We start from the raw sequence: 144179 nt of genomic DNA, 5'->3' as shown, positions 1-144179 counted from the left end.
AAGCTATTTAGGGACAACATAACCCTGGTGCAGATGATTTAAATGTAGAATTCCTAAAGTGTCTTCTCGGCTGTCACTCACCGAGAGAGAGTGAGAGAGTCACAGAGAGAGAGAGAGAGAGAGAGAGAGAGAGAGAGAGAGAGAGAGAGAGAGGCGCAAACAGTCAGTGTCGTAAGTCAACAGGCTATATTTAGCATTTAATATTTAACTCAGTGCCACTGTTGTCGTGATATGAAAACAAAGTGGCATTATAATTGCAAATTTCTGAATGGAAGAACATTTCTGTTATTTAGAAAACAAATCGATGGAGAGAGGGTCTTTATTTTACAACCGTTTGGATTCTATGGAACCGCTGATGGACGCAAATGGAGAATTGAGTCATTTTAAGTGCATTACTAGCCAGCTCTAAATTGAATGTATTTGCCTAATCAGCTGCCAATTACTGCAGTTCCCTTGCAATAGGCAGCCTAACTTTCCTGGATATTAGTATGAAAAAGCATGAACATCTTCATAACTCCTTCACGTGTTTAACTCTTCAGATATCAACATGCATTTTGCCTTTTATTGTGGTTAAGTTCCCTTACACTTTATAAAACCCTCGACAGCCAATGAAACAAAGAGAGCCACATCAGCAGAGCCCTGGAATTGAATTCAATGAAATTCCTCTGCTAATTCTAATTCAACCAACACGTCTGAGCAGCATCGCAAGTCAGTTTCTGTTATTCCCTGTCTTGTTCCATGAATTATGGGGGATATAGAACATATGACAAAGATTCGACGTCTTCATCAGAGCCCTGGAATTGAATTCAATGAAATTGCTCTGCTAATTCTAATTCAACCAACACGTCTGAGCAGCATCGCAAGTCAGTTTCTGTTATTCCCTGTCTTGTTCCATGAATTATGGGGGATATAGAACATATGACAAAGATTCGACGTCTTCAAAGTTCACATAAGTCCATGAATGCAGTGTGGGTGCAGTTTTTCTGTGGGGTTGCAGTTATGAAACCTTTAATGGATAGAGATCTCAGCGACACCGCCGTTCTCTGGGCAGATGATAAAGGCAAATGGCACCGGATGCAAAGATCTCCTTGGTGATAAAGTGAAATTGGCTCAGTAACGGTAAGTGCTGATTTAAGGTGCATAATGAGGATTTAGACTCTACTCCAGAACCACTGAGGATAATGGCATCAGGAGCTCTCATATTCATATCTATCTCATATATTATAAATAGCTTATTAAGATTCTGAACAAAGGCTTATCTCTGGATAGAGGAGAATAGACTTAACTAACAGTAAGCTTGATATGATACTGCATTGAAACTATTTTAGGTAACTCTATAAAGCCCAATCATACTTATTCATATAGTACATTCAATACATATTGTACCATATTATGTAATATCCATAACAACTAGGCCTTTTTATTTATTTGACAGTGTCTGCAAAAAGCAAGCTACCCGTGTCCCATTAAATCAACATGTCAAGAATTGCCTCTTAGATCTTTATTCCTGAAGAGTTTGAGTATCATACAATGTCATTGATGGTTTTAGTAGGACCAGGTTCCATGGCATTGATTCAGTAAATATACTGGTAATGGGGCTGCTGCAGACCCTGTGGGTATATAAAGATTATAGTCATTAATAATAACATTATTGCTTTAGTTAAAGAGGGAGCATAATAGACTCTTAAGACAAAGGTGGTTACTTTTTCCTAAATATAGGTCCACCTCTAAATCTATATCTATGCGGTGACAGTTAACTCGAAATTTTGGTGCACATGTTTTAAATGAAATGTCGAATAAATAATAATTTGAACTTCAAAACGACTGTTTGAGAAGGCATACATGACCATGTGTTCAGTTGTTTTACTTCCATGTAAAAGAGGCATTGTACAGTACTGCTCAGGACATTTGTCGAAATGCCATAAATGCTTACTGCCATGAATAGTGCCCTAAATAGTGTACTGTGTGTTGTGTAATGGTTATGTTGTGCTTATAAAGCGGTAGTATTGGCCCTTTCAATGTAAGTGTTACCTTGAAAAGTAAGTTCACGTTGCTTAATAAGATTGTGCCCACACATGATGTCGACCATGCATTTGCAAATATAGATTGCATCGTCCAGCAACATACAGTACGCTTGCTGAACTAAGAAAATGTGTAAAATCTCACATGGTAAGATATCCTCCTATACATGAAATACCAAGAATACCGCAGTGAACAAACGTGGAAATGGAAACAAGGTCATATAGTAAAGGCTAAACATCTGAGTCTATTACCTTTGTCTAGCGAAGACAATAATAGTAGCATGCATTTAACAGAACGTTGCCACACAATTGTACATTAAACAACAAAAGCAGCCAACTCAAATCAAATGTATCTAGCCTTCTCCACCGTAAATTAGACCAATGTAATGTAGGTTTTCCCATTTTGTAAACCGTATGGCTTTGTGCAAATGTTCGGACCCATTGTAAGTAATGTCACTGTTCAAATCATCTCTGTAAAATAATACAGCAATAAATGTCATGCCAGAAATGAGAGCGAATCTGTTTTGCATGCGGTTAGTGTGTTGTACATGCCAGATTGTGCTAATCATACATTGTCCTGAAAAAAATCAGAGGTCTTTCATCATAGCACGTATGCTTCCATCCAGGAACAAATGTTCTGTATTCCGTCACCCCCCTTTATATAAGGTATATCTGTACGAATGTATATACTACATTTTCTTGAGTATAAGAATCATGTCTTTTAATACATTTGAAATAATACAAGGGTTGGAATAAGGGTAGGGGTGTAATAAGTTAAAACGGGTTGCCCATTCTACGTGAAGCGGTCGGAATTCATCTTTCTGAGTTTCGGGGGCAGGTGTCCGTCCATTCGGCCCCCTACCCCCCCTCCCCCCTGCATCCTTAGCAGCTTGGGGGGCAAGTCTGCCACGGATTGGCTGATGGGATCGGAGCTGATCTTGGAGACCATCTTGTTCATCTGTTTCTCATCGGAGACGCCGGGGACGGAGCTGATGCGCTGCAGCTTCATGGGCAGCTCCCCCATGCTCCCGGGGTAGATCATCTCCGAAGTGGTGGAGCTCATCCTCAGCAGCTTCCTAGGCATGGGCAGCCCGTCCCGGCCGCAGCCGCCCCCTTGCATCTTCTGCAGCTTGGATGGCAGCTTGTTGGTGGTGCTCTCCTTGTCCTCCAGGTTCTCCAGGCAGTCCATGGAGCTGTTCTTCCCTCCCTCGCCGCTGTTGCACAGGGACGGGGCCATGAGTGGAGAGGACATGAGCAGGTTTTCCTCCTGCTCCTTCACGCTGTACGGGGGAGTGTTGACCTCAAACGTGGCGTGGAACTGGGAGTAGTCCACCTTGAAGAACCCCTCCTCTAGGGAGATGACTGGGAAGAAACGATGTCCCCATAGAACCTCGTCCTCAGTGTAAGAGGTCCTCGCTTGGCAAGTCATCCCTGTCAAACACAGACAAAACAGAGAAACAAGAAGATCATGGTTGATTAGATTGATTATCATTATTGCAGGAAATGAACTTGATGACTTCGACTCCATGCAGAGAATTATGTTCAGATTGTCTGTGCACAAGGCACACAAGGCTAATGCTGTGGAGATGAAATATTTGACTAGCACAGCGTTAAACAGACGCTTCAGAATCAAAGAGCAACCCTTACTCAATTACATGCCTGGCGCAGTGCCAATTAAGTGTTCATAAATGATTGTTTTCATTCATCAAACAATATCACTCACAAAATGTACTTGATTAATTAGTACATATAACAGAGGAATTTGCCTACAAAAAAATTATCATTTGATGCTCAGGTTCCATACAACACTAATTCCTCAGTAATTTGAGAAAGAAGCAGAGAATAGCTGAGTCAGTACTGGCCTAGAGGCCATACAGTAATGACTTATTAGATGAAAAGCACTACCATATAAACAATGTTTGCTTTCAGATATTTTATCCTGTCTGACAAGAAAATAACTAAACCATTCCTTCTCCCCAATAACTCTTAACGTAATTAAAAAGCACACAACCAATTTCTTAATTGGTCATCATCTGTTATTGGTCATTCACTATATCAGTGCTAAAATTATGCACTACTAAAGGTGCCACTTTTATGCACATTTGTAACGCGTATCTTCTTGTTTTCATTAATGTTTGAGCAGCAATACCGGGAGCCTGAAAATAAGCAACTACAAGCATTCATCTAATACATAATGCATACAGTACAGTGCACCCAAGCGGGATTCATTGTCTTTGGCGGAGTACAACATTAAAATGAGTCTACATCTTTATTCCTAAAACACTGTTTTCATTTTGCCTTTCATTGATAGGGAAACAATTGTACAACATTAAAATGACTCTACATCTTTCTTCCTAAAAGACTGTTTTCAGTTTGCCTTTCATTGATAGGGAAACAATTGCTATTTCAGAGGCAGTGAATCGTGTTGACACTTTAAAAAAGTTTCCCGAAATGAGTAGATGTCTTCTATCTAAGTCACCCTGGAGTCTTTTGTTACTCATCAATTCAGTTCATACAGTGACCTTGGTTAGGACCTAGAAGAGAGCATATCAAGATAATCAAATGACTTAAGTGCTGGACCACAGGAAGCTTAGCAAAGACAAGGGTGCAATGGGTCCAATGGACTTTCCTGACAACTCTCTTTGGGAAGTTAAAAGATGTGATACCATTCATGGGACTTCAAATTCAAAATTCAACTATGTGGACACCCCTTCAAATGTGTGGATTCGGCTATTTCAGCCAATTTCTACCCTGCTAGAGCTGCCCAGGTCAACTGTAAGTGCTGTTATTGTGAAGTGGAAACATCTAGGAGCAACAACGGCTCACCCGCGAAGTGGTAGGCTACACAAGCTCACAAAACGGGACCGCGAGTGCTGAAGCGCGTAAAAATCGTCAGTCCTCGGTTGCAACACTCAGTACCGAGTTCCAATCTGCCTCTGGAAGCAACGTCAGCACAATAACTGTTCATCGGGAGCTTCATGAAATGGATTTCCATGGCTGAGCAGCCGCACACAGCCACCATTGTGGTGTAAAGCTTGCGTGGTGTAAAGCTCACATGGTGTAAAGCTTGCCTTCATTGCACTCTTGAAAAATGGAGTGTTGAATCACGCATTACCATCTGGCAGTCTGACAGACGAATCTGGGTTTGGCAGATGCCAGGAGAATGCTACCTGCCCGAATGCATGGTGCCAACTGTAAACTTTGGTGGAGGAGGTATAATGGTTTGGGGCTGTTTTTCATGGTTCGGGCTAGGCCCCTTAGTTACAGTGAAGGGAAATCTTAATGCTACTGCATACAATGACATTCTAGACGGTTCTGTGCTTCCATCTTTGTGGCAACGCTTTGGGGAAGGCCCTTTCTTGCTGCAGCATGACAATGCCCTCGTGCACAAAGTGAGGTCCATACAGAAATGGTTTGTCAAGATCGGTGTGGAAGAACTTGACTGGCCTGCACAGAGGTCTGACCTCAACCCCACCGAACACCCTTGGGATGAATTGGAAAGCCGACTGCGAGCCAGGCCTAATCGCCCTACATCAGTGGCCGACCTCACTAATGCTCGTGGCTGAATGGAAGCAAGTCCCCGCAGCAATGTTCCAACATCTAGTGGAAAGCCTTCCCAGAAGAGTGGAGGCTGTTATAGCAGCAAAGGGAGGACCAACTCCATATTAATGCCCATGATTTTGGAATTAGATGTTTGACGAACAGGTGTCCACATACTTTTGGCCATGTGGTGTAGATAAGATAGGTCATATGAGACAGGTTTCTGCTATACTCTTTTAGCAAGCTCAGTGTGGTCAACCATGCTGCCATCAAGGCTCAGTGAAGGAAAGTTTAAAGTTTACAAGGTTCAGTTCCATAGATTTAAGATATACTCGATCATGAGCAACAGGCATCGTGAATGCTTAATAAACACTCCACTCATATCCCCGTAAACAAATTAATATAATGAGAGTTGAATGACAAGGTTTGAATTAATGAGCCGCAACATGAATTTGTTTTACATAAAGCTACGGGTTCATCTTCAGGATAACCCTCCCGTCCCTGTTATTCGGCAGATGCTATCGTAATTACTGTTACATGATCTGATTACTTGCATTGTATCAATTCACCCTGAGCAGAGCTCCATGCAACAACCTTTTGTACATTTGAATGTCTAGGAAAACATGGCTACGGAAGGCGGTATTTTACACAGCCGCCCCATAATTAATTTCATGAATTCATTAACCAAAACGAATTATAACAGAGATGAGATCAACATCTTAACATTTGTCAGTCCAGAACATTGAACTGAGCCACTTCTTACATTTCCTTTTAACTAAGCATGCAAGCTATAAAAACGCTGGAAGCACTTGTGTTCTTGGAGCCTTGTTCAAGTCCATTAGAAGCTGAGTGGCTGCCCTGGTATAAATATCACGCATTGTATACTAACTACTAGCCTACTAGTTTAAAAATGTTAATGCAGCAATAAATGAATCAGAACTCTTAAGGAATTAATTAATGAGCGTTCAAAGAAACTAAAGATCATGTTACAGTAGGTATTGTTTATCCTTAATTGAAGCTATGATCATCTGTGTTTCTGCCACTGTTTCCACGGTCCATGCAATAATCCACTGATAACAGCTTTTAATAGTCACAGTCAAGTCACAGATGTGCCCAAGGGAACATTGAGTACGGTCAGAGTATTCTGAGTATTATTTCTGCCCTATCGCTCTGCAGTTCTGAGTGCTTTCGTGTCGAGTGCTCTATTGTCCCTTTAACCACTCTGACATCGATGCAAATGGGATCGAAAATCAAATCAAACACTTATCATTAAAATAGTATCTTCCTTTTAAAACTCACCTGACTGTGATTGATCAATTTGAAGTAAGAAGTTCAACAGCAGGTTGAAACTGAGTGGAAAACATGATCCTAGTGGATGTTGTTTCAAAGCCTAAAACAACGAAATGGACAGTGCTTTCTAAGGTGATGATTAATTCAAAACACCCATATGCATGTTAGAGCTTATGCATACCCATAGGCCTACAGTTGAAGTTGGAAGTTTACATACACTTAGGTTGGAGTCATTAAAACTCGTTTTTCAACTACTCCACAAATTTCTTGTTAACAAACTATAGTTTTTTGGGGAGGACATCTACTTTGTGCATGACACAAATGTTTTTTCCAACAATTATTTACAGACAGATTATTTCACTTATAATTCACTGTATCACAATTCCAGTGGGTCAGAAGTTTACATACACTAAGTTGACCTTTAAACAGCTTGGAAAATTCCAGAAAATTATGTCATGGCTTTAGAAGCTTCTGATAGGCTAATTGACATAATTTGAGTCAATTGGAATGGTGCCTGTGGATGTATTTCAAGGCCTACCTTCAAACTCAGTGCCTTTTTGCTTGACATCATGGGAAAATCAAAATATATCAGAAAATAAATTGTAGACCTCCACAAGTCTGGTTCATCCTTGGGTGCAATTTACAAATACCTGAAGTTACCACGTTCATCTGTACAAACAATAGTATGTAACTATAAACACCATGGGACCACGCAGCCGTCATACCGCTCAGGAAGGAGGCGCGCTCTGTCTCCTAGAGATGAACGTACTTTGGTGTGAAAAGTGCAAATCAATCCCAGAACAACAGCAAAGGACCTTGTGAAGATGCTGGAGGAAACAGGTACAAAAGTATTTATATCCACAATAAAACGAGTCCTATATCGACATAACCTGAAAGGCCGCTCAGCAAGGAAGAAGCCACTGCTCCAAAACCGCCATAAAAAAGCTAGACTACAGTTTGCAACTGCACATGGGAACAAAGATTGTACTTTTTGGAGAAATGTCCTCTGGTCTGATGAAACAAAAATAGAACTGTTTGGCCATAATGACCATCATTATGTTTGGAGAAAAAAGGGGGAGGCTTGCAAGCCGAAGAACCCCATCCTAACCGTGAAGCATGGGGGTGGCAGCATCATGTTGTGGGGGTGCTTTGCTGCAGGAGGGACTGGTGCACTTCACAAAATAGATGGCATCATGAGGCAGGAAAATGATGTGGATATATTGAAGCAACATCTTAAGACCTCAGTCAGGAAGTTAAAGCTTGGTCGCAAATGGGTCTTCCAAATGGACAATGACCTCAAGCATACTTCCAAAGTTGTGGCAAAATGGCTTAAGGACAACAAAGTCAAGGTATTGGAGTGGCCATCACAAAGCCCTGACCTCAAATCCCATAGAAAATATGTGGGCAGAACTGATAAAGCGTGTGTGTGCAAGGAGGCCTACAAACGTGACTCAGTTACACCAGCTCTGTCACGAGGAATGGGCCAAAATTCACCCAACTTATTGTGGGAAGCTTGTGGAAGGCTTCCCGAAACGTTTGACCCAAGTTAAACAATTTAAAGGCAATGCTACCAAATACTAATTGAGTGTATGTAAACTTCTGACCCACTGGGAATGTGATGAAAGAAAGAAAAGCTGAAATAAATCATTCTCTCTACTATTATTCTGACATTTCACATTCTTAAAATAAAGTGGTGATCCTAACTGACCTAAGACAGGGAATTTTTACTAGGATTAAATGTCAGGAATTTAGTTTAAATGTATTTGGCTAAGGTGTATGTAAACTTCCGACTTCAACTGTATGAGCACAAGCCCCCAAAAATCTGAATTAAACTGTTTTTGGTACTACATAATTGGTCTAGCCTATACTCCAAAATTAACCTCCTTTGGGTGTAGACTGTATTTTTATGCATACTGGATGGACTGGTTACCTTATACTGCGCTCTAAACTTTCTATCCATTCGTCTGGGAGAGAACATATAGGCCTAGGCGATGCTGTTTCATTGATTGTGCAGGGCGGCTTACAGAGTTTAGCCTACAATTTTAGTGAATTTGTATTTGATTTTGAATAGTAGGGCATTTTTTAAATATTTTCATAATTAATAGGCTGACACTTGACCTTTTAGCTACATAATATCTCACCACCATGCGTTTCCATCTCCTCCTCTCTCTCCTTCATTCCTTCTCGAGCGCACAGAGATACGGGCTGTCAACAGTTGAATAAAATATGTTGAGTTGTGAAAACATGTTACTATAGATATATATACCCGAATAGATTTCACTTGGTTTCCCAAATGAAGCACTGGGTAGCTGGTTGGAGAGCCCATGGTGTACAGAGTTTAGGAGGAATATCACCTTTCGCATGTTCCTCAAACAATGGTTGATGCATGGAGTGAAATAACCGGAGTAGCCTACTGGCGGGAAAGCGGCCTCCATTCGCTTTTTGAGTTATAAGGATGTCTTTTTTCCCCTGCCCTTGTTCTTGCCCATTTGATAATGGGTCATTCTAAATCTAAACTGATTTGACATATTTGTAAAGATTAAAAGATGATCAGAACAGTGTTTGCAGCCTGAGGCAAGGAAGAGAGCGCAAGCTTTTTTTAACTTTCTCAAATCATCAATAGGCTATAGTCGCATCACGCAGACCATATATGTTTTGATTTCTAAGACATTCTAAGGTTTGCATCAGTAACTAAAGTTGCCAAATAACTCTAAATCTAGCATATTAGATCTGTTTCAAATGATCACTTTTACGCTCAACATAGCCACTTCACTTGCTCCGTAATGAGAAACATATCCTTTCTATTTTATTCAGCTAAGTTCAACTATATTCTACTTACTATGAAATCATATAATATAAAATTATGGCCCAGGATTTATAAACATATCTTGTCAGCTAATTGAACAAGCCTACAGCCTATGGCATGATACAATGCCAGATAGCATACAGTAGGCCAACTCATATTCAGTTTTTTTTTAAATACATTTTCTTCATATCATAATGTTTAAATAATTGATTTATTGTGATGGTGTATATTACATAGATTTATTAGACTTTTTAAAATGTAGATAATCCAAAGGCGAGCATAAGCGGCTTGTATGCGTGGAGGGCTGGAGATGCTAAACGTGTTTATGTTAATTAACGGCCAATTACTGTGAGACCGGCAGCCTTTTGCATGACAATAACCTCTGACAAAATTTCATGACTGCCACAGCCCTAGTCATAACACATGTTTATCCACAGGCATATGTGACTCATTTCAGGAAACTACTTCACAGGAGAGCCATTTGAACGTAAACTTTCTTTTTTTTAATCAAAATGCGTTTTTTGGCAGAAGTACTTTCTGGAACATGTGAACTTTCATGCGCCTTAATAACAAACTTGTATGCATCTGTAAATATGACTAAAATTTTTTAATTAAAAGCCTAGCTGGTTTAGCCACAGAAAAAGTCAGCAACCTTCCCGCTAGCCATGATTGGCTGAGATAATGTAGCACGCTTCTGTCTATAATATGAGCTGGTCAGTATGTGTAGGTAATCCTTTCGAACGCGGCTTTTTTTAAAAATATATCACGTAGTAGAACTGCATGAGAGTTGTGCTCCACTTTCTGGAGGACCGAGTTTTGAAATCAGTGGAATTACATTATGATAGCTAAGGAGATGGAGAAAATGCTGGCGTTTGATTACAAATATCCATATGGAGTCGAAAAGAGAACACACAGAAGGCTGTTGTAAAACACCTGTCTCTGGATTACATCTTCACATTAAGGGCAACCATGGCATCCGTGACAGAGAGAGAGAAGTGTACATCCATGTATACATGTAAGAGAGTCTAGCTTGCTACATTTTTTGTCAGAAAGTCGTTTTCATTTCAAGTTAAAGTGTACTGTTAGCTAGCTAGCTAATGTTAGCTGGCTGGCTAGCTAGCTAAGGTTACGTGTATGATCTGTGTAATAATATTATTTGTATCTCAGAGCCATTTGCATTGCTAGTTATAGCCTAATCTTAGCTAGCTAACATTGAACCTGGTTGGTTAGCTACCTGCAGATTCATGCAGGGTAGTAACATTATGAGTTAGGATTGTAATTAATTGTTTAGCTAGCTAGTTATGTCTAAACAAAAGACTCCGCTATGCAAGTAACTATTTCAATAGAATGTTTATAATGTCACTGCGACAACTGTCGATAGACGTAGCTGGTAAATTCGCTCTGGCTTTCTAGTCCGATTTAAAAGCACTCTCGTCTGAGTGTGCCAGAGCACAGAATAACTGACGAATTCACGAACACTCAACACCCGTTGAATAGTGCCAGTGTCAGTAAACGTTGCAAAAAAACATAATTAAATTGTTGCAAGCAGCACAGTTGCAGTCACCAATGCTCTGGACAACATAAAAACAGCCTAACCAGCTCTGCTAGGGTGAGTAAAATGGTCAGAGTGAGCTGTTCTCTCATTTGTGTCTGGAAGTTGTTAGCAAGCTAGCCAATGTTAGCCAGTTAGTTTGGGTGCTTGACTGCTGTTGTTAGGTCAGAACGCTTGAATCAACCCTACTTTTCGGCCAGAGCGTCCAGTGTGCGTTCTGGACACTCCGAGACCGAAACGCTCTGAATTTACGAACGGCCAATCTGACAACGCTCTGAATTTACGAACACCCAGAGCACACTCTGGCACTCCAGATTAAATTTACAAACACACCCAGCCTTTAGTCTTGAAATCTTTGGGTGTTTAGTACATAGCCTCACGTGAATCCTTAAAGAGATGGGTGGGGCTAACGCTTAAAAGGGTGTGAACAATGCTGAATGGGTGTAGACAAAGGACTGCTCTCCAGTAGTAGTACCAAATTATTCAAAGGCCATTTTCTCAAAAGTGAGATTACAAGTTGATCAATTTTCAAAGCAGAATTACTTTCCCATTGCTCCTCAACTGTGGTGTATGATATATCATTTTCTAGCTCCGAGTCTCTACTTTTATCCAAAGTAAAACACATAATTTCAAATTTTGCTACACAAGACCGAATCGAGCCGGTCAGTCACAGAGAAGCTCAACCCTCTAGCATTTGTGTAGACATGCCAAAGCACACTTCTTCAACACCGGTATTTTGCTTGAACCCTCAGTTATTCCTGCATAATTTTACCACCAATAACAGCTTGCCTATATTATCCAGATATGAAACTTTTCTTCTAATATAATAATATATGCCATTTAGCAGACATTTTTTGTCAAGGCGACTGACATCAATGAGTGCATACATTTACGTATGTGTGGTCCCAGCGGGAATTGAACCCACAACCCTGGCATAGGAAGCACCATGCTCCACCAACTGAGCCTCTCTGCTATATTAGTCAACAACACTGTAAGCTAAAAGTCACATCCCAAAGACTGCCAGAGATGCAGAACATATTAAAAATCAATATAACACACCACTTAATGGAACATAATCAGTAGAGGATATTAAAATATTGTGATAAAGTTCAACGGAACTGGCCCGGAGGGTGTGACAGGAGTTATTGAAGCCACAAATAAATAATTATGTTTCCTCCATTTATTCTGTAACATAATAATACTCAGTAATCTATAGTGATTGGCACACAATAAGGATAATCACACTGCTTATCTGAGATCAGATAATCAAACTTGTGATGATTCACTGTTGGGTAACTCTCTGTTTTCCGACCTGCATCCTATTGAGTGGCTTCATATTGGAGGAGAGCCCAGCTATTTTGTAAAAGCACCATCGACAGTATTGCAAGAAGGTAATTTGGTGTTGTGTGAGTAGGTACCTTCCCTGCATCCATATACTAAAAGCCATCAACAATCTCAGTGAAGAGGCTGCTCTGTGATTTCCCTTCCGTTGGGAAAAAGAAACAATTACAGACAAATTGCTATCATAACCATTTGGAAACATGGAGGTGATATGAGTACAATTAAACACTGCAAAATATTTTTATTGTGAGCTTTAGAAGAGCAGAGAAAGCAATTGTAACAATGACAAGAAAAACATCAGAAATTGTGCTACAGCTGTATAGAAAAAACAAGTGTGGTTGTTTTTGTTTTAATAAAACCTTACGTAATCGTCATACCTACCTGGAACTGTGTGTTTCTATGGAAACCAAATCGACCAACGATACGTGAGCATATACACACCATATAAAGGCTATTTGGATCGTCACCTTTGAGTGCAACTCGAGGCAAATGTGGCGTACATACAATATCCAACACAAAAGTATATTTATTGTCTTTGACCATCCCAAGCGAAACAACCATCCTTAAAACCACTGGTTATATCACTCAACACTGGATGATGCATCATGTCCCTAGTTCCTGACCACGGTGACCTGGTTTGATTGCCTGTATGCCCCTGATCTGTTCCAGCACATCACTTCACCTCAAAGTGTGTTTGTTTTGGTCAAATCGTATATTGACTTATCAGTGATGGGATCTCATGTTACAAATAGCATCTTTAATAAACACATTGAAAGGTTATTTTATTCTCATACATCTCTATTACCATCTGTCTTGCTCTTTCATCCTCACGGACACAGACTGTGCTCTGTGTACAAACCTCTCTTTGATTTCCCAATTTATACCCTCTACTGTGCACTGCTGGATAGACCGTCTGTCCCAAGTCCAAACATGTCTTCAAAGTCCCGAAGAAAGATAGCAATGGTAGGGTCAGCTTGTTTTAGAGCCATCTCAGCATATTGGGTAATATCACTTTACACCTACCCTAGCCAAGTTTTTCTCAACTCCACAATGTACATCACATCAATGGAGTTGAGAGCGGACGACTTTGGGCGGACTGAACCTCCTACTACGTCGAGTCGCTGTCAGTCAATACTTGTAAAGAAGTACATTCTTAAACACGTGCCGTGTAGCTATGTTTGTCATCCGTAGCTGCGTGCCTTCCTTTGTTTGCTGAAATCCACACTTTTTAATAAAACATTTGTCAAATACATTTACTGACTGTTTCCTTGTTTGGACTGGCAGCGACTCGATGTATTCGGAGGTACACTCCGCCCCCAGTCGTCTCAACCCAACTCCACCAAGATGTACTGTACATAGCGTGGAGTTGAGAAACCCAGCTACACCTACCCCAGCCTTCTCTGTATAAATTGGATATGGCCCCATCAATATTACTGCAAGATGATTAATTAATGTAAAGAATATTGACCTTTAATTAGATGGTGAAATTAGAGGGCGATAATTCCAGGGACTGTTTTAATTCTAGACAGGATTTGAAACGCGATAAGTCCTGCAAAACACAGTACTGTTTTCATATCTAAGATTATTAGGCCAGAAAACTGAGCTGTGAAAAAAACACTAAAACTCCCTTCTTTTTCCAATTTGTGAATCTACAAGAAGCCATGGGGAATGTTGTTCTTCAAATTGAATATACCGTATCTTTCTGATGCAATAATGTGTTGCTATTGAGAGAGTATTAAGGGCAGAGGATGTTGATCTCTCTGAGGTTGTGTGTTTGGGAGTCTATCAAAGTGTCAGAGGAATAGATGCAGTCCTGCTGGATAATACTGAGTTAGCTTTTGTCATATAACAAAGTTGAACAGCAGCCAAGTAGCTAAAGTGACAGGGAGATAAAACGGATTCTTTGGGTGCCGAGAATGGAAAGTGGACTAGCAGAAAGCTTGCCAGTAGTTTCTGCTTGATGGTGGCTCACTAAGCTTACTGGCATTCATGGAGCAGAGTCTCTAACATAAGCTTATCCAGAATATGGAAGCCACAGGAGCTGTTTTCTGTTTGCTGCATGGCTCAGTCATATGCTGGATATCAGGGGTGCACAACTCCATTGTCCCCAGACCTCGAGGACCAGAGTCCTGCATCCTGGCTGTCGATAGATACCTGTTTCATTCTACCCAGTTCTTACTTATCAAAAAATCCATACACATAATTTGACTTCAGAAACACAAAAAGTGCTTTTCTGAGCTTGTTTTACAAAACACCCACAACAACCTGCATTTTTGGGGGAAACGATGAAATGCAAATGATGCTAAGAATTGACATATTTATGCAAATAGAGGATTGTTTGTTATTCAGATTAGCATGTTTCTGCACTTCGACACCCACAGGCCAAGTCACTGAGAGAAAGGTGGGCGAAAGGAGTCCTCCCCGACCTCTAAATTATATCACAGACAAGGATCTGCAGATGTAAGACAGCCTCTCACAAACACACACACACGCATGCACACAGCCACACACACACACACGCACAGACACGCACTCATCCACCCACCCTCACTCGCCAGTATATGGCTGTCAGCACAGTCCCCTGACATAGTATCAGGGCTTTAGAGGCAACTGAAGTGTTATGTATGAGAAAAAACGCTAGCAGAAGCAAGAATGGGAATCTGGACCGTGAATAGAGAATCACGACTCAACCCTCTTGTCCTTGCATCGGAGCACTGTTCAGATCATTTTGGAAATAAATGACATTAACATACGAATGCTTTAATAATTTACAAAATGGTGAGCAGCAACAATTAAATACCAATTCATCATGTTGAAGGTTGTTGCTGAAAAGCAGAAGAATACGTCCCTGCTTGACTACTTTTTTTATTAAAGAGATGCACTAAGCTAGAGCAGCATGGAGAAGCAAACTGACAGAGGGAATAAGCATCCAATAGATGCCCGCTTTAAAAAGAGTGTAGCACCTATTTCTCAATGTCAAAAACACATATAACAGTTACTTAGTTCACCCCAATAAAACATTCCCAAATGTTAACAAACTCTTAAATCAACGTTTATAATATTGTAACGTGGTTCTTAAAGTTGGGTTTGAGGTTTTCTCCAAATCAGCTCTTAGCTTTGGAAACAAACCCATAACGCCCTACGGTCTGTGTCACACACTTGGGAAATGCAAGTCCATGCTCACCCTTAGCTACACTTAGAAATGGTGGTGATATGTGAACGCTTCCATACAGCCGTTACACAGTAGGTAGTTTAAAGCATAGGACAGAGAATTTTAGACCGAGCTTTACTTGGCGATACTTATTCAATTCCCCCACTTGGAAGACAACAGGCCATCTAAACTTCCATGTCTAGTTACAGGCGGTTCGTTTGAATTTATAAATTGTCTTGCAAGTCAGGAATTGAGGAAGTATCAATTTCCGATGGTTTCTGAACACTATAATTTGTTTACAAGCATGATAGCTGTACTTTTAGTTTGTGGTTTACGCAGCTTGTTGGCCATTAGCCAATCAGCGTTTCTCAACTAGTTCAAAGCACAAACGCATCCAACTGGTATTTACGACATCACAACTGCTAAATTCCCACCTTCCACTTGGTTTCGAACGCATAATTAGTTTGAATACGTGTGGGTTTCTCCGTAAGCGTAAAGACAGTAACAGTTGCATTTTTATCCATCACCTTTTTTTTGTTCAAAGTTTTAGACTATGCAATTGAAAACTTTTTATGAAGTGGGATACATTTGTGAGAATGAGGCGGACAAATCAGTCTGCGGGCACATTTAATCCCTGAGAATGTCTACTGCTATCAACAATGGAAGGAGGGCTTCAGCAAGAAGTTGCTTCGGTGGATGCTGTCCCTACCACCAACGTGACTTCTAAAGCATCTCAATCAGCAGCACTGAGCATTATCATGGGCTCGTGTGAGCATGGAAGTGAACCGGGTAAGTGAAAGAGCTAGCTTGCTACCTCTATGCTAACGTTATAACTGGCGCATTAAGTTAACATCTTCTTTTTAAATAACACCGATGAAACTAAAGAAATGCAAACATGTCTGCCAGTTGTTGTTAGCTAAATGCTGGTCATATTATAGCTTGATGTCCACAATGTGGGTCATATAGCCTATACTGATAGTAATATACAAGCCTATGAGCACCGTCTTAACGAGCCCAATAATGGACTAAAGGAACCTAACGTTACTCCTTATAGTCCAAGGAGCTTACATGTTCTGTTTAGAGGCGAATTGGCTCTGGCAGCCAAAACAGCCAAGTACTCCATCTAAACGTGAATCCATTCTCAATTGCGGTACAGTTTAAGAAGGAAAAAGCCCTCTACTTTCATATCACATATACACTAACTGTACACTGTTTTAACACAGTTTGCAGCCGACAGTATTTTTCAGTGACAACACGTTCGTGGCATCCATCTTCCGTTTACACACAGGTGTTCGGAGACGCAGATGGAGGCGTACCTGCGCTATTTAGTTATCTTCCGTTTTTTTTCTCTCCCGTAAACAAGCACTGTAACATGGAAATAGGGCCTTGTGGGAACCCTAACACTATACATACATATGATAAGAAAGATACATTCCTTATGTTTCCAAAACCGATTTCTTTTGATGAATCACTGCTATTTTTGACACATATTATACTAAACAAAAATATATACGCAACAATTTCAAAGATTTTACTGAGTTAGTTCAAATAAGGACATCAGTCAATTGAAATGTATTAATTAGGCCCCAATCTATGGATTTCACATGACTGGGCAGGGGTGCAGCCATGGGTGGGCCTTGAAGGGCATAGTCCCACCCACTTGGGTGCCAGGCCTAGCCAATCAGAATTAGTTTTTCCCCATAAAAGGCTTTATTACAGACAGAAATACTCCTCAGCACCCCTCTGACAACAGCTGAGGACATTCCTGCAGTCAGCATGCCTATTGAACGCTCCCTAAAAACTTGAGACATCTGTGGCATTGTGTTGTGTGACAAAACTGCACATTTAAAGTGGCCTTTTATTGTCCCCAGAACAAGATGCACCTGTGTAATGATCATGCTGTTTAATCAGCTTCTTGATATGCCACATCTGTCAGGTGGAGGAATTATCTTGGCAAAGGATAAATGCTCATTAACAGGGAAGTAAACAATTTTGTGCCCAATATTTGAGAGGAACAAGCTTTTTGTGCATATGGATCATTTCTGGGATTTTTTCTTTCAGCTCATGAAACAAACACTTTACATGATGCGTTTATATTATTGTTCAGTGTACTTTAGCTATAATTGTCTGTTTCTATTTCGTTTGCCAGCAATCACGATAGATAAAAACTAGCTTATGTTAGCTGTACCATTGAAGGTTAGCTATATTTAATGCACAATCACAATAGTTTTAGCAAATTGCAGTTTATTTTATATTTCACAAGTCATTGTCATTACACAAATAACATTTAGAATCAATATTGTCAGTGTTAGTCATTTTCGTTAGGCACCAGCTTACCATGTACAGTAGGCTACAGAAATTTCAATCTTGTGTTTGGGCCTTTCCATCAGTCTTTGTGGTTTTTATTTGTGGGGAGCATAAACTGTATACTTGTATACTAACAAATAATTAGAACCCATGTATTTTCAATAATATACAGCACCAACTACATACATATCTGATAGGGTCCATTATCTGCTACCTGGCTTTTAATGGAGAAGGAACAGTTGAATTCACAGGACATACAGTAACAATACTCTGCTGAGTACAGTACTTTGGGTTCCTAACAACTGAATGGTCACCTTTTTTCAACAAAACGCCTGAAAGGACACAACACATTGTGACTATTAGAGGATGAAAAAAATAAATCAAATTATGAAACGGATACATCTATTATGGGAACAATTCCGATCTCTTAGACAAATCTGTTTCTATGGTGACCACCATCAAAATATACTGTATGCTGAGAAGAAAAAAAATGTAGCTTTTAGGGACGTGCTTTTTCCTTTCATTCGTCGTAGATGAATCTAAATCTGTTGTAATACTGTTTTAGTATTTAATCAATGAATTAAGTTGCATCTCGAGCATTCAGCTTTCAACATGCGGCAGGCAAAATGTGTGCAAGAAAAACACAGAGAAGGAAATTCACTGGCTGAGACTAAAATGGTGTTGAAATGTACTGCTATGGGGGATGGGTGTTGAGGGAGGCAAAATGCTCAGGCAATAACATCAGTGTGGAGGTAAACAGCAGAGCAGAGCGGAGCAGAGCAGGGGCTGTGTGTGTGAGAGAGAGAGGAGATTGCCATTGCCTGCCAAGCCTCTACACAGGGTGAGGTGACAGACCGGGCGCAGGAACATAAGGCTGTACACAACAGCAAGACCACTAACAAGCAGGGGGAAAAACTGACATTATCAAGGAGAAAAGTGTGTTGGTGGTGGGTGAGGAATAGGAGATGGGGAGGATGGGCAAAAAGCTGCTATAAAGAGAAGCAGAATAACACAATGGACAAGGGAGTGGGTTTGGGCGGTAAATCTCAGTAACCCACTTCCCTCTATTTAACCCTAGCCGGGAGCCGTTCAAAAAGGGATATTGCATATTCTGTTATGCTTGTGTATTCTTACTATGGGTTGAGTGAGATCCAGTACCCCACAGCATGTCAATAAGACAGAAATAGAAAGCAGACATCCCCCCCCAAAGATTGTCTCGCTAGAAGCGCCTCCAAACTCCAAAGAACAAAATGTAAATGTGGCTGTGTGTGTTCAGACCGAGATCGATTAACGTGGTCTTCAGGGACACTCAGACGCTAGCGATCAATACTGCACAGTGACCAAAAAAATATAAGCAGAGCACAACCTTTATTACTTTGCGATAACAGACAGTTAATGAGGAGCCACAATCTTCAGTCAGTTTTGACCAAGCTCTAGGCTACCCATCCTTCCTTAGTGAATATTTAATATAACCAAGATCCTTGTCTGGCTCCATTTAGTTCTGGATGGCGAAAGGGGCAACATGATACCCATATCAACAATCTAAGTGACACTTAATATAGGCACTATATCCAGTAACATTTGCAATACTACTATACACAATACATTCGTTTTAGACTTGCATATTAAGTCCAAAACACATGCAAGTGCTTGGAGACAAAGATACAATTATTTCCAACTCTAAGTAGCGTGATGACGACTCTGTTCTACACATCATGGCCTGACCATTACCCGTTACTTTGGATGTAGTGGCATCACCAAATGAGTTCAGCCCAGGTCTGCCACCGCCACACCCCTTCCTCCATCCCATGATTTATTACAGTTCATCTGAGACCTGACAAATCCCCAAAGACACAATTACCTTGTTTTCCCTTGGGAAGCAAACACAGTTCATCTGAAGGGGATAATGAATACTCCATGTCATAGCTTGTTCAACAAAATGTCCATTATGTGGAGTTCATCCCTGGTGAAATTACTATATAGTCAGGAAATGTAAAGCTCTCTAGTGTGTTGTCTCCAGTGCTTCAGTGCTAGCCTCTCTACTCTGGCTTCCTGTAAAGGCTAGGGCTGATTTCAAGGTTTTACTGCTAACCTACAAAGCATTACATGGGCTTGCTCCTACCTATCTCTCCGATTTGGTCCTGCCGTACATACCTACACGTACGCTACGATTACAAGACGCAGGCCTCCTTATTGTCCCTAGAATTTCTAAGCAAACAGCTGGAGGCAGGGTTTTCTTCTATAGAGCTAATTTTATTGCAATGGTCTTCCTATCCATGTGAGAGACGCAGACTCGGTCTCAACCTTTAATTATTTTTTTAAAATATTTATTTTACCCCCTTTTTCGTGGCATCCAATTGTTAGTAGTTACTGTCTTGTCCCATCGCTACAACTCCCGTACGAGCTCGGGAGAGACGAAGGTAAAAGAGCCATGCGTCCTCCGAAACACAACCCAACCAAGCCGCACTGCTTCTTAACACAGCATGCATCCAACCCGGAACCCAGCCGCATCAATGTGTCAGAGGAAACACCGTACGCCTAGCGACCTGGTCAGCATGCACTGCGCCCGGCCCACCACAGGAGTCGCTAGTGCGCGATGAGACAAGGATATCCCTGCCGGCCAAACCCTCCCTAACCCGGACGACGCTAGGCCAATTGTGCGTCGCCCCATGGACCTCCCGGTCGCGGCCGGCTTCCCCTCTCGCCACTGGGATTCTCTGCCTCTAACCCTATTACGGGGGCTGAGTCACTGGCTTACTGGTGCTCTTCCATCCCATCCCTAGGAGAGGTGCGTCACTTGAGTGGGTTGAGTCACTGACGTGATCTTCCTGTCCGGGTTTGGCGCCACTCTCGGGTTCGTGCCGTGGGGGAGATCTTCATGGGCTATACTCAGCCTTGTCTCAGGGTAGTAAGTTGGTGGTTTGAAGATATCCCTCTAGTGGTGAGGGGGCTGTGCTTTGGCAAAGTGGGTGGGGTTATATCCTGCCTGGATGGCCCTGTTCGGGGGCCACAGTGTCACCCGAACCCTCCTGTCTCAGCCTCCAGTATTTATGCTGCAATAGTTTGTGTTGGGGGGGCTATTGTAAGTCTTATGTCTGTAGTATTTCTCCTGTCTTATCCGGTGTCCTGTGTGAATTTAAGTATGCTCCCTCTAATTCTCCCTCCCCTCCCGGAGGACCTGAGCCCTGGGACCATGCCTCAGGACTACCTGGCCTGATGACTCCTTGCTGTCCCAGTCCAGCTGGTCGTGCTGCTGCTGCAGTTAACTGTTCTGCCTGCGGTTATGGAACCCTGACCTGTTCACCGGACGTGCTACCTTGGTCCGGACCTGGTGTGTGTGTGTGTGTGTGTGTGTGTGTGTGTGTGTGTGTGTGTGTGTGTGTGTGTGTGTGTGTGTGTGTGTGTGTGTGTGTGTGTGTGTGTGTGTGTGTGTCTCTCTCTAACTCTCTAACTCCGAATGCTCGGCTATGAAGTCAACTGACATTTATTCCTGAAGTACTGACCTCTACAACCACTGATTACAACCTGCTGGTCCTCTATGAACGTTTGAACATCTTGGCTATGTACTGTTATAATCTCAACCCGGCACAGCCAGAAGAGGACTGACCACCCCTCAGAGCCTTTTTCCTCTCTAGGTTTCTTCCTAGGTTCCTGTCTTTCTAGGGAGTTTTTCCTAGCCACCGTGCTTCTACATCTGCATTGCTTGCAGTTTGAGATTTTAGGCTGGGTTTCTGTATAGCACTTTGTGACATCGGCTGATGTAAAAAGAGCTTTATAAATAAACTTGATTGATTGTCTGAATCAACACTTTCTATCACAGTGGGACTTTAGACAAAGCAAGCTGTCACCCGGTGGGAGTCTCTTAATGCAAACTGGTCATATGCATGAGGAATTTAACACGATCTAGATTTAGTCTATTACAGTAAGTATCTGACTGAGCTGAACAAAAGAAATCCAACATGAGACATGTACACTACAGAGTGCATGTGCTACACTACACACTAACAAAAAAGGGTTCCTCAATGGTTGTTTGGGAAGGGTGATGGTTCTATGTGAAACCATACTGACCCAAAGAACCCTTTGAGCCCTTCAATGGTTCTTTGCAGTTCCCGAAAACTCTTAAGTGATAATTAAAATCTAGGGGTGGTGGGCCATTATAATATTTTGGGGTGTGGTTTGCTCACAGCTCTTTTGTGCAACCCTGAGTGAGAGTTTCATTCCAGTTTATCTAATCTGTTGTGTCAGGCTATTACATTGTATATATGATTATGGCCAGTGACCGTGTCTTGTGAAAGACTCACACATGGCCTTGTGTCAATTGAGAATGGTTGACTAATTCAGTACTTCTCAATTCTCTCCTCAGGGACCCCCAGCTGTTCCAGAGCTAGCACACCTGATTCAACTTGTTAATAATTAATAAACAAAATAATAAAACTGATGGAATTTTCCCAATATAATATGGCTATTAAACGAGAATATATATAAAACTGTGTGGTTTTGAGATTAAGGTTCTGTAAAGAACCCTAAAAAAGGGTTCCAAATAGCCCCCAAAAGGGTTGGACCAGAGTGGAACTGTTTTTTGGTACTATAAGACGCAGTATTAGATAAAACATCGCGACCCTGCCCACCTGTGGGGAAAACAACCTGTGGTTACCTAGATTACCTCATTGGCTCACAGAAAAATGTAACCTTTTTCGAACGCAATTTTCTTGTCTGCTTGTTTTAGTCAATTACAAAACTACATTTAAGAAAAGTAAAACATGTCTAAAGATGACTTTTCAACATTGCCCTACTCCCTAGCATTCTCACTACTTATATAACGTATATAACGTTATATTACGTATAACGTAATATTGTAGGGCTTCCCTCATGCCCCTTTTCATGAGGATGCTAGCAGCCACGTGAGTGAGTGCTAGCTAGCTACCGACCAGAACATTAAGCTAGCCAAGACCAACAACACAAACAAATGGACTATACAGCTACAAGTAGCGAGTGAAGTTACAAACGGCCTGTACTAAACAAGTGAAATGTATTACCTGTGATTAAATGTTTTCCACACACAGCTACGTGTAGTCTACTTGGACAATGCATCCCCACATTTCCCACTCTCCCACAGGGAATAGCCTGGAGCCACAGGGCTCTTCTCGCAGGCTCTATTCCCCTACATGGAAGCATTGCGAACCGTAGGTTGGGATTTTTGATCTGGCTACATGTACATTTAACAACACAGCAGCTTTTCGGCATGTTTTGTCATTTCTGTATAACAAAAAATCTACAATGAACTTTACTTTACAATGGGGCTCAATAGGAAAGAATGTTGGTTTTCCCCCAATTTGTGGATGTGGTCGAGGGGAATTGATTATTATGTGAATACCGACTGGGACTATATACAGTAGAACCTTTTAATGGTTCTTCATGGAACCTTAGGAAAGGATTCTTTATAGCACAATACAGGTTCTAATAACCTTATGAGCATAGTTCTTTATTGAACCTTCACAAAAAGGTCCCATATAGCACCAAAAAAGGTTCCACTATCGTTACAAGCCAAAGAACCCTTGTTTGGCACTAAACCATTTGTTTGTGGTGTGTTTAAACTGAGAAAAAACTATTCTAGCACTGCATTTGGTGACTAAATCACAATTAACATGTAATTAAAAACACAAAGGTGCAACGCGGTTTCTAAATGCAATGAAATGCGTGAGGCATATAGTGAAAGAGCCACCGTTAATGAAGTTAAATGAAACAAATGAATGAAAAACACTAACTCACCGGAGAACAGGAAGCTATTAAAGATGTCTTATCAGAGCGCCCTGGCGACACAGGTTCCTCTCCATGGGGAGGGCCGTGACTCTTCCGTGCTCTGATCCTGGGCACATTAGATTTAATTGGAGACTCCTGCTCTCACTTGCTCAGACGGCTGACTTTCTCGGCTGAACCCACATTAACCCTTTGAAACTGCAGAGTGCCTGAGTGCGGGCTGAATGGAGAGCGGGGAACAGCACGGGACACGCTCTGAGTGTAATTATTCAGAATGAATTATGGTCACTTTCTCCAGGGGCCTGTCTATCCTTTCACAGCTGTGTGCCTTATCGCAAGCTCCATTCTGCCAATGTTTACCTATGCTACGCCACCCCTGACACCACACACAAGCTGTAGTCCCTAGGCTGGAGTGACTAATTTATCTTATACTGTTATACCTGTTTAAGCAGAGAGTTGTGTGTTTCCTTTTTTTATTTCTGCAGTGAATGATAAAAAACAGACCGATGCATACTCCCAACTACTTGGCTAATCTGCTACATGATTTATATCAATTCCTCTGAATTTAGTATGCTGCTGCTATTCTTTGTGTAAGATAAAGTCCTCTTTGCTTATTTTAGTTTCAATATTCAAATGGGCATTCTATTCATAATACAGTATGTGAAGGTAGTTATAAATATTATACACAAATTACAACAATTAAAATAGATGTCACGTTCCTGACCGGTTTTCTGTTATTTTGTATGTGTTTGACGGTCAGGGCGTGAGTTTGGGTGGGTAGTCTATGTTGTGTGTTTCTATGTTTGTTAAGGGTGACCTGATATGGCTCTCAATTAGAGGCAGGTGGTTTTCATTTCCTCTGATTGAGAGCCATATTAAGGTAGGTGTTTTCACACTGTTTGTTGGTGGGTGGTTGTCTCCTGTGTCAGTGTCTGTATGTTACGCCACACGGGACTGTTTTCGGTTTTGTTTGTTCGTTCGTTTTATGTAGTCAGTTTTCCTGTTATTGCGTTCTTCGTGTTTCATGTAAGTTCGTCGTCCAGGTCTGTCTACATCGTTTATTTGTTTTGTTAATTATTCAAGTGTAGTTCGTTTTTTCGTCTTGTTTAAATAAATCATGTCATCACACAACGCTGCATTTTGGTTCAATCCCTGCTCCTCCTCTTCGGATGAAGCCCAAAAATTTCTTGGGGGGGGGGCTAAGAGGTAGTGGGTCTAGGGCAGGTAGGAGACCTGCGCCCACTTCCCAGGCTAACCGTGGAGAGCGGGAGTACGGGCAGACACCGTGTTACGCAGTAGAGCGCACGGTGTCTCCTGTACGTGTGCATAGCCTGGTGCGGGTTATTCCACCTCCTCGCACTGGTAGGGCTAGATTGAGCATTGAGCCAAGTGCCATGAAGCCGGCTCTACATATCTGGCCACCAGTACGTCTCCTCGGGCCGGTTTACATGGCACCAGCCTTACGCATGGTGTCCCCGGTTCGCCTACATAGCCCGGTGCGGGTTATTCCACCTCCCCGCACTGGTCAGGCGACTGGGAGCATACAACCAGGTAAGGTTGGGCAGGCTCAGTGCTCAAGGGAGCCAGTACGCCTGCACGGTCCGGTATTTCCGGTGCCACCTCCCCGCCCCAGCCCAGTACCACCAGTGCCTACTCCACGCACCAGGCTTCCAGTGCGTTTCCAGAGCCCTGTTCCTCCTCCACGCACTCTCCCTATGGTGCGTGTCTCCAGCCCAGTGCCTCCAGTTCCGGCACCACGCACTAAGCCACCTGTGCGTCTCCAGAGCCCTGTACGCACTGTTCCTTCTCCCCGCACTCGCCCTGAGGTGCGTGCCCTTAGCCCGGTACCACCAGTGCCGGTACCACGCACCAGGCCTATAGTGCGCTTCGAGAGGTCAGTGTGCCCTGTCCCTGCTCCCCGCACTAGCCTGAAGGTGCGTGTCCTTAGCCCGGTGCCTCCAGTTCCGGCACCACGCACCAGGCCTACAGTGCGCCTCATCCGGCCAGAGCCATCCGTCTCCCCAGCGCCATCTGAGCCATCCGTCTCCCCAGCGCCATCTGAGCCATCCGTCTCCCCAGCGCCATCTGAGCCATCCGTCTGCCCAGTGCCGTCTGAGCCATCCGTCTGTCCCGAGCCATTAGAGCCGCCCGTCTGTCCCGAGCCGTCAGAGCCGTTAGTCAGTCAGGAGCCGCTAGAGCCATTTGTCAGTCAGGATCTGCCAGAGCCGCCAACCAGACAGGATCTGCCAGAGCCGCCAACCAGACAGGATCTGCCAGAGCCGCCAACCAGACAGGATCTGCCAGAGCCGCCAACCAAACAGGATCTGCCAGAGCCGCCAACCAGACAGGATCTGCCAGAGCCGCCAGCGAGCCATGAGCGTCCAGAGCCGTCAGCCAGCCATGAGCGTCCAGAGCCGTCAGCCTGCCATGAGCGTCCAGAGCCGTCAGCCAGCCATGAGCGTCCAGAGCCGTCAGCCAGCCATGAGCGTCCAGAGCCGTCAGCCAGCCATGAGCGTCCAGAGTCGTCGGTCAGCCATGAGCAGCTCCTCAGGCCGGAGCTGTTATTTATCCAGAACTGCCCCTCAGTCCAGAGCTGTCTCTCTGTCCGGAGCTGCCCTTCAGTCCGGAGTTGCCCCTCTATCCTGAGCTACCTCTCTATCCTGAGCTACCTCTCTATCCTGAGCTATCCCTCTGTCCTGAGCTACCTCTCTGTCCTGAGCTACCTTGTCCCGGAGCTGTCCTTTATCTTGGTGTTGCCCCTTAAATTAGGTGGGTGGAGTAAGAGGGTGGTCATTCTGAGGGGGAGACGTAAGCTGGGATTGACTATGGTGGGGTGGGGACCTCGCCCTGAGCCTGAGCCACCACCGTGGTCAGACGCCCACCCAGACCCTCCCCTAGACTTTTGGTGGTGCGTTCGGAGTACGCACCTTGAGGGGGGGGTTATGTCACGTTCCTGACCGGTTTTCTGTTATTTTGTATGTGTTTGACGGTCAGGGCGTGAGTTTGGGTGGGTAGTCTATGTTGTGTGTTTCTATGTTTGTTAAGGGTGACCTGATATGGCTCTCAATTAGAGGCAGGTGGTTTTCATTTCCTCTGATTGAGAGCCATATTAAGGTAGGTGTTTTCACACTGTTTGTTGGTGGGTGGTTGTCTCCTGTGTCAGTGTCTGTATGTTACGCCACACGGGACTGTTTTCGGTTTTGTTTGTTCGTTCGTTTTATGTAGTCAGTTTTCCTGTTATTGCGTTCTTCGTGTTTCATGTAAGTTCGTCGTCCAGGTCTGTCTACATCGTTTATTTGTTTTGTTAATTATTCAAGTGTAGTTCGTTTTTTCGTCTTGTTTAAATAAATCATGTCATCACACAACGCTGCATGAAGAGGAGGAGGAAAGCCGTTACAGAACCACCCACCACACCAGAACCAAGCGGCGTGAATTCGAGCAGTGGCCTGCTACACAGGAATCCTGGACATGGGATGAAATATTGGAGGGAAAAGGACACTGGGCTCATATTGGGGAATATCGCCGCGCTCGTGAGGAGATGGAAGCAGCGAGAGCCCAGGAGCGGTGGTATGAGGAGGCAGCAAAGAGACGTGGCTGGAAAGGAAAGGAAAGCCGTTACAATAGAATTGAAAAGAGACACACAATGACTCAAAATTGTTTGCTTTTAGGCCAAAAAAGTAATTTCTCCTCTTGTTAATAAAATGTTAATTATTCTCCCCTAAAGCTCATCTATCTGTAAACTGCTGCACCTACCTCAAATCCCTTCCTCTAATCCCAAATCTGAGATGAGAAAGCTATATTTATACACGCTTGGTCTTGGTTATGCATTAGAAGTTTACATTTTTCATACTTCTTGTCCAATATGCAGGATTTCTGTTCAATATTCAACAAACACTAAGCCAACGATGGGAGAATCCATTGAAAGTACAGCAATAGAATTCAAGAAGCTCATAAATAATGATTTACATTGAAACATGGTAAACACACAGTTCCTGAGGTTTCCATATCAAATGCATTATAATATATAAGAGGAGTGAATCAATGGGCAAATTATTTGGGAAAGGATAAGCCAAACTGTGATACAACGTGTCTTGCTGCTTTTTGTTCTATGTTGCTCTGTCTGTATGCTACGTCTTGCTTGTCCTATGTTGCTCTGTCTGTATGCTATGTCTTGCTTGTCCTATGTTGCTCTGTGTGTGCTCACTGCTCAATGATTGTCTATATTGTAATTGTTTTAAATAACCTGCCCAGGGACTGCGGTTGAAAATTAGCCAGCTGGCTAAAACCGGCACTTTTACTGAAACGTTGATTAATGTGCACTGTCCCTGTAAAAATAAAATCAACTTAACTCAACGTATAACTCTGAAACACTTTCTTTATCCAATGCTAGAATGTCCACAAGACAGAAAAACTGTATTTATATGCTCACAGATACATATGAATAAACATCAAGTGCACTTTAAATAAATTCATAACAGTCTCATGCCACCCACACACGTCTTAGCATGAACACATAGCAGAAACACAATAACAAGGAAGATGATATTTGTTCTCCAATACCAGTGAATCGTAAAAAAAGGCTTGGGGTTGCCATGGAGGGGGCAGAGAGGAAGCCAAGAAAACTAGCCACGTCAATGCACAACTAACTAGTTATGGCCCGTGTCTGTCCCAAATGGCACCCTATTCCCTATGTAGTGCATGACTTTTGACCAGGGCAATGTGGGCCCTGCATAGGGAATAGGGTGCCATTTAGGAGGCATTAATCTCACCTCCAGAGGCACTACTGCTGTACAACTCAAAAGCTTCACTTGCCACAGCAAAACTTTCTCTTTTTCAGTGATTTTCCATCATTGTGGAGTACCCTACAATCAGCTGTACCAGAAATGACTCTATTTTTATAACAAAATCAAGAGTGATGGTTTTTGTTGGTAAATGCTGGACAGGCCAAGACATCACAAAATGTTGTATTAAAATATTCAAAACCGGAATAATCTTTTCCAAAGCGGGGATAGTGCAAAGTCAGCTTGCCATGCAACAACCCGCGGAATTGCTCATTTAAAATAGTCTAACAAAATGTTCCACTGCAGCTTTCGGCTGAACTTGTTCAGAAAATATTAGTAAATGCCTCTTCAGCATCATGTAAATGAATGCCACAGCATGTTCCCAATAGTCCATCAATCATTAGCATGTACAGTTGAAGTCGGAAGTTTACATACACCTTAGACAAATACATTTAAACTCAGTTTTTCACAATTCCTGACATTTAATCCTAGTAAAAATTCCCTGTCTTAGGTCAGTTAGGATCACCACTTTATTTTAAGAATGTGAAATGTCAGAATAATAGTAGAGATAATTATTTCTTCCGGCTTTTATTTCTTTCATCACATTCCCAGTGGGTTAGAAGTTTACATACACTCAATTAGTATTTGGTAGCATTGCCTTTAAATTGTTTAACTTGGGTCAAACGTTTCGGGTAGCCTTCCACAAGCTTCCCACAATAAGTTGGGGGAATTTTGGCCCATTCCTCCTGACAGAGCTGGTGTAACTGAGTCAGGTTTGTAGGCCTCCTTGCTCACACACGCTTTTTCAGTTCTACCCACTAATTTTCTATGGGATTGAGGTCAGGGCTTTGTGATGGCCACTCCAATATATTGACTTTGTTGTTCTTGGTGTCATTGTCCATTTGGAAGACCCATTTACGACCAAGCTTTAACTTCCTGACTGATGTCTTGAGATGTTGCTTCAAAATATCCACATAATTTTCCTGGCTCATGATGCCACCTATTTTGTGAAGTGCACCAGTCCCTTTTACAGCAAAGCACCCCCACAACATGATGATGCCACCCCCGTGCTTCACGGTTTGGATGGTGTTCTTCGGCTTGCAAGCCTCCCCCTTTTTCCTCCAAACATAACCATGGTCATTATGGCCAAACAGTTCTATTTTTGTTTCATCAGACCAGAGGACATTTCTCCAAAAAGTACGATCTTTGTCCCCATGTGCAGTTGCAAACCGTAGTCTGGCTTTTATATGGCGGTTTTGGAGCAGTGGCTTCTTCCTTGCTGAGCGGCCATTCAGGTTATGTCGATATAGCACTCGTTTTACTGTGGATATAAATACTTTTGTACCTGTTTCCTCCAACATCTTCACAAGGTCCTTTGCTGTTGTTCTGGGATTGATTTGCACTTTTCGCACCAAAGTATGTTCATCTCTAGGAGACAGAACGCGTCTCCTTCCTGATCGGTATGACGGCTGTGTGGTCCCATGGTGTTTATACTTGCGTACTATTGTTTGTACAGATGAACGTGGTACCTTCAGGCATTTGGATATTGCTCCCAAGGATGAACCAGACTAGTGGAAGTCTACCATTTTTTTCTGAGATCTTTGCTGATTTCTTTTGATTTTCCAATGATGTCAAGCAAAGAGGCACTGAGTTTGAAGGTAGGCCTTGAAATACATCCACAGGTACACCTCCAATTGACTCAAATTATGTCAATTAGCCTATCAGAAGCATCTAAAGCCATGACATCATTTTCTGAAATGTTCCAAGCTGTTTAAAGGCACAGTCAACTTAGTGTATGTAAACTTCTGACCCACTGGAATTGTGATACAGTGAATTATCAGTGAAATAATCTGTTGGAAAAAATGACTTGTGTCATGCACAAAGTAGATGTCCTAACCGACTTGCCAAAATTATAGTTTGTTAACAAGAAATTTGTGGAGTGGTTGAAAAACAAGTTTTAATGACTCCATCCTAAGTGTATGTAAACTTCCGACTTCAACTGTACATGATAGTCACATAGCAGTCCTTTCATAAAGCTCATTTCCTGCTGATCTGCCAATGTTTTTCTAAACATAATTGATGAGTGAACACAAAACTCAAATGAAGTGCTTCACATATTTTTTTAAATGCAGAACTGCAAAGTGTTGTGGTAATCAAGTGCCATACAACTTCTCAGGGAGAAACTGTTGCTGACAGAATTCTTCCTCTAGTCTATCACACATTCAAAGCCAGCTTGCCATGAAATTAACATCACAGCCTGTTTATCATTTAACTGAGCTGATCAAAGAAGTATGGCATTGTTTCTGATCTCAAATTAAGACAGAGAATTGGCCTAAAGTACAAAATTGCATGTTAGATTTACAATGTATAATTCATGTACCATTTCGAAACAGAAAAGTGGTGAAGCAATTGCAGTCTGAGCAATTTCACTTCTGCACATACAGTGAAGTGAATTTGATTGCACCTCAGTGATTCAGTATAGTGTTCCCTGGCATGACGTTGATGATGATGATGATGATGACTCTCAATAGCTGTGTATAGACTAGAGTTGCAAAATTCTGGTAACTTTCCTAAAATTCCCTGATTCTCCAGAAATCCTGTTTGGAAGATTTCTGGTATTATGATGGAATAAGCAGGAAATCCGGGAACCCTCCAACAAGGATCTCTGGTATTATGATGGAATAAGCAGGAAATCTGGGAACCCTCCAACCAGGATCTCTGGTATTATGATGGAATAAGCAGGAAATCTGGGAACCCTCCAACCAGGATCTCTGGAAAAAGTAACAGGACTTTTGCAACCCAAGTACAGACTGTTTCTCAGTCCTTTCAAGTCTACTTTTCTTGACATGCATAGAACGAACAGTTAACCGAACAGTTAACTAAACCTAAACCATTTGGAGTCAACAATTGTATCTGTTATATTAATTTCAAATATTTACACAATCATTTTAAAATTCTTGTATCATTCTACTCATCGTCACGGAGGATATGCCGAAAAGTGTCTTGAGTTTGAATTTTGTTCTATTTAACAGGCCATTCTAATAAATGTATTTTAATTCAGTTAAAAGTGCCTTGCTCGTTGTTGTTTTTGTTGTTATAATACTCTCATACAGTGGATTTGGAAAGTATTCAGACCCCTTTACTTTTTCCACATTTTGTTAAGTTATAGCCTTATTCTAAAATTAATTAAAGTATTTTTTTCCTCATCAATCTACATACAATATCACATAATGACAAAGTGAAAACAGTTGTTTTTTTCAAATGTATAAACATTTAAGTATTCAGACCCTTTGCTATGAGACTCGAAATTTAGCTCAGCAGCATCCTGTTTCTATTCATCATTCTTGACATGTTTCTACAACTTGATTAGAGTCCACCTGTGGTAAATTCAATTGATTAGACATGATTTGGAAAGCCACAGACCTGTCTATATAAGGTCCCACAGTTCACAGTGCATGTCAGAGCAAAAACCAAGCCATGAGGTCGAAAGAATTGTCCATAGAGCGCAGAGATAGGATTGTGTGGAGGCACAGATCTGATGAAGAGTACCAAAAAATGTCTGCAGCATTGAAGGTCCCCAAGAACACAGGGGCCTCCATCATTCTTAAATGGAAGAAGTTTGGAACCAACAAGACTCTTCCTAGAGCTGTGCTGTGACAAGGTAGGGGTGGGATACAGAAGATAGCCCTATTTTGTAAAATATCAAGTCCATATTATGGCAAGAACAGCTCAAATAAGCAAAGAGAAATGACAGTCCATCATTACTTTGAGACATGAAGGTCAGTCAATGTGGAAAATTTCAAGAACTTTGATCGTGAATTTATATATCAAAAACCACCTAGCGCTATTATGAAACTGGCTCTCATGAGGACCACCACATGAAAGGACCCAGAGTTACCTCTGCTGCAGAGGATAAGTTCATTTGAGTTACCAGCCTCAGAAATTGCAGCCCAAATAAATTATTCACAGAGTTCCAATAACAGACACATCTCAACATCAACTGTTCAGAGATGACTGCGTTAATCAGGCCTTCATGCTTGAATTGCTGCAAAGAAACCACTACTAAAGGACACCAATAAGAAGAAGATACTTTCTTGGGCCAAGAAACACAAGCAATGGACATTAGACCGGTGGGAATCTGTCCTTTCGTCTGATGAGTCCAAATTTGAGATTTTTGGTTCCAACCTCTGTGCCTTTGTGAGACGCAGTGTAGGTGAACGGATGATCTCCGCATGTGTGGTTACCACCGTGAAGCATGGAGGAGATGGTGTGGCGGTGCTTTGCTGGTGACACTGTCAGTGATTTATTTTGACTTGAAGGCACACTTAACCAGCATGGCTACCACAGCATTCTCCCGCAATACACTGGTCCCCATCTGGTCCCCAATCCCCATCTGGTTAGCACTTAGTGGGACTATCATTTGTTTTTCAACACGACAATGACCCAAAACACACCTCCAGTCTGTGTAAGAGCTATTTGACCAAGAAGGAGAGTGATGGAGTGCTGCGTCAGATGACCTGGCCTCCACAATCACCCGACTTCAACCCAATTGAGATGGTTTGGGATGAGTTGGACCGCAGAGTGAAGGAAAAGCAGCCAACAAGTGCTCAGCATATGTGGGAACTCCTTCAAGACTGTTGGAAATGCATTCCAGGTGTTTACCTCATGAAGCTGGTTGAGAGAATGCCAAGAGTGTGCAAAGCTGTCATCAAGGCAAAGGGTGGCTACTTTGAAGAATCTAAAATATATTTTGATTTGTTTAACACTTTTATGGTTACTACATGATTCCATATGTGTTATTCATCATTTTGATGACTTCACTAATATTCTACAATGTAGAAAATAGTAAAAAATAAATAAAAACCCTTGAATGAGTAGGTGTGTCCAAACTTTTGACTGGTACTGTATGTAAATGTAATCTCAGTTTTTATTTGTAAAAAAATTGCTAACATTTCTAAAAACCTGTTTTTGCTTTGTCATTATGGTGTATTGTGTGAAGATTGATGAGGGGGAAAAACGATTTAATCAATTTTATTATAAGGCTGTAACGTAACAAAATGTGGAAAAAGTGAAGGGGTCTGAATACTTTCCGAATGCACTGTATAATAGTCTCATGCACGCAGTGATTATGTTCAAAACTCTGATAATCTAACAGATGGGAAGTCATGTGCTGCTGACTTTGAGTTGATGGTATCATGAACGGGTGGGACGACGATTTGAGAAGCTCATTGTGTGAATATGAGCTTAGTGATGAAGAAATACTCCGGGGTGAGAGCTGATTTGTCTGAACGCGATAGAAAACCGTTTCCCCCATACCATAGGAATAAAATCTAAGTTTAGGTGCAATGCTGCAATCCGGAATGCTCAAGGAGAGGTTGCCATGGAAACAGAGTTACATTGGACCAAAATGAAAGCGTCTGAGGCTTAGACTTTCACTGTACATACATTTTTAACCACACATTGTTTTCACATCGTCATCTCTTTCTCTTTCTTGTTCTTTAACCTTATACCACACATACAGTACGTTCGTATTGACCCAGTCAAGATTACAGTGCTAGCTAGATTTAACATTGACATTGAGAAAATATAAAAAATATGTTCAAATCCAATTATAGTAAAACGTGCTGTCGATTTTTGCTGTTGTACCCAGTTGCATATGATGCATGTGGACCTTTACCTAATAAGTGAAAGTTTTAGAAATCTTATCTGCATTCTAGAATCTTCTGTAATAATGACTGACCGAGGAATCCAAACATTTTGGGAGAAGATGTAGACATGTCTAATTCTTAGGATGAATCTTAAAAGGCAGCTCCCGTAGGTTAGACTTATCATACAGTCATTTATCTGCATCTTTTTTTTCTATATAACATCCCTATGTAAGCCCTCATAAATAAAATAGCCCCATGAAATGTTCATATACTATACGAGTTCTCTGTCAGTTGCTACAGATTTTTCATCAACACATAAAAACTGTATTGAAAACAGCTTGAATTCTGAATAAAATCTGAGGACTGAAAATATTTCATATTTGATAGGCAATTTGACTTTTTTTGTGGATAACTAATGGCATGACTTGTAAAGAATGCTACTGTCACACACGTACAGTACAGGACCAACTTTTTCATGATTAAAGTAAATCTGCAGTGGTCTGTTCTGCGTCAGACAGGATTGCTACAAAGTTATGTCACTCCACAATCTTAAAGGCCCTCCCTGAAAACCTTTTATTAACTGTCTCAAAGGGAACAGTTTGAAAATGCCTAAACACCATGATCACATGTGGCAATACTGTTCTTGTTGAATTTATGTTTCCAATTTCAAAAAGCACAGGGGAACGCAAAGTATACACTGTAAAAAAAAGCCAATTTAACCAATTGCTTAATCAGAGTTAATCTGTGAGTTGAGTGGAGTTCAAAAGCACACGAATTAGAGCTCATGTGTTAAAGTTTGTTTACTCAACAAACTCTTCTCAAAGTCAGCTAAATTTGAAAACGGTTGTTGAGTAAAATGACAAATTCATTTTTCTCTCAAAACAACTCAAAACCTTCCCCATCACACTCAGCATGCTCATGTTCATGTTTGCCTTTGGAAGGCAACACTGTAAAAAAAAAAGTACATTCAACTAATTGCTTATTCATCGTTATTATGCGAGTTGAGTGGGCTTCAAAAGGACTAGAATTTGAGTGAATGTGCTGAATTCTGTTTACTCAACAAACTCTGCTCGAAGTCAGCTGAATTTGAAACCGGTTGCTGAGTAAAATTACAAATTCATGTTTTCTCAAAAGAACTCAAAACCTTCCCCATCATGCTCAGCATGCTCTTTTGCAGGTAGATTTTCTGAATTGTTTGTTTCAATACCTGTGTTTGTGCATGTACTTTGATTGGTTGATTAATATTATCCTACACAAACATAGATAGCATACATTTTTTTTCTAAACTAATCCAATCTAGTAGTTGGATTTATTGCACCTGTTACTGAGATGGCTGTTCCAGTTTAAATGATTTAGGTAGTCTTAATAATCAATCTTCAGTCATTCTAAATGCAGGTTTCGGGATATTAGAAGTTCCAGTTGTTGGATATCTTCACTCTGGCTGGATTCCAATAGGAATTGCACAGCACTTTGCAAGCCAGCATAGTCTGATTTGCAGACTTGCTGTGGCCTGTAAACCATGAGTTTGAGACCATTGTGTTAGGGTGTAAATAGGCCCTCAAAAAAAGGCCTTATGATAAATGTAATGTATTGTCATAAAGAGTTTAATATTAAAGATAACATATTCACTTAGCCACTCACTTGGTGAAGGCTGCAGTACTGAAAACCATTGAATACAACAACCATGTCTCTGTCGCTAACAAATACAGTAATGGGTGGTAACTACCATTCACTCGAAACGCAAGGCAGTCTGGTAAATTAGCAAACAAGGTCCAATAAATTCTCAAATTGAATGCATGTTGGTTCCGCTAAATGCCCAAATGTTGAGCAAACTCACAATCCTATTGCAGCTGGTTGCCTTACAATTGTAATCACCATATTTGTTCTTTACAGTGTACCCCCCCCCAGAAGAGTGTGAGGTTTCTATTTTAAAACAGCAATAATGTTCCCTAGACATCAACTCTTAGGAATATGTTTTAGGAGATCTCATAAAAACAGAGTAAATTATTTCTAAAATAATTCAATTTACCAGCATTCTTGTTTAGTTGTATTTCTTACCAAGGACCACTGTCAATGTTGACTTACTATATATCAAATTACAATTAGTTTTTTTTGCCATTTCCACTGCATACATAAAATCAAATCAGAACATATTATTTATAAACCCTATCCAGCTGTGTCACATAAAACCAATATCATGCAATCAATGACATTCACTAACATCCAGGGGTCATTGGAGAAGCCCATCTGGGTCAACATTGGCCACTTAGAGTAAAACCCTGCAACTTCACATTGTACTTATTCACTTTATACTCATCCTCATATTATTACACTCATACTAACACACATTTATTTTTGCGATCATATACTCTAGCCTGAGCCGAACATAGCCCACCACTTTATCTCAGGGCATAGACATGAAATAGACCTAGGCCTATGGTCTTTACTAATACTGCAAGAAAGAAAAAAATATGTATTTGTGATAACTTACCAGTGGTTTCCACTATTCCTTCCAATATGACCACAATTTCGAACTGTTCTGTTTGCATGGATCTCTGGGAGAGTTCGTAGAATGGGCTTTTGGTGTCAATCACATGGCAGATTGTGAGTGGTGAGACGAGGAAGAGCTGGTCCGCCCCGGTACTGAAGCCCACGTCCAGTTCCAACTGATCCAGCGGAAGAAACTCGCCTTCGGGCGTCTGACGAGACTATGGAAGCGTACATAGATGGAGTTTGAAAGAGAGACACAGTTTAACTACTGCAACCTAGTGAGCCATACTGACAGCCATCCACAATTTGTGAGCAATCAAAGCGATCAATCATCAGTAAATAGACAGAGTTAGTAAATTGAATGAGGGCTATAGCTAATCAGGCACATCAAGCCACATCAAAGGTTGTTAACCCAGTGACGACCACTATAGCGCTCCAACTTCAAGGGGGTCTATGGGTTTATTAATCAAATTGTTTAATTCATAAAAAGGTAAACATTATAGCATTGCCACTAAATGTGTCTGGAATTAATAGCTTTATGCTTTTCATTCACATTGGTAAGCCCATTTGCAAAGAAAGTAAAAAAAAAAAAAAATTATATCAGCAGGGAATAATACACTTTATAATAATACCTTAATTCTAATAACGATGTATTTCATTATCTTTTCCAACCGTGTTTAATATTTAATTGTGCGTAATTAAACAATAAGAAAACAAATACATTACACCGTCTGAAATAAGTATTTTGTAACGTTTAAATACACAAATATTGTTGAGCTATATGGAGGCATAGAAGTGCCACTTACTTTCAGCAATTTGCAGCGGATCTGTGCGGAGACCATATGGCTATTACGCAGGTTGCCGACTCTGAACATGAGAGTTAGTTTTCCATCTCGCATCGAAATAGCTGCATGTTCACTGAACATCAAAGTCTCTGCCCTTTTTTTGGGCTGGGACATCTTAATGAACATGCAGCCAATCAAAAAAGCATCAACGATTGATCCCAGGATTGACTGGAAAAGAAAGAGAATGATCCCCTCGGGACATTTGTCCGTGATATACCTATAGCCATATCCTATTGTGGCTTCCGTTTCTATGAAGAATAAAAACGCGGAGGGAAAGTTGTAGACATTGGCAACGCATGGCGTATACTTGTCATCGTGGGCTCGATGGAGGTCTCCTCTTATGTAGGCTATGATCCACCACATGAAGGCCATGAAGAGCCATGCCACCGTGTATGTTAGGATGAAGATGAATAAATTCCAGCGCCATTTCAAATCGACCAGTGTGGTGAATAAATCGGAAAGATATCTACTGGTTTCACCACCCAGGTTTCCATGCTGGACGTTACATCGCCCGTTCTTGTCCACAAAGCGTTGCCTCTTCTTCTTCTTCTCTGGTGCTGGCTGGTTGAATCCAGACCCGCTGGATGAGGTGGTCACTACCTGATAATCGTCCCCAAATTTCTTTCGGAGTGCAGACATACTACGATGACAGCAGCGAGAGAAATAATCTGAAGGGTTTAATGTAAAGTCTATTTCTGTACAGGACTTCGTTGTAGTTGCAGCAATTGTCCTTATGTTGTGTCCAATATCTTGGAATTGGAAATAAGGCGAGGAAAGTACGTTCTGTAACGAACTAATCATGCACTGTCCCCTCGCTCCACATACTGTTCCTACTACTGCACTCCAAAGCCATGAAAATAAGAGAGGGCTAATGTCACTTCAATCACAACAAAGAGCTCTTCATCCGAAAAGGAGTCCGCTATAAAACAATTACGCACAGGATCATCTGCTATCCAAACGCGTCCGTTGCAGTTCAGGTTGTGAACAGATTATTCTTTGGTGAGTCGCTGCTGATTACTTATCGCCCTCCCAGGTTAGACCAATGCAGGTTGGCTCAACACTTTCCTCCTCCGTGAAGTCCACACCTTGGGTTAAAAGTTGAAAATGTTTCGACGCCCCATCAAGCAATCAGGATCCGGTAGGTAATAAATGAATCGTTGGTAAATGTGATTAGAAGCCGTGGTCAATATGAAACGGCACAATACGTACTGTACATCCGATTTCAGCGTTGGTGTTGGACACAATTTGGTTCCCAAACCTCCACTTTGTGCTACTGCGGGCGCACATAGGATATGCATTCAGTCCTATGAGAGTGGAATATGATGGAAAATTATGGATTCGGGGAACAATTTACTGTCCGCTCATACTTATGTGGTTCCCCTTACCGATGATGCCTGCAAGCTGTATTTCCTGCGGCCCCTTTTCCTCTTCTGGTGGAATTTTTCTTGTGATGTTCTTATGGACGCAAGTATTAAGAATCCAACAGCAGCTGTTTCGTTCTTTCTCTCGATTTTCCTCTTCACGGCTCCTGCGCACTGCACGTTCCTTATACAACGATGCACTCACTATTTCCTACTGGTACTACAAACAGGGGCGGCCTTAGTGATTTGCAGGCCCCAGGCAGAGGCCCCAGGTATGACACCACATTCATGTCAATAGGAATAACACTAATTTTGTCTTCCATTGTGTAAAGACACTCACTATCAAAAAACTATTAACACTCAACACAACAACAAATAATTAGTGTATTTAAATGGTAGTACATTTTACTAAATTACTCACTCAAAATGTACGAACTATAATATATTATACTTATAAATATTTTAAAAAATAATAAAAAATGTGACCGGAGGACAATATTCAGAAAGTATTTCCACACAAAGTAGACTATTTCATTGACAACGATTCTTATTTAAGTAACCATGTAAAAATGCAAACTATTCAGAGACTTTCAAAATGTACATAACCTCAATAAGATTTAGTGCAGACCTGGCCTGAAACAAAATGTAGATACAGTAGCCTACTTTGACAACAATTCAGTGAATACAACAAGTATTATAAAGACAGATAAAGGGAGAAGATAAAAAACACAACTATTGTTCAGAGACAATTTCCTTAAGATTTGAAGGACAAATTCACGTCACATGAGTGTTTGCATTTAGCCTACATGCAATGAAACTTCTTGAAGCAGGGCCCCATCCTACAAAATGGAACAACATGTAAAAATTGACAACAAATCAGTAAATGCAACAAGTAGTAGATACAGTTGAAGTCGGAAGTTTAAATACACTTAGGTTGGAGTCATTAAAACTCGTTTTTCATCCACTCCACAAATTTCTTGTTAACAAACTATAGTTTTGGCAAGTCGGTTAGGACATCTACTTTGTGCATGACACAAGTCATTTTTCCAACAATTGTTTACAGACAGATTATTTCACTTATGATTCACTGTATCACAATTCCAGTGGGTCAGAAGTTTACATACACTAAGTTGACTTGCCTTTAAACAGCTTGGAAAATTCCATAAAATCCATGGGTCCACGCAGCCGTCATACTGCTCAGGAAGGAGACGCGTTCTGTCTCCTAGAGATCAACACACGTTGGTGCGAAAAGAGCAAATCAATCCCAGAACAACAGCAAAGGACCTTGTGAAGATGCTGGAGGAAACAGGTACAAAAGGATCTATATCCACAATAAAACGAGTCCCATATTGACATAACCTGAATAGCCGCTCAGCAAGGAAGAAGCCACTGCTGCAAAACCGCCATAAAAAAGCCAGACTACGGTTTGCAACTGCACATACTTTTTGGAGAAATGTCCTCTGGTCTGATGAAACAAAAATAGAACTGTTTGGCCATAATGACCATCGTTATGTTTGGAGGAAAAAGGGGGAGGCTTGCAAGCCAAAGAACACCATCCCAACCGTGAAGCACAGGGATGGCAGCATCATGATGTGGGGGTGGTTTGCTGCAGTAGGGGCTGGTGCACTTCACAAAATAGACGGCTTCATGAGGGAGGAAAATTATGTGGATATATTGAAACAACATCTCAAGACATCAGTCAGGAAGTTAAAGCTTCCCCCCAAGCATACTTACAAAGTTGTGGCAAAATGCATTAAGGACAACAAAGTCAAGGTATTGGAGTGGCCATCACAAAGCCCTGACCTCCCTATTGAAAATTTGTGGGCAGAACTGAAAAAGTGTGTGTGAGCAAGGAGACCTACAAACCTGACTCATTTACACCAGCTCTGTCAGGAGGAATGGGCCAAAATTCACCCAACTTATTGTGGGAAGCTTGTGGAAGGCTACCCGAAACGTTTGACCCAAATTAAACAATTTAAAGGCAATGCTACCAAATACTAATTGAGTGTATGTAAACCTCTGACCCAATGGGAATGTGATGAAAGAAATAAAAGCTGAAATAAATCATTCTCTCTACTATTATTCTGACATTTCACATTCTTAAAATAAAGTGGTGATCCTAACTGACCTAAGACAGGGAATTTTTACTATGGTTAAATGTCAGGAATTGTGAAAAACTGAGTTTAAATGTATTTGGCTAAGGTGTATGTAAACCTCTGACTTCAACTGTAGAGAAAGATTTAGAGCAAAAATCAAAATGCACCCACACAAAGTAGGCTATTGGACTGACAAAGATTCTTACTTCTGTACCAATGTAAAAATTGAAACAACTATTCAGAGACTATTTACAAATGTAGATTACCACTGTCAATAAGATTTAGGCCTGACACAAAATGTAGAGATATGAGCCTGCTTTGACAGTAGCCTACTTTGAATTCAGTGACTGCAGACAGATACTGAGAGAAGATACAAAACACAATTTTAAAAAGTACCCAATTTCCCTAGAAGACATGTAGGACAAGTACATACTTCACACTGTCACTTTAATGTTTACATTTAGCCTACAACATGTCATACAACTTCTGGAAGCATGGCACAGAACACGTAGAGCACCCAAAGGAGGTTCCTACACATCTCCCACTATTTGCCCTGCGTCCACTCCGGATGCACACCACACACCCTCTCTTGCGCCCTTCAAACTTCACCAAGGAGTGGCCTGCTTTCAAATTAGGAGTAACAACTCTTGGTGCCACACACTTGTCTTCCCCGCTCTCGTCCACAGTAGCCATCACAAAGTGGCCATCACAAAGTCATTTTGAATGCCTTCAGGGACCAGCACCTGTGGTTTCTGGGAAGAGGCCTTTGCAGGGTCCCCCACACTGGTCTACTGTCGCCGCACTCAGGGTACCACACATAGGAAGAAATATGCCACGCAATCGCTTTGAGCAGCTATGTAGGTACATGCACTTTTTGGATCCAAATTAGACTTACAAATTTCACAAAGTAAACTGTGTGGGACATGGGTGAGTGATGAGACTTAGGGTAGATGCACTCCATGGAAACGTAGGCTCCCCTCTCTAGTGTGCTCTTCCTCCTCCTCTCCCTCTCCATGTTCCTCTCACCCTCCACTCTTCTCGCTCGACACCTCCCTTCTCTTCCTCTTCGCTCCACAGCTCTATGCCTCCAGTCATCTCTAACTCCCCCCCCCCCCCCCCCCCGCCTTCTGCTGCTGAGCCCTGACTCTCCACATCGCTTCCCTCGCTCACTGACCTAAAGTAACAGAGGGAGAGAGATAGAGAGAGAGAGGGGAACAGAGGAACAAATAGGATACAATTGTGGTCAGGATCATAATCTCTCGCTCTCTCTCTCTTTCAGACACATGTACACACTCTCTCCCTTCCTCTCTTTTCCTCAGCCATACAGATACTCTCTAATAATCACCTCTTAGGTGTTTCCATAATAAAATGTGTATTACAGTTACAACACGCCTCCCATTGCACACACACACACACACACACACACACGTTATGTTCTTCTATCCTTGTGGGGACCTAAAATGGATTTCCATTCAAAATCGTATTTTCCCTATCCCCTAAACCTAATCCTAAACCTTTCCATAACCCTAACCTTAACTGTAACCCAAACCCTAAACCAACTCCTAACACTAACACTAACACTAAACCTAACCACTAACCTCTTACCCTATCCGTAATTCTAACCCTAAACCTAACCCCTAATCTTAAAATAGCCTTTGTCCTCAAAGGGATGTGGGAAATGTCCCCATGAGGGAGAATGTCCCTTGCTTTACTATCCTTGTGGGGACCCACCCCCACACACACACACACACACAGTATAATCATGTGGTACCCCTGGAAGCGTTGCTGCTGCATCTGCAATAGCTAATGGGGATCCTAATAAACTAAACTAAATCATGATGCTATCCAGCACTTTCATTCAATAAATCAGTAAAATCCCATTACACACAACACCCCCACACATATACAGTATCATCATAAAGCTATACAGCACTTGCATTCAATCAGTCAATCATCATTCACAGTGATTTTATAAAGCCCTTAGTGGCCAGATTGTTTCTCAGATCATTATGTGCATATAGTTCTGTCAGACTGATGGGTAATCAGACAGGATAGAGCACACTAAAAGACGTTCATAAATATGTTCATAGATGACCAGCAAGGTTCGATTATAACCGTAAAGGCTGTATATGGTACACACACTTCAAGACCTATGGTCAGATGAATTAGTTAGCTGGTTGTCTTTGTAGAGGGGAAGTGAGACGATCAGGGGAGTGGCAGCGTCCCGAGCAAAGCACAATGTTGCTGCCTCCACTCTACTCTAATTTTCTTGCCTGACAGACAACTACTGAGTTAGATAATGCTATCTTATTAGTTACGAAGCTGGGAGAGTTTCCAAACGAATAGCACCGGCAGAAACAAGCAACTTGTTAGTTGGCTATATAAAAAAAATGTCACTGTAACTCAATATCATTTGAGCTAGCAAACATGACAAACAATAACCTAAGTTCCATAAATAAACACAAATTACTCTAATCTCTATTTCGTGGCTAGTTAGCTGGTTTTCTGTATGGCTAATGATAGGTACTGATCCTTCCTCTCACAGATGATCTGCATGTACAAGCACCATCTGGACTGGACACAGCTAGACAAACGTATCTTTTTGAGAAGATCAGGGAGTTTTGCGACGAAGAGGCTATGGACATCACAAAGTCAAGGGCAGGACAGAAACAGGGTCTCCGAATATAGATTCCCTTGTTCATGCGTGGTTCGGACGGAACAGTCATCAGCACTATCTGCAGTGCCTCTATTCAAATGACTCTCTCCTAACACACACGCCATACGTTGCTGCTACTAATTTTTTTTTATCCTGCTGCTCAGCCACTTTACCCCTGATTGTATTCATATAACTACCTTTTCTATCACTCATATCGTTATTGATATTGTTCTTGTACATACTGTATATTTTATTTATATTGACACCATCTGTTTCTGATATTACTACTATGCAAGTAAGCATTTGGCTGTACCGTTCACACCTTCTGTAGAGACCCATCCACTTAGCAAGACTTAACATAATATTGATATATAACATGAATATTGATGTGTGGTCGTAACATGATTTTGTGACATACCACAACAATATCATGTGACCGTATCAAGTGTCCACCACAAAAATATATGGCGCATCCACATAAATATATGGCGCATGCATCGGTTTATGTACTGTACATGTGCACCTCAGTGAGGTTTCAACTCAGGTTGCATGGCCTTAACTTATGTATGGAATACTATGTGATAAGTGCGTGTGAAACAGTATATAATGTATGCTAATGTATGGTGTGAAGGCATTTGGGCAGTGTTCAAAGCACTTAAGTAAAAATACTTTATATATGTATTTTTGGGTGTATCTGTACATTACTTTATTATTTATATTTTTGGCAACTTTTACTTTTACTTCACTACATTCCAAAAGAAAATAATGTACTTTTTACTCCATCCATTTTCCCAGACACCCAAAAGTACTCGTTACATTTTGACAGGAAAATTGTCGAATTCACACACATTCCTACTGCATCTGTAATGCTCGTCTTCCTCCTCTTCTGAGGAGGAGTAGTAGGAAGGATCGGAGGACCAATGCGCAGCGTGGTAAGTTTTCATATTTTAATAAAGCAAACTGAACACTGAACACTGAACAAAACAACAAAGTGAACATACGAAAACGAAACAGTCCCGTATGGTAAAACACAGACACAGGAACAATCACCCACAACCCACAATGACAAATAGGCTACCTAAATATGGCTCCCAATCAGAGACACCGACTGACACCTGCCTCTGATTGAGAACCATATCAGGCCAAACACATAGAAACAGACAAACTAGACATACAACATAGAATGCCCACTCACATCACACCCTGACCAAACAAAACATAGAAACATACAAAGCAAACTATGGTCAGGACGTGACAGCATCTGATCTGGCAGACTCACTAAACACAAAGGCTTCGTTTGTAAATTATTTCTGAGTGTTGGATTGTGCCCCTGGCTATCCGTCAATAATAAAAAATTGAGAAAAAAATTGTGCCGTCTGGTTTAATATAAAGAATTAGAAATGATTTACTCAAGTATGACAATTTAGTACTTTGTAGAGTGGTATTTTGTTCCACCACTGGATGTGGCTAGGGGTTATAGCATTTATTTCACATGACCCATCAATTTAGACAAGTGTGTCTGGGTAAGCATCTAATATTTATAAAATATTTTTATCTGGATACTTTCTGTTTACCTGGATTTTATTCCTTATTGTAGGCTACTACCACTTTTAGTCTTAATCTTTACTACACTACTCACTGTTTAGCACATGACCTCATGTGAATCCTTAAAGAGATGGGTGGGGCTGGCTTAAGATGGTGTGAACAATGCTGAATGGGTGTAGACAAAGGAGAGCTCTCCAGTAGGTAACAAAACATTCAAAGGCCATTTTCTCAGTGTATCAACTTTCAAAGCAGAATGACTTTCCCATTGTTCCTCAAAAATGCTGTGTATGATACACCATTTTATAGCTCTGAGTCTCTACTTTTATACAATGTAAAAAAAAGCTAAAGCAGTTCTCATGGTAACCAAACAAACAGACTTGCTAGTTTAGCTAACCAAACCATCTGTCCTAGTTTTCCATCATGAAAATGCCAATGCCAATTATGTTTCAAATCGACTTTTGCTTTCAAAGGCATCTCAAACATAGAACATGCAAGAATGAACTATGGCCATAGAATTCTACCATGCAAAAATACTGTGCTTTATAGGGAAATAATGCACGCTCTAGAATACCCTTCAAGCTAAACAGAAACAAGTATTCCACAATGCCATGGAATATGTAGGTATACGCCTTATACCCACTTATTTTTCAGTGAGCATTGTGTATACTCACGGCTTAATCCCCACGATGTGTATCAAAGTAGTGGAGGTATATGCCATATCAATGAATAAAGCTGATGGAACAGATCAGAATGTTTAGCTTAAAATGTTGACAAACTATTATTTTGTCACATTTTAGGCACACGGGGGTAGATCTATGAGCGAATGTTCCAAAACGCAATGAATGGAAAACACCTTTCTAAAATGCGCAGCGCACATGTGACTGGTTTCATGGACAGGGATGGAAATATCTGTTTGAAATGTAGAAAGAGAGGAGATCTAAAGATGCAACAACTATCATGGGTTGCCAATATAACTAGGATTATGCCTTTGGCTGCTAGACAATGAAAGAACGAAAACTAATAGAACAGGAGAAAGCATATGAAGAAGTCAATATAGAATAACTGCCTCCACGTTTCTATGGTGGGATTTTGGCTATAGGGTACTTTGAAGCGAGGTAAGGCATGCCTCCTGATATGAAGTAAAACGTCCAGGTTTCAAACAATTAAGTAACAGGAGAAATATAGCGATGCTAATGATGGGCCTAACCGTACTCTGGTAAACGGAAAGGCTTTCCCAATAACCTTCTCAATGAAATGTTAGCTAGTTACAAAGTAGCCTATGCTTACCTGGCAGAATGATGTCATGCTTACTTGCATCAATACAGTGGTCTTTTGTTTTGCATGTGCTACAGAAATACCACTATCCAAACAACAGTGCTAGGTGCCTGTGCACTTGAACTAAAGGGTAACTACACAAAAAAATCAAAATTTCTTAGATTTTTTCCCCAGACCTCAAAAGTGGTCTTGTGATGTGGTGTAAGCATTGTTATGGACTTACAATATCAAATGCTGTTATTTTTCTATTAAAAAAGTGTGACTTTGAAAGCAAAAACATGAAAAAAATGGGGAAAATCAGAAACCTGTGAATTTCTGACTCAGTTGACAGACTCATTTATCTGTTTCAATAGTAGACCTTCAATTAGCCTACTTGCACTTGCAATTAGCCTACTTGCACAGTACAGCTTGGGTTGGCCTGACTGTGAAAGACCAATATGGGGTTTATAATGTTAGGTCATTCATAGTGTATGTCACTGCTTCTCATACAACTTTCCTTCGCCATGTCGGCCGTTTGGGAAATAGTATAGTATACCCACTTCTCAGGCACCATTACACCACTACACACAGAGAGACAAAATGCCAAAATTGTGTGCAGGTCCCAGACCACATACAATCGTTCGGAAGATAATTTTTTTATCAGAAAACGCTTCGTAATCAGCAAGTATACACTAACAGTAAAATATTTACTCTACAGCCCTTCCCAACAATGCAGAGACAAAAAAGATAAACAATAGACAAATTGAAAAATAGTAACACAAGGAATAAATACATGAGTAAAGATAATTTCGCTATATACAGTGCATTCGGAAAGTATTCAGACCCCTAGACTTTTTCCACATTTTGTTACGTTACAGCCTTATACTAAAAGTGATTAAATAAATGTTTTCCCTCATCAATCTACACACAATACCCCATAATAATTTTTTGCAAAAAACTAACAGAAATACCTTATTTACATAAGTATTCAGACCCTTTGCTTTGAGACTCGACAGTGAACTCAGGTGTATCCTGTTTCCATTGATCATCATTGAGATGTTTGTACAACTTGATTGGAATCCACCTGTCATATATTCAATTGATTGGACATGATTTGGAAAGGCACACACCTGTCTATATAAGGTCCCACAGCTGACAGTGCATGTCAGAGCAAAAACCAAGCCATGAGGTCAAAGGAACTGTCCATAGACCTCCGAGACAGGATTGTGTCGAGGCATACATCTGGGGAAGTGTACTGAAACATTTCTGCAGCATTGAAGCTCCCCAAGAACACAGTAGCCTCCATCATTCTTAAATGGAAGAAGTTTAGAACCACAAAGACTCTTCCTAGAGCTGGCAGCCCGGCCAAACGGAGCAATGGGGAGAAGGGCCTTGGTCAGGGAGGTGACCAAGAACCCGATGGTCACTCTGACAGAGCTTCAGAGTTCCTCTGTGGAAATGGGAGAACCTTCCAGAAGGACAGCCATCTCAGCACCACTCCACCAATCAGGCCTTTATGGTAGTGTCCAGATGGAAGCCATTCCTCAGTAAAAGGCACATGACAGCCCGCTTGGAGTTTGCCAAAAGGCCCCTAAAGACTCTCAGACCATGAGAAAAAAGATTCTCTGGTTTGATGAAACCAAGATTGAACTCTTTGGCCTGAATGCCAAGCATCAAGTCTGGAGGAAACCTGGCACCATCTCTACGGTGAAGCATGGTGGTGGCAGCATCATACTGTGGGGATGTTTTTCAGTGGCAGGGACTGGGAGACTAGTCAGGTTTGAGGGAAAGATGAACGGAGCAATGTACAGAGAGATCCTTGATGAAAATCTGCTCCAGAGTGCTCAGGACCTCAGACTGGGGCGAAGGATCACCTTCCAACAGGACAACGACCCTAAGCACACAGCCAAGACAACGCAGAAGTGGCTTCAGGACAAGTCTCTGAATGTTCTTGAGTGGCCCAGCCAAAGCACGGACTTGAACCTGAACATCTCTGGAGAGACCTGAAAATATCTGTGCAGCGACGCTCTTCGTCCAACCTGACAGAACTTGAGAGAATCTGAAGAGAAGAATGGGAGAAACTCCCCAAATACAGGTGTGCCAAGCTTGTAGCGTCATACCCAATAACAATTTAGGCTGTAATCACTGCCAAAGGTGCATTTACAAAGTACTGAGTAAAGGGTCTGATCACTTACGTAAATGTAATATTTCAGTAAAAAACTAAATATATATATATATTTTAGAATAAGTGGGAGCCACATTCTCACATTTGGACTCATCAGACCAAAGGACAGATTTCCACCGGTCTAATGTCCATCGTTCATGTTTCTCGTGCAAACCTGTCATCAAGGCAAAGGGTGGCTACTTTTAAAGGGTGGCTACTACTTATATTTTGATTTGTTTAACACATTTTTTGGTTACTACATGATTCCATATTTGTTATTTCATAGTTGTTCTGTCTTCATTATTATTCTACAATGTAGAACATAGTAAAACTATTGAAAAACCTTTGAATGAGTAGGTGTGTTCAAACAGACTGGTGCAGACTGTGACTGTATATTAACAGATACATAGATATAGAAATACACTGCACTTTTCCCCACTTTCGTCAAGTGTATTCAGCTACTGTGAACAACTTCAAACACTCACTCAGTAATTTCCCAACCAATTTGACATGTGTTGGTGTCCCATCTGGTTTTTCAAGATCAATATGAGTGTTGAGGCTGTTTGTTTGCAGCCAGCATCTCATTAGCGCTCGTCTTCATCCATTTGCTGTTATCTCACCTCAAGTCTGTACACGTCTGTACAGTACAAATGATCACATTCTAAAAACAGCACATAGTCTGTGGCTGGCTAAAACCAACATAACACTTGCCAAATTAGGGATTGTGTAACAGCTAACATGTTTAATGTGCGTCCAATAGCAGCGTGTGTCTGAAGCAATAATTCAAGTCTCTCGAGGGAAAGAGGGAAGGGAACAATTTTTACCAGGCAGCAGTCGCCGAGGCCTTCATTATACCAGGTAGAAGAAGAAGAACACAAACGAACTGCAGCATTCAGTCATTTTATAATGAGTATGGGGTGACACAGGTCACCTTATATGTGTTCTTCCCTCATTAAGAGGAAGAGGCTAGTCAGATACTGATTCCTGTGCAAAGATGAAGCCATTAGCTTTGGCTGGACAAAGTCTGCTCTTGTGCTGTGAGCTAGAGGTTTTTAATTGCTATGTTTCCGGACACATACAGCTCAACTTTTGCCAGGCATCCGTACCCTGTCACAACACTTGACAATGTGTCTGTCTGCACATTTAGTAGATATGCTACTTAGGCCTAACTGGATAACTTAGTGTACATGTGTATTGAGTCACTGTGTTAACCTGTTGTGTTCTTATTACTGTGCAATCATTCTTAGTACAGTGTAACAAGCAACGACATTTACACGGTACAAGAAGAGGTCAACAGTAAGCTGCTCATTACACAGTCGTAAGAAGACGGTGAAGTGTTACCCTCCTCTGTTCTATTGCTTTTTGTCCAATTCAGACCGTGTTAGGCTATTCTGAAAATCATTAGCATTAAAACAGCTACTTGTTTCCATGTGGATTCACTCTTGCCGCACAGACGTCAGAATCAAAGCAAGTAAATTACACAGCTAGCATTGACATATGGTGCAAGGGAGTCTGCTATTGCGCGGCTATTTATGGCTGCTCCCGGCTAGGTCAGTCAGTCACAAGGGACCCTTCGAAAATGCTGTCTGAACAATCCCTTTAATTGTGAGCAATGCCTTTAACCCACACATTCACACGCAATTAGTTTTATATTTTCAGTTTCCTACTGCATGTGTCACTCAAAAGTACTTAGAGGATTTGGGTTAGAGGTTGATCTTGAGTCTCTTCACAGTTCACACACTGGAAGGCTGTTGAGTTATGCAACATTGTACACTAAACTGGGGGGGGGGGGGGGGAAATGCAGATTCATTCTTGTCTCAAGATTATCCTAAAAGGGGGTTCGGGGATCTGTAATGCACATTGCAAAGAGTACAGAAAAAAACACTCCCTAGTTGTGATCGCACATATAAAAGGATGATATCAGGTTTTCTATTCCATTTCAAGTGAATGGTATTTAAGATTCCCATCATCGCCAAATCTTGTGTCAGGAAATGTTATAGGCCTACTCTGCTACTCAAGATACTTTTTAGCCAATATACTGTCTCCCATCAGAGCTTAATGGAAGAAAGTTTGACATTCTTGTGTAACCCATTTCATAAAAATAGCCTGGGCAAGACCTGATAGGACGTCCAGGATTGATTTATTAACCTAATCAGAGAGACGTAGGGGACATGCATTTATCGTGCACTTTGTATCAGCAGAGATGGCACTTGAGGTCATTTGCTGGGGAGAACAGCCAATCACTTGACAAGATCTTCTCTCATTTCCCTTCCCATCTCACTCCATAATCCTTCTGGTCAGGGATACTGCATGGGCCATGCTTCTGGTTTGATATTAGGTTGGTTGATTAGGCACCCTATTTCTCACCAATGCTGTTTTCCTCTATTTGAAATACTATACAACCTTGTTTCATTGTGACTATGTTGATTTCCAAACGCAGCTCAAGGTTTATCAGCAATCCTCTGTCCACGAAAGAAATGGGTTGTGATTGCCTCTCAGCAAAGACAGCGTTTTAACTCGATCTGGGAACATGGCCTCCGTCCCAAATAGCCCACTCTTCCTCATATGGTGCACTACTTTTGACCAGAGCTCTGCCATTTGCGATGCACAGTTGGCCACTCCGTACTGAAACAATAATAGGCCATCATACATTCTTCTGTCATGTAACATGAGAGCGTGTAGTGGCTAATCTAAAATACCTGAGTGATTGCATCACAGCTGGGTCAAATGGACAGAGCCACTGAGGCACACAATAAACTGTCAACATCTTGTGGTGATCAAACGATATTACATCTGTCCAAGATCTGAGATGATTGTCTTCCATACAGTAGATCAGCTTTTCTTTAACCATATATATAGTGTATAATTATTATAAAGGGTTGTGGGTCAGAGTTAATACATACTGGCAAACCATTTCACTCATATAAGATACTGTATTGCAAGACATAAACACCCCTGAATGAGTAACTACACAAATGGAATTCATACTTTATTTTACAGTATTTTTGTAGGCATCCTTTTCATAAACACAGGAAACAGCTAGTCCTATATGGATGTTTTCATTGTCTAGAATAGCAGCACAACGGGGCTTGTTGCTAATGCACCAGCTCCTGGTGATTGAACATTGTTTACCACACAATTACTGTGGTTAGCAGAAGGGTTCCTCCTTCTAATCACTGACTTACTGTCTAAATGGCTATTACCACATAGAAGTTGTTTTTTACAATCACTTCCCTTAAACATGTCAATATCCAGATTGCACCAGGGATTGCACAACCACCGTCCACGTCAGTGGCTTCTGCAGCAGTCACTGCAGATTGTCGAGGGTCCGCGTCCAAAATGGAACCCTATTCCCTATATAGTGCACTACTGTTGACCAGAGAGGTGCATCAAAAAATAGTACACCATCTAGGGAATAGGATGGCATTTGGGTCGCTGTCCAGATCTGTACATTTGAGATGTACTACTACAAGACAGACACCTCTCCCGTGGCAATGGATCAGTCTCCACAGTCTCCCACACAGTCTTGCCTCAAACCATCTCTAATTAAAGCTATGTTTCATTCTGGGCACAGTGGAAGTGCAGGTCCCCACAACAATTAAGGGCAGGCTTACTCCTCTGGACCTCTGATCCTGTGTGAGAAGAAAGGGGGCATCCAGGGTGCTGATTATCCCTCCTCTCTCCCCATTATTGGATTCACTTCTCCGACTGAATAAAATCCCATATATCGAGCGCACTAGCAAGGAGAGAGAGGCTGGCAGACACACACGATCATGTACATATCAGACACGAGGAGAAAGAGAGGACAAACACAGTATAGGACTGTGGCCTTCCTCCCTTGCATTTAATCGTGAGGGTGTTGATGTTGGGAAGGAGATGAAATGAATGGTGTGAATAGCGGAACACATTTAGGGGACGGTGAATGTAGTAGCTAATGCACTGCCGTTTCTTCAGGATACTGGATGTGAAACGTCTCTATAATCACGACCGAGGACGCTGGTGTATAATGGCCCATAAATCGTGTGAGTGTTGGGGCTTTTCAAAGCAGGCGTGTCGGAATTGCAATCCCTTTTTTTTTGTTACAGTAAGTCCATGCTGCTACAGGAGACGAACACAGACGTGAAAGCGTTAAATCCCCGGCTGTCTCCATGGTGAGGGGCACTAATCATGCAGTACCTCTTAGCGCCACAGCGAGCCCAGTCAGATAAGGCTTCCATTATGCTCTTATTTTAGACCATCTCATCCCTGTAATAGACTGGCAGCCCTGTGTGGCTGTCTTATTTATCCCCATGTGTCCTGATTTGTCTGTCCAGGCCCCGCAGCAGCCCGCAGGTGTGAGCCAGGCTGATTGATGCTAGCTTAGGGTGCCTGCCTCCCTGCCTGCCTCGGAGTGCCTTGCTGCCTGCCGCTGTGCAGAGGTGCTGAAGTGTTGTGCAGCCAAACTCAGATTGGGCCCCATGAGGAGTCATTAATTACACTGGAGTGGTTGCCTTGGAGAGGTTTACAAATATTTATTCTAAAAACCCTCCCATTCTCTGATGTGGGTGGGGAAAAGGGAAATATACAGTAAAGCAATTAAGTTATGCCATTACATGTAATATTATGCAAATATGCTTTGAGACAGTTATCCAGCAATGTAAGGCCTCTATAAACCAAATTAGTGTGAAATCGTTTGTCGTCAAGACCTCAACCTTAGACCGAGTCTTATTGGAAGCCATTTTCAACTGAGATTCAATCTGATCGCGCTTTGTCGACAACGTGCCATTTAAAAGGTAGTTTCAGATTGAGCCGACATATTTACATTTGAGTCATTTATCAGACACTCTTATCCATAGCGACTTACAATTAGTGCATTCATCTTAAGATAGCCGGGTGAGACAACCACATATAAACAGTCATAGCAAGTACATTTTCCCGCAATAAAGTAGTTACTATCAAAGTCAGTGCTAGAAGGAAAATACATATATCTTTTTTATATGCAGCATTTACCGTGAATGTGGTCTCCGCGAAAGCGGGAACATTGCCTTTAAAAGACACATTGTCGGCAAAGGGCAATCAGATTGAATCCCGGCCCCAGTTTATACTGGACCTTCTCCATAGGCTAACCCTAGACCTGACCTAGCAACTATTAATGAGCGTATTATTGAGCCATGGTTAAAGTGCCACCAGGCTCCTAGTAGATATTAAGGCTGAGTCCCAAATGGCACCCTATTCCCTCTATAGAGCACTACTTTTGACCAGGGACCTAGAGCCCTATGGGCCCTGGTCAAAAAGTAGTGCAGTATATAGAAAACAGGATGCCACTTGGGACGCATCCCTAGAGCTAAGGAGGAGATGGGAGACACGGTGGCCCTAAAAGCTTCAACAGAAACGTTTCATCAACAACAGATTTATTCGATTTGTCGTTCACAGTTTCATTGGTTCGTATCATCCCCCATTAATCAAACACATGTGGCAGATTCCATCAAGATACTTTTTTCATTTCTTCTTTTTGGGGGTTTTTACAAAAATGTACAAACAGGTAACACACATCAGCTTAGACCAATACATGTACAGCGTAACAGTTCAAAATTCAAACACAATCTATAGTACATTCCTATTGTAGTACCATGCATGTAAAGATAAGCTACGGGGTGAAGTTTCCCCTACTGTAGGTACAGATCTAGGATCAGCTTCCTCTTCCCCAATCCTAACCTTAACTAGGGGGATATGAGTCTAGGGGCAACTTCACCCTACACCTAAAGATAATCTAGGTGAAACTAAACGATAAATATATATGAACGTAAACAGAGTTAATTTCATTTGAGTCTGAATGCCAAACAAACAGTAGGCATAGATATGACAGTGTTCAAGCATTGAGATAGTTAGAATCTGTTTTAGTACAGTAATGTCCATTAGGTAGTTTGTGGGTTTTTGCTGATGAACCTCTAAAACACATTGCACATTTCATAAACCCCTAGAAAGCATGAACAGAGTTCCATTGATATTTCTGAACAGCCGCACAGCAATGGATTCAATTACATAACCAAGCCACGTTCTACATTTCAACGGGGCTTTCAAGTTTTACAGCGTCTTAGAAAAATAATTGGTTCTGTATGTACAGTTACTGTGACGATGAAAACATGTTGGTGGCATTATTTATTTACACTACCGGATGTCAGCTGGTCCGGTTCGACAATCCATTGAAAAACATAGTCGATACGTTTTCTAAAATGTTGACCATATCAAGACATTTTGTATTCGTCCCAAATGGTACCCTATTACCTATATAGAGCACTACTTTAGACCAGAGCCCTAGGAGACCTGCTCAAAAATAGTACAATAGGGTACGATTTAGGATGCATGTTTGACTGATGATCAAAATGGCACAGTAAAGTGGTAAAATATGATGAGTTTTGTTTAGTCTCATTATACTGTTGCCATTGTTCAAATTGATTGATTCACTATGCTGAGATGTTTCGGAGAGCTTTAGACTTCACAATAGCTTAATTAAATAAACAAGAAACTTGATATTCAAACCGACATTGTAAATGCACTCACAGCCTTTTTATGTCTACAGATCATTTTTGCTTTATGTTTAGATCGGGCAAATTATATGTTATAAAGAACCGTGCAAATGATGAGTGAACTATTATAAGAAAAGTGATGGACATAATGTATAAGTTGAATAAGGAAACGTATCCAAAATAAACGATACATTCATAATTCAATGTTTGGGGAGCGGACCGTGCTACAGTGCAGTAGAAACAATTTCAACAAATAACTGCATTCTGTGACAACTACTCCGGTTGACTTTGAGGCAAAGCTTGTCAAGATTTTTCCTTTCTCCACATTCCTTGACCAATTCAATAATTGACATTTCTCTTAAGGCATACCGTATCAATCCAAGTAACTTTGGCCTCAGATATACAATTGTGTTTTGAAACAGTGTTATGACATGACATATCTATTTCCTGTAATACAAAGGGACAGTGCAAACCTTTATGCCATGAGCATTGAAGCAAAAAGCTTCCCGAAATTACATTTGTAATGCAAATTGGATAATGGTAAATTAGATTTGACAGCTATATGCCTCCATGCATGAGTTCTGTATCACCTCTAATGTTTCGAGTTTTGTCAGCCTCTTGATATGTACCCATCAACAACAGCAACCCTTACCCCTGACCCTCAGACGTACATGTGGCTCCAACATATATATGAATTGGGGGTGTACAATGTCCGAACAGAATCATCTCTTTTCAGGGTTACACTTTAAACACACACTTATGTACAGAGCCAGAGTACATAGTCTGTGAGACCCCACAGACGCACAAATGGTGTCCTGCTATTGGTGCTGCTGCTGTACAAAAGTCGCAACTATGAACACACACACGACCAGGATTGAGAGCCATCTGACATATACAGTACCGTCAGTGCGATAGTCACTCTGATTCCAGCTTCCTCCATATGTAAAAGTGTAAGTCACCGTCACTTCAGACCCGTTCATATGATTCAACCATACAGATATTTCTGGCTGAGAGTGTGCACGCCAGCCTCTTGCCAGCCACTGTGTGTAATACTGATTGAATGAGAGGATCAGAATCGCAGATAAAGCCCTTGCCAAGCCTCCGAAGCCCCATGAAAAATAAAATGAAAAAAAAAACACAGGCTGCTACCTGCCTGCTTCTTCCCCCACCTGCGAGTGTTGAAGGAGGCAGGAGCGTGTGCATGATAAAAGATACCTGGTGGAGCGAGGCAAAGGTAGTGGCCAGAGGAAGCGAAGTGGGCAGTGGTTCAGGTGGGGGCGAAACTGGCCAGGGCGGTGGTGAGTGAAGGTGGAGGTCCTGCTCCTGGTCAGATCAGAGCGTCAGTGTCATGTTGCGGAGGAACCACTGCTGGGAGCGGCTGCCTGTGCAGTCTCTCAGGGTGGGCACCATCTTGTCCTCCTCAGTAGGCATGTCCAGACACTGGTTACTGTTGACGTGCAGCAGGGTCAGCCGCTGGGGAGAGAGGCGCAGGCAGACAGAGGCAGAAACGGGCACACACACACACACACACACACACACACACACACACACACACACACACACACACACACACACACACACACACACACACACACACACACACACACACACACACACACACACACACACAAAGGTGAATGAGCATTATGCATTGAACACATAGGCTGGGTTCTTGGCCTCTGCTCCACCTTACAGCCAGAAAGATGGTTACTGGGAAGATTAGAGATATTTCGAAATTGATGTCTTCCACCCGCTAATACAGATTTTGCAGTATATTTTCCAGCAGGTTGTATGTGGATTACATTTCATTTACAGAAACATCATCATTGGGTATTGAAATTATGCTGATTTATGTTGCACTATATAAGTGTCAAGTCTTTCTACATTAATTTTGTGATAAAAATCAAGGCTCTTGAATGAATCTCTGGACTTTTACCTCAAGAGGATTCATTTTGTAGAAATCAATCTTTTGAGTGTCGATAATCTTTTGAGTGTTTCCTCGTGTCGATAATCTTTTGAGTGTTTCCTCGTGTCGATACTTAAGCCCCAAGACTAACGGCAAGGAGAGGTAACATAAAATGTCTTAATTAACCAGTTATGGCCACTTGCTCTCTCTTTCTCAGAGTTACTGTACTTTGCCATTGTATACCCCCGTCGCCAGTCACTACTCTAGTCAAAATGTCCATACAGAGCAGAGATGGGGTAGAATCCAATTCCTGCCATTTGGCCATGTTTCACTTCTGAGGAAATAAAATTACACATTTCTATCAACCATACATATTGTAAAATGACAATAATCAAAAAAGAATCTATCGGCCCAACCGATAGCGTTAGCTGTATTGTGTCAGAACAGGTATCCATGCAATGAATCTCCAGCTCAACCCACTTGGGGTTTGAGGCCTGCTCAAAAGTAGTGCACTATACATGGACAAGGGTGCCATTTGGGACACATCCCTGGTCTGTAAGAGGTAATATGATACAGCTCTGTGTGTGTTGGGACACCAGTCATCACCCAGAGCCATTGTAGAAGCACAGTACAGTACATCATTTTACATACAACTGGTGACAAGACACAATGCTCAACCGGCAATATGTCCCGCCTGACTTACTGTACAGTAGAACAGAAATCAGATGAGCTTGAAAGTTGATGGTAATAGAGTATGTGGGGTTAAGAGTACAACTTCTTATATAGTCAGGTCCATAACTACTGGCACCCTGATTAAGATGATCAAAAAATACTGTATAAAATGAATAATACAAATACTGAGCTATATTGTATGCAACAAAAAATGGGAACATTATTTTATACTAATACAATTGCTGAGAGAAAAAGATATATTTTAACAAGTGACAATAATACAAAAGAAATCTTAAAAGACAGATGTCCAAATTATTGGCACCCCTTTTTTTTCTTTTTTCGATACACTAGCACTGAGCCTTTATCTAAAATGTTTAATGAGATTGGATTCCTCCATACACAATCTTTCCAGATCCTTGATATCCTCCGTCTGCTCTTATGGACTGACATCTTCAATTCAAACCACAGGTTTTCAATGGTTTTCATGTCTGGAGATTGCAAAATGTTAATTTTGCATCAATGAACAATTTCTTTGTGGATTTTGATTAGTGCTTGGGGTTATTGTCTTGCTGGAAGATCCACTTGCGACCAAGTGTCCGCCTCCTGGCAGAGGCAACCAGGCTTTTGGCTAAAATGTCCTGGTACTTCGTAAAGTTCATGATGCCGTTGACCTTAACATGGGCCCCAGGACAAGTGGACGCAAAATAGCCCCATAACATCAAAAATCCACCACCATATTTTACCGTAGGTATGAGGCACCTTTCTGCATAAGCTTTTGTTTTTCAACGCCAAACCCACCACTGGTGTGTGTGGCCAAAGAGCTCTAATTTCACGTAACCTGACCATTGCACCGGTTCCAATCCAAGTGCCACTGCCATTTATCAAACTCCATAGTGTTTAATATCATCTTTATTTTTCAGAAACCAATAAAGTGATGACTTCTACTTCTTGATCAATTCATTGTGATATTCATGAACTGTATTTGGATGAACTAACAGCTAAAACAAACGATGCAGGGTGTTGGTTTAGCATTTAAACTTAAGCACTGCTTTTGAATCATAGTTTGACAGAATGATAGAATCCATATTCTCCAGTCCTATTGCTTATGGGTTAGATCAAATGCAATGAGTTTCCTTCTCGGGAGCTTTTCCTGTCCACTGTGCTCACACCTCGGCTTTGCTTGCTCTTTGGGGTCTAGGCCAGGTAACTGTAAAGCACTGTGTGACAACTTCTGATATTAAAAGGGCTTTATGAAATCTTTGATTGATTAGTTGATCGATTGATTTTCCTGTAGCATAACTGAGAGGCATATGCATTGTTACCCTCGAGTTAAAAGGGAAATCATTAGCAGCCTAATTTGGGATAGTTGCAACTAACATTGGCCACTTGATTATCGCCAGCTGTACTCTCGTTAAACCATCAATAGTCGCTAAAATCACCCGCACAGCTGATTTGAATTGCAACCATCATCCGCCACTGATTTACCGCTCCATAATGTCGATGTCAGGGTTATATTTTAGTCCTGATTGCAACCAGAGAGAAATAGGCAAATAAGTGGTTTACACCGCCCAAACTCTGTCCACGAAAATAAGACCACAAAGTGAGGAATTTTTGTATGGAGGTCAATGAGTGTCGAATTTGGTCAACAAAAAATGGAATTGCTCATTTGCTACGTGAGGCTTATTAGATCAAATAGAAGTTTCGTAATGGTTAGTTAAGTAGTTACGAATGCAATGATAAGTGGACGCATGTGTCATTTCGGCAACTTTGGAAAAAAACGACTTTATATCGGAGTTGTACTTGTCGTTCACACACGTATCTGCCCTCTCATTGGCTGGAATAGTCCCACCTGATCTCACCTCCTCCCGCCTGCCTTCCATCTTTGAGGAAATACATTTCCATTGTTAGAGCGGTCACTCGACTATCTTGACAACATAATAAAAAATATTTGTTGCAACCAACATTTTCAAGACTATTTCACCCTCTGTTGGGTATTATCATCGGAACAATTTGATCTTGCCATTTTAACTGACTCAGGCGCTATTCAATCTATCGCTGAAGCGTTACAGATTGTGCATAGACTGAGCCGACATATGCAGCTTTTACCGTGAATGCAGTCTCCACTAACGCGGGAACATTGCCTTTAAATTTCAATCACGCTTTAACACTAAACTTCCATGATATGGATTGAATAGAGCCCTAAGGGCAATTTATATATTTAATAATCATTATGTAAAACTGAAATCAAGTATTTAATTTCCTTGTTTACCACACAATATCTTCTATGGCAATGTGGCATACCCTAGAAAATAGAAAAATATGCCTATCCAATTTATCAGGTACAGGACAGAACAACTTATCAAAGAAAAAATACATTTCTAAAACTCTGGTAGGCTCCCATGGTGATTTGAATCAGATGCAGAAAAAAGACAAGGTTTCAATCTGAGTTGGATCTTCATCAGGTCATGTGTAGCCTACCTATACATTTTATGAATGGAAAAATCACGGTGTAGGATTATTTGATCCTTTCCAATTGATGTAATCCAATATTGATTTTACTCGTCTGAATTGAATTATGACCATTTCTTTCCAAGAGGGGAAAAGGAAATATTCCTGAACAACGTGATAACACTCAATAGTGAAACGTTGTAATTTCGTACAGGGCTACAGTGGCATATTATACTTTTTACATGTATTTTTTTTAGGGAATAGATCAGCTATGAAATTAGCAGATAGAAATTAAGTCAAAAAACATTACCTGGCGACTTCTAGTCCCCTATATATATATATATATATATATATATATATATATACAGTGCCTTCAGAAACTATTCACACCCCTCAACGTTTTCCACATTTTATTGTGTTACAAAGTGGGTTTAAAATGGTATTCATTTTTTTTTATGTCAATGATCAACACATAATACTCTGTAATTTCAAAGTGGAAGAAAAATGTTAACATTTGTAAAGAATTAATTAAATATAAAATACATATATCTTGATTAGATAAGTATTCAACACCCAATAGAATTTAGAATCACCTTTGGAAATGTTTACAACTGTGAGTCTTTCTGGGTAAGTCTCTAAGGGCTTACAACACCTGGATTGAACAACATTTGCCCAATATTATTTTCGAAATTATTTTGGGGCTTGCCATAGATTTTCAAGCAGATTTAAGTCAAAACTGTAACTTGGACACTCAGGAACATTCACTCTCTTCTTGCTATGTAACTCCAGTGTAGATCTGGATTTGTGTTGTAGGTTATTGACCTGCTGAAAGCTGAATTCATCTCCCAGTGTCTGGTGGAAAGCAGACTGAACCAGGTTTTCCTCTAGGATTTTGCCTGTGCTGAGCTCCATTCCGTTTAATTTTTATCCTGAAAAACTCCCCGGTCCTTAACGATAAATAAACATAGCCATAACATGATGCATGATGCTTGAAAATATGGCGAGTGGTACTCAGTAATGTGTTGTATTGGATTTCCCCCAAACATAACACTGTATTCAGGACAAAAAAGTGAAATGGTTTTCTACATGTTTTGCAGTATTACTTTAGTGCCTTGTTTTATTCAGTACATGATTAATTATTTTCACTCTGTCAATTAGGATAGTATTGTGGAGAAACTACAATGTTGTTGATCCATTCTCAGTTTTCTCCTCTCACAGTCACAGCCATTAAACTCTAACTGTTTTAAAGTCACCGTTGGCCTCATGGTGAAGTCCCTGAGCGGTTTCCTTCCTGTTCTGGTAACTGAGTTAGGAAGGGATATTCAATATATGCTTTTTCTTATTTTTACCCATCTACCAATAGGTGCCCTTTGTTGGATTCGTAGAATATGAAATATACTTATTCATGTCACTGAGGGAGTGCTGGGGTTTAGAGGGTCTACACCAGAAGTTAATGGTTATAGGAGGAAGGTATATAGTGTGTGCAACTAAGCTTGGAATGTGTTGAGTGAAGGGAAGCGATTACATGTGGCAGGCATTGATAAGGGGAGAGAGCCATGGATTAGTGATGGAGGGGGGTTGAGGTCAGGTCAGGTCACCTTAAGGGAGAAATAAAAGTTTATGCCAGCATCACTTAGTGTCCTGCCTAGCAGTAAAGAACAATGTTTGTACAGGTGGGTAGGAGGAGACTCAGCCTACGGTTAAATATGAGTGCTTGTGTGAACATGTTTTTGTCTGAATGCAACTGTATTGACCCTCTGGGCAGAATAAACTTGGTTAAGCTTTCATAAGGTCCATTGAGTGTTTTACTTTGAGAATTAGAACCTAACACCTTCTTTGTGAGGCATTGTAACATCTCCCTGGTCTTTGTGGTTGACTCTTTGTTTGAAATTCACTGTTTGACTGAGGGACCTTACAGATTATTGTACTGTATATGTGGGGTACAGAGATGAGGTAGTCATTCAAAAATCATGTTAAACAGTATTATTGTACACAGAGTGAGTCCATGCAACTTATTATGTGACTTGTTAAGCACATTTTTACTCCTGAATTTATTTATGTTGCCATGGCAAAGGTGTTGAATACATATTGACTCAAGACATTTCAGCTTTCATTTTTAATTTATGTAAAAAATGTATTAATCGAAAAACATAATTCCACTTTGACGTTATGGGGTATTGATTGTAGGCCAGTGAACCAAATGTAACCTGTTTTAAATTCAGGCTGTAACAACATAATTTGCAACAGTCAAGGGGTGTGAATACTTTCTGAAGGCACATACAGTTGAAGTTGGAAGTTTACATACACTTAGGTTGGAGTCATTAAAACTCGTTTTTCAACCACTCCACAAATTACTTGGTAACAAACTATAGCTTTGGCAAGTCAGGAAGGACATCTACTTTGTGCATGACACAAGTCATTTTTCCAACAATTATTTACAGACGGATTATTTCACTGATAATTCACTGAATCACAATTCCAGTGCGTCAGAAGTGTACATACACTAAGTTGACTGTGCCTTTAAGCAGTTTGGAAAATTCCAGAAAATTATGTCATGGCTTTAGAAGCTTCTGATAGGCTAATTGACATCATTTGAGTCTCAAACTCAGTGCCTCTTTGCTTGACATCATGGGAAATTCAAAAGAAATCAGCCAAGACCTCAGAATTTTTTTTGTAGACCTCCACAAGTCTGGTTCATCCTTGGGAGCAATTTACAAATGCCTGAAGGTACCACGTTCATCTGTACAAACAATAGTACGCAAGTATAAACACCATGGGACCACGCAGCCGTCATACCGCTCAGGAAGGAGACGCGCTCTGTCTCCTAGAGATGAATGTACTTTGGTGCGAAAAAGTGCAAATCAATCCCAGAACAACAGCAAAGGACCTTGTGAAGATGCTGGAGGAAACAGGTACAAAAGTATCTACATCCACAGTAAAACAAGTCCTATATCGACATAACCTGAAAGGCCGCTCAGCAAAGGAAGAAGCCACTGCTCCAAAACCGCCATAAAAAAGCCAGACTACGGTTTGCAACTGCACATGGGGACAAATATCGTACTTGTGGAGATATGTCCTCTGGTCTGATGAAACAAAAATAGAACTGTTTGGCCAAAATGACCATCATTATGTTTGGAGGAAAAAGGGGGAAGCTTGTAAGCTGAAGAACACCATCCCAACCGCGAAGCACGGGGGTGGCAGCATCATTTTGTGGGGGTACTTTGCTGCAGGAGAGACTGGTGCACTTCACAAAATAGTTGGCATCATGAGGCAGGAAAATTATGTGGATATATTGAAGCAACATCTCAAGACATCAGTCAGGAAGTTAAAGCTTGGTCGCAAATGGGTCTTCCAAATGGACAATGACCCCAAGCATACTTCCAAAGTTGTGGCAAAATGGCTTAAGGACAACAAAGTCAAGGTATTGGAGTGGCCATCACAAGGCCCTGACCTGAATCCTACAGAACATTTGTTCGCAGAACTGAAAAAGTGTGTGCGAGCAAGGAGGCCTACAAACCTGACTCAGTTACTCCAGCTCTGTCAGGAGGAATGGGCCAAAATTTACCCAACTTATTGTGGGAAGCTTGTGGAAGGCTACCCAAAATGTTTGACCCAAGTTAAACAATTTAAAGGCAATGCTACCAAATACTAATTGAGTGTATGTAAACTTCTGACCCACTGGGAATGTGATGAAATAAATAAAAGCTGAAATAAATCATTCTCTCTTCTATTATTCTGACATTTCACATTCTTAAAATAAAGTGGCGATCCTAATTGACCTAAGACAGGGATTTTTACTAGGATTAAATGTCAGGAATTGTGAAAAACTGAGTTTAAATGTATTTGGCTAAGGTGTATGCAAACTTCCGACTTCAACTGTACATGTATACACATACAGTACCAGTCAAAAGTTTGAACACACCTACTTATTCAAGGGTTTTTCTTTATTTATTCTTTATACACCTGTTAATTGAAATGCATTCCAGGTGACTACCTCATGAAGCTGGTTGAGAGAATGCCAAGAATGTGCAAAGCTGTCATCAAGGCAAAGGGTGGCTACTTTGAAGAATCTCAAATATAAAATATATATTTTTGGGGGGGGTTACTACATGATTCCGTATGTTATTTTATAGTTTTGATGTCTTTATTATTATTCTACAATGTAGAAAATAGTCAAAATAAAGAAAAACCCTTGAATGAGTAGGTGTGTCCAAACTTTTGACTGGTACTGTCTATATATATTTTTTATGCCCCTACACCCCTCTCCCTTGGTGGAAAACATAAAAATGCGCATAGATACATAGTTTATTTCCTAATCACACTGGACTCCAAGTGTATCGGCAAATCAATCACTCCAATCTCAATTCCAACCCTCAGATGTCCACAGACTACCAATCTTTCCCAGTACACTACCATTTTACTAATTCCTTTTGCAATACATCCTTCTATTTTACTGTGATGACTTACGAGGGTTTTGAACTGGTTTTAAAATTATATTTCAACTGTATCACACATTTCTGCAATCCATATTACTTTAATTTACAATGTGCTAAAAGCTGATCTTCAATTACTTTATCATCAGTCAAATCATTGTAATATGTCACATTCTGCTATTTATCTTTTTCATATTTTGATTTTGCTGTTCCTGATAGGATGTTTCTTCATTGGGGTGGGAGTAGTGAACGCAGAAAAATGACAATTTCCCATGCCTTTACCGCTGTCTAGTATTAAGACGGCTTGACACCGTAACAGTGTCAGATCGGCTGGTTTACTAGTTTTATTCCGCTGCTTTTTCATTGCAACCAGGGTTATTTTAGCTCGGAGCACTATGTAATCTCCCTTTAGTAGCGTGTTAAGAAATCCAGAGGTAACCTGCTGGTAAACCGCAGGTGCAATGTCTTTGTTGCAATCAGGCAAGGTTTTAGTCATGACTAAGAACCCACTGAATCAAAAATGTCAAACGGTCCACATACTGTAGCTGAATATATTGACTTTGCAGCAATTATTGTCTTTGACTTTCAGGCAATGATTATCCTGAAGTTATAGAGGATGTTTCCAGTTCTGTATTCAGCCTTTATGTTTTGAATGGGTAGGACAAACCAAGATGTTTTGTTTTTGGGGTCGTGAGGTAAACCTCAATAAACTCTACCTGCATACAGAGCACCTCACACACACAGACCATTACACACACACACTCTCCACTATCTTTCTCTTTGTTCTCTCGGTGTAAAATGACTTCACTGGAGAGGAGATGGACCCGGCATTACAGTAAAACCACTCAGGCAGGTTTTGGTGCACTTAACAGTCAAAGGTTTAAAAAATGTATTAATAATACAATGTTCTGCTTTTTAAAATGAATGAAACATATTCATGTCTTGATGTTCTCAAAAGCAATATTATGACATTATCAAACCAGAATTATAATATCTGCCATTATAGTCCTGTACCTGATGGTAAGGTCAAGTATGAACCTTCACTACACTAAAGCTTATTTATTAATCATAAGGACATGGCCAGGGCAATGATAAAGGTACTATTTTTGCCATCACTGCAAGATCCCACCATTCCACAGTGCAGAAAAGAGAGCATGAAGAAAATAGAACAGAGGAAAACCAATCCATATTTAATGAAAATATTAGAAATGTAGGGGATGCGTCCTTTGCTCATAATTATTTAATTGCTCCTCAGTGGCAATAAAAAGTCCCATTACAGCCGAGGCAGTCCCAGCGAGTGGCTCATGAGCTCTGTGCCGTGTGTGTGCACAGCTGAGACCTGCTAATTAAATGTAGATAGTTTCTAGGAGTCGGCCCAGGGCGAAGAACATTTATCCGCTTTGTCCTTCACAAGGAAGAGTCGACGACCGGACTCGCTGACAGATGCAGGATCTCTTTTAAAATGTGTGTTTGTGCTGACACTAACTACGCTTTAAAACAGAGCCTGGCATGTAACAGAAAATCAACACCGTACCAACAGATTTAATGGACATTTGTTTCTTGGCATTTTGCCATTGGAGGGAGCAGGCGACGATCAGATAGGAAACTGTGTGCGAATCCCAAATGGCATCTTATTGCCTTTATAGTGCTCTACTTTTGACCAGGGCCTGATTGAGCTTTGGTCAAAAATAGTGCACTATAAAGGGAATAGGGTGGCATTTGAGGTGGCGGTCGCAATATTGTTTGTTCAGAGAGTGTCTTGCAGTGTTACTCTGAAGGACGGTGAACACCGTAGGAACAGAACAGGGAATAAGGCCATCTGACAGCAGGCTGCTCGAGCACCGTCACTTTTACAAAGAGCAATAACCCTGAACGCAACTCACCCAATTTAATCAACAGTAGTCTGAAAAGGAAAGCACACTGCCGTGAATATGGTCTTTACCAGGCAGACACAGGCTGTTTAACAGACAAATAAACTCCAATGAATTACAGAGGTACTGTAAAGAGGTAACTGGCTAAAGTTATGAGAATGACAAATAGAAATACACTACATATATTAAACAGAAGACTGTAGTTACTTGCAGCGAGCATCCAGACTAGATTTAGAATATTGATAGGTCAAATGGAAATGAGGAGTGGTGATTGAAATTCAGTCCTCAGACAATGAGAACATGCTGCAAGCTGAACACAGCTGTTATGGCGTGTGTTCAAAATGCAGCCCCCATTTTCCCGAGGCCAGCGCCATGAAAGAGGGATCACTTCAAAAGAACTTGTAAACAAAGGCGAGCCCATTTCAATCTGCCCATCAAATAGCTCGATAATCAGCTGAAATTAAAAACGACCTTGTCTCCTCGGCTCTCATTTAATGAGCACCGCCGTATGAGGGGCTACAGCCAGGGATTTTTTTTTTTTGTATCAAAATAAAATATGAATGTACTGTAGGAAAATAAATGTGAAATGAGATCTAATTTGGTGCAGAAGAAGGCTGGATAAAGGTCTTGCAGATAGCGCCATGTATACAGCACCTTATGTGTCTCTGTGTTCCTGTCATTAAGCGTTCATATCAAAAGATCAGTGGTAAATGCTACTAAATGCCCTTGAAACTGCTTTGAATGGCACACTTTGACTAACGACAGAAACGTTCCGAATCCCAACCGGCTCAAGCTCCAAGAAGAACATGTCAAGGCTGAGGCAAAGGAAATGAAAACAGACACTCTGTGAGGTAAAACAGCTGCTTACTAAAGCAACGTGACAGCCTATTCCACCACATAGTCGCACGACTCCAGCTCTACAGACTAGACACTACCCACTAGACTAGACGACTACACACTCACCAACTACACCAGTAATGGCTGGTGAGCAGAGATATAGCAGGACGGGCTAATTTTATTGGCACACTAGACCACTACGCACTAGACTACTACACACTAAGACCTCCACTAGGTCTGGTAGTACAATACTGACCTGCGGTGACCCATGCAGGAAGACAGCCCCTACAGAAAGTAATCAGTGGGGCTGTAGTACAGCTTCCTAAACACCTCCAGCCGGGTGAAGTTCCTCATGACCCATGCTTGCAAGGGGCTACTATTACAGTACTCCACCGTGGGGCCCCAAGTACCGTCCTCCAGCCTGCTGATGGTCAGACACGACTGGGTGATGATGTGGAGGAACGTGTGCTTCTGTGGGTGGACATCCGGATGGAGGATGGACATGTCATGGACAGACAAGAGGAGATGGGAGTGAGTGAGAATCGCTAGGACAGAGCCAGTACTCAGGCCAGGCAGGACCAACAAGATCATCAACAGTACTGTATACTTCCATTTCCAAAATAACTATTCTACACAACCTATCTAATGGAGGACAAAGGTTACAGTTGGACCATGTTGGAGTGTCGCTCAGAACGGAACCAACTTTGCGTACAATCAGAAAATCTTCAACCAGATTTCCTAGTTTGATAGACATTTTCGGGACTTGTAGTGTGGTGGGACTGATATTCCACAGTCCTAAAAGATGAGCAGGGAGGGATTGAGAATAGAGGTGAGTAGAGAGATGGCTCTGACCAGTGCTTGAATTGCTCCGGTACACACTGTTACTAAGTACCGGCACGTCAAATGTTCTACTGCTTGAGTAGTGGCTTTAAAATATCGCAGCGTTTCTGCACCTTAATATAAACGAGTACCCAAAGTGAGTACCGACACCTATTTCAGTCCACTTCAAGCACAGGCTCTGACCACTTGGAATACGGAGAATGTTAAAGTCAGGTATTTCTCTCTGCTTGAAAATGATGACCAGATGAAATGTTAATGGTACGGCTGGGATCAGCAGTATCGCCTATCACACCGTTGCTAAAAATAATCAGGCTGTTGAGAGTGGCATTGAAACCCCACTGCCGTATATGTCAGGGCCATTTCTTAATGCATGAATTATTCACGTTTCATATTATATATATATAACTAAAGTCAAAAGCGAAAATAGCTGGATCTAGGGTTGTACAGGAATAGATGGTTTTTTTTCTAAGTCGACAGTGACATGAGAGATCTTAATCACTGACAGGTGACACCATATTCAAGCAGGCAGAACATAGGAATGTGTCCGTCCCAGTGGAAGAAATATATTGATAATAATTGTTAATATTAAGGTTACTTCGAGAATACACAACCGCTGTGTCCTACGGTTTCCCTTTAGGAATTCAAATGCCCTATTGTTGGTGCAGTGATAGTACGCTGTGCCTGTTTCAAAGTCTGCTGCGCATCAAAAATAGCACTTGAATTAGCATAGATGATTTGCATGCTAGATATATTATGGAGATATCTAGGACTGTATTATTCAGTCCTGGACCATTGAAATGAAAACCAATCTGTTGGAATATCATGAGCCATTCAGTAGTGTCTAACATTACTGCCATATTGTTGCAAAATTCCAGTAACTTTCCCCAAAATTCCCAAGGATTCCAGGAATCTTCCACCCAGGATTTCAGGAAAGCCACGGAATTTTGGGAAAGTTAATGGAATTTTGCAACTATGTCTGAGTCAATGAAGTGCAGTGTGGGACTCACATTTCATTAGGTACGTAACTGGAGAGTGGAGTCTGATCAGTCCCCTGGTCTGGCTAACAGGTCACATTCCCCAGAGCATTAACATGAACACTCCTATTGACTACTGACACAACGTCACACAGGACTTCACGGACTAATGAGAGATAAACACTGGCCTTACAACCACAAGGTACTACTACCTACCAAACACAGGACTTATACACACTGTCTACATCAACTAGATGACAACATTCACGAGAACCAGGTCAGCAAGCTTACCTCGAAATCATATTCCCACTTGCCAACATACTACATGAGAGGAGAACATTTTTAATAAATGGGGAATATTATGGACTGCAATGTGCACAGGGCAACAGAATGAAGGCTATTGTTCAGGAGTTGAACAGAAGCCCAACTCCTGACATGTAGCACCATCTGGTGGCTCAAAATAATCATTACGTTTTTGACAAAGTCCTTTTTTTGATGTATTAGTACAGGTGTGTCATTATACATATGACATCTCTTCCAATGTAATAATAGTGAATAAATTACTCTGGACAATCAGTGTGTGGCAAAAGCATCATAATCCCAGTTTACAACCCTCCTGTCATGACTCACACAGTGTTATACAGGGGGAGTCTTGGTCTTACCTCCGCGTCATACTCAAACATCTGATTCCCCTTCATTTGATGACACTTCAGCATGACCACAGGGCCATGGGGACGAGACACGTCCAGACACAGGTCATCTGTCCGGATCTCCTTATCAGCCGTGTACGAGAACACCTGGCAGAGAAAACGAGACGGTCATAAACCTAGTAGTATCTCTCCGAAGCACTATTCGCACCGGATTAGTATTACTATAGAACGCCGGTTATGTAATTATTACCCCAGCACGTCCGTTTTTCCAGTGGACGATTCGGACCGGGATTCGTTTTTTACCAAACTGCCCCTGTGGTTATTTATTTCTTCCTCGTTCACAATTGACCGTTATGACGGAAGCCTGGCGGCTCTTCTAGGCGTGGAGATTTTTCAAATGTCTAGGGATAGCCTAATATTGCCCTAATCGCCTAGTTTGGAGAAAGTCAAAATAGTAATGCATATCAAGAAGAACCATGAACTGTAACCTATGCAGACATTTGATTACCTGACGGATTTGGCAATTTATCAATTCATTCATCGTCCACTTCATCTTTCAAAAGATAAGTATCGCACTAGGAAAGTTGATATGTGGCAAGACAGATCATTCGTCTGTAGGCTACGTGCATAGCACTTTGTTTTAAACATCAATTTGTTCCCCATGTTCTTAACCAAACTGGGTGCAGCACCTGTTAAACTCTGTAATATCCCTCAAAACACAGGGATGACGATTTGCACGGGGTAAGTATTATCAGAGAACCTGGGAGTTTGCCCGAAAACAGTAGGCTTTTAGGGCTGGGATAATAACCTTCCTGCCAATAAAAAATTACTGACATGGCCGATTTGGACGGGACTATTTCTGGTAACTTCCCAGAATTCAGAGATTTTTCCTGCTAATTCCCTCCTGATTCAGTGAATCTTCCAATTTGGATTTCTGGAAAACCTAGGAATTTAGGTCCATAGCTCTCTCCTCTGGGAAAGGTCCATAGCTCTCTCCTCTGGGAAAGGTCCATAGCTCTCTCCTCTGGGAAAGGTCCATAGCTCTCTCCTCTGGGAAAGGTCCATAGCTCTCTCCTCTGGGAAAGGTCCATAGCTCTCTCCTCTGGGAAAGGTCCATAGCTCTCTCCTCTGGGAAAGGTCCATAGCTCTCTCCTCTGGGAAAGGTCCATAGCTCTCTCCTCTGGGAAAGGTCCATAGCTCTCTCTCTTCTTTCTGCAGTCTCCTTACCTGGTTCCCACCCATGCCATGGCAGTTGAAGAAGCCAACCTTCTCGTTCTCCTTTCTGCCCATGTTGTCCACACACTGGTTTGTTTCCACATTTCTGATCTAGGGGTAGAAAGGAGTATAAAAACATTGGATTCATAATTACCATCCTTCCATCCACTCTGGCATATTTACAGCTAACAAAAGCCACCGTTGATAAAGGAAGAAGAAATGGCGTATCCTCTCATCAAACACTGCCACTTCATTTCCAGGTGTCAAAATGAAAAGCTTTTCTCTGTGGCCCAGATGTCAAATCTAATTAAATATTTACTGTTCAATAAAACAAGCAATCTAAACTCATTGCCTATATTTCACCAGTGATGTAAGTCATAATTAGGGACCTTGCTTAGCATCGCAAATGGCTACATAAATCAGATCTGTGGTGATCTAAGTATTCCCACAAATTCCCACCCCAAATTATTATTTAATGAGCCATCTAATATCTAACTAATATACTCCTAGAGCCTAGGCTATACGCTAGGTGTTGTACAACCTGCTTACTATGCAGGAATGGTATTGTTCCTAATGAAATTATATAAAAGCTAATGACTGGGGATGTTAAAAGTGGGATGTGTGCTATGGAGTGAGTCAATCAAGGAGCAGACGACGGGAGGGTAGGAGAGGGGAAGGGAAGACTCAGGGTGCTGCTGCTGCAGTTCCGTGCCATAGACAGCTTTTACTGCAGTACATTGGATGCAGGCTGTAAAATCCTCAAGCCTCAGCAGAATTCAACTTGGGGATTACAACCTCATCTCTCCAAACTCCCAACCGGTCACATTATTTGACATGCTCACTATCAATCGTGGCATTTTTTATTGGCATACTGTATGTTATCAAGACCATTCCTCTCTTTGCCTGGTGCTAACCTGTTAGCTAGAATGTTGTTCGCCAACTCTATCCTGTGCTTGGGTTTGAAACCACAACTAAACAAACGCATTAGGTTATTTATCGTCCAGTTTCAATGTTTGGAATATCCAGGTCCTTCTGACTCACTTTAAAGAGAAGTAGGACTACAGTCTTATGATATCAAACGGATGACCTGCACTGCAAATGACACCCTATTCCCTACGGGCCCATGTTAAAAGTAGTACACTGTATAGGGAATAGGGTGCCATTAGGGATTTATCCAGGGTCATGAGAGGAGTATCTGAAAGACTTCAGATCTGAAGGCTATTGTCTGAAAGACTTCGTATCTGAAAGACTTCATACTTCACCAAGTGAGTAGTATCTCCTGGGGATCTGAGAGTCGGGGTAGATGTTCTCCAGGTACCAGGAGAAGGGTTTGCACTGCAGAACTTCACGTAGGGTCTTACGAGAGGACACATCTCCATAGTCCACCCGGGCCACACCTGCAACACAAACCAAGACCAGGGGCCATATGTATCGAGCATGTCAGACTGGTAGTGCTGATCTAGGATCAGTTTTGACGTTTCGATTAGAATGAATGGACAGAGGGGACCTGATCCTAGATTAGCACTTCTACTTTGAGATGCTTGATACGTACAGCACCTGGTTCAAGTACAGAGACACATGCATTGAAATATCAGCAAAAGACAACAAGAACCCTTACTGCTTACACGCAACACCCTTTTGGTTGGTGGGTGTGGCAGCTGTGGCTGCAATACCAATGAATTTAGTGTTCCGGTATCTATTGTCTGACTGCACCGCCAAAGCTGTACACTAGAGAGACCCTCTCCATCATTACATGTTCAATGGCTGCTTCTAGTCTAGATTATCAAAAGCCCTGCACTTCAATTGTCAAGGTTATGTTTGCTGTTATAGCACAAAGTGCCATCCTTAGAGGAATGTGAATTATTGGAGAATGACTAATAATTGTATCAACAAAGTCAAATAATCCGTGCCAGATTATTGACTCACACCCAATTTAAGACTTCCAAAAAACATCCCGCTTGACCCTTTATTAGCCCACTGCAGCAAAGGGTTAAAGAGACTGTGCTAACATCGGTTTTATTTTCAGCATAACCATTGTTGAGAGAAGAGCCCGCAAGCCCATTCAATTCGACAGGCGGGAGGTTTGAATTTTTTTAAAAGCCAAAATGTTATTTTGGGTTAAAAAAACACTCCAGGCCACACTTGAACATCTAAAAATGCACTGAACAAAAATATAAATGCAACATGTAAAGTGTAAAGTCCCATGTTTTATGAGGTGAAATAAAAGATTCCAGAAATTTTTCATACGCGCAAAAAGCTTATTTCGCTCAAATTATGTGCACAAATTTGTTTACATCCCGGTTAGTGGGCATTTCTCATTTGCCAAAATAATCCATCCACTTGACAGGTGTGGCATATCAAGAAGCTGATTAAACAGCATGATCATTACACAGGTGCACCTTGTGCTGGGGTCAATAAGAGGCCACTGTGCAGTTTTTTGTCAAACAACACAATGCCACAGATGTCTCAAGTTTTGAAAAAAAAGGCAGAGGTTAAGTCCTGAGATTACAGACTAGTACTAAAACACTTGAAGTAGGCATTCTAGAGTTAAGTCAACAAGTTACTATATCATTGTGTTTACTTGATAGCTACCTACACAAATAACTAGCTAGAACAAAGTGTTAATAAGATTTTAAATTTTTTAAAGCAATACAAATAAAAGTGAGTGTCCACCAGAGCTGTTGCCAGAGAATGTAATGTTCATTTCTCTACCATAAGCCGCCTCCAATGTCGTTTTACAGAATTTGGCAGTATGTCCAACCGGCCTCACAACCGCAAACCACGTGTAACCACGCCAGCCCAGGATCTCCACATCCGGCTTCTTCACTTGCGGGATCATCTGAGACCAGCCACCCGGACAGCTGATGAAACTGAGAAGTAATAAAGCCCTTTCATGGGGAAAAACTCACTGATTGGCCGGGCCTGGCTCCCCAGTGGGTGGGCCTATGCCCTCCCAGGCCCACCCATGGCTGCGACCCTGCCCAGTTATGTGAAATCCATAGATTAGGACCTAATTCATTTATTTCAATTGACTGACTTCCTTAAATGAACTGTAACTCAGTAAAATTGCATTTTGCATTTATATTTTTGTTCAGAATAGATAGAAATGATGTAGAAATGATAATGGACCTATATATTTTCAAATAACTTTGTATATATATTTTCAAAAACGTTTGTCCACTCCTGATAAAGGGAATAGAGTGCCATTTGTGATAAACACTAACAGTGGAGCTGCCCTGACCTGATCATCCCGTTATATCCTGGAAGAGCAGACACTCAATGCCGACCGGATACTGCGAGTATGCTTTTTCCGGAATCACTTAGGGTACTGGGCCCCCCTTGACTCCTCAGAAGACAGACTAAAGAGCATTCTGGAAACCTGGAAAGGGTGCCTTTCATGCAAAATGTAACTAGATATTGGCAAGGCACTGCATAAATCTAATCTCATAACTTGGCTCCAACATTACTTGGATACTCAGCTGCCAATCTCTTGCCAATCGTATTGCATCGCTAGGCTGTGGGGACAACATTGTCTGAGCTTCCCATGAGATCATAAACAGCAACAGTCTCCCTTGAATACGTGAACGCAATTTCCGGAAATCGTCAGTCGAACATCTTGAAAGATACTTAGTACAGCACTATTCCAATGAATAAAAGATCAACGTGTGGAGAAATGCAGGTGAACATAACACAATGCCCTGCCTTGTTTGGCACGTCCAGAGCAGCGTAGAAACTCACCGGAAGACGAATGCAAAGAACAGTAGAGCGTAGACATATTGTACTTGAGACTCAATGACACCAGGAGGAGAAGCAACGTGAGCCAGAGTAGGAAGGTCAAATATAGCAAGATACAGTACTGGAAGCTACAATCTACCCGCAATATGAAAGCGGATCTACCCCCCCCCCCCCCCCCCCCCCCTAAAATAAAAAATACCAAAAACAAACAAATATATAAAATGAATATACATATAATTTTTTTAATAAGATACGGTACAGGTTGCATCCCTTTCTAACCATTTTGCTACATATCCTCTAGTTACGGAGCTCAAGGCATACAGTACAGTACAAAGGAGAAATGACCCTGGCCTGAAAAACATACAGTAATGAGGAATTGGCTGTGAAATAAAAAAATATTCCTCTAAGACAAGCGATAGGTCTTATGGTGCCTTACATGCATAGTATTGGTATAGGAGGCTACACTAACCAATATAGGCCAATACTATGTATTCTATGCATGTAAGCAGAATAATAACAGTCACGAGGTGAATGCAAAACGACAGGAGATGCCTATTTTCAGAACCCACACACTTATAGACGGGTTGCGCGCGCATTGATGTGGCCGGAAGGCGTATGTTGTTACGATTCCGAAGGGTCAAATAGCTAGCAACAATGATACGAAGCTGCCATATTGGGAATTGTAGTGGGCTCGTTTCAACTCGTTGTATAATTGTTATTGATACCTTGTCTTGTTTTGACTGAGGTCATGTTTATTCTAATATGGCTCAAATTCTCTAGCTAGCTAACCAACAACTGTAACAATGCATGAGACAACAAGCGCTCATTGTGCACCTGTATTTATGTTTTCAATAAACATTTAGAGACGAAATATAGCCCAGCTATAACATTTGGTTCCTTGGATGTTGTGGGAACGTACTGTACGTTTTAGTTTCCCGTTGGTTCTGGGAACTAAGACATGCGTTTCCTGACGAGCAAAACTGAACGTTTTTGAATTGTTCTGAGAACAGAAGGGAACATTTCACCTGTTCTGGGAACGAGGCATTTTTAGGTTGCAGGGAGGATCTAAAAAAGTTTTACTATGGTTCCCTGAAAGTTTTCCTGTGAGGTTTAATTAACATTATAAGACGGGATATTATAGGTTATTTGAAGGTATTTAAATAACGTTCTGAGAACAGGTTTCAATAAGACTTTTAATAACACTGCTAGCTTTGGTTAACTGTGAACTCCAAGCACAGATAGGACACATGGAAATTAATTTGCTTAGGCTTTAATCATCCAAACACATTTATTTTCTATTGTGACATGCCATCATTGAGCTGGGCATCCTGCACAATTCCCAGAACGTTGTGGGAAGGTTGTATGCAAAACAACCAAAGGACAACCACGCTCTCACCAAGCTCTAAGATACATATGGTTCTCAGAACATTATGTGCTAGCTGGGAGTTTACATGTCAACAATCTTAGCCAACCCAGTCTGTTTTGCCCCTTCGTTGCTGACGCATCGTTTTTTTTGCTAAAAAACCAACCAGTCTATACCCAACATGATAGCTAGAGGCTGATTTCACAATTAAAGTACATGCTCGGAGCTGAGCGATTTACACCTAGACCATATGCATTGCCACTCCATCAGACCTGGGTTTAACTACTATTTAAAATATTTTACATCGCTTTAGTTTGCTTTAGTCTGCCTGGAGTGCCAGGTGGGCGGGGTTTTACATTTTCCAATAATTCTATTGGTTCCATTGCGCCAGGAAACTCCCCACTGGGCACACACTCGTTGAATCAACATTGTTTCCAACATGGAATAGACGTTGAATTGACGTCTGTGCCCAGTGGGTCCATCAATCCCAGTTTAAGTATTTTAAATAATTTCAAATAGTATTTGAACCCAGGTTTGCATTCCCACCCGCTGAGAGACAACAGGTTAAAACGGAAGCGTGGTAGCGTACCTGGTGATATGATGTAGAAGAAGTCTTTGAAGCCGTCCATCCACACCTCGGCCAATCGCCTGTTGTTCTTGTTGATGACTTGGCCCGTGCCCCCAGGGAAGCTGTATGGGGTGGCCTTCCGGAACACATGACCCACGTGGGAACATGTTATAATCTCCAGCGAGCCGCCACACTGCCAGATCTGCACATACAAGTGGTCACACACACATGTGGTCACACGCGCACACACACACACACACACACACACACACACACACAATCATTGTCATAATAACCCGGCAGAGCCCTCTATTCTTAACCACTCACCCTGAAAGACATCTCCAAGTTCTCTCCGCCCCAAATGTCCATCCCTGGATCGTATGTGCCAATTTCTTCAAAATATGTCCGGTCAATAGAGAATAACCCTCCAGCCATAGTAGGGGTTCTGCAAGAGAAAAACAATGAGAGTGGATAAAGAAACACATTTTACAAGAGACACCTATCTTACAAAGTGAGAAACGGATCCGCTTACAAATAATCAATATCATAAAGTAATATTGCTGAACAATATTGTTTGATGGACAGGATGCCCAGCTGGTCACGGGTGCACCTCAGCCACGCTCAAGGTACTAAACGATATCATAACCGCCATCGATAAAAGACAGTACTGTGCAGCCGTCTTCATCGACCTGGCCAAGGCTTTCGACTCTGTCAATCACCGTATTCTTATCGGCAGACTCAACAGCCTTGGTTTCTCAAATGACTGCCTCGCCTGGTTCACCAACTACTTCTCAGATAGAGTTCAGTGTGTCAAATATGAAGGCCTGTAGTCCAGACCTCTGGCAGTCTCTATGGGGGTACCACAGGGTTCAATTCTCGGGCCGACTCTTTTCTCTGTATATATCAACGATGTCGCTCTTGCTGTGGGTGATTCCTTGATCCACCTCTACGCAGACGACATCATTCTGTATACATCTGGCCCTTCTTTGGACACTGTGTTAACAAACCTCCAAACGAGCTTCAATGCCATACAACACTCCTTCCGTGGCCTCCAACTGCTCTTAAACGCTAGTAAAATGAAATGCATGCTTTTCAACCCATCGCTGCCCGCACCCGCCCGCCCGACTAGCAAAACTACTTTGGACGGTTCTGACATAGAATATGTGGACAACTACAAATACCTAGGTGTCTGCTAGACTGTAAAATCTCCTTCCAGACTCACATTAAGCATCTCCAATCCAAAATTAAATCTAGAATCAGCTTCCTATTTCGCAATAAAGCATCCTTCACTCACGCTGCCAAACATACCCTCGTAAAACTGAGTATCCTACCAATCCTCGACTTTGGTGATGTCATTTACAAAATAGCCTCCAACACTCTACTCAGAATACTGGATGCAGTCTATCACAGTGCCATCTGTTTTGTCACCAAAGCCCCATATACCACCCACCACTGCGACCTGTATGCTCTCGTCGGCTGGCCCTCGCTACATATTCGTCGCCAGACCCACTGGCTCCAGGTCATCTATAAGTCTTTGCTAGCTTAAGCTTCGCCTTTTCTCAGCTCACTGGTCACCATTACAACACCCACTCGTAGCACGCGCTCCAGCAGGTATATCTCACTGGTCATCCCCAAAGCCAACACCTCGTTTGGCCACCTTTCCTTCCAGTTATCTGGTGCCAATGACTGGAACGAATTGCAAAAATCGCTGAAGTTGGAGACTTATATCTCCCTCACTAACTTTAAGCATCAGCTATCTGAGCAGCTTACCGATCGCTGCAGCTGTACACAGCCCGTCTGTAAACAGCCCATCCAACTACCTATCTCATCCCCATATTGTTTTTATTTACTTTTTCTGCTCTTTTGCACACCAGTATTTCTACTTGCACATCATCATCTGCACATCTATCACTCCAGTGTTAATTTGCTAAATTGTAATTACTTCGCTACTATGGCCTATTTATTGCCTTACCTCCTTACGCTATTTGCACACACTGTATATAGACTTTTTCTATTGTGTTATTGACTGTATGTGTGTTAATTCCATGTGTAACTCTGTGTTGTTGTTTGTGTCGCACTGCTTTGCTTTATCTTGGCCAGGTCGCAGTTGTAAATGAGAACTTGTTCTCAACTGGCCTACCTGGTTAAATAAAAAAATTATTTTAAAATAATTAAAAAAATGTCTGGGGACAGAAACTCTGCTTTAATTTGCTTTGGAAATAAGACTGCAAGACATGATTAATTGCCTAGCTCTTTTTCAAACAAATGTGCACTTTGGACACTACCATTTCACACACAAAAAACCTGACCTAGACTGACAATCTCAATGCAAAATGACTATTTCATTGTTTGATCCACTCTCTGCCGTTTTCATTCTGCTAAAGAGAAGCAGACAGACACAGCTAGGGGCTTGGAGATGACTATCTTCTTTTAAGACACCATCATCATACCACGTTGTTGCTCTGTCCAATAAAATATCATTGATGGAGAGGTTTGTCAATATTTTTGCAGCACCAGCTCCATTGATGTATTTTTTTGTATTCCAAAATGAAACTAGCTACACCACGAAACTACAACTATATCTGTATCAAATAACAAAACAAAAACATATAAAAACATTCACCTCGCAGCTAAGTCAGTACTTCACAGAAATGCAATCTATCTCTATCTCCAAATGATGCAGCTTTGACAGCTATTGGAGAAGAGGGCTTCTAAAGAAATCCACACCAATGATGTCAGCTCTGCGACTTCCCAGCACGACAAACAACCTACTCTCAGCTGAAATGATAACGCTAGAGCGAATATGTGTTGTCTTACGAGTCTTTTCAGTAAACTGGTCTTTAATGTTACTGTCCTCCACTACATTTTGTTATTGTTCCCCTCTCATCAGGGACTGATTTAGACCTGGGACACCAGGTGTGTGCAATTAATTGTCAGGTAGACCAGCAGGGTCCGGACCTCGTAGGGTAAGAGTTGAGCACCCCTGCTTTATAGTGCCCTACTTTTACAAAAGTAGGGCACTATAAAGGGAATAGGGTGCCAAATAAACTCATTTCAACTCGGGCACAGATGAAGGCATATACAGTATGCGTCTTGTGTGTACCTGAGTGGTAATGTCCTGTCCCCTTTGCGCCTGTCCATTTCTCTCTGAGGCACGGGGTACCAACGGAAATTCAGCTTCCAGTTGAATCCTCCGTAGGTCATGTCTGAGCCTGCCATGTATTCAAACGTCTCGTCGCTGATCACATCGATTATAGGACATACCACAGATCTCCTAAACAACCATGAAGAGAAAGATAAGGCATTCATTTGACAAGAAATACATTGACAGCCTAAACAACCACGGAGAAATCGAAAGCATTCATTTTACAGGAAATAGTGAAAGAAAGCCCTAGATAAATTACATGTGGAATCAACTTCAGAAAATGACTTTGTAGAACTGTGCAGTCTCGACAATTAATTCACTTTCTTCCCTTAAACCCCAAAACTTTGTGTTATTCCCATTAACAATATTCCACGTCTGGTTATATTAAACTGCTTGGCTGGCAGAGCCAACAGCATTAATTCATCCACAAAATAAATAATACATGAATAAATAATTTACAAAGCTAATGGTGCCATAACTGTTCATTCTTCAGGTGAGCGCCGAGACAAATAGCTAACTGCTGACCATGTATTTCTACAGGCATTATCCCCAGCTTCATTATGAGTTTATTTCAATATTACTAAATCATCGGCTGGTCCATACTCATTATAAACATATCCATTAGGATAACAACACTGACCGGAGCTAACATATTGCTTCAGTGGGAAGCTACTTACAGTCAAAGGAAATGGAATATATGCATGTTGATTATGTTGACAATGACAATACAGTATGGATATATGGCCTCAGACTGTTTGCTTCAGTAGGAGTTTTACAGTAAAGCTGAAGGTAACCTTAAGGTTGCGTCTCAAATGGCACCCTATTCCCTAGTGCACTACTTTTGACCAGGGCCCATAGGGCTTTGGTCAAAAGTAGTATACTACGTAGGGAAATAGGGTGCCATTTGGGACTCATCCTCTAGGGGCTGCAGGGAATTCATTCAACGCATCCCCTTCACTCAGCATCCACTTCACTTCCTGGTCTAAATCTAATCAGTGTTTGTGCACTTTTATGCTCCTGCACATACTTTTACACATCAATAAACGTGCAGGGTTATAAAAGTGTAATGGCTCTATAATATAATCTCCTCGGTAATACAAAACTAATTTCTGCCTGGCACCTGAGGCAAAATGGGTAGATGCCTGACACCAGATAAGAGAGATAAGGGGGGAGGGGCAAATACATTTTCAGTCCATCTACAATTTTTCCCTTTTATGTAGAAGGAACCCTTCACCCACCGAACAAGCAAGTGCAATCCTGAAACAGGATTAGAATAACCACACCATTACTTCATTAAAATAACCACGATTCCAAATAATAGGATTTAAACCCTACTGTCACTTAAAATAGCCATCATCAACTGACTCAGTGCAATCACATTCTACTCTATCTACTACGGTATAAAGAAGCGACAGACAGCATTGTGACAAAACAATCTGCCACTCAGCTATGGCTGCCTTTGAAAAGGGGCACAGAGCTGTCACGGGCATTGGTGTCGTTGTCTGCTATAAAGTCGAGCTAGTGTTCTACCATTAACGTCAGATCAGTTTTCAGATGACACAGAAGACAAGCGGAATGCTAATGAGTTAGCATCTCACTGAGGCAGCGGGAAGAGAACAGAGCAGAGATGATCTGCTTTGAGCAGCAGCACCCCAATGTCTATCCAGTACCGTGTGTTCCATTTACATCGAGAGGGGTGATGGTGAAGCTCCTTACCGGTCCTCTTTGATCCTGGCCAGCAGAGGCTCCAGCCAGCCCACTGTGCATTCACAGTGGGCGTCCAGGAAGGTGATGACCTGTCCCCGCGTGGCAGCTGCCCCCCTCAGCCTGGCCCGGATCAGCCCCGTTCGCTGCTCCATCCGCAGGACCCGCACGGGAACCTCCAGGGTCCGAGCATAGTTCTCTAGCTTCTTTCCCAAGAAGTCTGACAGAAGAGGACACATCAGAGAGGACATGTTTCAAACGCCGAAATAACTTAATCGTTTGGTGTTTTTTCGCATTCATTCACAGTTATCAAGGCAAGGGCCGATTTTCTTTCAAATGTGGTATATTATTATCCTTCAATATAAAGAATCGCATGGTTAAACAGACTTGTTTCAAACTCCCATAGATCTTCATTGTGCAATGTTGTTTTTCCTATTCATTTACAAAGGGCCGATTTGTCTTTCAAACTTTGTATCTACCACATTAAATGTGGTAGATATTTTCACACAATACTAAGAACTGCATGTATTAATCCCAGAGTGACCCTTTAAACTCAGTGAAGCCAGTTAGTTGATGGTTTAGGTTGCACCCAGCTTCAGTACCTCTCTCACTGGCGTCGTCCACCAGCAGGATCTCCTGCAGCAGGTGCCGTGGCGAGCGGTTGATGACACTGTGGACGGTGCGGAGCAGGGTGCTCCACGCCTCGTTGTGGAACACGATCACTATACTGGTGTTGGGGAGATCGTCCGCGTACACCTTCGTCTTGCAACTGATGGACAGACAACAAGAGCTCTGGTTGAGAGGTCAAATATGCTGCTACTCCTGATGCTTGTCTAGAGTAGAGTTCTATCAACAGTGAGCACAGTTGTGTGACATGCTTGTGGATGTAAAATATATGTGGCTGAAATTTACCTCAGAGCATTGTAACAAAATGAACTGCTTTCAAACAAAGCCAAAGTTGACAAGACTTAGTATATGCTGCACCAGTGTTTCCCCTAGGATTTTTTTCAGCAGTGGTGGCAAGGGTGCATCGCTTCCAGACGTTAGCACAATGACATGCTAGCTTTGCCCATAGATTTCCAGTTATTGATTCAATGACTATTCATTTAAAAGCTCATCTCAGCAGAAATTACATGAATATAGCACCTTAGAGACTGCTGCCCTATATACATAGACTTGAAATCACTGGCCACTTTAATAATTGGAACACTAGTCACTTTAATAATGTTTACATATTGTGCACTACTCATTTCATATGTATATATTGTATTCTATTCTATATCTCTATGTATTTTAGTCTATGCCGCTCTGACATTGCTCGTCCAAATATTTATAAATTCTTAATTCCATTCCTTTACTTAAAATGTGTGTGTATTGTTGTGAAATTGTTAGATATTACTGTACTGATGGAGCTAGAAACACAAGCATTTCGCTACACCTGCAATAACATCTGCTAAACATGTGTATGTGACCAATAAAATGTGATTTGATTTGAACACTGTGCTGTGCTAAATGGCATGCTGCTCCACACACAGAGACTGTGTCCCAAATGGCACCTTATTCCTTATATAGGACACTACTTCTGACCAGGGCCAACATACACTTTTCCCACATTTTGTTGTGTTACAGCCTGAATTTAAAACAGATTACACTGCCATTTTTGGTCACTGACATACACATAATACCCCATCGTGTCAAAGTGGAATTATGTTTATTGAATTTTTTACTAATGAATTAAAAATGAAAAGCTGAAATATCTTGTCAATATGTATTCAACCCCTTTGTTATGGCAAGCCTAAATAAGTTCAGGAGTAAAAATGTGCTTAACAAGTCACATAATAAGTTGCATGGACTCACTCTGTGTGCAATAATAAAGTTGAACATGATTTTTGAATGACTACCTCATCTCTGTAACCCACACATACAATTATCTGTAAGGTCCCACAGTTGAGTAGTGAATTTCAAACACAGATTCAACCACAAAGACCAGGGAGGTTTTCCAATGCTTCACAAAGAAGGGCACCAATTGGTAGATGGGTAGAAATAAAAAAAGAAACTGCTCTGGGATTCCACCATGAGGCCAATGGTGACTTTAAAACAGTTACAGAGTTGAATGGCTGTGATAGGAGAAAACTGAGGGTGGATCAACAATATTGTAGTTACTCCACAATACTAACCTAATTGACAGAAGGAAAAGAAGGAAGCCTGTACAGAATAAAAATATTCAAAAACATGCATCCTGTCTGCAACAAGCCATTAAAGTAATATTGCAAAACATGTAGCAAAGCAATTCACTTTTTGTCTTGAATACAAAGTGTTATATTTGGGGCAAATCCAATAGATTACTGAGAACACTCCATATTTTCGAGCATAGTGGTGGCTGCTTGTAATCGTTAAGGACTGGGGAGTTTTTTTGGGATAATAAAACCTAGACAAAATCCTAGATGAAAACCGGGTTCAGTCTGCTTTCCACCAGACACTGGGAGATGAATTCACCTTTCAGCAGGACAATAACCTAAAATACAAGGCCAAATCTACACTGGAGTGGCCTAGTTACAGTTTCGACTTAAATCTACTTGAAAATCTATTATAAGACCTCAACATGGTTGTCCAGCAAAGATCAACAACCAATTTGACAGAGCTTGAAGAATAATGGGAAAATCTTGTACAATCCAGATGTGGAAAGCTCTTAGAGACTTACCCAGAAAGACTCACAGCTGTAATCACTGACAAAGATGCTTAAAATGAGATATTTCTGTATTTCATTCCAAAAAAAAATGTAATAACATGTTTTCACTTTGTCATTATTGGGGTTTTGTTTGTAGGCTGTAACACAACAAAATGTGGACAAAGTCAAGGGATATGAATATTTTACAAAGGCACTGTAGGGAATAGGGTGCCATTTGGGACGCAGTCACATACTCCCAGAGATACAGACCAAGGGCAGGGCAAGCCTGTCATGTAGTGTAGATTGTAATGTTAAATAAAGTATGAGGAGGGTGCATTAAAGATAGAGAGGATGCAGCCGGGTTGGAAGTGGGAGGTGACAGGAGGCGACAGGCGATTGGAGCGGACAGTAGGTTTATCCCATTCACTCCACTACGGGTGACGGGACAGACTGACAGAATGGGAGCACCAGGGTAGCTAGCTACTAGCCACTGAGCGATCATCTTATTTCTTTCAACCACTGCCTATTACACCCCACGACAATATCTCTCTCTCACAGTCTTGCCAAGTGGATTTCTTTAATAACGTTCCAAGGTGTACTGGCGAGTTTGAGGAAGATTTTGAGATGCAATTAGTACGATTCTGCAGCTTGGCACTCTCTTGGGGTGAAATAAAATCAATAGACCGCAGATCTAGATCTATTGTTCATTCGCTCTCTATTTTGTACAAATACCTCATTATAAACTGGGTGGTTCCAACCCTGAATGCTGATTGGCTGATATCAGTGGTATATCAAACCGTATACCACGGGTATGACAAAACATGTATTTTTACTGCTCTAATTACGTTGGTAACCAGTTTACAATAGCAACAAGGCACCTCAGGGGTTTGTGGTATATGGCCAATATACCACGGCTAAAGGCTGTTCTTACGCACGACGCAAAGCGGAGTGCCTGGATACAGCCCTTATATATTGGCCATATACCACAAACCCCTGAGGTGCCTTATTGCTTAAATATACCGTATGACTAGCTCATTAAAGTGGAATTCATAATTAGCTAAATCTACCCAGCATTAAACTTAGCACAATCCTGGTACATGTGTGAAATGGAGTGCGTGCAGTGTTCACATATATCGAAAATGTTCCTTTTTTTGTGATAACTTTTCATATAAAATGTTAGAGCAATGTAAACCCCATGGGGGACAGTTGATTTTCGAGGCGGTAGGTAATATATAAACAATATAGACAATGTTCACAGTATTGGCATATGCTTACATTCTCCGCATCGTTTTTTATATTGTTGTATTGACAATGTTCCTATTTTCAATACCACAAAGAGCACATTCTAAAGAACAGTTGACAAAGAATGTTCTGCAGGAATACATAAACACGAAATCACTGGGCTGTCTCCCGGAGAGAAGACTTTCTCTAGATCAGCTGCTCAAGATACATGTGGATCATATTTCACCCAAATTGCTCTTTGGGTTTTCATTATCCAGCTCAAGTAGGTCTTGGGCGACAGTAAACAAAGCCCTTCTCCCATTCTGACTGTCATGGCTGAAGTAAACACCCGAAGACTGTGATGGATCCAACACGGGCAAATAATCTCTTTAAGTCTAATGTTCTTCAATTAGAGCAGTGGTGTCTGGTGGCACTTTGGAATCGGATGACGGCCTCATTGTAATCGCCGGAACGGAATAAACGGAATGGTATGAAAAACATCAAACACATGGTTTCCATGAGTTAGATGCCGCTCCATTTATTCCACTCCAGCCATTACCATGAGTCCTCGTCCCCTCACCAGCCACCACTGAATTAGAGTATGTTACATCATGGAACGAATCCTGAGGAGTCCGAGGACTTAAAAATGGGTGAGGCGCAGTGTGAAACGCTTAATATCTCCTTTCATTCTGTCCTAATGGGTTGTTTTAATCAAAGTTAACAAATTGGTTCATTCCAGACGACATCAAATTGTTCTGTAAGACCTTAGTTATTTGGTAGACAGTCTCTACTCTACTCTCGCTAGTCTCTCTCAGAAGTTTCTAGACTAAAACAACAACTAGTGAAAAAGGCAAGAAGTAGATCCAAAATGTCAGCCCTTTTGAGAACCGGAGCATGTTGCGAAGTGAAGTGGAGCTATTAGGGCTTCTGAGGAGTAGCGGTAGAAGGTTACAGGGTTGTTAAAGTGGGTGGTGTGTGTAGTGCCGAGTAAAGAGGTCAGCGGTGTAATTCACAGTGTGTGTCTGGGAAAAGGCCAAGTTCACTCACCCGTCCAGTCTCACGTCCGGCAGACTCCTGTTGAGAGCAATCATGTCGCTGGCCATCAGATTGAACTGGTTAATCTTAAAGAGCTCCTTCATTTTCTCTTGCTCGTCCTTTGCGATAACCACCGCTTTCCCCATCTCCCCTGGGCCCTCGTGGGCTCGCGACATGACTGCTGCAAAACAATAGGGAGACATGTTGCATATTTTATACTTCGGTGTAATATTTTATATTTCACTGTTATTTCAATGGAAGCAGGAGGTCCAAACATTCAACTTCAGCTACTGAAATCTGCTAAATGTAGCTACAACTATTATAGTGTATATATTACTAAAGGTACAGTACTGTGGCAAGCAAATGAACTTAAAATGAACCGTGAGCAAATTCAGCATGCTATAAGACTAGACTAGAGTGTTTCTAACTGAGAAATATTGACCTCAGATCACTTGGTACCGGTACCCCTTGTATATAGCCTCGTTATTGTTATTTTATTGTGTCACTTTTTATTATTTTTTACTTTAGTTTATTTGGTCAACTGTACTGTTGGTTAAGGGCTTGTAAGTAAGCATTTCACGGTAAGGTCTGCACTTGTATTTGGCGCATGTGACAAACAAAGTTTTATTTGATTTGTCTAACAGAGAAAGACTGGTCGCATATCAGTGTAAAATGGAATATGCCACATCATCAGGCTTTGAACGCTGAGGTCATTAAAATGTCCCTACCAGCCAATGACATGCTGATCAGTCTGACACTGACGCAGCTTCGCCAAGCATTCTGGATCCATTAACTACTATTCTTATCATCTGCCGTACAGTCATGTCCTCCTAGTCAAACATCATCTGGGCCTGTTGGAAAATCCAGGATTTGTCCAGAGATTTAGGGCGAGCCCTTCTCTCTCTCTCTCTCACTGATGAATGAGGAAGAAGTGAGAGCATTACAACAGCAGCCCTCATTGCGGTTTAAAAAATATCAGCTCATATATCTGATCAATCAGCATTACTGAAGATCCATTAAAGCCTTGAGAACAAGCTGCCTCTGCTGCACATCGCTCCACAATGATTCACAATTATCCAAAGGTAAATAATCTCCAGTGGATTTATGCTCCGCTCTCCAATAATCTCTTAAACCAGAGGCAGTGATTTCCATGGGGGACAATTCACATTTGCTCCAGGCCCCAGGTTAAGAGGATTTCCATTTTGCAATCCAAATGGCACCCTATTCCCTTTATAGTGTGCTACTTTTGACCAGAGCCCAATGGGCCCTGATCAAAAGTAGTGCACAATGAAGGGAATAGGGTGCATTTGGGACGCATCCCCAGTCAACCCTCCTAGAGCTTCAATGCTGGGTTAGTGGAGGTTTAGACTCTGATCTGATCGAGGTTCTTCTCGGTGGTGACACCCTCCATTAGGACAATGGCTTAAACCTGATGGGCTTGCAGAGAGAGCTGAGCTGGATTATTCAATGAACTATGCATCTAACACATGCCCACCACAGCCACTCAGATCATCCATCAATCTATTTGTACAGACACTACATTAGATATACGGTGCACAAAGAGCTGAAGGCCAGCTATACTGTCTGAAACATACTATATTTGTAACCTCACTGACTGAAAATGGGTCTAAATGTATAGGGAGGTAACAAACATTTCAGCTTCAACTGAGGGACTTATGAGACCGAACATTGTTCATAGTCTCTCTCTTTCTCATGAGACAGTACATCAAATCAATCAAATGTTATTTGTCACATGCTTCGTAGACAACAGGTGTAGACTAACAGTGAAATGCTTACTTACAGGTCTTTTTCCAACAATACAGAGTTGAAGATAAAATGTTAATAAAAAATATAAATAGTGACACGAGGAAAAAATACACAGTGAATAACAAATACAAATAAAGAGTAAAAATAACATGGCTATATATAGGGGAGTAGAAAATAACATGGTTATATATAGGGGAGTAGAAAATAACATGGCTATATATAGGGGAGTAGAAAATAACATGGCTATATATAGGGGAGTAGAAAATAACATGGTTATATATAGGGGAGTAGAAAATAACATGGCTATATATAGGGGAGTAGAAAATAACATGGTTATATATAGGGGAGTAGAAAATAACATGGCTATATATAGGGGAGTAGAAAATAACATGGCTATATATAGGAGAGTAGAAAATAACATGGTTATATATAGGGGAGTAGAAAATAACATGGCTATATATAGGGGAGTAGAAAATAACATGGCTATATATAGGGGAGTAGAAAATAACATGGCTATATATAGGGGAGTAGAAAATAACATGGCTATATATAGGGGAGTAGAAAATAACATGGCTATATATAGGAGAGTAGAAAATAACATGGCTATATATAGGGGAGTAGAAAATAACATGGCTATATATAGGGGAGTAGAAAATAACATGGCTATATATAGGAGAGTAGAAAATAACATGGCTATATATAGGAGAGTAGAAAATAACATGGCTATATATAGGGGAGTAGAAAATAACATGGTTATATATAGGGGAGTAGAAAATAACATGGCTATATATAGGGGAGTAGAAAATAACATGGCTATATATAGGGGAGTAGAAAATAACATGGCTATATATAGGGGAGTAGAAAATAACATGGTTATATATAGGGGAGTAGAAAATAACATGGTTATATATAGGGGAGTAGAAAATAACATGGCTATATATAGGGGAGTAGAAAATAACATGGCTATACATAGGGAGCAGAAAATAACATGGTTATATATAGGGAGTACCAGTAACGAGTTGGTGTGCAGGGGTACGAGGTAATTGTACTGTGCATACACAGTATGTTTGGACACACCTACTCATTCAAGGGTTTTTCTTTATTTGTATTATTTTCTACATTGTAGAATAATAGTGAAGACGTCAAAACTATGAAATAACACATATGGAATCACGTAGTAACCAAAAAAGTGTTAAACAAATCAAAATATATTTAAAATTTGACATTCTTCAAAACAGCCACCCTTTGCCTTGATGACAGCTTTGCACACTCTTGGCATTCTCTCAACCAGCTTCATGAGGAAAGTTTTTCCAACAGTCTTGAAGGAGTTCCCACATATGCTGAGCACTCTTTGGCTGCTTTTCCTTCACTCTGCAGTCCAACTCATCCCAAACCGTCTTAATTAGGTTGAGGTCGGGTGATTGTGGAGGCCAGGTCATCTGATGCAGCACTCCATCACTCTCATTGGTCAAATAGCCCTTACATAGCCTGGAGGTGTGTTTTGGGTCATTGTCCTGTTGAGAAAAAAAAAATGTCCCACTAAGCGCAAACCAGATGGGATGGCGTATCGCTTCAGAATGCTGTGGTAGCCATGCTGGTTAAGTGTGCCTTGAATTCTAAATAAATCACAGACAGTATCACCAGCCAAGGACCCCCACACCATCACACCTCCTCCTCCATGCTTCACGGTGGGAACCACACATGAGGAGATAATCCGTACACCTACTCTGCGTCTCACAAAGACATGGTGGTTGGAACCAAAAATCTCAAATTTGGACTCATCAGACCAAAGGACAGAGTTCCACTGGTCTAATGTCCATTGTTCGTGTTTCTTGGCCCAATCAAGTCTCTTCTTATTATTGGTGTCTTTTAGTAGTGGTTTCTTTGCAGCAATTCAACCACGAAGGTCTGATTCACACAGTCTCCTCTGAACAGTTTAGATATGTCTGTTACTTGAACTCTGTGAAGCATTTATTAGGGCTGCAATTTGAGGTGCAGTTAACTCTAATGGTATCTCTGGGTCTTCCTTTCCTGTGGCGGTCCTCATGAGAGCCAGTTTCATCATAGTGCTTGATGGTTTTTGCGATTGCACTTGAAGAAACTTTCAAAGATCTTGAAATGTTCCACATTGACATACTTCATGTCTTAAAGTAATGATGGACTGTTGTTTCTCTTTGCTTATTTGAGCTGTTCTTGCCATAATATGGACTTGGTCTTTTACCAAATAGGGCTATCTTCAGTGTGTCAGTGTAAGTATGTGTGAGACTGTGTGTGCATAGGCAGTGCCAGGAAGTCCAGGTATCCATTTGAGGTAGTACGGGTATCCATTTGATAAGTGACTATATCTTAAATTTCAAGACTATAGAAGGTTTGAAACACAATGAGGTCAGAATTGTTTTATGTATTTTTGATAGAATTATCTATTTCTGTTTTTGAAGCTTTCTCAACTAGAGGATATTCTTTACAGGAGGAGCTATTCAGATCTACTGTACACCCAGAGATGGCACAGAATGTTCTGGGAACCAACAATGTTGACATGCTGACTACGTATACAGAATTGATTAATAAAATCAATAAGCTATTTGCTTAGTGAGTAGGTGATTTCGGTAACTATTGTATACTTCTGACGCCTGCTACAATGGCTTACCCATTACCAAACGATTACGCTCTTGCACAGCTTTCATCGAATCCCATTCGTAATGGAAACTTTTTGTTGGGTTTAACGTCAAATGGCACTCATTTAATTTATGTTCGTATTCCTCTCTTATATTATTTCTTATTGTTGTAGTATTGTCGAGAAGGAACCTGCAAGTAAGCATTTAGTTGAACGGTGTAAACCATGTATATCCTGTACATACGACACAACTAATAACTTGAAACATATGGTGTGTGTGTGTGTGTGTGTGTGTGTGTGTGTGTGTGTGTGTGTGTGTGTGTGTGTGTGTGTGTGTGTGTGTGTGTGTGTGTGTGTGTGTGTGTGTGTGTGTGTGTGTGTGTGTGTGTGTGTTGGGGTGTCAGTGCAACAGAGGTAACCATTTGCAGGTAACAATTTGATTAGCTATTTAGAAGGCTTGTTTAGAAGTCTTATGACTTGGGGATAGAAGCTGTTCAGGGTCTTGTTGGTTCCAGACGTGGTGTTTGGTACCGCTTGCCGTGCGTTTAGCAGAGAGGACAGTCTATAACTTGGGTGGCTGGAGTCTTTGAGCCTTTTTTGGGCCTTCCTCTGACACCACCTGGTTTAGAGATCCTGGATGTCAGGAAGCTCGGCCCAAGTGATGTACTGCGCAGTACGCCCTACCCTCCGTAGTGCCTTGCGGTCGGATGACAAGCAGTTGCCATACCAAGCGGTGATGCAGCCAGTCATGATGTTCTCAATGCAGCTGTAGAACTTTTTGAGGATCTGAGGACCCATGCCAAATATTTTTAGCCTCCCGAGGGGGGAAGAGGCGTTGTCGTGCTCTTTTCACTACAGTGTTTTTCAGAGAGAGGGAGAGAGAGAGAATGCCTCCAACTGATCCAGGTGACCAGACACCCACCAATGTAGTGATTTCTATATGAAAACATGCACAGTATCATCACAAGTTCAAGTGAACTGCTCAATAGTATCCTCGGGCTTAGAAATAAAAAAAAGACTGTGGCATCTGCCCTTTTCTCTGGCTCTTCAGCCCAACAAACCCATTACTGACCCCCTGACATGGACCACGACAACAGTAACTCCATCCTAAAGCCCATAGGTCTTCTGCCCTAGTCCTTGTCCAGTGATTTTGTCAGCAATTACTGCTGTACGGTCTTCATACTCACATACAATGGGTCTGTAGACACGTTCAATAGTGTTGAGCAAAAACAAAAGCGCTCTATTCTTTCATTCCTGGTTCCTATAAAACATATGTTTACAGTTTTGGGGGATATACATGGAGATTAATCGATTAGCCTACTTAAACTTTTGTTGAGTTATTAAATATGTATTTTAAATGGACAAATAAGTATGAATACAGTATACAGTATTGCAATCCACAAGTGACAGTGCTAAGAGCTTACTGCAACAGCGGCTATGTAGTTCGCCATTCTATAGCTAGAGGTCTCCTGATATTTTTTTCTTTATCTGTTGCGGTCTAGTACTGTCTTTTTTGCTAGATAGGGCCATCTACTTGAAGTGCTGCCTGTCTTCCCAGTAGCCTACTTGGTGTGTGAACTGCTGACTGCTCATATGCTGCAAATGATTGTTGACACATCAACCGGGATCGAGGGGCAGGGCAATTTGTGACTTGTTTGGTAATCAGTGGCTGTATTGGAGGGGGAGTGGTTTCTACTCTCTGAGGCAATCAGCAATTAGTACAGGGGGTTGTGCTCTTCACCCCTGCTAGGCAATTAGAAATGAGTGTTAGTACTTCAGTCTCCACTGGTTTCTAAGCGGCGGCCGTATTAGCGGTGGTCTCGTCGCTGAAACAGAGACCGTTCTGCCGAGTTGTTCGAGGAAGGAAAGAGTATCTTACCTATTTATTTTCTCATCTCATTTAGCTTTTTTTTGTATTTTTGGTAACTACAGTGTGTGTTTTCTATACCTGTACACTCCTCTCCCTGTAGGCTTTACAGACGCTCCCCACACCTTGGCTACATCCCTTCTAATTTAGTGTACTCTGCGCGCACAACCTCTGAGCAATTTTGGGTCTCTGGCAGCGTTTGGAACTGCCGATCTGAGGTCAAGAACGCAGAGTTCATCTCAGCCTATGCTGCCATTCAATCCTTTGATTTGTTTTTGGGGGGGGGGGAGAACCCAACCCAACCCAACCCAACCCAACCCAACCCAACCCAACCCAACCCAACCCAACCCAACCCAAGAGAACACTGCTTCTCCATCTGACTACATTTTCTCTCATAGTCCGAGAGCATGTGGTCGTCGCGGTTGTGGCACAGGGTTACTAATTTCTCAAAACTGTAGATTTCCTCTTTCATTCCCTCTCTCAAATCCATCTCCTCATTTTAATTATATGCTGTCACTTGTCCACTCAGGCTTAACATTGCTGTCAACTATCGCCCACCAGGTGCCCTGGGAGAGTTCCTCAATGAGCTTGACACCTTGATAAGTTATCGGCCCTCTCTATACACCAAGTCACTCGGCTACATCATGTCCTCACATGGTCTCTATCATTGCTATGCGGATGACACTCAACTACTTTTCTCCTTCCCTCCTTCTGTCACCCAGGTGGTGACGGGCATCTCTTCGTGCCTGGCAGATATCTCATCTTGGATGTCGGCCCACCACCTCAAGCTCAACCTCTACAAGACTGAGCTTCTCTTCCTCCCGGGTAATGCCTGCCCGCTCAAAGACCTCTATCACGCTGACAACTCCACAATGTCGCCCTCCCAGAGTGCAAAGAACCTTGGCGTGACCCTGGACAACACCCAGTCGTTCTCTGCAAACAGCAAAGCAGTGACTCACTCCTGCAGGTCCATGCTCTACAACATCCGTAGAGTACGACCCTATCTCACACAGGAAGCGGCACAGGTCCTAATCCAGGCACTTGTCCTCTCCCGTCTGGACTACTGCAACTCGCTGTTGGCTGGGCTCCCAACTTGTGCCATCAAACCCCTGCAACTTATTCAGAACACAGCATCCCACCTGGTTTTCAACCTTCCCAAGTTCTCCCATGTCACCCCGCTCCTCCGCACACTCCACTGGCTTCCAGTCGAAGCTCATATCCACTACAAGACCATGGTACTTGCCTAAAGTGCAGCAAGAGGAACTTTTCCACCCTACCTTCAGGCTATGCTCAAACTCTACACCCCAACCCAAGCACTCCATTCTGCCACCTCTGGTCTCTTGGTCCTCCCACCCCTACGCCAATGGCGGAACCAGCTTCCCCCTGAACCTAGGACAGTGGAGTAGCCCCCCCCCCCCCCCCCCCACACACCCCCCCCACCCTTCTAGCTCTGACTTAGCTGATACACTTTTTCTCAATAAAGTAGCTGCTTACTATGCCCGTATGTTGTCCCACCTAGCTTAAGATTAATGCATTAACTAAGTCACTCTGGATAGGAGCATCTGCTAAATTACTCAAATGGAAATCCAAGTCATTTTAGATGTTGTTTTCCATTTCAAAAGAACTGTGCTCTTTTGGTTTCCATCAGCAGTTCCCAATGTGATTTTCAAACTCAAAGTGGAATCATTGATTCTCTCCAGAAAGGCTGTGAAGCCTGCTTATCAAGAGGGAGCAAAGGCTCAAGCCATGTGGGAGATCACATTGATCTGCAGGCGGCTCTGATTATAGTATATGATCTTAGCTTGATTTCCAACATCCTCAAGCCATTTCTATGCTTATTTGACTTTGTAGAGTGGAAGGGGACTTTGTGGCCTGTACAAGGTTGCTGATTTAAGAGACTGGATGCATCTCTTATGGCTCCCTATTTAGTTCACTACCTTTGACCAAGGACCCTGTAGGGCTCTGGTCAAAAGTAGTGCACTATAAAGGGCTAGCACTTGGTGAAGTCACTTTCAATTGGCTTAGTGCAAGGGTATCAAACTCAATTCCTGGAGGGCCAAGTGACTGTGGGTTTACGCTCTTCCCTTGTACTTGATTGATGAATTAAGGTCATTAATTAGTTAGGAACTCCCCTCACTTGGTTGTCTAGGTCTTAATTTGGCACGAATTGAAAGGAAATAACAGACCGGTAGAACCACGGCCCTCCCTGAAGTGAGTTTGACACTGCTGGCTTAGTGCTTCCACAAACACACTGCTAGCAAAATTGGCATTTTTCTGTAAGTACATCGTACATTCCAAGATTATAAAAGGTTTGAAACACAATGTGGTCAGAATTGTTTTATGTATTTTTGGTAGCTTCAAAAACAGAAATACATAATTCTGTCTAAACTAGAGGATATTCTTTTATAGGAGCTAATGTACACCCAGAGATGGCACAGAATGTTCTGGGAACCAACAATGCTGACTACATATACATAATTGATTAATAAAATCAATAAGCTATTTAGTGAGTCGGTGGTTACTGAATACTTCTGACGTCTGCTGCGATGGCTTACCCATTACCAAACGCTTACCCTCTTGCACAGCTTTCGTCAAACTTTTTGTTGGGTTTAACGTCAAATGGCACCCATTTACTTTATGTTGGCACTCTTATCTTTGTTGCAATGTTCGAAGGAACCTGCAAGTAAGCATTTCATTGGACGGTGTATACCATGTGTCGTATTTACAGGATATACAACTAATAAAACCTGAAACATAACTTTATGGTCAGACCATATGCTTAATGCAGTACCCAACATAGACCGAGCCACCGCTGAGGTGTACCTACCCTCATCTGGAATCAAACATTCTTTAAAAGTCCACTATTGACTAGATTGTGTACACGCTAGAATCAGCGTCCACTTGTCCAAATGAGATATAATGCAATTGAGAGTGATCCAATCCATATGGCTTACTGTAGGACTTTATAAGTCCTACAGAAGACGTCATAAGGAGACTTCATAAGGACTAATTCCTTAGTCATAGCATGGTGCTTATATGGTTGTATAATATTGTAAGGCTTGTATATTGATGTAATACATTTGGTTGCATAATTCAAACAAATGGATATCATAGGTAATCATCCAATCTAAAACCAACATGTGTAAAAGACATGTTTTGCTACACAATAAAATATAAATTATACAATACTACACAGAAACTGAAGTATATAAATGTATTGTAGTCATACACTGAGTATACAAAACATTAAGCTCACTCTTTCCATGACAGACTGACCAGGTGAATCCAGATGAAAGCTATAATCCCTTATTGATGTCACTTGTTAAATCCACTTCAATCAGTGTAAATTAAGGGGAGGAGACAGGTTAAAGAAGGATTTTTAAGTCTTGATACAAGTGAGACATGGATTGAGTATACTACTCGCCAATGTCCAGTCTCTTGACAACAAGGTAGATGAAATTAGAGCAAGGGTTGCCTTCCAGAGAGACATCAGAGATTGCAACATTCTCTGTTTCACGGAAACATAGCTCCCTCGGGATATGTTGTCGGAATTGGTTCAGCCACCGGGCTACTCCATGCATCGTGCCGGCAGGGATAAACTCCTCTCTGGGAAGAGGAAGGGCGGGGGTGTATGCTTCATGATTAACGACTCATGGTGTAATCATAACAACATACAGGAACTCAAGTGATTGGCATCTTACCATTCAAACAATGAATCCTGATCTAGGATAACTTTTAAAACATGAAATTATTTGGCTTGCTCTAAAAGGATTCATATGTTTAAAAAATAAACTGTTTTAGTGTGGGGAAAACAACCAGGTTCTATTTTGTATTAGCTCTGGAGAAACGAACCGCCCTTGCTGTCTCTGCCTGGCTGGTTCCCCTCTCTCCACTGGGATTCTCTGCCTCTAACCCTATTACAGGGGCTGAGTCACTGGCTTACTGTTGCTCTTTCATGCCGTCCCTAGGAGGGGTGCGTCACTTGAGTGGGTTGAGTTACTGACGTGATCTTCCTGTCTGGGTTGGCGCCCCCCCTTGGTTTGTGCTGTGGTGGAGATCTTTGTGGGCTATACTCGGCCTTGTCTCAGGATTGTAAGTTGGTGGTTGAAGGTATCCCTCTAGTGGTGTGAGGGCTGTGCTTTGGCAAAGTGGGTGGGGTTATATTCTTCCTGTTTGGCCCTGTCCGGGGGTATCATCGGATGGGGCCACAGTGTCTCCTGACCCCTCCTGTCTCAGCCTCCAGTATTTATGCTGCAGTAGTTTATGTGTCGGGGGGCTAGGGTCAGTTGGTTATATCTGAAGTACTTCTCCTGTCTTATCCAGTGTCCTGTGTGAATTTAAGTATGCTCTCTCTAATTCTCTCCTTCTCTCTTTCTTTCTCTCTCTCGGAGGACCTGAGCCCTAGGACCATGCGTCAGGACTACCGGGCATGATGACTCCTTGCTGTCCCCAGTCCACCTGGCCTTGCTGCTGTTCCAGTTTCAACTGTTCTGCCTGCGGTCATGGAACCCTGACCTGTCCACCGGACGTGCTACCTGTCCCAGACCTGCTGTTTTCAACTCTTAATGATCGGCTATGAAAAGCCAACTGACATTTATTCCTGATTATTATTTGACCATGCTGGTCATTTATGAACATTTTGAACATCTTGGCCATGTTCTGTTATAATCTCCACCCGGCACAGCCAGAAGAGGACTGGCCACCCCTCATAGCCTGGTTCCTCTCTAGGTTTCTTCCTAGGTTTTGGCCTTTCTAGGGAGTTTTTCCTAGCCGCCGTGCTTCTATACCTGCATTGCTTGCTGTTTGGGGTTTTAGGCTGGGTTTCTGTACAGCACTTCGAGATATTAGCTGATGTACGAAGGGCTATATAAAATAAACTTGATTTGATTTGAAGTCCTTCTGCTCACCCAACCTAGAATTCCTTATAATCATATGCTAGCCATATTATCTCCCAAGAGAATTCTCGTCATAGCGGTGTACATTCCCCCTCAAGCAGACACCAAGACGGCCCTCAAGGAACTTCACTGGACTCTATGTAAACCATATATCCTGAGGCTGCATTTATTGTAGCTGGGGATTTTAACAAAGCAAATTTGAGAACAAGGTTACCTAAATTCTATCAGCATATTGATTGCACCACGCGCGGGTGTAATACATATCACCGCCACCTTACCGGCCACCCTAGACCCACTTCAGTTTGCATACCGCCCCAACAGGTCCACAGACGATGCAATCGCCATCACGCTGCAGACTGCCCTATCCCATCGGACAAGAGGAATACCTATGTAAGAATGCTGTTCATTTTCTACAGCTCAGCATTCAACACCACAGTACCCTCCAAGCTCATCATCAAGCTGGAGGCCCTGGGTCTCAACCCATTCCTGTGCAATTGAGTCCTGGACTTTCTGACGGGCCGCCCCCCAGGTGGTGAAGGTAGGAAACAACATCTCCACTTCGCTGACCCTCAACACTGGGGCCCCACAAGGGTGTTTGCTCAGCCCCCTCCTGTACTCCCTGTTCACCCACGATTGAGTGGCCATGCACACCTCCAACTCAATCATCAAGTTTGCAGATGACACAACAGTAGTGGGCTTGATTACCAACAATGACAAGACAGCCTACAGGGAGGAGCTGAGGGCATTCGGAGTGTGGTGTCAGGAAAATAACCTCTCACTTAACGTCAACAAAACAAAGGAGATGATCGTGGACTTCAGGAAACAGCAGAGGGAGCACCCCCCTATCCACATCGAAGGGACAGCAGTGGAGAAGGTGGAACGTTTTAAGTTCCTCGGCGTACACATCAGGCAAACTGAAATGGTCCACCCACACAGACAGTGTGGTGAAGAAGGTGCAACAGTGCCTCTTCAACCTCAGGAGGCTGAAGAAATTTGGCTTGTCACCCAAAACCCTGACAAACTTTTACAGATGCACAATCGAGAGCATCCTGTCAGGCTGTATCACAGCCTGGTATGGTAACTGCACCGCCCTCAACCGCAAGGCTCTCCAGAGGGTGGTACGGTCTGCACAACGCATCACCGGGGGCAAACTACCTGCCCTCCATGACACCTACAGCACCCGATGTCACAGGAAGGCCAAAAAGATCATCAAGGACAATAACCACCCAAGCCACTGCCTGTTCACACCGCTACCATCCAGAATGCGAGGTCAGTACAGCTGCATCAAAGCTGTGACCGAGAGACTGAAAAACAGCTTCTATCTCAAGGCCATCAGACTGCTAAACAGCAATCACTAACTCAGAGGCTGCTGCCTACATTGAGACCCAATCACTGGCCACTTTAATAAATGGATCACTAGTCACTTTAAACAATGGCACTTTAAATAATGCCACTTTAATAATGTTTACATATCTTACATTACTCATAAGTGTATATACTGTATTTTATACCATCTATTGCACCTTGCCTATGCTGCTCGGTCATCGCTCATCCATATATTTATATGTACATATTCTTATTCCATCCCTTTACATTTGTGTGTATTTAGGTATTTGTTGTGAATTTGTTAGATTACTTGTTAGATATTACTGCACTGTCGGAACTAGAAGCACAAGCATTTCCCTACACTCTCATTAACATCTGTTAACCATGGGTATGTGACAAATAAAATGTGATTTGATTTGTGCATATGTGCCATTCAGAGGTTGAATGGGAAAGACAAAAGATTGAAGTGCCTTTGAACAGGGTATGGTAGTAGATGCCAGGCGCACCGGTTTGTGTCAAGAACTGCAACACTCAACAGTTTCCTGTGTGTATCAAGAATGGTCTATCATCCAAAGGACATCCAGCCAACTTGACACAACTGTGGGAAGCATTGGAGTCAACATTGGCCAGCATCCCTGTGGAGTCAACATGGCCAGCATCCATGTGGAACGCTTTCGACACCTTGTTGAGTCCATGCCCCGACGGATTGAGGCTGTTCTGAGGGTTCCTAATGTTTGGTATACTCCGCGTAAGTGCACTTTATTAAAGGGATTCACCCAAATTACATAATGACATATTGGTGAACTATCCCTTTATTAAGAATGGCAAAAAAGGCCTAAACTAAATAATATTAACATGTGTAATACAAGGATCAAAGACCATTAGGCCAACCAAATACATTTTACGATGTTCATTGGAGCCTCTTAAAGCAACAGAGAGAATGGGTGACAGACTGCCAAAATCCTAAGCCATTAATTCCCCCAAAAGCTTACACTGACATATTTAGTCGGAAAATGACCTCAATGCTGAGCGCATGTGCCAAACCGGATAACACCATTTCAATTCAACTAAGAGCATAAGTAACTCGTATGTACTGTAGCTTCAGGCACTTGTTGTGATGGAAATGAGTCTGGAATCGAGAAGGCCACATAACTTTTTAGCTTCTTTCTGGCGGAGCTTTCTCCCCAATTCCAACCTTGAAAGCAGCTTAGCGGGCCACTTGTAAACCTGCTTACTGGAAAGGGCATGTCGGGAAATACTGGGCCAAAGAAGGAAAGGACGCTCCTGTGGATAAGCTTGATTAACCAGGGATACGGAAGATCCAACTGTTGGATAAAGGCATAGTGTATCCCAAATGGTACCCTATTCCCTATAAAGTGCACTAGTTTCGACCAGAGCCCTATGAACGCTGGTCAAAAGTAGTGTACTATATAGGGAATAGGGTGCCATTTGAAACTGAACCATTTTCTCATTCTCAAGTGTTTTTCTCTTAATTGTGCACTCAGGCTGAGATTCAACAAGTTTATTAGTAACTCCATTGCTTTTCTTTGAAGTTACTTTGGTGTTTGTTCTCCAAACTTCCCAAAAGTAATAGTATGAGAATAGTGTAATTTGTATAGGACTACTGTGTTTTCATCGAACAATTACTTGTTTGAATTGGACTACCGTGTAGAGCTAACAAATCTGTGTCAAATAAATGTCTGTCTAGCCTGAGTCATGGTGACTGTTTCGCAGGGCCACAAACCCACATCTACAGAGCAAACGCTATAATGTATGTTTGATTAGGTTTTAAGACTATAGTATTAAATCCATTGGCTTCTATGGAATTCATCAGTTGTGCTTGTTTCACCAACCATCAGTGCTTTGTCTATGTGTCTCTGAAGTATGCTTTTGGTGTTGTTGTTTGTGTCTTGCTGGTGAGAAACCTAATTTCACCTCGTGGGATTAATAAAGTTTATTCAATTTCGGGCTCACCTCTGAGAGCAGGCAGCAGTGAGTGGTCCTTCCTGTCGTCACATTTGTTACATTCACTGAAGTAGAGCAGCAGGAAGACATCCACCAGGACCCAGACGAGCGAGGTGGTCAACACCACCTTACAGTATACGAAACGCCGCATCGGCCCCCGGTGACGTGACGTGGTGGCAGAGAGGAATCAGCAGGCTGGCCCCTGACAGAAAGCAGGAACTCTGGAGACTAAACAAGGTAACGGAGGGGAGACACACCGGGATGTCATCCCACTACATAGAGAGGAGAGGAAAACACACAGACCTGGTTAGAAAGAGAACTTTAAGAAATGAAAAGAAAACATTTCATTGAAATGTTAAGAGTGAACATTGTGACAATGAAAACTGAGGAGAATTCATTGATTTCACCATACAGCTTCCACCAACAGCTAACTTCCTTTGAACATGTCTTTTATGGAGCACAGTTGTTGACAATGACTTGGTATTTTTCCATTTGAGAGAAAAGCAGAAAGCTAATTCCTTCCTCAGAGAGTCTGCATATCATCTGTGGTTTATTGGCAGATTTGCCTAGACCAGGCAGATAGATTTCAGTCCAATGAGAATGTTTGTGCGGAACAGAAATCTCAATGGAATGAAATGAATACCTCACTAGTATTCCACATGAAAAAAAACCACACAATTTGCTATGTAATGTGCCTTTCTCTAAGGAGAATTATTGGTTTACAGAGGCAACAAGCTGCACTCAATTCTCCCTGTATGAAACTGTGTGTGTGTGTGTGTGTGTGTGTATGTGTGTGTGTGTGTGTGTGTGTGTGTGTGTGTGTGTAAAATCACAATAGATGTGCCGGACAAGACCGTTCTAAAAGAAGCAGTCAGAAGAGAATAAATAGACAATGTAAACAAAATGGACACTATTTTCATAATATGAATTCATATCTACCTGACAACTTTGGTACGATAGTGATGGATTAGATCACAATTGAAATAGAGCCTGCTTTGTACGTTTTAGATTTTCCTCTTACAAATGTTCATCTCCAATCCAATGTAATGATGTACAAGAAGGTTGCTTTGACTGAAAGGTCTGCACTATGGTACTTCACCTTTAAATGTCCTGTAAAGCAATAAGAGCTAACTATGATCCCAAAGTCTTGCGTTTTCATTTCGGGGAGAAATTAGACCATATTAATGGCATAAAAGGCTATCAAATATTTCTGTCTTACACACAAATTCTAGTATTGGAGTGTTCTGTGGGGCATTGAGTTTCCATAAACGCGGTCACATAACCACACGTAAAAATACAACTGAAAACAGAAACCCCCTTGGTGTACGTTGAAGTGGTGTGTGTGTGTGTGTACATTTTTGTTTACCCACATCATCCTCCAATATGCCCAAGGCCCTATGCCAATGGGTGGTTCTTATAACACCCCTCTAGGCTCATCCCCAGAAGGAAATCTGACTATCCCATTTCCTTATCATTCTCCTGCAGCGTAGTGCAGTCTTTGAGCTCACAACATCCCTCTCTGCTTCCTGTATATGTCCATCACAGTAGATGACAAGCCTGTCCTGAGTTAACTGTTACCTCTTCCAAAAACAAGCCTGGTCGTCCAGTCACGTTTATTAGTAGCGTCACAGCCCTGTAAACAACAGTCACACTTGACAATAGTTCATCATTGACCGCTTTCTGTCATAAGTAGGCCTACAAAGCTTAACCAAATTTACAGGACATTTAAGGTGGGACATGGCCACAAAATGGCCTTGAGAATGGCAGTCTAATAAAATAAAGACTCCTTTGTGTGCACTGTTGTCATCCGTTGCAGTGGACTTTCCCAAACCTTAAAAATGTATAGATTCCGGTGGTAAGGTATTCCAATCTAAATCGAATCCTCTATTTCAAAAACATAATGAATCTGATTGAAATGAAAGAGACCAACGCCTAGTAACACTAGGCCCTGGAACCTTACTCCACGCTACTTTCATCATATTGAATTCTATGCTAATTTCTGCAACAACAAAAAATCAGAAACATGTCTGCTGTGTTTTCCCGCGGCCATCTGCTTAGAACTGTCGAGTGCAATGTTTGGGTCTGGTGCCACCAACCAGGCTGGAGGCAACGCTCGCATTCCCCCTCTGAAGCGGCTGGGTCATTAGTCCAACCATCTGCACGGATGAATATTTCCTGTCTGTTGAGCAGTGCACTACAACAAGGTCTCTCCCCTCATTACAGCATACATTTCAGCTGAAAACACTTGTCGAAACAACACAAACCTTATTGACCGTGGCGACGCTTTGACGCTTTAACCCACGGGCCAGAAGTGTTACATTTTTTGGCACCTCTGACACGGACAGTTACTGGTTGACTCTATCCATACTCCTACACATCAAACAAGGCTGCTCTGAAGTTCAAACAATGGCAATTCAACTCTAATGTTCTCTATCATTTCTGACTGGTTTATTCTGGAATCCCAGATGCAGAATTATCTGAAGTACATGATTCTTCACTCAAGAAGGAGACTGAACCTCTCTTGTGTACAGGGAATTTAATACAAGCTCACTTAGGTCCACTCCAGGGCCACTGATATAAGCATTATGACAGGGAGCACTTTGCGCACAATCTTATACAATGTTCAGAAAAGGATAAATCAGCTCAAATCGTCCAGCGTTAGGCATTCAGGGTACAGGAAATGATTATCAGGATGGACTAGAGGGCTGATCCTTTTAAGTCCGTCCGTCGCTCCGATCCAATGGGGTGCTGTGACGACGTCAATAACAAAGGGAAGAGGTGGGCTGTGCTACTAAAGTACATGAGGGAATACTTTAGTGGCATATCTATTGGGCAGGGCCCCACAACCCTCATCCTGGAGATACCGTCCTGTAGGTTCAGTCCAGCCTTAACCCAACACACCTGATGCAGCTATTTAAGGTCTTGGTGAGCAGCTAATTAGTAAAAACAGGTGTGCTTTGGTTAGCCTCACACTACCATCCTGATCTCGTGGACTTAGGGAGTGAACGTTATTTATAATAAGGGTTACATGGAGAAAATCGGACCTCTCTGAAATGAAAATGGATGGCCATCCGTTCAGCAAGATATATTTGACCTAAACCCTCCCTGAACGCTTGAAAAAAAACAAGTGACCTTCCTCTACACCCAAAATAATAATTAAAACATTAAGTGGATAGCAGAGAACCTGTCTACCATTTAGCTTCACTTCTTGGACAGACCAGAGCCTTAGCTATGCAGTTTTAGAAACTGTTCTTTGTCCTGTAAGCATTAGGCTACATCGCAAAGCATGAACTGTGATAGAGCACAGGGCTGCGGGCCAGAAGGTTGTGGGTTCATATACCACCGTAGAAAAGAGTAGGGGTGGAAAGATCAGTGTATTTGCAGGTCCAAGAAGAAATTGCCTTTTATAAACATTTCATGCAATTCTACATCATTTTGCATATTAGCAGAATATTTTTTAATACCACACAAAATACCAAAATGGCAGGCTAAGAATGGACAGAGCGATAGGCCAATGTGTTCATCTTATCATATTTCTCCAATGCTAAATCAGTGTGTCTTGTCTGCAATGAAACTGTCCCTTTTTGCAAATAATTGAATCTGAGACTTCATTAGGAATCTGAGCATGGTACTTCCACAAGTTGACCTACCCAGACAGAGTAGACCTAGTGACACTGCTGGCTACTCTTCTTCCGTGGCTGAACCCAACTAGAGAGGGTCACACGTGTTTCCCTAAAAGCTGTCTGGGTTTAAACATCTTCTGCTGTACAGAAAGTGAATAGCTTAATCAATTGATACTGACAGAATTAGATTACTTTTCAAGCAAAGTCTATTTTTTTGTCTCCTCGGCTATAGAAGGATGTAGCTTCGCAATCTCATTCTCGAACTGAACAGAACATAGGCTGTAGGCCAGTCCGCGCGCTAGAGTACATTATTTGGACTAGGCCTAATCCTAAATTATTTTCAGAAGAAGCCTCCTCCTGAACTGCCATCATAGACCTACACAGCACAGCCATTGGTTAGGCAGCACACACAAAAAATGGAATCTCCAAGAGCAGAGCAGGTCGGGGCTCAGGGTTGGAATATCCCTCGCAGTGTGTAATGCAGCCTAGTTGTATTTACACCATCCCAGCAGCTATCTTAGAAATATAACTTTGTTCTGTGCTTCTCCGAGCATGCACTTCGTAGCCTATAGGCTATGGGTCATTTGATTGAGACCACACTAAATAGCCTATAGGCGCATGCCCAGCGGAGAATCAGAGATGAGGGGCGGCATCGGCCACACATCGATATATAGCCTAATAAGCAACCAATTCTAAAACACTGACAAATATTAACATTTCATAATTTACAAAGTACATGACCCTTCCCTAGACTATATTGAAAAAATACTAAACCCTCCCCTTGACTGAAATTGAAAAAGCATGACCCTTCCCCATTTTCCTCCAGGTACCCATTCTATGCATTTATATCCATCCCAAGCTCACGAGATCAGGATGGTAGTACGAGGCTATGCTTTATTGGGGTTGGACTGAAAACCTATAGGACGGTAGATCTCCAGGAAGTGGATGTAATGTAAGTATAGTACCACTCTATTCATCGAGACCATTATGAAGTGAGAGACAACCCACAGGGTGTGATATGGTGGAAAGCCAAGCACACCCTCCCTTCACTCAGCAGCAGACAGATAAATAGAGGCGAAAGGGAACATATTGATTAATCCGTTGTCTTATACAGCTGAACTGATCTAAAGACAACTTGTCCATAACAAATAGGCTAAGTGAGACTTAACTTGTTGACCTATTTGAGAACCCACTGGCTACTACTATTTCACTGTTGCCAGTGTCTCACTGCAGGGTTGGGTTCAATTTGAATACAAGGCAGTCAATTCAGGAAGTAAACTGAAATTTCAATTCAGTAATTAAAATAGGCTGTCTGTTTTCAATGACTGTTCAATAAGTGAAGAGAAGCAAAAAGAGAAGCTATTTGTGTCAAAGATTTCCCCATTTTTGAATGACCCCAACCCGGCCTCACAGCAATATATCTAAAGGTAAATTGCTAGAACAATTGTATGGCAAAATGTCATCCTTGATATCTGACCTCCACAACAATCTTGTCATTATGATGGATGAGTAGGGTACTGACTTCAAACTGCTGCAGAAGGACAGGTGTATATCCAGGCTACAGCTCATTGATATCATTCCTACATTCAAGACTAAGATGATCTAATTGGAATGTTTAGCAACAATGTTACAACAAATATTGTAAATATAGCCTATATCAGCAGCAGGCAGATATAAGACCTTACATTCCTGCAATATCTAATTGACAGTCTAGAATCTAGTAATTAATAGATGGAACACTGGAACGTGCTATATTCCAAATGAACATTTCTACTGTAGCCATCTCTTATGACACTGTCTGACTGCTGAAAGATGAAAGCACGTCATTCAATTAACATGTCATTTTGTACAATATATATATATATATATTATTCAATACTTACAGAAAATATGTCTTATTGTAATCAATTAATGGCACAATGATGTCTCGCTTGCCAGCAACGTGTTGCATAGGGTTAACAGCACTAATGTAATTCACTAATCATTTTTGAATGGTTTAAATGGTAAATCAAACTATCAATCCAAATGTTCCGCAGACGGAAAACCTGTATCTGAATGAAGAGCATAATTTTACGTCCCGATGATGTTGCTGGTTGGCAATCTTTATTGCTTGATACCTATACTCTTTGCTAGTCCGTCTTCAGAATGTACTGCAGTCGTCCCGACGCGACACGTAGCCTACCGATATAATGTAGCCTAAACAAGTTTCCCTGTAATCTCTAACATTCTATGCAGCGCAAAATGATATGTCTTTGTATCCACCTGTTCTCGGAAAGAATAATGTATAACGGGATAAGGGACAGACGATACGTTCTGGTGCAATCTACCATGAAAACTATAGAGGCAATAGTCCTTTTTCTCATCCGTAATTGGTTGCAAGTCACGTCGATCAGGAAGTCCTGCTGATCCTGAGCATCAAGGGCGTCTGGTAAATGTATTTCTTTCAGTGTGCATCATATGGGAAATAGCCTAAAGCACAAAACTCAAATGCATAGGTTACACACGGCATATTGAAGTATCCTACAATACATAATATAATATATTCGTTGTATGAATTATTTGTAGGCTATATCTGAAAATATAAGTAGTTTATACACAGTTCATAATTAGTTAATATGTAGGATCTATAAATAGTCCGTAAAAAGTATTTGTTCAAATTGTGTTATTGACGTTTGGTGTTTCCAAATATTGAGTTGATAAATGAACAATTCAAAATCAATTAAACCTAAATTAGGAGCAAAGTTTGCACCTTACAAACCAATATTACCCAGAAGAATGAATAATTTCTCAATCTGGCCCTAAATATCATCACAGCAAAACTGAACAGAAAATGTGTTGAGTGTGCCAGCTTTGTAACCTATACCTAGGCTTACTATGTTAGCACTGCTCTGTGCTCATGCCACAACCTGCTCTCAGAGCATTTTGTATTATTCTGTAAGTAAATCCGGACTCTCCATTTAGTATGTTACGTTTCGTATTGTATGTATTAATTTGTGGATGTCCATCGCCCATTTCTTATGATATGTTATGAATTACAATTTGTATTATATGTTACACATTTGCAAAATATACAATATGTTACGAATTAGTCAAATTTACAATATGTTACCAATTTGCGAAGATATGATATGTTACAAATTCTAGCTATGTGGCTAGGTGGCTAACGTTAGCTAGGCTAGGGGTTAGGGTTAAGGTTAGGTGAAGGGCTAGCTAAAAGGGTTAAGGGGGATAGTTATCTAACATGCTAAAGATGTGGCAAAGTAGCTAAAAAGTAGTAAGTCGTTTTAAAGTTGCTAAAACGCTGAAGTTGTCCATGATGAGATTTGAACTCGCAACCTTTGGATTGGTAGACGTTCACGTTAAATGTCCACCCATCAACTATCCTTTTCTTTTTGACTAAAGTAACCATCTGTCTAACGTAACCATACCAAACTTAATGTACTGTATCATACTAATTGGAGTGTCCCGGATTTGTGTACAGAATAATACGAAATGCTCTGAGAGGAGTTTACATACAATGGTGTCACTTTTCTACATCAAGTACAATACTGCCATCTGCTGATGATTTAGTTGGGAACCAGGGAAGAGCTACATTAGGCATATTTTTCAAGTCTTTATTATCTCAATAGTAAAACATTCATTCGCTTTCAGCTTCAGCAACACATAACAGTAAAAAGTCAGGCATTTATACCAATAGGGTACATTTACAGTAGGTCTAAGACTATAGTTCGGGGCCAAATATTGGGCACAATAATAATTAAAAAGGCATAGTTCAGACTAGAATTGATTGCGTCTGGATATACTTTGGAAAACAACAATATATGCATGTCATTTTTAAAGGATACATGAATACATTAATTGCAATGAAATTCATTCATTCGTTTTAGATACACTATTTGACATCCACTAGATGTCAGTGAAAGTATTGATCATAATGCACACTTGATTTCGCTAGCCCGGAGTGCAGGGACGAAAGAGTTTAGGCTTGAAGTCCATATGGATCAATGGAATGATTCCAAAATAAAAGCTCTGACCCGAGTACGCGGCACCAGCGTGCGAGCTAGATCAAGCACACTCTACGCACCTATGAAATTAAAGAGTCAGGACGCGAATTCGACAGAGGTAGAGACTGTAATAACTGACAATAATAATATTTAAAAAATCTGCTACATTATAAAAAATGAAAGCATTATTGGATATTGAATCCAAAATTGCATTTCTTTTCCCCATTATTGGACTGGATGGAATGGGCAGGTGCATGGTTTTCAGCCGTCCAATTACGCATTGCGTGTTTCATTGATCATGCTCATGGTGGCGGTATTACTATACACTCTTGGAAAACAGCACTCTCCTGTCCGTCCTGAAATGGTTTCACCCAACCAGGTAGGTTATAATAACACGGGTTGCTGTAACATCATAAATGCACTGTGGCTGGGAAGAGGACATTTGGAAAGGTATAGTAATGCGATGCCAAAGCAGTTTGATACACACCAGAAGACCTATACCAGATTTAAAGGTGGCATTTCAATCTCCTGGTTCTCACTCTTCATTTTGTTCTGCGCTTGTGGGGAATTTTTCTGAAATTGCGCTTGAAAGTGCGCTTTTGGCTGTTATTTGTGGTGCCAACTGAAAGTTGAAAAGTGGAGATGAATTCTACCGCTTTCAATCAAACGGAGAGTTCAGGACTTTTCAATAAGACCGAAGATATTTTTTGTTGTAACTTTTCATCAGTGGTGACTGATAATGGCTTCGTGGCGCCGACTCCGGATGAGAGAAGTCTCTTTCTCATGAGAGTTGTCCAGATTGCCGTTATGTGCGTGTTATCACTCACGGTGGTTTTCGGTATATTCTTTTTGGGCTGCAACCTTCTCATTAAGTCAGAGGGAATGATCAACTTTTTGGTGACGGACAGAAGACCATCCAAAGAGGTAGAAACAGTCATTGTTGGTACATATTAGTAGCCCAAAGAGCGCTTTTGGAGACTTTGTCCAAATTATTTGTCCTACCACTGATGCCCAGATGATTAATCCAGTTTTCACCAACAGCAGAGACAGAGCTCAATATTCACATAAAATCCAGTCTCCATTGTTCTTTTCTTGTCAGTTGACGAAAATGTAGGATCCAGCAGGTGACTGAACAGTCAGAGGACAAATTAGGGGTAGGGCTAAACATTTTAAGGACACACATCTCCAAGAAGTATATAGCCAAAATCATCTTTCACTTTTTTGTTAAAGACAAACAAACAATGTCAATTGAATTGTACTATAATTTGAATTGGACGCACTAGATTGTTATAGCCTATTTGTCTAAGTGACATTAGTTTTTGACTTCAAACACTGTCTCTTATTGCTAAAGCAATGGGGATGAATGAATGTTTTTGAAAAATACCTATTGTATGTGTTTTTGCATACAATACGCAAGTCAGTATAATGATTTAGTCAATGTGTCTAATGGGTTTCCTATTGAACATTTGTAAATAGTGAGTGGTTAAATGCATGAAAGGTGGATATATAATAAAACAACAGTAGTTTACCTTTGTTTATTGAAATAAATTCATCATGTAATTATGTTGAAGTTTTCAGTTTGAGAGATTCTGATTTTCCATCAATCTGTTCTGTGTTCATTTGAGACAATCATGGCCACAGTAGGACTTTCAATTGTATTGAGATCATTCTGATTACAAAGCCCTTCAAATTATAACATTTATACTGTATCAATATACTATACATGTACTGTTTATTATTTTAATATCACCACATTTATTTTTGCAGTATATTCTATTGAAAGTGTGGAAATGGCATAATTGACAGGGCACATTGAGAGAAAATGTGTGACATTAGCACCTTGTTGGAGATTGTCTCTTGGAGCCCAATGGTGAACCACTGAAACCAATGTGATGAGCAAGGTTGCTTTTTCCAGGATTGATGTGTGACGTCCTAGTCCCATTGATCAGTCTGGGATTTAATGGAAACCTGCCTGACAGTGTTCGTACCATATCAGATGCTCAGAAAACATATACACTCTAAATGCTGGTTTATAAACAACCCAACTATTCTTAAGGTGTCGGATATGTAGTATGACCACATTTAGACCCCTCTTTGTCTGGGGACCTTGAACATGATTAGCTCACAAATGCATGGTGTTATAACAATCCACTATATAGGACTTATCTTGGTTCGATCAATTCATTCTCTCTAATGTGGTGGGCTCCTGTTTTCTATAACACTCCTAGACATATGCACATGATTTCAATTCATTATATAAACATGTTTTTTTGGTGGTTTAGATGGTTTGAAATACATGTAATTGTACACACTATATTATGTATTGCACTGCAGTCAGAGATTGTGACATTTTCTCCTTTTCTGTCTGTATTATGAAGTTGTTCCTGTATAGACCATTGTGTGGCTTCTCTCCCCTCAGTGAAAGCATCTGTTGTTCTGCTCCTGGCCCATCTCACCTGGGAACCAGCACCCCCCCCCCCCCCCCACCACCACCACCACAGCTCCCCCCATGCAGCTCCCCAGGGGGAACCAAACAGTCCCTCCTCAAAAATGACTTGTCTTGTCAAATCAAACCAAGGAGGACTGCGCTGCACAAACTGCTGCACTCTGATAAGCCACCTGTGCCCCTGCTCCAATGGAACGGAGTTAAAGCTGAAAAGCCTCTAAAGTCGTTTCACTTCCTCCAAAATCATGCTTCCTGCCTGCCTTGCCGTCGAGGACAAATCAATCTGGTGAACCACCCGTTGCAGTTTACTGAATCGCGTTTGACAAGGCCCATTATGATGTGTTATGATTGATGGACGGCAGCATAGCCTACGGGGTGTGTCACCCGGCCAAAGTCCCAAACCACTCTCTATCTCACCTAATAAGTACACTTAAATGCTAGTGAGACATGAGTGTCATAACAAATAGAACATTTTGTTTGATAAATGTTCTTTCAAACTAATACTATATCATTAAGTATTTTATGGGCAGCCATTACAGGTACATTCATGATATTCCAATTTGCCCTTGATAAAATCTTAAGCATAACAACTTTGATAGTATCTCATGCGTAAGTGTCAATTTGGCTGAATGAGAGTAGGCGTTCAACACCAACCTGAACTCAGTGAAGTTCAGTTAACTCAATGAAGTGTTACCGATTAGTTGAAATGGTCAGCCATCATAGAGATATGGATAATTACATTACCCTGAACAAGTTAGTGGTAGCCTATGAGTTGTGGAAACTGATCCTACCTAAACTATGGAAATAGAATCTAGATGATTGTATTTGTAAAGCCTAAACTATGTTTAGTATCATCCATGTATTAAACCAGCTGATTTAAGATTGTATATTTTCATCCAAACATCTTCTCTCTTCCTGTATTTAATTGTATTGTATAATAGTCATTGCATTATTAAACATTTATTTAATTTATTTGAATGATTGCAATATGTGGTAATTTCCTTTACAAATGGGGGAGTAGGCATCTGTAACATGTAGGGCTGAGATGAATAAGGTATGGGCTAAACAGGGTTAAAAACAAGGCAGCTGTACGCCACACTGCCTCTTAGTGTGTGTGTGTGTGTGTGTGTGTGTGTGTGTGTGTGTGTACATCATATCAGATGAGGACTTCCACTTCTGCCTATCGAGAAGTCTTAGTGTGGCTGTATTGTCCAATTCTTGAATGAACAGCATCATCTGAAACACAAACACACAAAACAATTCAAGAGGAAACTTATTCCTCCAAAAAAAAACTAATCAGGCAACAACTTTGTTGAGATGTCATATGTAGATCAGAACAGCAGGCTATATCATTTTCTGGATAAGATGACTTCTTCTTCAGCGCAGAGTGATTGTTTCATTAATAAATTGCTGTGAATAGCTCGCAGGAGAACGTCGTGGATCAGTTTAATATCCAACAAAACAATTTCCAGTCTGCTGTAGCGCGGCTGTAATGATGTCACTGATCTAATGGGGGGCATGTCACACTGTGATGCCGTCTTTAGTAGGGTACTTTTCCAGACACGTTTGATTGATTTCATTCATATCAACAGATTCCGGCTAGAAATTCAACTGATATAATTGTATATTATTAGGTGATAATAAGCAGTTACAAACACTAGTATTGACACAGGTGATAAGAAGCAGTTACAAACACTAGTAATGAATGACACTGTGTGGCTCAGTTGGTAGAGCATTGCACTGGCAACGCCAGGGTTGTGGCTTCAATTCCCACGGGGAAGCAGTACCAATGAAAATGTATCGCTCTGGATACATGTAAAATGTTGACAGTATAGGCTGTCTTCTATTGTAGATCATGATATGATTTGATCAATTGAAATGTTATACACCAATAATCTCGAGCATGGCGTGCGATCTCATCTAGAATCTATGCCAGTTTTCTGTTTCAAGATACTGGTGTGTGGGGGACCTAATGCTATGGTGGTTTACACACCACAAAATGTAGAATCTATCAACTTGAGAGTTTACTGAATTAGGGATTCTTGTTTCATGGCCTGGCTATCTGTCAAAAATACATTTCAATGATGAGTTTCAGAAATATGAATAAATGACTGAAGCCTTTACGTCCAGAGACAGTGAATCATCATTCTGGTTTCAGGGTGCTATTAATCACCCATGGTGTTGGGCAGAGGGGGAAATCACATCACCAGAGTAAACTTACATTTACAGTGCCTTCAGAAAGTATTCATACCCCTTGACTTTAACCACATTTTGTTGTGTTAAAACATGAATTTAAAATGGATTAAATTGAGCTTTTGTATCACTTGGCTTACACACAATACCCCGTAATGTCAAAGTGAGAAAAAAAAAATGGTGCAATTTTTGCTAATTTATTAAAAATTAAAAGCTGAAATGTCTTGAGTCAATAATACCCCTTTGTTATGGCAACCCTAAATAAGTTCAGGAGTACACATTTTCTCCACAGTTCACATAACACGTTGCATGGACTACAATAATAGTGTTTGACATGTATTTTTGAATGACTACCTCCTCTCTGTACCCCACACATACAATTATAAGTCAAGCAGTGATTTTTAAACACAGATTCAACGACAAAGACCAGAGATGTTTTCCAATGCCTGGCAAAGAAGGGCACCTATTATAAATACAGTGCATTCGGAAAGTATTCAGACCCCTTGACTTTTTACACATTTTGTTACGTTTCAGCCTTATTCTAAAAGGTATTAAATAAATAAAACATCGCCGCATTCTACACACAATACCCCATAATGACAAAGCGAAAACAGGGTTTTAGAATTTTTTGCAAATTTGTCAAATATAAAAAACAAAAATACCTTATTTACATAAGTATTCAGACCCTTTACTATGAGACTCGAAATTTGAGCTCAGGCACATCCTGTTTCCATTGATCATCTTTGAGATGTTTTTACAACTTGATTGGAGTCCACCTGTGGTCAATTCAATTGATTGGACATGTTTTGGAAAGGCACACACCTGTCTATATAAGGTCCCACAGTTGACAGTGCATGTCAGAGCAAAAACCAAGCCACGAGGTCGAAGGAATTGTCAGTAGAGCTCCAAGACAGGATTGTGTCGAGGCACAGATCTGGGGAAGGGGACCAAAACATTTCTGCAGCATTGAAGGTCCCCAAGAACACAGTGGCCTCCATCATTGTTAAATGAAAGAAGTTTGAAACCACAAAGACTCCTCCTAGAGCTGTCCGCCCGGCCAAACTAAGCAATCAGAGAAGAAGGACCTTGGTCAGGGAGGTGACCAAGAACCTATGGTCACTCTGACAAAGCTCTAGAGTTCCTCTGTGGAGATGGGAGAACATTCCAGAAGGACAACCATCACTGCAGCACTCCACCAATCAGGCCTTTGTGGTAGTGGCCAGACAGAAGCCACTCCTCAGTGAAAGGCACATGACAGCCCGCTTGGAGTTTGCCAAAAGGCACCTAAAGACTCTCCGACCATGAGAAACAAGATTTTCTGGTCTGATGAAAACCATATTGAACTCTTTGGCCTGAATGCCAATCGTCACATCTGGAGGAAACCTGGCACAGTAAAGCATGGTGGTGGCAGTATCATGCTGTGGGGATGTTTTTCAGCAACAGGGACTAGGAGACTAGTCAGGATCGAGGCAAAGATGAATGGAGCCAGGTACAGAGAGATTCTTGATGAAAACCTGCTCCAGAGCACTCAGGACCTCAGACTGGGGCGGTTCACCCTCCAACAGGACAATGACCCTAAGCACACAGCCAAGACAATGCAGGATTGGCTTTGAGACAATTTTCTGAATGTCCTTGAGTGGCCCAGCCAGAGCCCGGACTTGAACCCGATCTAACATCTCTGGAGAGACCTGAAAATAGCTGTGCAGCAACGCTCCCCATCCAACCTGACAGAGCTTGAGAGGATCTGCAGAAAAGAATGGGAGAAACTCACCAAATACAGGTGTGCCAAGCTTGTAGCATCATACCCAAGAAGACTCGGTGCTGTAATCATTGCCAATGGTGCTTCAACAAAGTACTGAGTAAAGGGTCTGAATACTTATGTAAATGCAAACATTTCTAAAAATCTGTTTTTGCTTTGTCATTATGGGGTATTGTGCATAGATTGATGAGAAAATAAAAACAATTTAATCAATTCTAGAATAAGGCTGTAACGTAGCAAAATGTGGAAAAAGTCAAGGGGTCTGAATACTTCCCGAAGGCACCGTATGAGCAAAAAATATTGAATTTTATTTGGAATGGCAAGCCAGACAAAATTAAGTGGGCCTATTTATATAATATGAATTCGGAGGGCAGAAATGATTAAATATTAAAGCAATAGACCTCTCACTAAAGGCTTCAGTCATACAAAAACTATACTTAAATCCGAAATGGTTCTCTAGCAGATTAGTAAGACTGACTCAGCCTGTGTTCAAGAATGGCCTTTTTCCCTTTATTCAGATTACAACCTCTCACTTTCAGTTATTTGAAAAGGAAATCATCGCTAAAATATTGCTATTTTTAAATCAAGCCATAGAAAGTTAGTTGCTATTTCAGTTTAATCCACCAGAAAAGACAGAACAAATATTAAAATTAAAATATTATGGTTAAACTTAAATATACTAATTGATATAAAAATAAAAAAAATTATATCATAAATAGGACTGGTGGAGTTATGTCACACATGCAGCTAACAAAAATATATAGAAATAAAACATTAAAAATTATAAGCAACTAATTGCAGCATTACCGCAAAAATGGAAGAGGAAAGTGAAGGGGGAAAAAGTAAGGAACTTATCTGATGGCCCTGCATTAAAGACCAAAATTGGTTAAAGAAAATTGTGATAAATAAAAAAGCATACCAGTTTCATTTAAAGACCAAAATATTGGCAGCTGTGCCATGTAGATTGCAAAATAGACCAATTCCATGGCACATGGTTTATGAATTGATACACAAAATAACGTCGGATTCACGTTGGATTCAAAATTCTGGCAACCAATAGTATGTTATATATATTGGGGATACAACCATTCCAGCTCTGCATATTTTGCTGCGAAGAGACAGAATCCTTAGATCACATTAGAACACCTATCCACATCGATGGGACCGCAGTGGAGAAGGTGGAAGGCTTCAAGTCCTCAGTGTACTCATCACTAATGATCTGAAATGGTCCACCCACACAGACAGTGTGGTGAAGAAGACCTAACAGCGCCTCTTCAACCTCAGGAGGCTTAAGAAATGTGTCTTGGCCCTTAAAACCCTCAGAAAGTTTTACAGATGCACAATTGAGAGCATCCTGTCGGCCTGTCTCACCGCCTGGTACAGCAACTGCACTGCCCGCAACTGCAGGGCTCTCCAGAGGGTAGTGAGTCTGCCCAACGCATCACCGGGGGAAAACTACCTGCACACCAGGACACCTAAAGCACCCAAAGTCACAGGAAGGCCAAAAAGATCATCAAGGACATCAACCACCCGAGCAACAGCCTGTTCACCTCGTTATCATCCAGAAGACGAGGTCAGTACAGTTGCATCAAAGCTGGGACCGAGAGACTGAAAAACAGCTTCTATCTCAAGACCATCAGACTGTTAAATAGCCATGACTAGCCGGCTTCCACCCGGTTACAAAACCCTGCACCTTAGAGGCTGCTGCCCTATATACATAGACTTGAAATCACTAGCCACTTTAATAATGGAACACCAGTCACTTTAATAATGTTTAAATAATGTTTACATACTGGTTTACTCATCTCATATGTACTGTATATACTGTATTCTATGGTATTTTAGTCTTAGCCACTCCGACATTGCTCAATCTAATATTTATATATTTCTTAATTACATAATTTTACTTTTAGTTTTTGTGTGTATTGTTGTGTATTGTTAGATACTACTGCACTGTTGGAGCTGGGAACACAAGCATTTCGCTACACCCGCAACAACATCTGCAAAATATGTGTATGTGACCAATAAAATTTGATTTGATTTGACTTGTTTTGGTACTGCCCATATGTTGCTTGTTTTTGGTCGCAGGTTCAGGAATGGCTGAAGAATTTCAACATTTATCTGGAGCTACCTCTGCAAATAGCACTGCTGGGTGATTTGAAAAGTCATAGTCAATTAATAATATAATAATACTCTTAGCAAAACGTTTTTAATTTACAATCTGTAGAAAGGTTCAGGACCTTTGTGAAACATCACAGTAGTGAAAAATACACCACATGACCAAAAGTATGTGGGCACCTGCTCATTGAACATCTCATTCCAAAATCATGGGCATTAATATGGAGTTGGTCCCCCCTTTGCTGCTATAACAGCTTCCACTCTACTGGGAAGGCTTTCCACTCGATGTTGGAACATTGCTGCGGGGACTTGCTTCCATTCGCCACAAAAGCATTAGTGAGGTCGGGTACTGATGTTGGGCGATTAGGCCTGGCTCACAGTCGGTGTTCCAATTCATCCCAAAGGTGTTTGATGGGGTTGAGGTCAGGGCTCTGTGCAGGCCAATCAAGTTCTTCACATCGATCTCAACAAACCATTTCTGTATGGACCTTGCTTTGTGCATGGGGAAATGTTCATGCTGAAAGAGAAAAGGGCCTTTCCCAAACTTTTGCCACAAAGGTAGAAGCACAGAATCATCTAGAATGCAATGCTGTAGCGTTAAGATTTTCCTTCACTGGAACTAAGCGGCCTAGCCCAAACCATGAAAAACAGCCCCAGACCATTATACCTCCTCCACCAAACTTTACAGTTGGCACTATGCATTGGGACAAGTAGTGTCCTCCTGGCATCTGTCAAATCCAGAGTCGTCTGTCAGACTGCCAGATGGTGAAGCGTGAATAATCACTCCAGAGAACACGTTTCCACTGCTCCAGAGTCCAATGGCGGTGAGCTTTACACCAATCCAGCAACCGCTTGGCATTGCGCATGGTGATCTTAGGCCTGTGTGCAGCTGCTCGGCCATGGAAACCCATTTCATGAAGCTCCCATTGAACAGTTCTTAATTGCTTCCAGAGGCAGTTTGGAGTTCGGTAGCGAGTGTTGCAACCGAGGAAAGACGATTTTTACGTGCTACGCGCTTCAGCACTCTGCGGTCCAGTTCTGTGAGCTGTTGTCGCTCCTAGACATTTCAAATTCAAAATAACAGCACTGACAGTGGACTGGGGCAGCTCTAGCAGGGCAGACATTTGATGAACAGACTTGTTGGAAAGGTGTCATCCTATGACAGTGCCACGTTGAAAGTCACTGAGCTCTTTAGTATGGGCCATTCTACTGCCGATGTTAGCCGATATTTGACTATGGAGATTGCATGGCTGTGTGCTCGATTGTATACACCTGTCAGCAACAGGTGTGGCTGAAATAGCCTATTCCACTAATTTAAAGGCGTGTCCACATACTTTCTACCATATAGTGTATGGCTAACAGAAATCTAATCTGGATGGGAGGGGTCGAGGAGAGCTGGAGATAACTAATATACTGTGTCCGTAAAATGTATATAGTATGTATAAGCTGGAAGTAGAAGCCCAAGTATTGTTGTCCAGTAGTTAACTCCAATTAGGGGAGGTGTAATGTAGATGCAGGGAGTCAGGAAGCAGGTCCAGTTATTGATTACCTTGATGTTGGGACAGGACAGCCCCCACACCTACTTCTGAAGCGTCCACCTCCACCACGAAGAGCAACGTAGGATCTGGATGTTTAAAACTTCTTATGGCTGCAGGGGCAATATTGAGTAGCTTGGATGAAAGGTGCCCAGAGGTGCCCATAGTAAACTGCCTGCTCCTCAGTCCCAGTTGTTAATATATGCATATTATTATTAGCATTGGATAGAAAACACTCTGAAGTTTCTTAAACTGTTTGAATGATGTCTGTGAGTATAACATAACTCATATGGCAGGCAAAAACCTGAGAAGAAATCCAAACAGGAAGTGGGAAATCTGAGGTTGGTCGATTTCCAACCCAGCCCCTATTGAATATACAGTGGGATATGGATGAGTTTGCACTTCCTACGGCTTCCACTAGATGTCAACAGTCTGTAGAACCTTGTCTGATGCCTCTACTGTGAAGTGGGGCCGCAGGAGACAGGAATTAGTCAGGTCTGCCATGAGGTGACCATGCTCTGACCATGCGCGTTCACAAGAAAGGGAGCTCTGTTCCATCGCACATCTCAAGTCAATGTAATTCTCCGGTTGGAACATTATTGAGGATTTATGTTAAAAACATTCTAAAGATTGATTGAATACATCGTTTGACATGTTTCTACTGACTGTTACGGAACTTTTTGACATTTCGTCTGCTTTTAGAGAATGCGCTTCCTGACTTTGGATTTGTTTACCAAACACGCTAACAAAAATAGCTATTTGGACATAAATGATGGACATACCGAAGAAAACGAAGTGGGAGTCCTGGGAGTGCATTCTGACGAAGATCAGCAAAGGTAAGTGAAGATTTATAATGCTTTTTATGAGTTTTGTTGACTGCACAATTTGGCGGGTAACTGTATGGCTTCCTTTTGTGGCTGAACGATGTTCTCAGATTATTGAATATTGTGCTTTTGACGTAAAGCTTTTTGAAATCTGACACAGCGATGGCATTAAGAACAAGTGTATCTTTAATTCTATGTAAAACATGTATCTTTCATCAAAGTTTATGATGAGTATTTATGTTATTTGACGTGGCTCTCTGCAATTTCTCCGGATATTTTGGAGGCATTTCTGAACATGGCGCCAATGTAAACTGAGGTTTTTGGATATAAATATGAACTTTATCGAACAAAACATATATGTATTGTGTAACATGAAGTCCTATGAGTGTCATCTGATGAAGATCATCAAAGGTTAGTGATTCATTTTATCTCTATTTCTGCTTTTTGTGACTCCTGTCTTTGGCTGGAAAATTGGCTGTGTTTTTCTGTGATTTTGCGGTGACCTAACATAATCGTTTGTGGTGCTTTCGCTGAAAAGCCTATTTGAAATCGGACACTTTGGTGGGATTAACAACAAGATGACCTTTAAAATGGTATAAAACACATGTATGTTTGAGGAATTTTAATTATGAGATTTCTGTTGTTTGAATTTGGCGCCCTACACTTTCACTGGCTGTTGTCATATCGATCCCGTTAACGGGATTGCAGCCATAAGACGTTAATTAAGCAACGGGGCAGAGGTGAAATGACCCTTCAGTAAGCGGAAGGCTTCATCAGCTACAGCGTTCCATCCCAACTTCCGGTGACCAACTTTGAGGAAAGAAGTGAGAGGAGAGGCGATCGAGCTAAAGTTCTTAATGAATTGGCAGTAGAAGTTGGCAAATCCCCAAAAACTCCTTTGTTGTTACTCCTTTGTGGTGATTGGGACTAGCCATGACCTGACAGCATCCACCTTCCTCTCATCCATCATGACTCCTTGCGAACTGATCTGGTAACCCAAACCTACTCCTGATGGAACTGTCACTTCTCTGCCTTGACGTACAGGTGGTTGGCCAGGAGGTGTACCAGGACTACATGGGCGATGTGCTCCTCCAAGGTAGCCGGGTCGAGATACACGACCACCTGGTGTCCAAACATGTCCCGGAACTCTTCGTTGACGAATGCCTGGAACACTCACGGAGCATTGGCTAATCCAAAAGGCATCACGAAGTACTCATAGTGACCAGACATCGTGCTGAGGGCCGTCTTCCATTCATCCTCCTCCCAGATGGGGATCAAATTGTAGGCACTCCGCAGGCCCAACTTAGTGAAAAAACGTCTGTTGTTCAATTGCGGCTGGCACCAACGGGAGAGGGTAGCGGTACTTTGTGGTGATGGAATTCAGATTTCTGTAATCGATGCACAGACGCAATCCTTCGTTCTTCTTGGCCAAGGAGAAGATGCCTGCCGATGCAGGGGAGGTGGACGTGCCGAATGGAACCCTGCTGGGGAGCCTCCTGGATGTACTCCTCCATAGCCTTGGTTTTTTCCACCGACAGAGGTTAGATGGGGCTGCGTAGAGGTGCAGAGCCTGCAATCAGGTTGATGGCACAGTCCCAGAGGCGACGAGGAGGGAGACAGGTGGCCTGGGTCTTGGAAAAAACATCCTGAAGATCTTGGTATACCTCTGTTGGGCTGAAGGGCAACCACAGGACTTTCAACCAACGTGGAACCACAGGGAAAGGGTAAACAGGTCTTCCGGCATTCGGGTGCCTAGTCTGCGATTTTCAACCTCAGCCATGAGATGGTGTGGTTATAACGTTGAAGCTGTGGGAGGCCGAGGATGATCTTGTGTACGGATGCACTGATGATGAGGAAGGGAAGGCTTTCTTGATGTATGGATTCCACAGTGAGGGTGAGTGGTGCTGTGATGTGTGTGATTGTCCCGGATCCCAGTTGTTGACTATCCAGTGCTTGAACCGGACAAGGAGAGGAAAGCAGGTATGAGGTGAGGAGGCGAGGGCCTGGTCACGGCACCGGAGTCCACTACAGCTGTAAAAACAAAACATGAAAGACATGAAAGACATGAAAGACAGCCAGCCAGTCAAATTGTTACTAGAAAAAGTTTGGCGGAAAGTGATTATGATGGAATACTCACGCCTAACCCAGGAGATGGATGATCACGTGGCTGTCCCTCTGCTCCCGTGGACCCCTGGTTAGAACGTACCGGACACCGTTGAAGCTGGTGCTCCTCCTGTCCGCAATAAAACATTACCTCAGCTGTCTACGACGGTGTCGCTCAGCCGCGGAGAGACGTTTGGCCCCCACCTCCATGGGTTCAGGCTCTGACTCAGAATGATCAACGGAGGAGGGAAAGAGGCGATGGGGATACGTCTGATCATAGGTTGTCATCTCGGCACGCCAACTCTGTCTGGACCTCTTCGCTCAATCCTCTTCTGAATAGGGTGCGGAGCGCTGGCTCATTCCGTCCACTGGATGCTGCTACTGTCCGAAAGTTGAGCACGTACTCCGCCGTGGTCTGGCCCTCCTGCCGTAGTTGGAGTAGGCGCTCACTCCCTCTGGTGGATGGTCGAAGATCCCCCTGAACAGAGCCATGAACCCCTCATAGGAACCCAGCTCTTCCTCTACTCTCCCTGACGGCCGTGGCCGAGTCCAACGCCCGTCCAGTCAGTAGAGAAGTAACCGTGGCAACCTTGGACCTCTCGGTGGTGGGGGCTCCCGTCTGATGAGCGAAATAGAGGGAGCAGTGGAGTAGGAAGCCACGTCATTTATATGGGGGATTGTAAATGCAGACAATTACATTGGTAGAAGCCACAATCTATCTGCGATATTAAATCTACCCCCCCCCCAAAAAAATAAGAAGGGGTCCTATTGGTAGATGGGTAAAAATAAAATAAAAAGCAGACATTGAATATCCCTTTGAGCATGGTGAATTTGTAAATGACATTTTGGATGGTGTATCAATACACCCAGTCACTACAAAGATACCGGAGTCCTTCCTAACTCAGTTGCCATGAGGCCAATGGGGGACTTTAAAACAATTACAGAGTTTAATGGCTGTGATAGGACAAAACTGAGGATGGATCAACAATGGAATAGAGCTAAGCACAGGCAAAATCCTATAGAAAAACCTGCTTCAGTCTGCTTTCCAACAGACATTAGGAGACAAATTCACCTTTCAGCAGCACCATAACCTAAAACACAAGGCCAAACATACACTGCAGTTGCTACCAAGACGACATTGAATGTTCCTTAGTGGCCTAGTTACAGTTTTGACTTATATCGGCTTGAAAATCTATGGCAATAATTAAAAACTGCTGTCTAGCAATGATCAACAATCAACTTGACAGAACTTGAATAATTATTTTAAGAATAATGAGCAAATATTGTACCATCCAGGTGTGCAACGCTCTTAGAGACTTCCCCAGAAAGACTCACAGCTGTAATCACTGACAAAGATGCTTCTACAAATTATTGACTCAGGGGTATGAATACTTATGTAAATGAGATATTTCTGTATTTCATTTTCAATGAACTTGCAACAATTTCTTAAAACAGGTTTTCACTTTGTCATTATGTGGTATTGTCTGTAGATGGGTGAGAAAAATGAAACATTTGAAACATTTTGAATTCAGTCTGTAATACAAACAAATGTGGAGTAAGTCAAGGGTTATAAATACTTTCAGAAGGCACTGTATATTTACATTTTGGTCATTTAGCAGACACTCTTATCCAGTGTGACTTACAGGAGCAATTAGGGTTAAGTAGCTTGTTCAAGGGCACATTTTACACCTAGTCAGCATGTGGATTCAAACCAGCAACCGTTTGGTTACTGGCCCAACACTCTTAACCACTAGGCTACCTGCCGCCCCAGGCCCTTATATGCACATGCTGCTGCTTTTTGTGGCTGTGTCCCAAATGGTACCCTATTCCCTATACAGTGTATTCGGAAAGTACTTAGACCCCTTCACTTTTTCCACATTTTGTTACGTTACAGCCTTATTCTAAAATTGATTAAATTGTTTTTTTCCCCTCATCCATCTACAGAAAATACCCCATAATGATAAAGCAAAAAAAAAATTTAAACATTTTTGCAAATCTATTAAAATAAAAATAAAGGAAAATCACAATTACATAAGAATTCAGACCCTTTACTCAGTACTTTGTTGAAGCACCTTTGGCAGCAAATTACAGCCTCAAGTCTTCTTGGGTTTGACGCTACAAGCTTGGCATTCTTCACTGCAGATCCTCTCAAGCTCTGTCAGGATGGGGAGCATCGCTGCACAGCTATTTTCAGGTCTCTCCAGAGATGTTCGATCATGTTCAAGTCCGGGCTCTGGCTGCCCCACTCAAGGACATTCAGAGACTTGTCCCAAAGCCACTCCTGCGTTGTCTTGGCTGTGAGCTTAGGATTGTTGTCCTGTTGGAAGGTGAACCTTCGCCCCAGTATTTGGTCCAGAGTGCTTTGGAGCAGGTTTTCATCAAGGATCTCTCTGTACTTTACTCCGTTCATCTTTCCCTCGATCCTGACTAGTCTCCCAGTCCCTGCCGCTGAAAAACATCCACACAGCATGATGCTGCCACCATCATGCTTCACCGTAGGGATGGTGCCAGGTTTCCTCCAGACGTGATGCTTGGAATTCAGGCCCAAGAGTTCAATCTTGGTTTCATCAGACCAAAACAAATCTTGTTTCTCATGGTCTGAGAGTCCTTTAGGTGCCGTTTGGCAAACTTCAAGCGGGCTGTCATGTGCCTTTCACTGAGGAGTGGCTTCTGTCTGGCCATTCAACCACAATGGCCTGATTGGTGGAGTGCTACAGAGATGGTTGTCCTTCTGGAAGTTTCTCCCATCTTCACAGAGGAACTCTGGAGCTCTGTGTGACCATCAGGTTCTTGGTCTCCTCCCTGACCAAGGCTCTTTTCCCCCGATTGCCCCGTTCGGCCGAACTGCCAGCTCTAGGAAGAGTCTTTGTGGTTCGAAACTTCTTCCATTTAAGAATGATGGAGGCTACTATGTTCAAGGGGACCTTCAATGGTGCATAAATGTTTGGGTACCCTTCCCATGCCTCGACACAGATCCTGTCTTGGAACTCTATGGACAATTCCTTCGACCTCATGGCTTGGTTTTTGCTCTGACATACACTGTCAACTGTGGAACCTTTCCAAATCATGTCCAATCAATGTAATTTACCACAGGTGGACTCCAATCAAGTTGTAGAAACATCTCAAGGATGATCAATGGAAACAGGATGCACGTGAGCTCAATATCGAGTCTCATACCAAAGGGACCGAATACTTATGTAAGTAAGGTATTTCTGTTTTTTATTAGTAATACATTTGCAAAAAAAAAAAAAAATGTTTTCGCTTCATCATTATGGGGTATTGTGTGTAGATTGATGAGGATTTAAAAAAAATCTATTTTAGAATAAGACTGTAACGTAACAAAATATGGAAAAAAGGAAGAGGCCTGAATACTTTTCCGAATGCACTGTATAGTGCCCTATTGGCCCTGGTCAAAAGTAGGGCACTATATAGGGCATAGGGTGCCATTTGGGATGCATATACTCACTAGTTGTCTAGGGACAGGGAATCTCCAGGGTGTTGACTATGGCAACAAAAAAACTACTGTCCAGCTGATCGGTGCAGAGCTCTGCTGGTTGGTGGAGGTAGTCAATGATCTCAATTGCCACTGACAGCTTTAAATTGCGGCATGACAGACACAATCATCTCCCCTATTCACTCCTTGCACCTCACTAGGTCCCATTCTCCCCCTTCTCCAAAACGCCATATCGTGCTCACAGACTCGGCGAGAAAAACACAGAGATGCCTGTCATAGAGAGATAAGGTAGTGGGACTAAAATAAGCACTGGGTAATGTCTTCTTGCCTGCTAGCGTAATGATTCTCCGACAACATCAGTAATTGTGGGATTTAAGCGATGGTGACAAATCTCTTTGGACTGGTTTGTAGGATAATTCCATTACCGGTATATCTCGTCTCAGCTGGGTGCCAGCCTTGGGATGAGTCAGAGCCCTCCTGTGTTGTAGATTGTTTCCCACCGAAATATCAAAGGGATTTATCATCTCAACAATAGATCCCTGTACACTTGTTAACTTCACAGTCATCCTTGTGTGTGTGTGCTTTCAGAACTTATAGCCTTGGGGTTAGTATGCGATGGGAACACTTTTCTGTTCTCATAGGAAACAATAAACCTTGCCAAACACTACTGTGGCAAGAAGTGCTTTGGAAGGGAGGACATCGAAAAGGACCATACTTTGTGTACTCAATCACAAAATAGTTTTTGGCTCATCTACTTCTGTTTTTTTTAACTTCTTAATCTTGGACGTTATCAAAAATAACGCATTTCACAAGAAGAGTATTTTTATTCTGCACTTTTGAAAAATACTGTAGCCTACTGAAATTTTCGATGCCACGTGAGCTATACAGATACCCCTTTCAAGTTTGTTTCCCAGACACAGGTCAAACCTAGACCTAGACTAAATATTTTGATGTAGAATCTCCATTGAGTTCTATTTAGTCCAGGATCAGACTTCATCTGTGTCCGGGAAACCGCCCCCAAATCTCTTGTACATCTCTTTTGATGAAAAGTTTACTCGGTTTCAACAACTCCACAATGTGGACAATGAGCACTATGCAATACAATACAAATACTACCCATTCCTCATTATATCACACAAAACAATTAGTGCATGTTGCTTTAAAAAAAAAGTATGTTATATTATGTCAATGTGATATTGAAATCCATTTAAATTCTATAGTAAGAGTGATTGTGGGTGTATCAACCTCACGATGATCATCCAACTCTGTGCCAGTTAGTTTATACTTTTATCAGAATCTCATCACAGAGGGTTAATTATTACTATACTATACTATTACCATTACTATTACTATTGCGTTGAGATAAAAATGTCTATAGTAATTATTTTCCGGACACAACTTTGAGCACAGCTGGCTGTTTGAAAGGGCCTAAAGCCTCTTTGCTTGTTGATCTTCAGATCAACTTTCAAAACCCCAGTTTAGAACAAATTCTTATTTAGAATGACGGCCTACCCTGGCCAAACCCTAACCCGGACGACACTGGGTCAATTGTGCGCCACCCTATGGGACTCCCAATGACAGCCGGTTGTGATACAGCCTGGAATCAAACCAGGGTATGTAGTGACGCCTCTAGCAATGAGATGCAGGGCCATAGACCGCTGCGCCACTCGGGAGCCCATTCAGTCCTCCCCATTTTAAAGAGTGACATACCTTAACCTACACAAAACAGTCTCTCTCGTGATTCCAAGTACAGCAACTTGCATTCAAGAATACCCCTGTGGCCATATTTACATTTTTTAGATAAGACAAATCATTTACAGATGTCGAGTTACACTCAAGAGAAAAATGATTCAACAGAAAAGCTTCAGTTTGCAATCCCTTTGGGGTTTTGCCAACAGTAGTGATGGACATGAATAATACATTGGTGCACCTGAGGACATCCTCATCAAACAGCGAGGTGTTTAATAGAAATATGAAATATTTATCCATGGCTTGTCTCAGTGCACATGCCCCTGTCTTTTTACTGCTTATACCTTCCATCATTTATATTTGATCACTTGTGTTGTCCAGCACCTAAGAAGCATTCAAATATAATAAGCCTGTTGTGGTGGTGGTAGTGGTTTACTGCAGACCCAATAGTAGGGCTTCAGGTATTATATGGTCTCTCAAGAGAGAGGGGATTACATGAAAAGCAATGCCTTCTCTGACCCCATCCTGTGCTAGCACGCACTCCAGCACATTTCAGTGCAGAACCTTTACAACCTGAGGTGTATTCATTCCACCGATTCTGTTGCAAAACGTTTCTTAGACGGAAGCAAACGGAACATAACGGAGAGGGACTTGCCTGAATTTGTCTACTAGAAACTCTAGTTTTAGTTGCAAAACCGAACATTTTGCAACTGTTTGGATGAATGATTACTACCCTGAAAGCTGTTAAAATACATTTTGTTCCAGTACAATACTTGTACTACAATGGTCAGGCCAAGATGGATGTTACTTAGGCAGAGCCTGAAGTCAAGAAAAACTTCACCTGCAGGTGCATCTTACACAAACAAAGAAGATGGTCATAGAGACAGATGCATGCAAAATGCACAACTGTTTCACACACGTTTTCTCTCTCTCTCTCTCGGTGGAACATGTATTTTTTAGCAAACGGTTCATATTCTTTTGAGGTGATATTGATAATGCCTGAATCTCTCTGTGCTGAGCGCAGCGGGCTCTGGCAGCTACTCTCAATTTGGGTAGCAGTGATGAGCCCCCTTCTCTACAGATACACCGTGACATCAGAGATGCAGAACTCACTCTCACACCACATGTCATCCATCCAGCCCCTGTCTAGACAGAAGGAAGATGTCTTTCAAAAGATGCTCAGATCAGCTCAGTGCAAGGTGAAACGTTATCACAGATGCTGCAGGTCCTACAATGCAATAGTCATTTCACAGAAGCATCTCTCTTTCAGGTAAAAGACATACTGTGCCTGGAAAATATTTCACCTGTAAGGCATTGTAGATTGCCATTGTTAGTCGATGAATCTAATATTCGAAATGTAGTTTTGCTTTTTGCTGGTGAATATTTCATATGTGTAACTCACAGAACAAGCCAAGGTACAAAGGATATTGCTCTGATCCAGCTGTCATCTGCATAGATCATAATATAATGTAGTGGTTCCCAACCTTTTTCGGTTACTGTACTACCAACTGAATTTTGCTGTGCCCGGACTACCCCTGAAGTACCCCTTCATGTGCATTTTACCAGTAGTCCTATGGTCTCATGAGTCTTCTCAAGTCCCCTCTGTAGATAGGCCAAGTACCCCCATGGGTCCTAGTACCCCAGGTTTGGAACAACTGATATAATGTATAGTTCTTTACTGTATAAAACACTCAACACTGTGTAACAGTCCATGGCATACAACAACCTGTATAGTATAAAGGCATTGTCCATGATGCATTCATACAAACAGGTGATTCACAAGTGTGGCTGAACCAGGACAAACCCGACAAATCAAGAAACAGAAACAACGTTTAAAAAGACATTAGTAAGAGCTTGATCCAAAAATACAATACGTAATATTTCCACCTCGTGCCCGCCAAAGAACTCATGGATGAACAATGTTACAAATTAATTGTGTTTGCTCAGACCTCACCGTGGAAATCTCCAGTGACAGATCGGACTTGGCTGACAACCAGTGGTGTCCTGGCTGGCTCTTCAAATCAAATCAAATTTTATTTGTCACATGCGCCGAATACAACAAATGTAGACTTTACCTTTACTTCACCGCTTACTTACAAGCCCTTAACCAACAGTGCAGTTCGAGAAGAGCTAAGAAAATATTTACCAATTAGAATAAAATAAAAAGTAATAATAAAAAGTAACACAATAAGAATAACAATAACGAGGCTATATACAGGGGGCACCGGTACCGAGTCAGTGTGCGGGGGTACAGGTTAGTTGAGTTAATTTGTACATGTAGGTGGGGGTCAAGTGACTTGTACATGTAGGTGGGGGTGAAGGGGGGGGTCAATGTAAATTGTCTGGTGGTGATTTTAATTGCTAATTGTTCAGCAGTCTTATGGCTTGGGGGGTAGAAGCTGTTGAGGAGCCTTTTGGTCCTAGACTTGGTGCTCTGTTACTGCTTGCCGTGCGGTAGCAGAGAAAACAGTCTATAACTTGGGTGACTGTAGTCTCTGACAGTTTTATGGGCTTTCCTCTGACACCGCCTATTGTATAGGTCCTGGATGGCAGGAAGCTTGGCCCCAGTGATCTACTGGGGCGTTCGCACTACCCTCTGTAGTGCCTTACAGTCAGATGCCGAGCAGTTGCCATACCAGGCGGTGATGCAACCGGTCAGGATGCTCTCGATCGTGCAGCTGCAGAACCTTTTGAGGATCTGAGGACCCATGCCAAATCTTTTCAGTTTCCTGAGGGGGAAAAGGTTTTGTCGTGCCCTCTTCACTAATGTCTTGGTATGTTTGGACCATGATAGTTAGTTTGTGATGTGGACACCAAGGAACTTGAAGCTCTCGATCCACTCCACTACAGCCCCGTCGATGTTAATGGGGGCCTGTTCGGCCTGCCTTTTCCTGTGGTCCATGATCAGCTCCTTTGTCTTGCTCACATTGAGGAAGAGGTTGTTGTCCTTGCACCACACTGCTAGTTCTCTGACCTCCTCCCTATAGGCTGTCTCATCGTTGTCGGTGATCAGGCCTACCACTGTTGTGTCATCAGCAAACTTAATGATGGTGTTGGAGTCGTGTTTGGCCACGCAGTCATGGGTGAACAGGGAATACAGGAGGGTAGTAAGTACACACCCCTGAGGGGCCCCAGTGTTGAGGATCAGCGTGGCAGACATGTTGTTGCCTACTCTTACCACCTGGGGGCATCCCGTTAGGAAGTCCAGGATCCAGATGCAGGGGGAGGTGTTTAATCCCAGAGTCCTTAGCTTAGTGATGAGCTTCATGGGCACTATGGTGTTGAACGCTGAGCTGTCGTCAATGAATAGCATTCTCACATAGGTGTTCCTTTTGTCCAGGGGAGAAAGGGCAGTGCGATTGAGATTGCGTCATCTGTGGATCTGTTGGGGCGGTATGCGAATTGGAGTGGGTCTAGGGTGTCCAGGAGGATGCTGTTGATGTGAGCCATGACCAGCCATTCAAAGCACTTCATGGCTACCGATGTGAGTGCCATGGGGAGGTAATCCTTTAAGCAGGTTACCTTTGCTTCCTTGGGCACAGGGACTATGGTGGTCTGCTTGAAACATGTAGGTATTACAGACTCGGTCAGGGAGAGTTTGAAAATTCCAGTGAAGACACTTGACAGTTGGTCCGCGCATGCTTTGAGTACACGTCCTGGTAATCTGTCTGGCCCAGCAGCTTTGTGAATGTTGACCTGTTTAAAGGTTTTGTTCACATCGGCTACCGGACCGTTATCGCACAGTCATCCAGAACAGCTGGTACTCTCGTGCATGCTTCAGTGTTGGGAGGAGGTCAGGGAGGATATCATCCTCCCACAAAAAAAATTATTCTCTGGTTGCACATGTGACATGCTGGTAAAAATTTGGTGTAAAATTGATTTTTGCCTGCATTTAAGTCCCCGGCCACTAGGAGCGCCGCTTCTGGGTGAGCATTTTCTTCTTTGCTTATGGCCTTATAGAGTTGCTTGAGAGAGGTCTTAGTTCCAGCTTCGTTCTGTGGTGGTAAATAGACGGCTACGAATAATATAGATGAGAATTCTCTTGATAGATAGTGTGGTCTACAGCTTATCATAAGGTACTCTACCTCAGGTGAGCAATACCTCGAGACTTCTTTAATATTAGACATTGCGCACCAGCTGTTAGTGACAAATAGACACACACCCATGTGTTTGATGTATTTGATACCGTTCCACCAATTCCGTTCCAGCCATTACCACTAGCCTGTCCTCCCCAATTAAGGTGCCACCAACCTCCAGTGCTGTATACAGTTCAGGTTCAGTCAAGAGATTTTAGGCTCAATTACTATGGTTGTTGAGTAGCATGCTGCATGCAAAGGATAAATATTATGTTAGTATAAGGGACAAATTAATTGCAAAAGAAGACACAGTAACATTGTTGGTGTCGTAACACATTGTAAGTGTTTTATAAGGCTTTATAAGGACATGATGAAGCATTACACGTACTTAAAATAAAATAAGACATTGTCAATGTACACCATGCCAACTTACAAAGGCTATAGCATAGACACTCTAATCTGATTTGCCAGTTGAGCAAAGTGTCTTGTGTTTAAGAGCTCCAGGGTTGCAGTCCTACCTTGGGAATTCATGCTTAATGGGCCGCTGCCTAGTTCTGTCACACAGCACATCAAAGTTGGCCTCAGTGCTTCATGATAAAACATCTACAGGTCATGACTTATTGAGCTTCCTCAAATTGCATCTCACTGTGCCAGAAGCAGTCCCAGTTGTGGGCCAGGCTCCATTATTGCCTTGGTCTGGAGAAGCACCACCATCACAACATCGATGTCTGCTTCCATTAAATCAGCTTCTTTCATTCAGAGAAGAAGTTGAGTCAGCGAGTCTGCTGGTCCATTATAAACCATCCTCATACTGTGAGAGAAGCAGGTACATACCAGACACAAAGATAGGGATTGCAAACTTCTAATTCAGATGGGAATAAGCAGGAAATCCGGAATCCTTCAACCAGGAAGCAGACACAAAGAATCCTTCAACCCTAAAGCAGACACAAAAATGCTGGATGTGGCAAGAAAGAGAGGAAACAGAACAGAGAGAGAATATATTTGGCTCTAAAGGACATAATGAGAAATATACTGTATGCACCTGTCCTTTGGAGAGAAATCATCAAGTTTGGGATATGGAGACAATTCACCAAGGTGCAATGTAGTGACCATTACAAGTCAATAGAAAGGAAAAGGGGGATACCTAGTCAGTTGTACAACTGAATGCATTCAACTGAAATGTGTCTTCCGCATTTAACCCAACCCCTCTGAAACATAGAGGTTTCAACATAGAGGACTTTGACGTCATCGACGCCCGGGGAACAGTGGGTTAACTGCCTTGCTCAGCGGCAGATCAACAGATTTTTACCTTGTCAGCTTGGGGAGTTGATCCAGCAAACTTTCAATTACTGGCCCAATAGAATAGCATCACGCATTTATGAGAAGCATGATACAGACATGTTGATTGCACATTGTGTATCTTGAATATGATAGTGTGTGTCAAACACGTTTTGAAAGGTGTATATGATGACAAGCGAGAGATACTGTATCTTTACTGTACAGGTAATTAAGAAAAAAAAATGCCTTCTAAGTTACCACTGTGTAGCAGGAGGTGCCAGCTTTGTAGCCTATACCTACAGTAGGCCTACTCTGTTAGCTCTGTGCTCATACAACAACCTCGTCTCAGAGCATTTCGTATTACTCTGTACGTAAATCTGAGACACTCCATTTAGTATGATATGTTACGTTTGGTAAGGTTACATAAGAGAGATGGTTACTTAAGGCAAAAAAACAGAAGTATGACAGCAGGTCAGGGTGGATGGGTGGATGTATAACATAAAGGTCTAGCAACCCAAAGGATGTGAGTTCAAGTCTCATTATGGACAACCTTAGCATTTTAGCTAATTAGCCACTTTTCAACTACTTACATATTAGCTAACCCTTCCCCTAACCTTAACCCTTTTATAACCCTTCACCTAACCCTAACCATAACCCTTTTAGCTAACCGTAACCCTAACCCTAACCTTAACCCTTCAACCTAACTCCTAAACTTAACCTTAACCCTTAACCCTATTCCTTAGCCTAGCTAACCTTAATGAGCTAGCTAATGTTAGCCACCTAGCCACCTAGCATATCATATGTTTTGCAAATTCGTAACATATAATCCGAATTGTAATTTGTAACATATCATACGAAATGAGTGATGGACATCCACAAATGAATACATACCATACGAAAGGAAACATATCATATTAAATGGAGTGTCCCATTTCAGAGAGGAAGGAAAGAAGAGATGGATGGCTCTGCTGCCTTCAGCCTTTGCTAATGATGTCATCTGAGGAGAAAAAGAGAGGGTAAATCACTCACAGTCACAGTCAGCCTCTTCACAAGCTGCATGTGTGCTAGTTAACATGACAAACAGCATGCTTAAAAAACACTGGGAAAACAAGAAAAACTACGGCATGTGCAAATCTTGTCTATATATCTGTCAATACACATATATCTTACATTAAATTGGACAAGTTTGGTGAAAATTGTGGTAGTTTTTTCCCCCTCATTACCATTTGTTTATGTTGAATAATTTCTCTGATGTGACCATTATGCCAAAACTTGTCACGTGTTACAGTTTGATTTGGTTCATTTTCCAGTATGTTACCTTTATTGAGACAACTCTCCCCTGCTCTCATATGCAGTTTAATGGCTTGTGTCACACCTTTAAAAACGTGCATCAGCTGTCACAAAAGACCAGTGTCCGCTGCACAGAGGGAGCCGCTCTCCAAAAGAGCACTGTTGTTCGGTTGCCCTGTACTGTAAGTTTATTGTTACAAACTAAAGGTCACAAAATAATAGACTGCTTTTAATCTAGACTCTCCCTCTCGCTGACCGAGTTTAAAATAGCCTCTGCACAGGTATTGTTGTGGAAAATGCATATTATTCACATGTAATGCAGAAATATTCATGAAATGTTTGTATAACCCTTTGAAAAAACCTCTAACGTTGTATTATCTGTTGTAAATAGAGAAGCCATCTGGGCGAGTATACAGATCAAAGCAGTAGTCTGGGAGAGTTGCACCTGGCTGAAGTTATGGAGGCTTTGATGTGTATTCCACTTGATCCTTCCTTTGTAACCATTATACTCCTCCCCTAGTAAAAAGGGCCAAAGATTGAAATGATCAGTATTTAAAGCCCCCATGCAATCTTTTTCATGAAATGTTTTATATCATCACTGTGTATCTAATAAATCACTTTGTGTGTGTATATTTCATGAAAATAACTCAAAATGTATGCTTTATTATTTATTTCCCTGAGCCATCCTGATAACGTGGGCGTGTTAATACAAATGTAAATGTATTTACATACACAGCCCTGATTGGTGGATAGGATCATCTAGATTCTAGAGCTTTCACCGCTTACCCCTTCAAAGTAGGTGGGTACATATGCAAATAAAAGACGCCTGGTCATTGGTCAGAATAATCAGATCATATTGTGACGTCATGATCTGAGCCAAAAACTCTGTCCCATCTAAATATGATGAAATTACAGGTACAGGTCTTACACTAAAATGGTATTATTATATTTTCTTACAATTTCAGAGTGTTCTTTCGACCACGTAGTGTGGAAGTATTATCAACAAAATAGAAAAATCCAGTTTTTGACTGCACTGTCCCTTTAAAAAGGGGGAAAGGAGGAATGTCACAGCCAAGCAGATGGGAGTCTGAAATAGAGTTCTTCCGTGTTGCTTGAGCATGAAGTGGTGAGGGGGGAAAGTAGTTGTGACAGCAGTTAGAGAGGTGTTTAAAGTGCTGACAGGTAAGCTGGCAGGACACTGCTGCTGTGGGAGAGGTGTAAGAGTACAGTGCCATTAATCTCAGCTCGCAGTCGGAGCGTGACCTCTCCTCTGACCTCCCTGCCCCTGCTCAGGGAGACAATCCTGACCTGTCTCATTGCCATAGGGGAACACCTGACCAGACTACCTCTTACTTACACACTCTCCTGTCAATGTTACCCTGGTCTTTTACATAATACCTGGCCACTGGGGAAAGCCATTTGATATGTCAGAATACTAAGACTGAAACAAGTCCTGCTTAGACTGAGGCTTACCTAATATGGACACTGTATAGAATATAAAATCAGTTATGTATACTTTTTGGACAGAGATGGATGAGAGATGCAGCAAAACGTAACATTGTGCAAATGTAGTGCTAAATGCATGCCGGACACAGTACTCTGGACACATCATTAAAGCCATATGCTTCCACCTTTAAGATGATTTATTAGCCAATATCAGACCCACTCCTTAAATAAACTGGACGTCATACACTGCAGGACCGAGCACTATACCACTGCAGTGTCATCCCAGTCTTGGTTTGCCTGCTAAACAGCTAATTTATTTTGACTTCAAATGCCCTAGAAAGCTGCAATGTTATTTACAGTTGAAGTCGGAAGTTTACATACACCTTAGCCAAATACATTTTAAACTCAGTGTTTCACAATTCCTGACATTTAATGCCAGTAGAAATTCCCTGTCTTAGGTCAATTAGGATCACCACTTTATTTTAAGAATGTGAAATGTCAGAATAATAGTAGAGAGAATTATTTATTTCAGCTTTTATTTCTTTCATCACATTCCCAGTGGGTCAGAAGTTTACATAGACTCAATTAGTATTTGGTAGCATTGCCTTTAAATTGTTTAACTTGGGTCAAACGTTTCGGGTAGCCTTCCACAAGCTTCCCACAATAAGTTGGATGAATTTTGGCCCATTCCTCCTGACAGAGCTGGTGTAACTGAGTTGGGTTTGTAGGCCTCCTTTTTCAGTTCTGCGCATGCATTTTCTATAGAATTGAGGTCAGGGCTTTGTGATGGCCACTCCAATACCTTGACTTTGTTGTGCTTAAGCCATTTTGCCACAACTTTGGAAGTATGCTTGGGGTCATTGTCCATTTGGAAGACCCATTTGCGACCAAGCTTTAACTTCCTGACTGATGTCTTGAGATGTTGCTTCAATATATCCACATAATTTTCCTGCCTCATGATGCCATCTATTTTGCGAAGTGCACCAGTCCCTCCTGCAGCAAAGCATAACCAAAACATGATGCTGCCACCCCTGTGCTTCACGGTTGGGATGGTGTTCTTCAGCTTGCAAGCCTCCCCCTTTTTCCTCTAAACATAACGATGGTCATTATGGCCAAATAGTTCTATTTTTGTTTCATCAGACCAGAGGACATATCTCCAAAAAGTACGATCTTTGCCCCCATGTGCAGCTGCAAACCGTAGTCTGGCTTTTTTATGGAGGTTATGGAGCAGTGGCTTCTTCCTTGCTGAGTGGCCTTTCAGGTTATGTCGATATAGGACTCGTTTTACTGTGGATATAGACACTTTTGCACCTGTTTCCTCCAGCATCTTCACAAGGTCCTTTGCTGTTGTTCTGGGATTGATTTGCACTTTTCACACCAACGTACGTTCATCTCTAGGAACCAGAACGCGTCTCCTTCCTGAGGGGTATGTTGGTTGCGTGGTCCCATGGTGTTTATACCTGCGTACTATTATTTGACAGATAAACGTGGTACCTTCAGGCGTTTGGAAATTGCTCCCAAGGATGAATCAGACATGTGGAGGTCAACAACAAAAAAAATTTGAGGTCTTGGCTGATTTATTTGGATTTTCCCATGATGTCAAGCAAAAAGGCACTGAGTTTGACGGGAGGCCTTGAAATACATCCACAGGTACACCTCCAATTGACTCAAATTACTCAAATGAATGACTCCAACCTAAGTGTATGTAAACTTCCGACTTCAACTGTACATATTTATGGTGTTTGTAATAATTAGGGGTTTAAAGCGAAGCTATTGTTATTTCCTGTATTACATTTTTTTTACATGATCAAATAACTCAAGCAAAGATGGGTAACTCTTTTTAAATTTGGCACACAGGAACTAGAGGCCATGAGTAACTTGGTCAAAAAGAATGGCACCGATTGGTCTATAATTTGCACTGTTATAAGCAGTCTCACTTAAAATAGAAACTTTGTATATAGGAGTCTTTTCTCGTCATTAACAAATTAGCCTCAAGGACCCATACAGTCCGTCAGGATAGATTTTCCTCCGTCTTGGAAATTTTGGAAAACCTTTGCAAAACTTATTGTCTTGAAAAATTTGTCCAAATAACACCAAATTTGTTATGTAGGCCCATGGTACATCATACCAGCACCCACCCGTAACACACGCTCCAGCAGGTATATTTCATTGGTCACCCCCAAAGCCTATTCCTCATTTGGTCGCCTTTCCTTCCAGTACTCTGCTGCCAATGACTGGAACGAATTTCAAAATTCACTGAAGCTGGAGACTCATATCTCCTTCACTAACTTTAAATATCAGCTGTCAGAGCAGCTCACAGATCATTGCACCTGTACATAGCCCATCTGTAAATAGCCAAATTTGTTGTTACATATACAGGTACTGTCCATATATGTAGCTTGTTTTTGGTTGCAGGTTCAGGAATGGCTGAAGATCTGGAGGTAACTCTGCAAATTTTATTTAACCTTTATGTTTCTAGGCAAGTCAGTTAAGAACAAATTCTTATTTTCAATGACGGCCTAGGAACAGTGGGTTAACTGCCTTGTTCAGCGGAAGAATGACAGATTTTGTACCTTGTCAGCTCGGGTATTCGATCTTGCAACCTTTCGGTTACTAGTCCAACGCACTAACCACTAGGCTATGCTGCTGCCCCACTGCTGGGTGATTTGAAAAGTCAGTCAATTGATCAATAATACTTTTAGCAAAACATTTTTTCTTTCATTTACAATCTGTAGAAACTATGAGAATAGAAAGGTTGAGAACTTTTGTGAAACATCACAGCACAGTTGAAAAATATATGGCAAATAGAAATCAAAACTGGATGGTGTTAAGAGATATAGTGGCTTTCGAATGTATTCACCCCCCTTGGCATTTTTCCAATTTTGTTGCCTTTCAACCTGGAATTAAAATGGATTTTTGGGGGATGTGTATCATTTGATTTACAAAACAAGCCTACTACTTTGAAGATTTTTTTTATTATGAAACAAGCAAGTAATAAGACAAAAAAAACTATTCACCCCCCCCCCCCCCAAAGTCAAAGTCAATACTTTAAAAAGCCACATTTTGCAGCAATTACAGCTGCAAGTCTCTTGGGATATGTCTCTATACGCTTGGCACATCTAGCCACTGGGAATTTTGCCCATTCAAGGCAAAACTGCTCCAGCTCCTTCAAGTTGGAAAGCAGACTGAACCAGGTTTTCCTCTAGCTCCATTCTGTTTCTTCTTTATCCTGAAAAGCTCCCCAGTCCTTAACGATTACAAGCATACCCATAACATAATGCAGCCACCACTATGCTTGAACATATGGAGAGTGGTACTCAGTAATGTGTTGTATTGGATTTACCCCAAACATAACACTTTGTATTCAGGACAAAAAGTGAATTGCTTTGCTACATCTCTTGCAGTATTACTTTAGTGCCTTGGTGCAAACAGGATGCAAGTTTAGGGACATTTTTTTTCTTTCTGTACAGGCTTCCTTCGTCTCACTCTCACAATTAGGTTAATATTATGGAGTAACTACAATGATGTTGATCCATCCTCTGTTTTCTCCTATCACAGCCATTCAACTCTGTAGGAGTTTTAAAGTCACCATTGGCCTCATGGTGAAATCCCTGAGAGGTTTCTTTGTATCTTTGTGTTGACTGGGTGTATCGATACACTATCCAAAGTGCAATTAATAACTTCACAATGCTCATAGGGATGTTATCATTTTTTTAACCCATCTACCAAAAGGTGCCTTTCTTGGAATACCTCTGGTCTTTGTGGCTGAATCCGTGTTTGAAATTCCCTGCTCAACTGAGGGACCTTACAGATTATTGTATAGTTGGGTACAGAGATGAGGTAGTCATTCAAAAATCATGTTTCAACACTATTATTGCACACAGAGTGATCCATGCAAGTTATTATATGACTTATTTGGGCGGCAGCTAGCCTAGTGGTTATAGTGTTGGACTAGTAACCGAAAGGTTGCGAGATCACAATCCCCAAGCCGACAAGGTAAAAAATCTGTCGTTCTGCCCCTGAACAAAGCACTGTTCCTAGGTCGCCTTTGAAAATATGAATTTGTTCTTAACTGACTTGCCTATTTAAATAAAGGTTCAAAAAATTAAATAACTAAGAACACTTTTAGGCTTGCCATCCATAACAAAGGGGTTGAATATTGACTCAAGACATTTCAGCTTTTCATTATGTATTAATTAGTAAAAAATGTAATGCTTTTTTTAAAATTATTGTTTGTGGCCAGTGACACAAAATCCCTATGTAGTCCACTTTAAATTCAGGCTGTAACACAACAAAATGTGAAACATTCAAGGGGTGTGAATACTTTCTGAAGGCACTGTAAATACCAGTATATCCAAACATTTAGGGGCACAGAAAAAAGGAAATACACAATGTATGAACCTAATATTCCACAATTTTTGGGGCAATTTCAATGACAGGTATTCTTATCAACATTTTAGCTTTTAATAATCAAATGTATTTACAGCGTTACATATTCATTTCTAGAGCATAACATGTGCTTCAAAAGTAGTTAGAATTCATATAGCCCCAATATAGGCTGTATCGCAATCAATAAAACAAATAGTTTCTTGTGCGCCTAAATTTGATGTGGTACTCCTAGCATTTAAGTTGGGAGCACAATTTTTTTTTTAATAATTTAGAGCCCTGCATACTGTAGTTAGTCAGAGAATAAGCTACGTAACCATGCTGGTAAATCATGCAGTGCTAGTTGTTTGGGGAACAATTTCACCTCGGAAGGTAAAATGACAATGTGTACCGATGAAACAGATGTCTAACTTGTCTTTGAGGGAAACCTCGTGACAAAGAGAGCGAATTAGTCAGGGGAGGATAAAACAGATTGTCGTGACCAGTTCGGCATAAACTTTGTCAGCTGATGGCTATTAGGGAGCAGCGCAGCAGCGAGATGGGCCCTGTGAGAGAACCCCCGGGGCGGAGGGAAACAGCAGTGCTGTAGCGCTCGCTACCTCCCTCCCTTCCTGCCTCTGTCGTCACGCAACTCCACAACGCACATCTGAACATCACAACACTGGCAGCTACGGCAGTGGGCTCTTCTCACATGGCAGCCAGGGACATTGTTGTCTGGGCATTTGAAAGATTATCAGAGAACAAAATTGCTTTCCAAAGGTTTCCGAAAATAGCTCACTCAATAGCATTCTATCCATTTAGGCTGGGTTTTCACTGTGAGATTTAATGCACTTTCAGATTGTCATTAGTCAACCTATTAGATTAGTTTGTTATGAAACAGAAAGGCAAATATAGCTGCGAGCAGCAATGAACGGGGTTCACAGAAAGTTGGATAGCAGAGCAAGCACTCTATCATGTAGGTCCTTTCTTCCTTTATGTGCAATCAGTAAAAGCATTACCATATTTATCTCTCAAGGATGACGCAAGTAAAGTTTAGTCAGGTGCTGTAGGTTGGTTATCTTTGAATGCAGCAGGTAATTATTCTCAAAGTCATTACTTAATGTATTGAGTTTATGTTAAAAGCAGTGTTCTAAGATCCCACGGCAAGCAACCACAGAGATTGTACATTGGCCAATCAAAGGTTCTTTATTAAATTCAAAGTTTACAGAAGGTGACAATAGCGTAAAAATAATTTGTTTAAATAGTTCATTTTAAAACTACTAAGTGCCCACTTATAAATGTTTAGGGAGCCTAAGAGTTGGGAACTATAAGTAACACTAGCAATATGAGCACAGGGGAAAAACTAATAAAGCAGTTATTTTACTCACAGAGCGGTGGCCAAGGTTTGTTCGGCTCTACCCAAGCAGGGTTTGTTCGTTCGGCTCTTCCCCCCAAGCATGGGACGTTAGTCGATGGCTTGTCCAGTAGTTGATGGCTGGTTTCTCACACTGTACTGGCCTGCTGGGTCTTAGTTTCGGGTGTATCCTCTCGTAGTTGTGTCGGGCGTGTCCCCCTTGTCTGCAGTCATAGGGGACAACAAACATACAATTAGAGCATATAATGGCCAACAATTGGAGCCACACTCACAAGTTCAAAACAAGCACTTTCCTTTGGTAGTGCTATTGAGAGCATTGTGATTTGTGTGTTTTCCGGAGAGGAAAAGAGGAGAGGAGCGGAGCAGCGGTCGAGAAGCAGCAACTATATAGACTTCCACCGGTCCAAATGGCGTGCTAAAGGTAAGTTCCAGTTACTTTTAACTCTAGTCCGGGGTGTGTTTAGCAATTTGTTTGGGGAGGGAGGAGATGATAGGGTATTGGCAACAGATGTCTCTTAGTCAATGTAGTCCATTCCAATCTGGGGAATCACAGCACACCATGCAAGCAAGAAAATAGTTCATGCAATTCAATTTCACACAATGTCGGAGTTAAGTGAATGCAATCTTTGTAAATACACACAGCTCACGTGATTACAAGGCACTTGTAAATAGGCATGATATCAAAATAATAACACATGCTGATAATAAATACAAGGCAGATTGACAGTCTCTTGTTTAGTAAAGCCGTCCATAGACTGTACGATTTTACCTGTTTTATGCCACGATTTTGCCATCCCAGACAAAATTTCCAAGTCGCGGGCAAATTTGTGGGTCGTAAACGAATATCGGACGTCTTGGGTCGTTCAGTTTGACAGGGTCGAGGTCTGCCGATTAAGCCTCCCACAATGTTCTGTCAGGGTCAGAATTCTTTTCCCTTTATTATGTTATTATGTAGTGTGCCTGATGTTACGAGCCGATCCCGGTGGCTGGCGAATAGTAACACGGCCGGTCCGCACTGAGTATGTACACAATAATATGACTATTGTGAATAGTTATATGAATATAATAGTTAGATTTAAACGTTTACATGCTGTGCAATATGAACGATTTCCCTAATAATCTTGGTTACATGACACATCTGAAATCAGGCTACTTGATGGGATTTTGATTAACGCACAAAATCGGCAATCAAAATAAGCGTTCTACCACAGCGACCATGTTATTTTGGGAAAGCCTTTTTGATTCTGAGTTCAGACATATAAAGTTTTGTAGGTGACAAATATTTCTAAGATTCCTACTTTGAGTTTTTCCAAACTCACTTCAATCACACATAAGCAGAGACATGCTTGTGCTGCTGGTACTGGCACATGTGGAGATCAAATATATCGCTGCAGTCGATGTTGCCTACGTCGACATCAAGCCATTCGCAGAATGTGACGACAGAACTGAAGCAAATAGTAAAATCTGGCCAGGCTGAAATCAAGATTTTAATTTGGTAACGTCGCACCTTTAGTGGCCCCCCTCTTGATGGCAGAGAGATTTCCTGCAATTCTACACATTTTCTTATGACTTATGTCATATTAATATGATGTCAGGGTTCTTGGGCACATGCCCTGTCAGTAATTCGACCATGATTACAGTTTAGATAGCTGACTAGACTAACGTGCTAATCTCAAAAATGTTAGCTAACATGGCAGTGTTCATTTCGTCAACAATAACTATGATGAAAAATACTCCTCAACCACCTATTATTCCTGACTAAAACTATGACGATAACAAGAGGAGATACCCTCGGGAAAAAACGCAAATTATTTCATATTACTTTTCATTTTATTTGACGAAAATTGGAGACAAGAATTCCACGTGAGACTAATTGACATTTAATTTAACACAAAGCTCTTTTCCATCTGTTTTGTCCAATCCTAAGCATGCAATCATGCAGAATATGTCATGCAATTCTCTCACTGGCAGAACTGACATCTTTCAGTCGCGTGATCTGATTGAGCTGATTTGCTCGGCTCTCCCACACAGCTCCCAGGCGGTCAATTTCAGTCACAACCTTTTGAACTGAAGCCAGCACACTTGACTTGTAACTAACCTCAACTAAAAACAATGTTAAATCTCTTACTGTATGTAGGATATTTTTGCTTTGATCACATCAGAAGCTCTATTTTCCCATGTGCGCTGTTATTCATTCATATGGCGGACTGTAAATGTATGTTGCGTTTGCTTTTTTTTGTTGATATTTGTTGAATATTAGGGGTAAAGGAATACTTCTGGGATTTTTGAATAGCTCAAATTCTCGACTGTTATTTACCCCCTTGACGGTTATAATGGGGAGTAAATCAGAGCTGTAAATTGTTTAACCTGTAGCCAAGGCTTTGACAGCCTACATGGTTAATTATGGCTGTCATTGGTTACAATCTACCACAATATCAATGTTGCCAGCTAAGGTATACGAGGGGATAGTAATCGTAATTGAACGAGGAAATCTGAATGTGCACATGATGGAAGTTAGAGGAACCCTAAATATTCATTATTTCATAGAAAAAAATGCGCTGTTTATTATGTGACTGAAAATGGCTGTGACTAAAACTAGACTAGCATTTTTCCATTGATAGTAACTAAAACTAACAAAGGATGAAATTATTCAAATGTGACTAAGTCTAAAAGGTATTTTAAGACTAAAACTAAGACTAAAATTAAATCTAAAATAGAACCAAAATTAACATTTGTGTGACTGTCAGTGACCAACACAAGAAGAGAAAACCTGCTGATGCACAACCACATTTAGAAATTGCAACTTTAATATTCTAACTCTAACTCTATTCTAACTCTCAACAGATGAGACCTCTAATCAGTCGCTTATGCCTGGAACTGGCCCTACATACAGTCTGCAAAGGCCTTTAGAGTCCGTGTCACTTGTGACATTAATATACCAATTCTGGGGTAAATTTGACGAGTGGTTTATGTTAAGATTAGTGTAAATATTTTCAGTGTAAGTGTATTGGTATTGTAAGAGCCATTTTGCAATGGAAAGCAAATGTATAGAAATGATTATGTATAGAAATATTGCAAACTGTTATGCTCTTTGTGTGGAATTCCACTTTAATTGCTATTGTGACACCTGGTTGCTACCTTTTGGGTTTAACTGCAGGGTACCATATAAGGGGGTTGTGGGTAAAGATAGCAGAAGACCAAAAGGGCTCGATCTTTGGCATTGGGAGTGGGATGCTAGTAGTAAGAGGCGATTTTATCGCTTGCACCGATCAGTTAAGGAAGAGGTGGGGAGTATGGGATGTCAGAGAGAGGAAGTTGTGTGGAGTAGACTATGGTTTGGGCACACAGGTTTGAATGCCACATTGTGGATGATAGGCAGACATGAAACAGGTCTGTGTGATTAATGTTTAGTGGAGGAAACAGTGGAGCCTGTGTTGATATTTTGTGAACTGTATAACGTAGGTAGGGAGAGATTGTGTGAAAGGGTTAGAGAGGCTGGACAGGGTTGGAGTTTGGGTGGTGTAGTGGGGGGAGGAAAGGGGTGTATATGGCTCTACTTCAGGACTAATGAAGAGAATTTAATATAGGTAGGCCGTGACTGGCCTCATACTCCAATACAGTGGGTGGCAGAAAAAGAAGATGACGATGGCAGAAGACTGATTAGAACAGGTGTACAAGCCTGTTTAACAAGAGTTTGTTTTCAACTGATTGAACCATTTAATTTATCATTCATATTTAATCCTTTTTTTATCTTACTGGATGATTTACCTT

General features: G+C 41.6%; 2 protein-coding genes across 2 annotated transcripts; both read right to left on the bottom strand.

The window, feature by feature from the left end:
* Positions 1-2814: 2814 nt before the first annotated feature.
* LOC120057850 (G protein-activated inward rectifier potassium channel 1-like) lies at positions 2815-38168 on the bottom strand. Its single transcript, XM_039006318.1, has 3 exons — positions 37491-38168; positions 36686-36902; positions 2815-3452 (listed from the first exon to the last, which is right to left on the bottom strand). Exons 1-3 carry the CDS (start codon positions 38166-38168, stop codon positions 2815-2817), a joined length of 1533 nt encoding a protein of 510 aa, XP_038862246.1.
* A 14952-nt stretch (positions 38169-53120) lies between these two features.
* LOC120058225 (polypeptide N-acetylgalactosaminyltransferase 13) lies at positions 53121-106770 on the bottom strand. The gene is made up of 12 exons (XM_039006729.1): positions 106337-106770; positions 100840-101102; positions 86409-86577; positions 82075-82241; positions 81485-81692; positions 79727-79897; positions 76951-77068; positions 76645-76825; positions 72215-72354; positions 70970-71068; positions 69755-69889; positions 53121-56584 (listed from the first exon to the last, which is right to left on the bottom strand). The coding sequence occupies exons 2-12, from the start codon at positions 100979-100981 to the stop codon at positions 56444-56446; spliced, it is 1671 nt and encodes a 556-aa protein (XP_038862657.1). The 5' UTR covers positions 100982-101102; positions 106337-106770; the 3' UTR covers positions 53121-56443.
* Positions 106771-144179: the final 37409 nt, after the last annotated feature.

The sequence above is a fragment of the Salvelinus namaycush genome, chromosome 13 (assembly GCF_016432855.1).
Source record: "Salvelinus namaycush isolate Seneca chromosome 13, SaNama_1.0, whole genome shotgun sequence".
Taxonomy (NCBI): Eukaryota; Metazoa; Chordata; class Actinopteri; order Salmoniformes; family Salmonidae; genus Salvelinus; species Salvelinus namaycush.
Note: the sequence above shows the minus strand (reverse complement) of the source record. Positions and strands in the feature narration are given on the sequence as shown.

What these genes read in the sequence shown, in the direction of transcription:
- LOC120057850 (XM_039006318.1), bottom strand. Translation starts at nt 38,168, where the DNA reads ATGTCTGCACTCCGAAAGAAATTTGGGGACGATTATCAGGTAGTGACC. An exon ending in TCCGCTGCAAATTGCTGAAA is followed by an intron (nt 36,903 to 37,490) that starts GTAAGTGGCACT and finishes ACGCTTCCATAG; the next exon opens with TCTCGTCAGACGCCCGAAGG. An exon ending in AGGAATAGTGGAAACCACTG is followed by an intron (nt 3,453 to 36,685) that starts GTAAGTTATCAC and finishes TGTGTTTGACAG; the next exon opens with GGATGACTTGCCAAGCGAGG.
- LOC120058225 (XM_039006729.1), bottom strand. Translation starts at nt 100,981, where the DNA reads ATGCGGCGTTTCGTATACTGTAAGGTGGTGTTGACCACCTCGCTCGTC. An exon ending in GCCAGGATCAAAGAGGACCG is followed by an intron (nt 79,898 to 81,484) that starts GTAAGGAGCTTC and finishes ATGGTTGTTTAG; the next exon opens with GAGATCTGTGGTATGTCCTA. An exon ending in GATACTACTCACTTGGTGAA is followed by an intron (nt 71,069 to 72,214) that starts GTATGAAGTCTT and finishes TTCTACCCCTAG; the next exon opens with ATCAGAAATGTGGAAACAAA.